This window comes from Canis lupus, chromosome 29, assembly GCF_048164855.1.
Source record: "Canis lupus baileyi chromosome 29, mCanLup2.hap1, whole genome shotgun sequence".
Taxonomy (NCBI): Eukaryota; Metazoa; Chordata; class Mammalia; order Carnivora; family Canidae; genus Canis; species Canis lupus.
The window spans coordinates 40,191,918-40,313,813 of NC_132866.1; the positions used below are offsets into that span (position 1 = coordinate 40,191,918).

The following is a 121,896-nucleotide window of genomic DNA, read 5'->3' on the forward strand; positions in this document are numbered from 1 at the left end:
TGAACCAGGAAGCAGGCCTTCATCAGACATCCAACCTGCTGGTCTGACCATGGATTTCCCCACCGAAACTCTGGGAGTAAATGTTTGCTGTTTATAAGCCACCCAGTCTGAACAGAACAGGTCTGGAACACAGAGCCCAATGAGGAAAGCCCTTCAGATAAGGGGCTTCTCACATAAACGTTTTGCCACCAAGCAATGATCATCCCTTCAGGGATGGTCTTTGCAACATGCCCACATCCATGATTACCTGTTAACTCTCAGAAGCATCCAAGAGGCTCAGGGAAACATAGAAACCCATGTATACTCTGTAGCTCCCAAGCGTTGGTGTGAGGGCTGACTCCATATCCTGAGACTGAGACCGACTGAGACCGAGAGGCTCCTCCCACTGCACACAATAGTCTCCCTTTGTGGGACTTGCCCACACGCTGGTGATGGAGGGCTAGCCATCTTTCTTCTCATCATCGTGGCCTGAGGAACTGTGCTACCTACCAAAGTACTCCCTCAGAGCTAGGACGGACAACTGTGGGTCCTTTGTCCCTTCCCTGAGATGCTGGCAGAGACTCTTGTGTAGGACCATCTGTGTGGGGATCGCAGAGCTTTAGAAGAAGATAATCCTGGCCAGCTAGGACCTTGCAGTCTGGTTAGAGAAACAAGAATTCAATGTTTTAGAAATTGAATTTATAGGATTGTAAAATGCTATGGCTGCAAAGAATCATAAGGTCTTCTGGTTGCTCAAGACAACAGCTGCAATGACCAGGTCCTACTTAGTTACTGGATGTATCGTCCTGACCATGTGTGGCTAGGAATCTGTGCTCAGCTTAATGGTGAGTGTTCTTGACATCTCAGCAGCAGGAGAAACCATTGCTGAGAAGCTTCTGAGAAAAATAAGGCTGAGGTCTGCGGTCATAAATGAATCCATGAAGCACCGTACATACCTTTTTTTTTAAACCTTCAATACAATAAAACAAAGGCAGCATACTAAATAAAGAAAAAAACCTTGGCTTCTTCTACATCATAAATTTGTAATAGCAGGAAGTTTATAATTAATTTCCATTTACCATCCCTTTCTCTCTAGAAACTTTTGGTATCTCTTCCTCACTATTTCAGCAAGATGCTTATAAATTCACTTGGCTTGCATTCAGAGAACATGTTTAAAGGGGACAATATTTTTGAAGTATTTTCATACTCAGTAACTCTTCATGCCCTGGGCTCCCCACCTGTGTTGGACAGAGTTCTTACCAGCAGACAACAAAAGCCACACTAGTTAGTTTAATCAGAAAGGGGATTTTAAAATCATATTACTTTGCCTAGGGGATCTCCCGGGAAACCAGGGAATGAACTTGGTTGCCACACAGCCAGGGAAATTGCCCAATAATACACAGGACTGGGGCACCTGTGTGGCTCAGTGGTTGAGCATCTGTCTTCGGCTCAGGTTGTGATCCTGAGGTCTTGGGATCGAGTCCCACATCAGGCTCTCGCAAGGAGCCTGCTTCTCCCTCTGCCTGTATCTCTGCCTCTCTCTCTGTGTCTCTCATGAATAAATAAATAAAATCTTAAAAAAAAAACACAGGACTGTTTCAGGAAAATACCATTGTTAACACCATCCACTGCTTGACACCTACAACACCAGGCATTGATAATCCTTCAGTTGCTGAGAAGAACCAGTTGCTTCCACAATCAAATTTTCTGGAAGATACTATGTCTTATTCTGTGTCTAGAGCCTCTTGTTGCTCACTTCATTTTCCAAATCTTGAGTAGCATGTCAGCTTGGAAGATGCTGGGTCATGTATGGAACTCTATCTGGAAATGTAGTGTCTAGCTCATGGACTTTACAGAACAGGAATTCTCTGAGAAGGGAGTTGGCTGGGTTGCTCCATTGGAGCAATAAGTTTCAATGCTTTCCACAGGAGGCAGATATCAGGCAAAATACCATTAGTCAGTACTCAGCTATGGCTTTTCAGATTAAATGCTTTTCTTAAAGTCTCTAATAGAACAGTAGTCTTAAAAATCCAGGATTTGTATAGAAAGAAAGCAAGCTTCTCACAAATCCTCGAAGCTACCATTGACATGTTAGCATCCAGGCTGGATCAACACGAAAACAGAGGTAACAAAAACACATGAGGTATGGAAACCCATAAAATAACATAACCACAGGCTCTGCTACATAGTCAAAGGAAGGAAAAACTCACCCCTTCCACTCCAGTGGGCTGAAGAAGGAAAAGAGGGGAAGAGGTAGGGTAGAGACCCAATCAGCCAGGTTGCAACAGGAGTCGATGAGGACTCAGCCTGGGCCCAAGGTCCTCTCTGCCCTGCTTCGATGAAGCCACATGAGCCCACCACATGGACAGATTCCATCTTAGTATGAGGGGATGGTGTGCTCTTTGTCACTCCGCCCCCCCCAACCCTCTAAGATTGGGGAAAAGAAGGATAGCTGAGAGAAAGCGTGAAGCTTTTCCATGTAAGTGATGGGCAGTGTGTCCTCTGTTGGGCATTGTTCTTGCTTCTCTGGCTAGTGTTGAATCACTGTTGATGCATCCATGTCTACATGCTTCTGTGTGTGAATTTTTTGGGGGTCTTTCTCTGCAGAGCCTTTCCTGAGATAGGAACCCCAAGTCTGGGATAGCCTCCTTCATCCTTCTCTTTCAGCCTCTGCAACTATGGTTTCCTCCATGGCCCCCAGTTGCCTCTTGCTGTGGGCAGCCAACCTCATGGTGGCCAAGTTCTTGGGTGGTGCATCCATCAAGACTGCTTAAGCCTTGACTATCATCCTTCTCTTGTCCATTATACCTTCCTCTCATTCCATTTTCTCTGTTTTAGGGAGGTGTTAGGGTAGATGAGCAATCCCAAGTGAATGAGGAATGAGAAGTTTATCTTCCCTCTTTGTAGGCACCTAAATCCCTAGGAGATCACCTCATTCACCTGGACAATTCACTTGGCCTCTAGGAGATTCCTCTGAAGACCAGTGATTCATGTCTTCCTCCTCCCTAGTCCTTGTCTTCTACTTACGTAGACTTTTTAAAAAAATTTTTTTTTATTATTTATGATAGTCACAGAGAGAGAGAGAGAGAGAGGCAGAGACATAGGCAGAGGGAGAAGCAGGCTCCAAGCACCGGGAACCTGATGTGGGATTCGATCCTGGGTCTCCAGGATCGCGCCCTGGGCCAAAGGCAGGCGCCAAACCGCTGCACCACCCAGGGATCCCTGCTTACGTAGACTTTAATGGAGTTAAGGTAGGCTGGAATGAGGGTATATTCAATAGGATTCTCCAGAACCAATAAGATATGTGTGTGTGTATATATACATACATATATGTGTGTTTGTTTATTCTAAGAGATTGGCTTATATGATTATGGTAACTGACAAGTCCACAGTCTACAAGGGTGGGCTGGTAGGCTAGGGGTCCACGGAAGAGCTGATGCTGATGTTAAAGTTTGAAGGCTGTTAGGCTGGAGACCTAAGAAAAGCCAGTGGTGCAGTTCAATTCTGGAAGCTATCTGCTGGCAGAATTCCCTCTTGCTGAGGGGAAGCCAGTCTTTTGTTCTGTTTAGGCCTTCAACTGATTTGATGAGCCCCACCCACACTGTGTTATTCAAAGTCCACTTGTTTATTTTTTTTTATTTAAAAAATGTTTTATAAGTTGTTATTTATTTATTCACAAGGGACAGAGAGAGAGAGAGAGAGAGGCAGAGACACAGGCAGAGGGAGAAGCAGGCTCCATGCAGGGAGCCTGACGTGGGATTCGATCCTGGGTCTCCAGGATCAAGCCCTGGGCCAAAGGCGGCTCTAAACCGCTGGGCCACCTGGGCTGCCCCCAAATCCACTTGTTTAAATATCCATCTCATTCAGAAACACCCTTACAGATACATCCAGAATAATGTTTGACCAAATATGTAGGCACTGTGGCCAAGTCAGGTTGACACATAAAATTAACCAACGCAGGATAATTGGGTGTATTTCTTCCTTTTAATTACCTCTGACTGGAGCAGTCTGTTCCCAGTTGCTAACTACTCCTTTACAAGTCCTGGTGACTTTTCACGACATGGGACCCTTCACACATCTCATCTCCAGCTTTTGTCCACAGTCACAAATTTGGGGGAATGAAAGCAAGGTGGTATAAAAATGAAACAAGCCCCTTCTCTGTATAATTTCCTAGAGGGAACAATTACAGATGGTTCATAGCCTTTTATATCATTAAACGGCAGATGCTCTCTTCTCTCTCCTCTTTCCTGATCACATCTATATCTGAACTTGTCTCTGTTTATTTTGGTTTAAACAGCTTTGGATATAATTCATGTACCATATGACTCACCCATTTAAAGGGTGTAGTCACAGATGTGTGCACCCATCATGACACTCAGTTTTAGAACATTTTCATCACCTCAAAAAAACCGTCATATTCTTTAGCTATTACTCCTCTATTTCCCTTCTGCATTCTCTATCCTAAGCAACCATAAATTTCCTTTCTATCTTGCTAGAATTCTCTATTTTGGACTTTCATACAAATGGAATAATAATGTGTGCTCTTTTGTGACCAGCTCATTTCACTTAGCAAAATGTTTTCAGGGTTCTTACGCGTTGTGGCACATATCAGTACTTCATTCACTTTCAGGGCTGGGTAATATTCTATCATATGGATGTGTCAGATTTTATTTATTGATTGATCAGTTAATTGAGCATTTGGGTTGTTTCCACTTTTTAGCTGTTATGAATATGCTGCTATGAGCATTTATGTACAAATGTTTGTGTGGACATGTTTTTATTTCTCCTGGGTATACCCCTAGAGGTGGAATTGCTGAGTCATGTAGTAATTCTGTGTTTAATCATTTGAAGAACTGCCTGTCTGCTTTCCAAGGTGGCTGTACCATTTTACATTCTCATCGGCAGTGTATAAAGGTTCCAATTTCTTCACATCCTTGGCAACTGTTATTGTTTGTTGCCGTCCTATTGAGTATGAAGCAAATATCTCATTGTGGTTTTGATTTGCATTTCTGTGAAAACTAATGATGTCAAACATATTTTCATGCCTGTTGCCAATAAACTCTGGGCTGGAGTATTTGGCTGCAGCTAAATTCTGCTTCAGTTTGCTAGAAAAGTCAAGAGTAGAGGTAGTGCCTGAAATTGGAGGGTGGGCTTAGCTGAGACTTTTCCTTCCATTGCTTTTTCCATAGAGATCATTCATCTAGAACCTCAAGTCAGCTGGCTGGGTAGAGCTGGCACTCTCTGACTCTGCAGGGGCTCCTGGCCCAGCTCTTTCCTGCAGTGCCCTCCTCTATCTGCTTCAGGCTTTTTCATCTGCACCCGAGTCTAGTCTTCCCAGGCCTCCTTGGATACTTTGGAATGGCTGGAGCCCATTGGCTGATGTCAGAAGATCCAATTCCATTGTGCTGGGCCATAAAGGTTATTCTAGTGAGGGCTTAGTGTGCCTATAAACAGATTATATGTAATAATGTATGTCGCAGCAAACTGAAGTGCTCTTTTCTTATATATATCCCCTTGGTGCCTCCTAAGAAGCATGGATGTGCTAGCTCGAAGCTTTTTTGTTTGCTGAGTGCAAACAGTTATCGTGCTCTGTATAATGGCTTCCATAGGCTTGAGTACAGTATTGATTTGGGTATGTTAAGTTTCGAGGCAAAAACCAGAGAATAGTAAATGGCTCTCCTTACTAAGGAAGGAGTGACAAATTGAGCAGTCCTAAGGAAAATCTAGGAATTGTAGGTAGTGATAAAAGAGATTTAGAGCAGAGGTTGGCACACTTTTTCTTAAGTAAGTATTTTAGGCTTTGTGGCCAGTGTGTCCCAGCTACTCAACTTTGCTACTGTAGGTCAACAGCAGTCCTAGATGAGGAGGCAAATGGGTGGGCTTGGCTCTTTCAATAGAGCAGGTCGCTGTAGTTTGCTGGGCCTTGGGAGTGTTGAAAGGATAGGATGGGGGGCAGAGAAAGTGAGAGAGAGAGCACATGTGCACAAACTGACTAACGATTGAAATGTCACTCTGAAGAGAAGAGGCATGACTAAGAGAAAGTCTTCAACTGTGGCTCCCTGCACCTTACAAAAAGCTTCTGGTGTGGAAAGAGTCCTTATAAGGAAAGCCAGAAATTGCTGAATATTGCTTCAGAGTTGGTTAAGGATGAACCCAGAAGCTGTACCTAGGGCAGCCAACATAAGTGCTGCTAGCAGAAAGTGGGGCCTACTTAAGGTCCCTGTGCTCAGGAGACTTTCAGGGTAATGTTCAGCTGACCCTGAGCCAACCAACCCTGATCCAAATAGTGGACGTCTGCCTCAGTCTCTGGAAGGCCCTGTTGTTGCCGGAGAAGTTGTTTAAGTCACAAAGTTTCCTCTGCATACTCATCACAGGAGCCCACCAGAGACACCCTTTCAGAGGAAAGCTCTGCTCTCCCCATTGGCACTGACCGTTATACATTAGGACATGATAGCCTAGCACGTATTGGAGAGATGAGACATGGGGAAGAAAAGTGAACCAATGTCCCTGGAGTGGGAGGCCTGGGTGCCAGGGAAGGGAGGGGCACCCCCTGGATGGTGGTACGGTCTAACCATACATCACTTACTTGAACAACATGGACAGATATTTTTAAAAGATTTATTTATTTATTTGAGAGGGGGAGGGGCAGAGAGAGAGGAAGAGAGAGTTTTAAGCAGGCTCCCAGCTCAGTGAGGAGTCAGATGTGGGGCTCTATCTCACAACTCTGAGATCATGACCTGAGCTGAAACCAAGAGTCAGATGCTTTAACCAACTGGGTCCCCCAGGTGCTTCAAGATGGATAGATTATTGGACAGTGTGGGTGTCAGACCCTGGTGCCCTTTCCTGTCATAGGATCAGGTTGATTTATGTAGAAATCCACCCCTAGAGAAATAGATCTTCTTTTTTCCTGTGGAAATAGAAGTTGTGTCACTTTTTTTTTTTTTGATGGGTTACACTTATCTGGCTACCATTATGTCCTACTTTTATTAGTCATAAGACTGTTAATTTGATTGTTAAGAAAACAGGACAAACATTACATCAGCTATTTTTAAAATTGGTTATTTTGGTCATGAAGACATAGCTGGGAACTTTGGTCTGTTTTGTAGTCTTTGGAGAATTATTTCAGGAGACAGTCTTTCATAATATTTTATGTTCTGGATAAATATAACAATCTTGTTTTCTAAACAGTTGGCTGCCTTGCCAGGATGTGAAGCTCTTCTTACAGAGAATGTGGTAGGTGGGATGCATCATGGCTGTCTAATGTCTAAGACATTATCCTCCCATTTAAAGTGAGTTTTCAGGAAAAACATGACATGAAAGGTAATATCTTTATTACTCAAAGAGCTCATGCAGAGTTTGAAGAACATTAAGGCCCCAACAGAGGCATGGAGACAGAACAGCTCACAAAAGAGGAAATAGGAAGATGCAAGTAACACAAGCCTAGCACTAGTTAAAAAATTAATGTCAATTCCCAATGTTTAGTCTCATATAGTGTAAATTGGTACTACTTTTTGGAAAGCAATCTGGCAAAATGCTTCCAGATTTGTAAACATAATCATGTCTAAGATCCAGAAATTCCATTTCTGGAAATCTCTCCTAAGAAAAGATCCCATGTGTGGAAAAGCCTCACTTATTTGAGTCTACCATATAAGCAAGCTGCAAGTTCAGCAACAGGGAATGATTGAAAAAATTATCTGGCTGGTAAACATGCAGCCACTGAAGAGTCAATTGGGAATAACATGGTAATGTGAAAAACAAAATGGGCAGGATTTGTTTTGTTTTGTTTTGATTACCTTTTTTAATTTAAATTCAAATTGCCAACATACAGTATAACACCCGGTGCTCATTCCACCAAGTGCCCTCCTCAGTGCCTGTCACCCAGTTACCCCATTCCCCACTACCTCCCCTTCCATAACCCTTTGTTTCCCAGAGTTAGGAGTCTCTCATGGTTTGTCTCCCTCTCTAATTTTCCCCACTCAGTTCCCCTCCTTTCCCTTATAATCCTTTTCATTATTTCTTATATTCCACATATGAGTGAAACCAAATGATGATTGTCCTCTGATTGACTTATTTCACTCAGCTTAATACTCTCTAGTTCATCCACATTGAAGCAAATGGTGGATATTCATCTTTTTTGATGGCTGAATAGTATTCCATTATATATTTATTCCTAGGTATCTTATGCTTTTGGGTGCATTTGTAAATGGGATTGACTTCTTAATTTCTATTTCTTCAATTTCATTGTTAATGTATGGAAATGCATTTCTGGGCATTGATTTTGTATCTTGCCACATTGCTGAACTACTGTATGAGTTCTAGCAATCTTGGGGTGGAGTCTTTTGGATTTTCTATGTACAGTATCATATCATCTGCAAAGAGGTAGAGTTTGACTTCTTCTTGGCCAGTTTGAATGCCTTTTATTTCTTTTTGTTGTCTGCTGAGGCTAGGACTTCCAGCACTATGTTGAGTAACTGGTAAGAGTGGACATGCCTGTAGGGGAAAGGCTCTCAGTTTTTCCCCATTGAGAAAATGGGCAGTGTTTGAATCATTTGTATGATAAAATATATGCACCACTAGATGGGAATACTAAAAAATAGTATTCCTTTCCAGTATATGGAATTATGCACAATGGAATTAAGAATGACTTAAAAAACATTTATATCATGAAAAATTTCAAACACATATGGAGGCATAGAAGGTAATAAGCTCTCATAAACCCACTGATTTCACAGTTACTAACATTTTGTAATATTTGCTTCATATACATTTAAAAATTTCTAATAGACAATTTTTTTAAAAAAAGCATAACAAAAACACCATTGTCACAACCACCAAAGTAAATTATTTCTTTTGTGTGTATGTGTTTTTAAAATTTTAGTGTTAGACTTCTAGAAAAGTTGGAAGAATAGTTCAAAGAATTTCTGTAGACCCTTATTCCAACGTCTCCAAATGTCAACGTTACACTTCATTTGTTCTTATTATCCTTCCCCTTCATACATACACACACACACACACACACACACACACACACACACACACACTTTTCCCCCTAATTCATTGACCTAAGTCTATTCAATCTGCTATGACAAAAATTCCATAGACTGGTGACTTATTTTTTTTTAATTTTTATTTATTTATGATAGTCACAGAGAGAGAGAGAGAGGCAGAGACATAGGCAGAGGGAGAAGCAGGCTCCATGCACCGGGAGCCCGATGTGGGATTCGATCCCGGGTCTCCAGGATCGCGCCCTGGGCCAAAGGCAGGCGCCAAACCGCTGCGCCACCCAGGGATCCCTAGACTGGTGACTTAAACAACAATTATTTAGCACAGTTCTGGATGTTGGGAGGTCCAAGATCAAGATGCTGGCAGATTCAGTGTCTGGTGAGGATCCATTTTCTGGTTCATAGACAATTCTGTTCTTGCTATCTCCTTACATGGTGGAAGGAATAAGGGAGCAATGTTGGGTCTTTTTCATAAAGGCACTCATCCCATTTACCACACTACACTCATGAGCTGCTCACCAAAAGCCCCACCTCCTCATACCATCACTTTGGGGATGAAGCTTCAACATATGAATTTGGGGGACACATTCAGTCTATGGCACCATTTGAGAATTAATTGCAGACATGATTCTCCTTTATCCCTAACTACTACAGACTATACTTGTTAAAAACAAAGACATTGTCTTGCATAACTGGAGTCCACAGATTACAACCAGGGAATTTAAGCACAATCATGAAAAAAAAAATAAACACAATCATGGGTATGTGATCTGTGCAATGAATGCCCAGTGGTAACTTGTCTAAATTTTTCTTCTCCATTTATTAGTTGGCTTTTTGCTGTAAGGAAGATCGTTTTCTTTCTATTTATTGACATCAGCATAAAATTGTAGATTCTTACTTTATTCAGTGGGTTATTATCCATTATATTATTATTTTGATTTTTTTGAGGGGGGAAGAATTGAGGAACAGGAAGAGAGAGAATCTTAAGCAGGCTTGGCACCCAGCATGGAGTCAAATGTAGTGCTCTATCTCATGACCTGAGATCATGACCTGAGCTGAAATCAAGGGTCAGGTGCACTTAACCAACTGAGCCTCTCCAGTGTCCCTTATTTTGATGTTCTGATTGTTCCATATTTAGCCACTCATGCTAAATTCTGTGTCCTTTTGACATATCCACAGTATTTTGAGCATTTTCTAACATAAGAGTTTATTCCAGTTTGATCTTTTGCTTTTCATAATCCAGCCCTGGAATCAACTACTTTACCAAGGAGAGGTGGCTCCTTTTATTAGAGATGGTATTTAGAAACTAGGATCTGGGCGCTAGGTGTGCTCATTGTTTTTAGGGTGTCATCCTTCCAGGCTCTCAGTGGCCCAGCTAGGAAATATATGTATGTACACACACCTACATCCACACATACACCCACCATACATGCATGTCTATATATCTACATAGCTATCACACACACACACATACACTCACGCACCTGTATAGAAGATTCCACTGACACCTCTAATTTCAGTCCAACACTATAGATTTCATTTATCTCTCTCACTTTCCATATTTTAACTCTTGTCTCTGACCATAATAATCTACTTAGCTCTCATTGCCTACAATATATTTGCTTGTTGATCAATCCAGTAATTCAAAGTTTCTGTCTTTTAATTACATGGACAGTATGGGTTTTGTGTAGTTTTATTTTTCCCTCCTCTTTCTCTTCCTTCCTCTCTTCTTTCCTTCCTTTTGCAGGTTATGTTGGAAGACTTGGATTTAGTCATCACCATCATCTTGGCTACCAGTGACAATTTATTAACATTCTCTAATACACTGTTTGTGTTCAATTTCCCCCAATTTTTTGTAAAGTGTCTTTTACAGTTGACTTGTTCTGATCGGGATCTAGAAAAATTTCACACTTTTTGTTTGGTGATAAGTCTCTTAAAGCTATTTAAATAATCCTTAATAGTATCTCCCTTTCATGTCCTTTATTTGTGGGAGAACTGATCATCCATCCTGTGAATCTTCCACATTGTGGATTTGGCTGATTTTATTCTAAAGATGTCATTTAACATGTTTGTCTAGCCTCCAAATTTCCTTTAATCAGCAATTACACCTAGACACTCGCTCATGTCCAGGTTGGGTTTTTTTGGTTTCAAAAGGAACCCTTGCTAGATGATGTTGTGTTCTCCCTATTGCAACATATATCACTTAGGGAGCATTGTATCTGAAATCACTGGGTGTTGTTGATCAGTTCCCACTGATGGGTGACGTCAGCTTCTACTATTATAAAGTTCCCTGTCCACCTAATGGACTTGCAGTCATTGATGAGTATTGCCTAGGTTCCTTGTCTTGGAATGACAAAACTGTGATTTCTAAATCTATGTGAATGACACTTTATCTCCTCCCACACTTGATGTAATGTAATACTTGTAATTAAAAATAAATACATAAGAACAAAAGTTGATACCAACATCAGCAGTAAGCTGAGGCCAAATGGCATCCATGTGAAAGATTTTTAATCTAGTTTCCCAGAGAGCCTCTTTACTCTTCCTCTTGAGAGCACGCTAAAGTTTCCAAAGGCTGATGAGTTTATTTTGGGAATGTATGTGGCCAGTTAAATCCCTTCATAGAAAAGAAGGGAATTGAAATGCACATCCTCTATCACTCGATAATTCCACTTTGGTGTGAGCCTCAGTGAAATAATAGTCTTTCTTGGGGAAATGGTTGTAATAGCCTTGAAGACAAGAAATTTGGTGTGTCAGTTTAAAGGTGGAATCCAGGAGAGTTTCACAAGGGTATCCATTGCACCAATGTCTACAGTAATAACAAACCACAACAACTTAAGTGTAGTGTGAGTGGGGGAAAGGGCGAATTAAATGTAACCTGTCAAATGTGAGAACATGGCACAGCACACAAAGTCATGGATTTCAGCTACCTGAATTAATGCAACAAATCTTAAAGACCTAATGTTGATTTTTTAAAAATCAAGTACAGAAAAATCCATCTTCATGTCAGTTACCAAATAGAAACATGCCAAACAAAATTATCTTTATGGATGTATATATCTATAAAAGATTATATATATATATATATATATATATATATATATAACCTATCTATATAAAACTGTAAAAACGAGCTGAAAGCAACATGAACTTCTACACAGAGGTGACCCGTGGGTTGGGGTATGGGTAAAGGGTCTTCATGTTAACATTGGTTAAAAAAAAAAAAAGGACTAATATAGTACTTGTGCAATTTTTTTTAGGACTTGCCCAATTTTTTAAACAATATTTCAATATAGAAAAAGATGGACAGGAAATATACCAAAGTAATCATTTAAACAATAATTTTAAGGGTCTGAGATATCATATGTCATTGTTCTTTTCTTTGTATTTTTCTGTATATACATTTATTTTTTTATTCCCAAAATTAAACAGAAGGGCAAGACCTTGCTCAGTAGCAGCAAAAACTTGTCTCAAGAGACATCTGCAGTAGTCTCTTGAGAAATGTGGATTCACTGCATCATGAAGGCTGTGTCCTAACTGGCAGCTCTTACCAGAGTGGGCGCCAGCCCTGGGAAGGGGGCGTCTCCTGGGGGCCTAATGGGTTCCTGCAGTCTGAGACTATCTTGAGCCCCTCTCCTGATACAACCTGTTTGCCTTTTTGTCGGTGGCAAAGCCTTAGATCCTCCCGATTCCTTTTACTTCTACCCCCTTCCCCAGAGGCAGACATGCCTGTGTGCTGTGATGTCATCTCTCCTCATGGTTGGCCCCCACCCCTACTCTGGCTCTCCCTCTAATCCATGGTGTATAGGATTCCAGATGGCCTTCCTAAATGCTACTGCATATCTGTCATCCCTAGGTATAAAAATCCCCTGTGGTGACTTACTGAGGGTGGGACAAAATCAAAATAGCTTAGCCAAATATTTGCCATTCTTTCTGGAAACTGAGCCCAATTCTCTTGCCTTTGCCCCCTCCCTATCCCTTCCTTCCTTGTCTTGCTCCCCATTCATCTCCCAACAAGAAATTTTGCTGGGGCCAAATAGTCTACACAGTGTTTCTCAAAGCTACTTCCCCTCTTTGAGTCTTTGTTGGGGGCGACCATGGCCTGGAATGCCTTCCCCGCTCTCTGGACTCCAGTCAGCTTCTCTGTAAGCACCCCCTCATGCTTGGTAATCTGTCTCTCCTCTGAATTCCTGCATCATGTATTATCCAGGCCCCATGCATTTATTCCATATCTACTATAAAATAATAATAAAGTAGTAGCTACTGCTGATTGAGTACCTCAGTGGCAGGTGCAGAAGGAGTTATTAACCAAAGCCATTAGTTTGATGGAGGGCCAGGGAGATGAGAAGCAAGAAGAGGGTTGGCAGTTTCCCAGGCATCAAGCGATGGCTAAAGATGGGCTTCCGTGGCCCGTGGAATTCCTTTGGCCCCAAAGAGCCACACAGAAGAGAGTTGACTTGAGACCACAGGGGAAGCCAAGGGGGGAATTGAGGAAGAAGTCCCTTTCTGATGTCTGGAAGGGGGCAGTTTGGGATATGGCCAGTGGCTGTCAAATGGTTCTCTTAACATCCACGTCCACGCTGACCCACAGAGGGTCCAGGACTCCGCCAACAGGGAGAAAGGGACGGATGCCAGCATCACCCCAACTCTCTCTCCACTTTCCTCTTCACAGGGCAGGTCCTGAAAAGCAAAGCACCCTGTAACCTGGCTGCCCTCTCCTGCCCCTAGCTCAGAGTCTGTCCCTGTAGCTTCCTGTACCGCAGGGGCACTGCTTCTCAGGATACTGTTCAAAGCTCCTATAGATGAGGCTCCCACCTGTGCAGCTTGCAACATTCTCTTTCTACATCATCTACAGCCCCCCTTCTGCCTGTAGTATCACAGAGTGATCTCCAGTCCTTTCCTCAGAGTGCTAGCCATGTTTCTTGTCTCAGACTTCTGGACTCTCAACAATGAGGTAGGGCAGGGGCTGGGGACAGGTCTTATGCTCACAGTCTGAAATAGCTCTTATTTAGGGCTTTATTTGTCCACATGTCCGTGTCATTTAAGGCAGGGCTCTGAGTTCTCACCACCAAACATCCTCCCAGAAAAAAGCAACAGCATGATTTCCTACATAAAGCCAGAGGATATTTTCCCTGTGTATGTCCAGGGGGCCAAAATCAGAGACACCCAAGGAAGTGGCAGGAGCCTGTCTTGGAGGCCAGAGGCCACCTGAAGATCAGGCTCCCAGCCCCAGTGTGGCTGGGTCTCCTTCCAGTGGCCCAGCCTCCTGCCAGCAGCCAATGGCATCAGGCACTTACTGAGAAGCCTTGGAAAGCAAGTGCATTTAAGGGAGCATCAGGAACACCATCACCTTCCGGAATGGACGATGTGGAGTTTGCACATGGGTGGTTTTATTTTTACCCCACATTTCTAGAGAAAGCCTAATGGCTTCTAGTGCTCCTCTCAGATCGTGAAATTTAAAAGGGGGAAAAAGAGAGCACATAATTATGATCCCACAGCAGGGCAATTGGCTTGCCTCTGACTATTAGGTCCCATTAAAGATGTAATATCTGCGGTGTCTCAGGAGAAATTCCTACTTATTTATGCTTAGTATTAGGGCAAATATTAGTTAGCATCAAAACAGGATGCAGTTAAGTCTAATCTGATGTCACCAACAGAGCTTTGCCTTATAAACAAAATAAGTGGCAATTACTTTCAAGCTGAACTAATAATTTTTTCAAGTGATTCCATTTTGTGTTCATCAGAAATGTCCACCAAAGGAAGGTGTGTTTCAGGGAAATGTGCAGGATATGCTTTTTAATCACACTTTATTTAAATGTACAAATGAAGGCCGTGGGGCTGGCTGCTTCTCTCTCTTTGCTAGGTTTTCCTCTGGGACAGTAATTAGGAAATACGACCCAATATAGGAAATGAGCATTGCTGCTTTTATGGGGATTTTAAACCAAATGGCTTTGCTCCCATAACTGAAGGAGCTGTTCCCTTAGAAGCCCTGCGGGCCACTCCATACTACCTGGTACTTCATTCCTTTTGGAAAATGACTCCTTGGCCTCCTGGAAAGGCATTTCCTGAGAGAAAGGTGGGAAGGCCCAGCAGAGGGCCTGGGGCGGGACCTCTGGGTCAGGAGCAGGTGCCAGAGATTGGCCTGGCTGCAGATGACCAGGCTGGCCCTCCAAGGCAGCAGTCTGGGCAAATCTTCTCCCTTCCTTTCCACATTGTAGTTTTCCCTGACAGCCAGTGGCTGCACACCCTACTTCTTTACCTCAGACTTTAGCAGCTGGGTTTCTAGCACTTTCTCCCAGGGCAGAGGGTCCTTAACTGAGGCTTGTTTGCCGAAAACTTTCTCAGGTTCTTAATGCTGCCTCTACCCAGGACTTCCCCTGTGCCTTGTTGAATGTACCCTAGTAGACTGAGCACCTGCACACGGCATGCAGAGATGCCCACATGACAGGTGGGGCGGTGTGTGTGCTGCAGGACAGCTCCCAGTCCCGGGGCCAGAGCTCTAGTCACTCTTGACAGATGGGGCCGTAAGTCCCTCTATTCTGGGAGGCACGGCTGCTCAGTCTCTATGGTCCCCTCCATGGGCATTTTCTCTGGAGTGCAGAGATGGCCCAAAGCCTCTACTGGGGCCACAGGGGCCCCTTTAGAGAGCTACATGTGGACCCGAGCCATCCCCCATGGGACCCTGATTCTGCCTCCACACCTTTGCCTGGCATTGGCCCGGGTTGGCCAGGGCACTTGACAGCCTCAGATCCAATTCCCCTCCCCGGGTCCCATTCTGTCTCATGTACCCCCCATTCTGTTACACCAATACTGCGCATCTGCTGTGAGGGTCCTGCTGAAGTCCAGTGGCAGACTCAGAGAGGAAGCCCCAATTCCGCCTACAGAGACCCACAATGCTAGTTGAGAGAATTGGTAAAAGGTAATTTCCTAAGACCACCAGGCCAAATGAGGGAAGTGCCATATGGTAGGTAGAAGGGTCCTAGAGGCCTTGTATCCATTTGGGAAGCTCAGGAAGACCTTGAGGAAAGGGCAGAATTGAGACCTCACAGGCCAGATGCAGTTCCCCCATGAGGAGTTGGCTTCCCGGGGTGAGGCTCCAAGTGGCCCCAGGGAGTGGGAAGTGGGGAGCACTTGGTTGAATTAGGTAGGCTTCTTTCATTTAAACAGCAGAACCTCAATCTGGTTGTGGGAGCTAGTGGCAGATTAGCATATCAGCCATTGTGGGCAAATGGTTGGGGTCCCACAACACAGGTGTTTTGGGGGAGTGGAGGGCTAGGTCATGAGGCTGCCCTCAGGTCTGACCCTTTGGGGACCTGCTGGAAACGCCTCTGCACCGTCGGGGGAACAGTCATGACCACATTAGCATGTCAAGTCTCTCCTCCATCCAGACCCACATGGCTCTTCACTGTACACAGGAAAGGTCCAACTGCCTTTCCTTGGTGTATCCCAGAAGTCTATCCCTGACCCACGCTTTTTGCCTTCCCTTGCTATTACCCTTTAGAATTTATTTCCTTTGACTAGAGCAGACCCTTCTTGGGAGCTGAGGTAGGCATGATTGCCAAACCTACTACAACTCCTCCTTCTCTAGGAACACAGAGCTGATACCCCAGGGCAAGCTTACCTCTGTGGCCCATGAGTAGGCACCTGACCAAGTATGCCTAATCATATTTTTTTCTAGAAACTCAGAGAAGGGAGGAGGCTGGTGCTTCATCCATAGCCAGGCTCCAGAGGGAAGGTCAACGAGATTCTGTTGAGGTCATGGATACTGCTATCGCCCAGGTTCTTGCCTTCTGAGTCCAAGTTGTTCACATCTTTCTCAGATTCCTTGATTTACATACATATATATATATATTTTACCCCCTGTGTTGAAAATAAGCATTTTAATGTTGATCACGTCACCCTAAACACTCTGCAAGGTGTCTTCTAAGAATAAGAGTCTAGACAATCTCACATGATGAAAAAGGACTGAGATTGTTGTAAAGGCCTGGACTCAGGAGCTGACTCATTGCTTCCCCGGGCCAGTTGCTGAGCCTCTGCTCACTGACCTCATATGAAGTGGGCTCCATATGTCTCCCTTAACCCACAGAGTGTCATGAAACCCTACTATCCTTACCCTAACCTTACGGTATGGAGCTGCTAGCTGCCAGGTCGAAGCCCACAAACTTTCTTCTGCAGACCAGGGGTGGGAGGCAGAATGTCACCAAGAAGGTGGCATCCTACACTATCAGAGAAAGAGAGTGACCTTGTTAGGTTAAAGAATATACCCAGAAAAAAAAAATCTTGTAAGTAGTCTGCACATGGTCATGCATGCTTGGAAATATTTTGCATGCCACATTCAGTTAGTGGAAAGAGAATGTAATGAAACAGCAGAAATCCATGGGTTTCCACAAACACATCATAGTCAGCAGGAAGAACGTGTCTTGGTCAGCAAGATAGCAGGAGATTCAGTGCTGATAAAGAGGAAGGGACTCTATGGATCTGACGCCCTCCTAGCCTCGATGGAGGAGGAAGGCCTGGACGCTGAGTTGGCGAGAAGTTGGGTGGAGACAGATGGGCTCTCTCAGGTGTACGCCGCATTTGCTGCATGGAAGGGTACTGGCGTGGGAGGGTGGTATCCTCCTTTTTCCTCGTGGTGCCTTGGAGCTGCTTTCCTTACTGACTGTGGGGGTGGCCTGCTGCCTCTACTCCTCCTCGCCGATCCTTTCCCAAAAGAGCAGGACACTGAAGGAGGGCCCTGGTTATCCAATTGTGTCACTCTCTTTTCCCTTTGCCTTGACATGTTTGAAGGTCACAGCATTTACTTGAGAACTATTTTAAGAGCCATGTAGTGTTATCAGAAAGCAACAATAACATAGTGGGCTGCCTGGAATTTGTCTCCATGTCTGTCTGGGAGCCAACTTAGGAAACATTTCAATTGTAGCCAATTTGTCGTAAGGGGCAGGAAAGGGGACAAGGAAGCAGGCTACAGCTTTTAGGTTTAGTGTTCAAAGCTCTTTGACTAAAGGAATAGAAGCACTATGTTTTCAAAGTAATATTTCATTGGTCATTTAATCTTAAGACTGCAAGGCTTTCTTTTAAAAATCACCTAATTATAATGAGGATCAGAGAGGGACATTGATCTGCCTGGAGCCACTCAGCAGGCAGTGAGGATTTGGATTCCAGTCGGGCATCCTGTGACCCCAGTCCATCACCCAGCTCTTAGTTCATGGGTCTGGCGTTTGTCATGTATTTCCAGGAGAGAAGTGATAGGGCTTCAGGAGCAAACATTATATCAGAGTGGCTGGAAGGTCTGGAGGTGTGATTTGGCCACCTACTCCATTTTGCAAATGAGAAGGCACACAACATGTCAAGGAGTCAGTGCACTTGGGCAGCCTGGGTGGCTCAGTGGTTTAGCGCCGCCGTCAGCCCAGGTTGTGATCCTGGAGAACTGGATCGAGTCCCATCTCTAGCTCCCTGCATGGAGCCTGCTTCTCCTTCTGCCTGTGTCTCTGCCTCTCTCTCTCATGCTCTGGGTCTCTCATGAATAAATAAATAATTAATTTTTTTAAAAAGGAGTCCTTGCACTGATGACAAGGACACTCTTCTCATGAGAAAGGAGAAAGAACACCCTAGGTATGGGGGGCAGGCACCAGGTGGGGGAGATGATGAAGGCCTGCCCATCCACTCCAGACTGCCCTGAGTTGGCCTCTCTCATCTCCCCCACCTCTCCAGCTCTGCAGTCCCCTGGGGGCCCTGAGTGAACCCTCCTCCCTGACCTTGACCATGTTGGTCTGACCCTCAGGTTCCACCCTCACTGGCTGTCTGATGCTCACTCTCAGCCCCCTGGGCCAGGATATTATGTGAGAGCAGACAGACATTCCTGTGCTGGGGGAAGGGCATGGAGTATTGGCTCCAGAAGGGATTTTGTATCACTATGCAGGTGTCACAGAAAGAAGTCACCTGCACCAAATGACAGGAGGCCCCATGCTGGCTCCATTAGGGAGGCAGACCCAAGTCAGAATGATGACTGTCTGTCTCAGGGGAGGGCTGAGAAATGATGACCTAATGCTTCACCCAAAATAAGGTGCTTTGTGGTAGCTATGGGATGGGAAACCCTGAACCATCAAGTTCTGATCCTGGTTTTCCACTGGATCTCCCTGTAGCCACTCTGATGGGGGTGGGTGAACGGGTGGGAGCTGCAGCCCATCCTCGGGCTACCTGAACCACCCCCTCACCAACAGTGGCTGGAGTATGTCCAGTGCACCAGTACCTCTGCCCATCTTATACCCTCTCTTACACCTAGGGAACAAAGCTTGTTGTTTTTCAGGTCTCAGAGTTGTATTTATGCATGTGGGTGTGTGTGTGTGCAGGAAGGAGGCATGACTCTGAGTGAGGCATATGGCATCACATTGCCCTGGGTTCAAATCCTGGCCCAACTGTGTACCACTGTTTGACTTGGGTGATCAGCAAATCTGGAGCCTTGGCTCTCCAGTGTGCAAGTGGTATAATTAGAGTACATACTGACTGTAGCATCCTATCACGGGGACTGAGCAGGATGATGAATGTGAAGCCTATGGCACTGTCTGCCATGGAGTGCAGAGCTCAGGGACTGCAACAATCTCCATTACAGGCTTCAGACACTCATAGGCAGTCACATGGAAAGGGGCAAAGAGGCTTTAGAATCCAGAAGACCTGAGATTGTGCCCAGCTTTGCCAACACACATTAGCCATGTCCCTGGGCAAGTCATCTTCCCTCTCAGCCTCAACTTTCCAACATAAACTAGCGTTTAATAGTTGCCTAATTAGTACCTTACCTACTGCAGGCATTCTTCTACTTTGGAGAAATTTGGAGAGTTGATGATAATGATTTGAATACATAGTTTAAAACACCACCTTTATCTTAAATTTTGTGAAACTTGATGTGATGTTAATACTAGGTAAGGCTTGGTTGACTAAAATCCAAATGATAAAGTAAGCACATTTGCCTCATGCGTTTGGAGGAACTCATTCAAGCTCATCAATGATGATTTTTTTTAAATATTTTATTTATTTATTCATGAGAGACAGAGAGAGAGAGAGAGAGAAAGGCAGAAACAGGCAGAGGGAGAAGTAGGCTCCATGCAGGGAGCCCGACATGGGACTCGATCCTGGGTCTCCAGGATCATGCCCTGGGCTGAAGCTCACGCTAAACCTCTGAGCCATCTGGATTGCCCTCAATGAAGCTTTTTAAACTCAGTTCATCAAGAGTATGTTGAGATTTATTTGGTTTTGTTTTCTGATATGATAAAATAGAAATTTAAGATTTGACCACTGTAGAAAAAGAGGTATCTTGAAAGAGAGCTGGCATAGTGTTGTGATAATCATTTTGCAATATATATGTGTGTCAACTCATGCTCTGCGCTTTACATTTATGCAGTGTTATATGTCAGTTATCTCTCAATAAAGCTGGAAAAAAACCAAGTTTGAATTTTATACTAAGTGGACACCATTAAAGGATTTAATGTGGGAAACAACATGAGATGTTTTATGTTTGTGATGTGTTTATGTATCAACGTGGTTGCTGGCTGGAGAAGAGCAGGAGCCAGACGACCAATTAAAGGTATTGAAACAGTCCCGACAAGAGGTGGTGGTGACTCAGACCAGTTTGTTACAATGGAGGAGAGATGGCTCCAGGATGTGTTAGGCTGCTTGGACATAGTGTGTTAAGGAGAAGGAATCAATGTGTACACCTCCCACATGGGTGAGTGAAGGGGTAGAGAAGTCTTAGGGATGGATGAGTCTCAGAGGCAGTCTGCTGGGAAAAGTGTGCCAAGAGTTCTATTTCTACCTTGCTCAATTTCAGATACCAGCTGGAAATGCAAGTAGAGAGGTCAGGAAGGCAGTTGGATAGGGGAGTCTGCTGGTTGGGAGGGGAACTTCTTTGGAGGGTGAATATAAGAACAACTATATAAGAAAGACTAAGAAGGTCTTAGGGTGAAAATATCCATGGATTGGGTATGATGGAGAGGGAAGCCAATGAGGCTGAGAAGGAGTGCTAATGAGGAGAGCAGGAAAGCAAGGAGAGTGTGGCATACAGAGCCGAGATAGGCACATGTACCAAGGAAGAAGTGTGAGAAGTGTGGCCTGCTGTGTTGTTCAGGATCAATAAGAAGAGGGAGATGCCATCTTGGGATTTGGTCTTTGGTAACCTTGACAAGAGTAATTTCAATAAAGCAACAAATAGGGATGCACACCTGGAGTTGAAGAGTCCAGGGAAGGTGAAGAGGAGTAGAGAGCCAGTGTAGATGGTCTTTTTTTTTTTTTTTTGAGAGGTTTTGCTAATAAGGAGAGTGGAGAAATAAGACAGTAGCTGGAGAATGGGAGGAAAGTCAAGGGAATTTTTCGTTGGTTTTAAACAAAGCATTTGTATGCTGTTGGATGATCCATTGGTGAGGGAGAGACTGATGCTGTGGGTGAGAAAAGGGGTGGCCGAAGAAATAAAACTCTTCAGAAGGAGAGATGGGAGGAGAGTGAGAACATTAGGAGGGGACTGACTCTTCCCATTAGCCAGAATGCTTCTTTACTTCTCAGGGGAACTATACTCGTCATCTTTTTTTTCTGTCCCATGACTATGAGGTAAGGGTTTGCCTTGAACCCCCGTGGGGCTTGTCAGATTGACACTATACATCTTTGCTCTAGCTTGGACTCTAGGTCCAAAGGCTACCTATGAGTATAAGCTAAAAATCTTTGAAAGGAGATGATATGCAGTCTTCTGCTTCTCTAGTTCCTTCCCCAAGACTATTCAAAGACCCTCCAAACAGAGGTAAGGAAGAGTATTTCAATTTCTCAATCGGTCCTTGGTGGGACATGGGAATTAAGCAGAGACACGGACGGATTATGGTGGGTCTATACAGAGTCTGGTGGCTGAGATGAAAGAATGCACACTGAATAACGTAGCTGGGACAATCTCCACCAGCTGGAGATATGGCGACAGACCAGGAGTCTGCCATCTCCAGGGAGCTGCATGGGCATTGACTCAATGCTCATAGACCACACAAGCTGTCACTAAAGAGACCATCACTCACTGGTTATGCCACAGACCAAGTGCGAAGTGTTCTATTGAAAGCAAGAGGCCACCTCAGACCTAATAGAGATTGACACCAAGCACAGGGCACCTTCCTCCTTTCTTCTCCACTGCCCTTGTAAAACCCTAAAGTTCAGTGTCAACTCTTTTTTTTTTTTTTTTAAGATTTTATTTATTTGGGAGAGAGAGAGAGAGAGAGAGAGAGAGAGAGAAAGAGAGAACAAGTGAGGAGAGTGGCAGAGGGAGAGGTTAGAAACAGGCTCCACACTGAACAGGGAACCCAATGTGAGAATTAATCCCAGGACCCTGAGATTATGATCTGAGCCAAAAGCAGACACTTAACTGACTGAGCCACTCAGGTGCCCCCAGCATCAACATTTAAAGCAACAAGAAATCATGAGAAAAGGGGAAATCCTGAAAAGGGAAAAATGCTAATGTAATTCTATTTTAAACTTTAAGTGATAAGAGATTACGTGTGTTCTGAGTTTATAGGAAGGCAAATAGATTAAGTGTCTGTAAAAGGTAGAATTGGTATAAGGAGCCAAAAATTAAACTGAGTTGTAGAAAGTGCAAGCTTCATTTTTGCATATCTTTTTTCATCCCCATCCCCAGCTATACTGCTCACCCTTGTCCCTTGTGCTGTCTGCCCCAAGAGGCGGTCTGTAGAGACTATATGGATGGTCTCCAGTTGCATTTGGCCAGTGTGAGGCACTGCGAGATCAGAGGGAAGGGAGTGAAGCTGGATGGTTTACTGCTCCAGATCCCTCCTTGCACTTACCCTGGTTTTTGTGTCTTGACTGAGGGTCATGTCTCCTCTCTCAAAGTGATCCTCTCTACAGGACTGTCTACCTCTAGATTCTTGTAACTACTCTGTTATCTCCTCCTTTATAGCTTAAGGTTGGTAACAGCCTTGAAATACTGGTGCTACATTCTATTTTAGCCAAATGAGTAATTTTTTTAATCTTATATTCAATCTTCTCCTTCTTTTTACTGATTTTATTTTCTGCTTGTTTTGTTAGTTACTTTGGGAGATGTTTTAAGATCTCTCACTCTGATTGTGAATTTGCCTGTTTTCCACTCGAGTTCTGTCAATTCTCCTTGTGTATATTTTGAGGCTATGTGGTTAGATGTAAAATTTTTAGGATTATTATATCTTCCTGATGAAATTTTTCTTATGAAATGTTCCTCTTTATTTCTAATACTGCTTCTGCCCTTAAGATCTGATGTTAATACAACGACCTTGATGTTCTTTGATTGGTGCTTGCATGACATATCTTTCTCTATCCTTCTACTCTCAACTGCTGTGTGTCATATGAAGTGTATATTTTATAAGCACTGACACCTTCTCCAATCTGATGATATGTGTCTTTTAGTTGAAATATTGCTTATGTTTACACTTCTTGCATTTACCAATGTATTTAGGTTTACAATTATCCTTTTGCCACTGCTTTCTACTTGTTTTGTCTGTTCCATGTTCCTTTGTTCTCTCCTTTCTTGTCTTCTTTTGGATTAAGTATTTTAAAAAATATTTTACTATTATCCCTTATTAGGTGGCTTATTACATGTCGTTTTACTTATCTTGATGGTTACCCTAGAACTTGGAACATCACTGATTTATTAATGTTTTTATTAATGTCACAAATTTATTAATGTCTACTATAGAGTGATATCTTTACCACTTCTCAGATCATGGAAGGATGTTACTCTTTAATTCCATCTCCCCCTCTTGCCTTATGTGTTTGTTGTCATGCATTTCAATTCTATACCTATTCAAATCCCCCAGGGATTATTGCTTTACATAGTCAAGCGTCATTTATGTTTACTTACATTTTTCTTCTTTCTCTTGCTCATTGTTCCTTTTTACATCTCTGCTTCTATTTGGAATCACTTTCCTCTGTCAAAAGGAAACCTATCAATAATTCCTTTAGTGGTTAGTCTGCTCGTGATAAATTCCCCATTTTTGTTTGCCTAAAAATATCTTTATTTTGCTTTTATTTTATTTTTTTAAAGATTTTATTTATGTATTCATGAGAGACACACACAGAGAGAGAGAGAGAGAGGCAGAGACACAGGCAGAGGGAGAAGCAGGCTCCATGCAGGAAGCCGGATGTGGGACTCGATCCTGGGACTCTGGGATCACATCCTGAGCTGAAGGCAGATGCTCAACTGCTGAGCCACCAGGCGTCCCAATTTGCTTTTATTTTTGAGGGATATTTTTACTGGATGTAGAATTCTAGTTCTGCAGTTGTTTTTCCTTCAGAACTTTGAAGATTTTATTCCATCATCCTCTGGTTTCCATCATTTCTGTTGAGAAGTCAATACTTGGTCTTATTATTGTACCCCTGAAAGAAATATGTCTTTTTCTCTGGCTTCTTTAAAAATTTCTATTTGTCTTTGATTTACTACAGTTTTACTTTGATGTGCAAGGGTGTGGGTTTCTTGGTATTTATCCTGCTCAAATTAACCCCCTTTTGAGTCTATCCTTATTGTTCCACCTTAGAAGTTGGGAAATTGATCCAGAACAAGAGTGAAGGATAGTTGTTGGCAACACGTCTTGTGGTATTTGCCAACCCTTCACTGACAGCATCACCCCCTTCTCCACCTTGCCCTCCTCCCTCACCACCCCCACCCCATGAGCTTCAATCTTGCTCCCGGGGTTTTAGTAGAGAATGGAAACAGTTTATTAGATTGTGAATAGTTTGATCTGAGAAATAATCTTGCAGATCATCATCATGTTCAGGCCGGTATGATGATTTTGGATATGACACCTCCAGGCATTTATTGATACCCACTTTTTAGAGATAGTCTAGAATAGCAATTAAGATCCACCTTCTAGACCTGACGGCCTGACTTTACATCCCAGCTCTGCCCCTCTTCCTCACACTAGCTGTGTGACCATAGGAGAGTAACTTTTCTGTTCCTCAGTTTTTCATCTGTAAAACAGAGGGTACTAACAGTGCCAGCTCACAATGGTACTACTTCATGGCAGTTTTTTTAAATCTTCCATTGAAGAAGCAAATTAATACCAAAAACAATCAGAACAGTGTCTGGGACAAAAGCTCTCTGCAGTTGTTACCTACCGTGTTTATTACGTGTGAGAGCTGGTCCATGTCTTCCGGGCATGCACTGCTATATGAATGTAGGGGCTGTAAATACATATAATGACAGACAGCACCACCACACAGGAAGCCTACAGTGGCAAAGGTTAGAACTGGAGCATCCCTGGGGTCCCTGTGACCTGCATTTGGCAAAATAGTCTGCAGCCTCCAGGCCCCATATGGGTGTAGTATGTGTGGAAGTCCAGGCTCCTAAACTAGCTTGTCAAACATATTGATGACATGCTTCCAAGGAAATGGAGTTCTGCTTTGTCCAAATGAGATCATGGGACCAGAGGTGTGAGCTATTTACTGTCTCAGTACTAATAGAGTTTAGTATAGCCATTTGGCTTCATTTCTATATCCAGCAGACACTACAGCTCTCATTTTCCTCTCCAGCAATTAATAGAAGAAACATCTTGAGCTATTTTGGGGAATGTGAAGAGCCGCTCAAAGTGGCCAAATTGTTAGCAGCCATGCTTGGAAACACAACATAGAAATAATGCTTCATTCCAGGACACCCACCCTTCCTGAAACACCAGGAAACAGATGTTATCCTCAGGGTAACCCTTTTGCTGACTTTATTAATAATGTTTCTCCTTTGGAGAATCATGATGTGAAAAGCACTGGTTTTGGAGCCAGACATGCCTAGATTTGGATTCTGGTTCCCCTTTGGGTTAACAGTGACCAATCTCCTAGTCCTCCCACTACACCCCTGAAGTCTTCACTTTGTACCTCCCAACACTTTTGGAAAGTCTTCAATGGGGCCATGTGGGGGAAAAAAAGCTAGTTCCTCAATTCCATCTGCCAAGAAATCTTCACGTGGTTCCTGATTCTTTCTTTAAGCTCACAATGTTTCAGGAGAGAAAATGAACAGAAAGTAGGGTCAGGTCTATGCATAGTGAGGAGAGAAAGAGAGAGGGACACCTTGCAACAAGGATCCTGAAAAACAGCTAGGATGGTGAAGGGCAAACCTGAGAGCTATTTTGCGTTGGATATTTCAGATACCTCAAAGCTTCTGGGTGTGACATCTAGAGAGTGAAATTGTGGGAAACAGGCCACCAATCATAAGGAGGTCATGGGAAAGATTCGTTTAACCTCATCATCTTTCACCCATGACAGCTCATCTAGTATTCTAGACTTGACCCTAGATAATGTTAGCTCTTCCTCCAAATCAAATTCACTTCTGGAATTTACTTCCTTTGAAGGGAAGCAGGGGAAGTCACCCAGATATGGGATTGATAAGATATGGGGCCAAGAGAAGGGAGATCTGAGCCAGGCCACCTGCCAACACTCTAACATGGATGGGTCCTTTCACACATCCAGGCCTCACCTGTTCCAGGTGGGTGAACTTAGATATTCTTCAAGGTACTTCCTGCCTGATTGATCTGTGCCTCCTCATCTTGGAGGGTTTTCATGAATATTAGTTGCCTGGGAGGTTACACAGCCTATGGGCAGTGTGGTACAAAGAAGACAGTCAAGGTGTGGTGACATGGTGGAAACCAAATCCTATCAAGAAATACTTTTGAAGGTGAAGATCAGAGCACATATGAATAATCAAGAGCTTTTCCCTAACCCCACCCAGTCTTGGGACCTTGTCACCTCTAACCTAAAGTAGCGGGATCTTCATATGAGGTTTTCTTCGAGAGCCACCCTCAGATTCCTGTGTTGTTCTAACTAGCACTCACAGAAACCAGTCCACAGAAGGCTGGCTCCTAACTGCTGACTCTGACAGATGCAATTGCTTTTGATGTCACTCTTTCTGGACAGTGGCTCTTCAAAAAATCAGAGCTACAGAGATGTTAGTCCAGATAAAACAACATAGTGGATACCATGATGATTCCTTTTATGAACTGCCTTTGAAAATGCTAAATATCTTTCCAGTTGTGCTCCCCAAATAATTTGCTCCCTGGAACCCTTTGCCACACTAAAGATCATAGATTATTTGCTCTTCAGTCTAAATCCTATCATGGGCTTTTGGCTAAAAGCAATAATACCTGCCCCATGCTGCAAGGGAAATGTATAGATAATTTTTTTTTCTTTTGCATAATTCTGTATAATCGAACAAAATCATTCTAAGCAGACACTTGTATTATGTCCATTCTGGAGTGGTTACCAGTTTCCTTTTCCTAATTGGGAAAACTGATTCTCAGGAAGGGTGTGAGACTATGCCTGATACCTCCCTTGGTACAGGGACTTGAGCTCAGGGCTCTAGTTGTCTTGCTCAGACAACCTGCCTAGTCTGAGATGATTGACTTGAAGCCTACGGCTGTCCCTGCCTTTGAAATGGAAAGCAGTTTCTGCTGACCTGACTCAAAGGCCGCTGGGTAAAGTGATAGCTGAGACAACTGTGTGCTAACTAATCCCCTCCCCATTAGCAAATCAGGCTCACAGCCACTGCTTCTGTACCACACCTTCGCCTGGGAAGAAGGGCATGGCAAAGTCCATACTGAAAACTCCTAACACAAGACCTGTGCTGCAGGTGAATGGCTTCAGGCCCCAGAAGCTGCATAGGTGACCAGAGGAAGTGCTGTAGGAGTTATGTGTCCCAGTACCATCCCCTCCAGGGTACTCTGCACTGTGGAGGGCCTGGCTCTTGGGATCAGGAAGAGTAGATTAGAGACTTTTCTTCCATGAGACCTGTGTGGAGGATGATGGATGTGCCCCCAGGATACTTCCTGCCCCCAAACAGCACCAGTTGGTGGCAGTGGCCATATAATATCTTTTAGTTTATGTAGGTATTTTTACTGTCTCAATACCCCACCAGGGGGCATTTACATCAAAGCTGCCTAGGAGGAAAACCCGCCATGACAGACCAGGGGATGACATTTCCAATCCAGGACACCAGAGGATTTCCTTCCTAGGTTTTCTACAGTGAGAAGAGGAAGGAGTGCACGAGAAAATCCTGAGGCCCCATTTTGGGTGTGGTTGCAAAGCTGGGAGAGTCATTCAGCTTAGGGATGAGACTGGCCAACAGCATCCAGGCAGCATGAGAGCCACTCCCTGTCCCCAAAAAGCATCCAGATTCTCTGCATTAGTCCAAGTGGCCACTCTGGGCTGAAGGCTCTTATAGTTCCTGGATCTGACTTCATGAATGAGCTCCAAACTCCCCTTCAGCAGCACTGGGGATTTTTCTTGTGAAAAGAGCATGGGCTTGGGAGTCCAGAGGCCAAGCTCCAGTCTTGTTGACCCTGGGCAAGCTGCTCAACCCGGTGAGAGTCAGTTTCCTTATCTGGAATAGGGACAGCAGGGTTCAGGGGCTTCACTTAATATGCATTATAAGTGATGTTTCTGAGGAGAAGCAAAGACAGGGAAAATGTGGGGGCCCAAAGGAAAGTGTTCTTGTTACCCAGGCCCTGAGGGATGGGGAATCCTCCCTGTTAGTTTCTGTGAAAGCTTTGAGGCCTGAGAGACAAGTCTTTCCAGAATGCTCACTTTCACCACAGTGGTTCTTACAGGAAGGGCTATGGCTTTGTTGTGGCTCCTCTTTGAAGGCAGAATCTGTCTATGATCATGAGATTCTATGTCCCTCCCTGGCCTGAACATGTGCCAGGGGTCCCGCCGGGGGTCCTGTGCTGACATCAGGAACAGAGATGGATTTCATGCGGGCCCTGCCATCTTTTCTCCTCTGGGAGGAGAGGAAAGGCCAGAGAGGAACTCTGCTCCGGTGCCTCTGGGTGGTGGGGGTGGCCATGGAGAGCCAGCTGGAAGCCTCATATGCTGCTGTGACTACAAGCCCTGGCTGGGGGGTGAAGTGGGGGAGGATGTGCAGGGACACAGGGTGACTTTGTCACCTGCGTTTGGCTGTGTCTGGAGAAGAGGCTGAGACAGCCCTGGGGCAGGGTGCCCGTGAACCCCCTGTTTCTGGCCATTGAAGGGTAGATGTGGGGTAAAGATGAGAGCCAGGCCAGGCAGTTGCAGATGTGCCATCATGGAGCTGGAGCTGCCCAGCTTGGGAAGGTGGGAGCCCATGGGTAGGCCCAAACCAAGCACAGCTGGATTTGGGACCAGAAGGAGCCAGGAAGAGAGAGGCACAGGTGTACCCTGCTTCTGAGGCAGCTGAACTCAGTGAGGCCTGAGGTCAGGTGTTCCCACCATGTGTCAGGCACTGTACTGGCTTAGTGAGGGAGCATCAATGCGTGGCAGGTGCAATCCTAACTGCAAGTGTGTCAGCTAACTGTGACCATCATCCTGATGTTACAAATAAAGACACTGAGGCCCAGGGAGCTTATGTGACTCACCTTAGATAACACTGTGTGTAAGTGGGGATGCAGGGATTGGGCCTCAGACAGCTTGGCTCCAGGGCGGAGCTCCTAACTGTGCATGCTGCTGCCTCCCCTTCTGGGCTGGCACTGCCTCATGACAAACCTATGGGACAATTCATCCTGCTTCACCTAGACACAATTAGTAGGGAGCGAGCCAGAACTTGGAGCCAGCACTGTGTGGTTTCAAAGCCCAGGACCCCTCTTTAGGCTCCAAGAGCAGCCTGAACCCCCAGGGGCTCAGCCCCAGACACTTAGGTCATGGCTCAGCTTCCTTTCTTTTCTTTCAGAGAACCATTTCTCCAGGTCACCAGTGCTCACTTCCTCCTGCCTGTCTAGTTTTGACTGTGGGCTCTGCATTGTCCCTTAGCGTTCCCCCAACCCCCAACTTTAATTAGAGCTCACAATTGACTCACGATCTTGTTCCCCCCTTGGCTCCCTTAGTTCTGACTGCTTCTGTCTCTTGGTTCCTCACAGAGCAAACAGCCGGGGAGGGGTCCCATGGCTTAGAGCTCAGGTAATTGGTGAGACGAACCCCGCTCCTGGAACCACAGAGCTGTGCTAGAAGATGAGGTTTGACACTGGAGAAAGCTCTTTCCAACTGCTCAGAAGCAGGCGAAGCTCAGAACAGGATGTGATGAGAACACTAAATTCCAGTGGAAATGACAGAAGGATACAGATAAGTGGTAGATAATTGTCCCAATTGGGACCTAAGGCAGAAGTTTGACACAAATGGAGCCTTGGTGACTTGCATAAAATAAAATGGAATAAGATCTTGAAAGCAAGGGGAAAATACATAAAGCTTCATTCAGCTCCATGACTTAGAACTGCTGTACATTTTCAACAGGAGTGGATTTAGGTTTTTGTGAGCAGAGGGGGTCACCAGATGGGGGTGAGAGGGGCAGGGGCTGCTGAACTCAGGAGACAGTTCTCCTGTGAAATCCTCACTAAAAATTCTCCTGGGAAACTTTCCCCTCAAAAAGTCTGCTAGTCAGCTGGGCCTGCGAGTTGGCAGGCATCTGGGGACTACTGACGCGGGTAAGCCTGAGGGCTCTTTTAGAAATGGGACCACTGCTGTGGCATTAATGAAAGTTTGGAAAATACAGAAAAGTTGGGAGGAGGAGACGATGATTCTCCCATAGGCCTATAGTCCAAACACAGCTATTCCTGTCATTTTGATATGTTTTGTGACAGTCTTTTCTTCTGTGTGTTTTTGTAATCATGCTGTTTAAACAAATTTTGTATACTATTTTCTCCTCAATGGGCTTTTCCATATTATTACTTTGTAAAAATTATTGTTATTAGTTGCACTATATCCCAGCAAGCGCATATGTCCTGGTTTGGTGTGTTCCTCTTTGAGGACTTGGGTTATTGCTAATTTTTCATTGTTAGAGATATATTGGTGCATAGGGTTATTTTTCCTCCTTGAGGTTGTTTTCTTCAAAAAGAACTCCAGTAGTATAGTTTGCATGTCAAGGAGCATATCCATTTTGAAAGTTTTTGCTAAGAATTACCAACTCACCTTCTCAAGGAGGGCCCCCACTTACCCTGTTTACTATCCAAGGGCAAACGCTGAGCCTCCATCAGATCCCACTTACAGCAGAGGCTTTGGCTTCTCTTTGCTACATTCTGATCCTGTTCATTTGTTTATTCATTCATTCATTCATTCATTCATTCACTCATTGATTCAATATTTATTGAAATCCTGTTGTATTCCAGGAATTGCTGTATGTGCATCAGGGAAACAAAAAATGGATCTGACACATCCCTGCTGCTCAGAGAACTGGGGATCTAGAAGAGAAGGCAGGAGATGGACCAGCCTGGTTTACATGTTACCAGGCAACATGCTTTCCTGTTTCTGCCATGGCCTGATCTATCTCCATTCTGCAGCTCTGCTCCTACCAGGCCTAGGTTTCTATTCCCTCACTCTAGTGTCCCCTGGAGCTGCTCCCATGACTCTGCTTTCAACAGAATCCCTCTCCTCTTGCTTTCATCCCAATGCCCCTTGGACCCTCCTACTTGTACCATGGAATTCTCAGCTCCTGTGAGTCCATAACTGTGCCGTCAGCTTCCCAGCCAAACCATCCCACCTCCTTCAGACTGACTGCAGTTACATTATCTGTCCTATTTTATCTCTTGGTGCTTCTACGTTTATTTTTCTGCAGCCCAGGAACTCCCAGAGCCTCCAGGCTGTTTTCTCTATACATTTCAATCTGTCCCAAGCTTCTTAGCCCTCAGCTTTGGACAGAGGCAGCAGCAGCAGAGTGGCAGAGATATGCTGAAGCCTTTAGAACATTTGCACCATCAGTGTGCCACTTGGATGGCCTTTGGGAAAGGATGTGGGCAGCAGCCCTTCAGAGAATTCAACAAATGAGGATATTTCAGGGAACAGAAGATTGCTTCTTTGCAGCTTCATTAGGTGCAAGCTGTTGGCCTGAAGTTTTCATGTTCTTTTTCAGTTGTGTGTGTGTGTCATAACCTGTTTTGAGGCAAGAACTATTCATTCAGCTTGATTCCTTTTTTTTTTTTTTTCCAATTCTGGCACAGAGGCAAAGTTGATAAGAAGGAAGTAGTTTCTCCCTGGTCCCAGGGGACTGTAACAGTAATGCTCTAGCTTGCCTCTAATTACAGCCACCATGACAGTTCATATGTTGTAGCAATAAAAATAACCATAAACCTTACATAATCATTAAAGTTAAGCAAACAGCCCCTCACTGCATCATAATATACAGGTAGTTGCTAATAATCCAGGAACAGCATTGGGGCATTCAAGGAACATCTTTCCTATCTCCACAGTTTCTTAAACAACTTTAGAGACATATTTTTATTAAGTATATGCAAGGCAGATGATCTTAAACCTCAAGAAGAGTGTGCATAATAATTGTGTACTCTCCTAATGCTCTCCAAAGACCTATTCAGAGTCCATTCTGAAAGACAATAATATATCAAGAAGTTCTGCAAACTTCCTCCTAATGAAGACATGCCAATTTGAGACCAAGAATGTGGCCTCAAAGGACAAAATAACCACTGCTCTCAGTCTCTCAGTGTTTTGCTACTTTATTTCAGAGTGATTCAAAATCTAATTAAATTTCTAAACTCTAATGAAATTACAGAAGAAAAATCATTTAGGATTATATTATGTACAATTACTCACAGCTGAAAATTACAGTTACCTTTTTTCACCAGGACGGAGTCTCCAGGGAAAATTCTTGTTATTTATCCACCATATAAATCTGACACCTCTTCCACTATTTACAGGTTGGAAGTAAAGCTGAATTAATTAAATGTATATATCCTGAGCTGCAGTAGATAGGTGGGGAGGGAGTCAAGGGGAGAGAGAGAGAGAGAGAGAGAGAGAGAGGGAGAGAGAGAGAGAGCATGTTGGCTGATATTCCCTTATGCAAGAAAGTCTGGGATTGGATGAATGAAGACTGGCATTATTTTCCTTCTAGGAGGTGAGATGCTCAGAGTCTGGGATCTCTTGGGAGCCGAAGCATTGCACATTGAAGAGGAGGTCAAAGTCTTGGATGATGAGCTTAGGGTGTGAGATGTTCATCTCAAGTTCTGTTTGGCTTTGAGAATCTTAGCTTATTTTTTCTGTAGATAAGAGAAGACCTTTCCACCAGAAGTTTGCTTAGGAATGGTGCCCTGAATTTCTGTTTTAAAAGGATTCAATCACTTAGGCAATCAATGCTAATATAAACAATAAGATTCTTTTGAGTTTCCAGCAGCTGGTTAGCAATTTCATGAAATCCATCTGCTCAAAGTCTTTAGTTTCTGTGAGTAGAGAGCTTTGAGGGGCATGCCTCCATGCTCATAAGTTTTGTCTTGCACAGCAACAAGTTTGGCTTTGGAGGAATGAACTTCTGGGAATATAGACTTGGATCTTCCTCTCATTAAGAATGAGTGGGAAAGGTAGGCAGAATATGTATTTTTAAACATCTATTGAAATTTATCAGGGAGTTATCAAGGCTTAGGAACATAAGAAGAAAGGTAAGAACAAGATATGGAGAAGGAACTCCAAATGAACCTGGAATTTGAGAAGTTTCTCTTCCAGAGGCATCTTTCCATTCCAGAAGAGGTGTCTGAGAGGCAAGAAGTGGGAAAAGCTCTCAGTAGCTTTGAGGGAATAGAACTCAGAATCTACTGAGAAAGAGGAAACCTAGTACCCTTCTAACTTTCTCTAATTTTTCATAATATCAAGGACTCAATAAATGGGCATATGAAAAGATAATAAAACACAGTGGAAAGAAAAAAAGCAAGAGAAGCAATAGACAATAGAAACAGATCCATAGTTAATCCACCAAATTGAGCTATCAGAATATTGACTCCAAAAGAACTTTACTTACCCCATTCAAAGAAATAACAGATAAGATTGTGAATTTTGTCAGAGAACTGGAAATTATAAAAAAGAGACAAATAAGAATTTTAGAACTGAAAATTACAATAACCAAAATTAACTCATCAGATTACACATATGTGAAGAGAAAATTGATGAACCAGGTGATAGTTTAGAAGAAAACATCTATATTAAGGCATGGGAAGGTGAAAGGATGAAAAGCACAGAAAATACTGTAACAAATACAGTGGATATGGACATATTCTAAAATATTCATAATTAGAGTACCAGAAGGAGAGCACAGAGAGAAACAGGAATAATATTTGAAGAGATATTGGCTGAAGAATTTATAAAACTAATGAAAAACATCAAACCACACATTTAAGAAGTCCTAAAAACTCCAAGTAGAATAAATAAGAAAACCACACTTAGGCACGATAGAGTAAAACTGATGGAAAGAAAAAAAACAAAGGAAAAACTTCTAAGCAGCAAGAAAAAGAAGGAAAGAGCAATGAAGTAGACTGCCAGTGATGATTTCTGTGACACCAATGAAGCTGAAATTCCAGGTTCCTCACTCACATGGGGCCTTTCTGAGGCATCTGTTTACATGGTCATAGGTTTTAAAAAAACATTCTAGTAAGATATTTTAATGTTCATTGATTGCCTTTTTTTCACTCCAATTTCCTGCTATATATTAGCCACCATGATGAATGATATTAGAGTTGTTCCAGGACTTTTGGAGATCACATCAAAGGGAAGTTGAGTTAGGAATAAATCTAGTTTGGTTTAATAGAATATAATTATGTGGTCAATGGTCACTTTCACATATACTAATATATAAACAGTTTTCAATAGTTCTCTTTCCTGCTGCTGTGGCTGATTTGCCATGACACAAAGGTAAAAGATTAAAGGTTGCGTCTTAGCATAAGCATGTTTATGGTGGCCATGCTGGAAGTGTGAGGGTAGTAGAGAAAAACAAGAAAGCAAACAGATCTGCAACATACAGAAGCCAGAAGCAAGTCTATAAAAAATCCTTCCAAATCTTATAGCTCATATATGAAAGAAACTTGATGTGGATTTTCCCAATTTTGACAACATTCATAACCTTTTTGTTGCATTACTAATAAAGGATGATGCTAAAGAAACTTTTCTTAACACTCAGTAACAAAAAATAAATTTCAAGCATGCTAGAGGAAACTTTACTCTTAAAAAATAATTACCCCCCAAAATAATAAAATAATTACCATATGAAGAGACACCAAATGATTTATAGCCAAAAAAAAAAAAAAATTGGGGAGGGGGGAAGTATTACAGAATTTTGTCAGGTAGTTAAGTAATGATATGTTTGTTTCTCCAGATTTTTTACGCTTACAGTATTTTTAGATTTTATAAATTTGAATTGTTTGTTATTTCTTTTCTTGTTCTAAATAACTATTCACTTTTGAACCTTATTTTGTATTAATACTTTGCATTCTTTTTAAAATAAGAGGTCCTAAGTTTTATAAGCTCCAGATAACAGAAAACCTGGATTTTCTACTGTTGATGGCTGACTTTTAACCAAAAATAATAAAAGTCAATAAAATAGTATATTTCAAATGGTAAAAAAAGAATTATTTACCTTAAATTTCAGCAATATCTAGCAAGCAATATCTAGCAAAAGTAGCCTATAAAGATGAAAGTGACATAAAAAACTTTTCAGAAAAAATAGAGCATTTATCATTAGCAGACTCACATGTAAAAATACTCAAGGGGAGTTCTTCCAAAAGGAAAATGATCCCAGGTAGAAACTAAGAGCTGCAGTAAGGAATAAAGGGTGGTGAAAAGGATGTTTGTATAAAAAAAATCATCATCATCAACCTTTTATCACTATCACTGCCACTTGGTATCAATATCTATTAGGACAAGTTTCCCTCCACCAACAGCCCTCATCCTTGCTCTGCCCTCATACTGTCCTTTTCTGAAAACCCTCTAGCTATTCCTCATCTTGTATTTTTCCATATACGTTTTAAATTCAGTATACGAAGCTCCTAAAAATTTATCATCTTATTGAATCTATACATTAATGTGCAGGCAGTCATCATATTTATATTGTTAGCTTGTTCTACATACAACCATGCTGTTCTTTGCATTTATTTGGTCTTTTTAAATATCCTTTACCAGAGATATATATCTCCATAAATGATTTGTGTGTTCTTCATTAAGACTTCTAGATAATCTCTAATTTATGTTGCCACTGTGAATTATATCTTAATATTTAAATACATTTTTGAATTGTTTTTGCTGCTATAAAAGAAATCTATTGCTTTGTATTCAAATACCTACCTTAGATCCTTTATTAATTTCCATAATTGTACATTCCATTGAGGTTTTTGTTCAGGAAATCATTTCATTTGGAAGGAATAACAGCTCTGGTTTTTCTTTTTCAACACCACCTTCTTTTTTTAAAAAAAGATTTTTATTTATTTATTTGAGAGAGACAGAGACAGAGATAGAAAGAGAGCATGATCAAGGAGGAGAGAGAGAAGCAGGGAGCCTGACCTGGGCTCTATTCCAGGACCCTCAGATCTTGGCCTGAGCCGAAGGCAGACACTTAACCCACTGAGCCAACTAGGTGCTCAACATCACTTTCTTTTGTTGTTGTTTTTAAAAAACATAGCTAGGTGTTGGACTTAATTAAATGTATTTTCTTTATCTACTCAGATGATCGTGTAATTTTTTCACCTTTGATCAACAAATACAGAGAATTACATTGCTGGATTTTTCTGATTTCAATTATTCTTGAATTCCTTGAATAAAACCTTGTTTGGTCAGAGTTTATCAGTATTTTTTTAAAGTCAGCAGTTGAATTTTATTTGTGAATATTTTATGTAAAAATATATACTTATATATAAATGCTCTTTTTGTAGTGCCATTATCTGATTTGAGCATCCAGGTAATATGAGCTTTTAATAAAATGAATAGGATAGATGTTACTAATTTTTTTTCTGTAAAAATGTATATAAGAATTATTTATTCTTGCACAATTTGGTGGAGCTTTTACAAGGCCATGTCAATATGGGCTTTTAAAACTGAGACCCGTTCCCCTAAGATCAGGAACAGACCGGGATGCTCACTGTCACCACTGCTATTCAACATAGTACTAGGAGTCCTAGCCTCAGCAATCAGACAACAAAAAGACAATAAAGGCATTCAAATTGGCAAAGAAGAAGTCAAACTCTCCCTCTTTGCCGATGACATGATACTCTACATAGAAAACCCAAAAGCCTCCACCCCAAGATTGCTAGAACTCATACAGCAATTCGGCAGTGTGGCAGGATACAAAATCAATGCCCAGAAGTCAGTGGCATTTCTATACACTAACAATGAAACTGAAGAAAGAGAAATTAAGGAGTCAATCCCATTTACAATTGCACCCAAAAGCATAAGATACCTAGGAATAAACCTAACCAAAGAGGTAAAGGATCTATACCCTAAAAACTATAGAACACTTCTGAAAGAAATTGAGGAAGACACAAAGAGATGGAAAAATATTCCATGCTCATGGGTTGGAAGAATTAATATTGTGAAAATGTCAATGCTACCCAGGGCAACTTACACTTTCAATGCAATCCCTATCAAAATACCGTGGGCTTTCTTCAGAGAGTTGGAACAAATGATCGCAAGATTTGTGTGGAATCAGAAAAGACACCGAATAGCCAGGGGAATATTGAAAAAAAAAAAACACAAAAACCCAGAGCCAGGGGCATCACAATGCCAGATTTCAAGTTGTACTACAAAGCTGTGATCATCAAGACAGTGTGGTACTGGTACAAAAACAGATACATAGATCAGTGGAACAGAATAGAAAACCCAGAAATGCATCCTCAACTCTATGGTCAACTAATATTTGACAAAGCAGGAAAGAATATCCCCTGGAAAAAGGATAGTCTCTTCAATAAATGGTGCTGGGAAAATTGACAGCCACAGGCAGAAGAATGAAACTGGACCATTCTCTTACACCAGACACAAAGATAAACTCAAAGTGGATGAAAGATCGAAATGTGAGACAAGATTCCATCAAAATCCTAGAGGAGAACACAGGCAACACCCTTTTTTAACTCGGCCACAGTAACTTCTTGCAAGATACATCCATGAAGGCAAAAGAAACAAAAGCAAAAATGAATTATTGGGACTTCATCACAACAAAAGCTTCTGCACAGCAAAAGAAACAGTCAACGAAACTAAAAGACAACCTACAGAATGGGAGATATTTGCAAATGACGTATCAGATAAAGGGCTAGTATCCAAGATCTATAAAGAACTTCTTAAACTCAACACCAAAGAAACAAACAATCCAATCATGAAATGGGCAAAAGACATGAACAGAAATCTCACAGAGGAAGACATAGACATGGCCAACAAGCACGTGAGAAAATGCTCCACATCACTTGCATCAGGGAAATACAAATCAAAACCACAATGAGATACCACCTCACACCAGTGAGAATGGGGAAAATTAACAAGGCAGGAAACCACAAATGTGGGAGAGGATGTGGAGAAAGGGGAACCCTCTGTTGGTGGGAATGTGAACTGGTGCAGCCACTCTGGAAAACTGTGTGGAGTTTCCTCAAAGAATTAAAAATAGACCTGCCCTATGATCCAGCAATTGCACTGTTGGGGATTTACCCTAAAGATACAGATGCAATGAAACACCGGGACACCTGCACCCCAATATTTATAGCAGCAATGTCCACGTAGCCAAACTGTGGAAGGAGCCTCGGTGTCCATCAAAAGATGAAAGGATAAAGAAGATGTGGTCTATATATACAATGGAATATTACTCACCCATCAGAAACGAAGAATACCCACCATTTGCTTCGACATGGATTGAACTGAGGGTATTATGCTGAGTGAAGTAAGTCAATTGGAGAAGGACAAACATATGGTTTCCCTCATACGGGGAATATAAGAAATAGTCAAAGGGATTAAAGGGGAAAGGAGAGAAAATGAGTGGGAAAAATCAGAGAGGGTGACAAAGCATGAGAGACTCCTAACTCTGGGAAATGAACAAGGGGTAGTTGAAGGGGAGGTGGATGGGGGGATAGGGTGACGGGCACTGAGGGGGCACTTGACGGGATGAGCACTGGGTGTTATACTATATGTTGGCAAATCGAACTCCAATAAAATAAATAAATAAATAAATAAATAAATAAATAAATAAATAAATAATTTTATTTAAAATAAATAAAATAAAATGTATACCAAAGAAATATGGGCTTTTAAAAGGAAGAATATCAGGGTTCCCTGGGTGGCGCAGCGGTTTGGCGCCTGCCTTTGGCCCAGGGCGCGATCCTGGAGACCCGGGATCAAATCCCACGTCAGGCTCCCGGTGCATGGAGCCTACTTCTCCCTCTGCCTGTGCCTCTGCCTCTCTCTCTCTCTATGTCTATCATGAATAAAAAAATAAGATCTTTTGAAAAAAAAAAGGAAGAAAACCTTTGATTTCCTTTTCAATATTTTGATAGCTGTTCGTATCTTTAATTTATGCCTTTCTTCTTATGTTAATTTTGGCGTTTTTAATTTTTGCTAATTTTGTCCATTTTTTGAGGTTTTAAATTTTGCTCGTATAGGTCTTTATAAAATTCTTTTTAAAAACTATCGTAGTGTGGTAGTATTTTATTTATTTTTATGCTGTTTCTCTTTTCCCTTTTGATAAATCCTCCTTGACGTCTATTGTATTAGTATTTGTAAAGAGCTAGTTTTGTTAATCATTTGTAGTTTATGGCTTTTTTTTTCCTTAGTAATAAATCCCTCAATTTTATGAAGGGCCCATGCATGAAAGACTATATTTCGCAGCCTCTTTACTGTTAGTTCTGGTCATTTAATTAAGATCTTGCCAATAAGATGTGAGCAGAAATGAAGTGTCACAAAATTTATATTGGTTCTTTGTAGAATACAAATGTATTAGTATGAGCTTGTTTGTAATGTTACTCAAATTGTTTACTTCTTGCCTATTTTTGTCTACTTGATCTCTTAGTTTCCAAAATAGACATGTGACATTCTCCAACTATAACTGTTTATTTCTCCCTGTAATTCTTTCAGTTGTTCTGTATACTTTGAGATTATATTTTTAGGTGCCTACATGTGCATCATCATTATATTTTCTTACTTTATTTTTTTAACCACGATATGTGATATCCACCTTTCCTCCTCACGTTATTTGGCACCTTAAATTCTGTTTTATTCAATTCAGCTTTTAGTATTTGTGTGGTATTTTTTGTTTCTTATTTTCAACTTTTATGAATTTCTTTCTAAAACATGTCTTTGTTTAACATGTGGACAACACATGCAGAATTTAAAAAAAAAACAATGTCAGTGTATCTATCTTATAATTAGTTATTCATATTTATGTATTTACATTTTTAAATTTAAATTTACTTCAAATTTTTACCGAAGTTCAATAGACATACAGAAAATGTATATATCAAAATGTGGAGCTCAAAGAATTTCACAAAAACAATGGCATCTATGTAAAAAGTCCCCAGCTCATTATCAGCACCCAGAAATTCTCCTGTGCTCCCTCTCAGTCATTATCCCCTGAGGAAAGCATTCTCCTAACCTGTGAAAGCAGAGATTCATTTAACATGTTTTTGTACTTCATTCAAATGTAACTGTCTTTTGCTTATATTATGTTTGAGAGATCAATCTACATAGTATAAATATTTTGATTGTTCATATTAATCACTGTATAGGTTTTAATTGTGTAAATATGCAGTGTATTAATCTATTAGTTGTTGGCCATTTGGATGATTTCCTGATTTTTGCTATTATTATTTGGGCTGCTGTGAATATTCTAGTGCATGTCGTCTGGTGCACACATTAAACACGTATTTATATTCCTCTTGGGTATATACCTAGAAACAGAATTTTTGGGTCATAGGGTTTGTATATGTTTAACCTTAGTAGATACCACTAAGAATTTTTTATTTATACAAATTTGCACTCCTATCAGCAATATATGAGGGATCTGGTGGCTCTACATTTTCATCTACTCTAGGCATTTTCTGCTTTTATCATTTTACCTGAGTGGAATATAGTGGAATTATACTGACATTTTACTTGGCACTTCTCTGCTAATAAATTTAATTGAGCAGCTCTTCATATAATTCTTGGCCATTAGTATTTTTTTTCATGAAGTGCATTCTCAAGTCTTTTGTACATTTTTCTACTGTTTGTCTAGTTTTATTGGTTTATAAAAAATATTAAGGCCTATAAATGAGGCCTGGGTGAAATATATGCATTACCAATATCTTTTCCCTTTCTATAAGTTTCATTTGCACTCTGTTAAATGATGTCTTTTGGTGCATGGAAGTTCTTAATTTTAATAAATTATAATATATCATTTTCCCTACTATGTTTTGTGTCTCATTCAAGAAATCTTTGTTGGGGCATCTAGGTGACTCAGTTGGTTAAGCATCTGCCTTTGGCTCAAATCATCATCTTGGGGTCCTGGGGTTCAGCCCCCTGCTCAGCAGGGAATCTGCTTCTCCCTTTCCCTCTACTCCTCCCCCTTGCTATGCTCTCTCTCTCTCTCTCTCTCTAAAATAAATAAAATCTTTTTGAAAAAAGATTCTTTTAAAAATAGAAACTTTAAATTCCAAGTCATGATGTTATTTTTGCACATACATTTATTTTACTTATTTTGTAATTATTTTAAGTTACAATTTATTTCTGTCATGTTTTTTTTTACCATTTTCCTTCACTTTACTTTTTGTTTTTATTTGTTCTCTTTCTCCTCTCTCATGTTCCATTGGAATAATTTTTCTGTTCATTTAAAATTTAGTCTCTTTTTTATTATTCTGATGTTTATCCCTAACCTCTCATGATTATTCCTGTGATTTTCTCCCCATCGATGCCTTGAGCTTGCCAATACTTATGACTTCCTTGGAATAAGTAATTACTTTGGTATATGCTTACTTCCATCTGACATCCTTCCAGTCTTTATCTTTGCTCCCCCACTCCCACCCCATGAGTATCATCAGAGATTTTAATTAGGAAAACAATATGTATTTGTCTCTGTGCATATGTGTGTGTGTATCCTGAATTAGTTTAAAAATAAAAAGAGGTGGAAAATGAAGAATGAAGAAAAGACAGATTTAAATATATAGATATATATTTCTCTACATTCTTTTGATAATTCCACATTTGGATAATAGACTTTTAAAGTTTTTTAACCCTAACTTCCAATATCTTTTATTGGCTTTGTAACTATTTCTTTTTGCTGGAGTATTTCTTGTGTTTTGAGAGAGATTGTGAAGTTTTTACATTACTGAGAATATCATTATTTTATCTTCACATTTAAATGAGAGTTTAGCTGGATATAAAATTCTTGATTTGACATCCTCTTCTTTGAGTACCCCATTTTATGGTTGCATCCACTGTTTCTGTTGAGATATTGGATATAACCTGATCTGTTTTCCTTTGTCAGTGATGTACATTTTTTTCTCTTGAAGCTCTTAGAATTTTTTCTTTTTCTGTGATGTTACTTAATTTCAATAAAACATACCTAGGTCGTTTTTTTCTCCCTTAAGACATCTTTCTTAACATTCCTTGAGCCACTTCAGTCTGAAATCTTTAATCTCTATATCTGAGAAATTTGATATATCATTTCTCCAAATATCTGCACTCAGTTCTTTCTCTTCTTTTGGTACTCCAATTATGTCAGCATTGACACTCTCACTTCTGTCCTTCAGGCTTCTTAACATTCACCTTATTCTTTTTCCTCTTTCTGATGTTTTCAGAGACAGATCCTGAACCTGATCTTTCAAAGCTCACTGATTAATTTTCCCGCTGCATTTTCCTTGTGCTTATCTCCTCTCTAGTGCTTATCTCCTTAATTACATACTTTCATACCCAGGGATTCCATTTTTCTTCTTTTTCATAACTGCTTACTTCTGCTTACTGTTTCTAATATCCTCTCTGATCTCTTTGGGTATGTTTTTTTAATGCTTATGTTAAGTGATTGTGTTTTTTCCTGTTCCATTAATACTAATTCTTATGTCATCATATGTTTAGCCTTTCTGCTTCTCAGAGTTAGTGCTTATGCTCTTCAGATATCTCACTATTTTTCTCTGTAAACTCATGACCTTGGGATAATCGGCTGCCCCTGGCTGGTGATGTGAGCCAGAGTTTTAGCAGGATCCCGGCTCCATATGAGCCTCACTCAGAGAATCAGGGTGTGTTGAGTGGAGGCTACTTGACTTTATGGCATGGTTTACATGCCTTCCACTACTCTACAGACATTAGGTTTAGCAGCCCTTATTGGACCACTCAGTAATTTGGACTTTCTCTCAGTTCTAATAATCAAGTGGCCTCCATGGTGAAGGCCTTCATGCATTGAGGGTGAATAAGGGGTGGAAGTAGTGTTAGAATGTGTTCAGGGCAGGCCAGTCAGCATCCACTGCTGTCACTGGTATCCTTCCCTTCAATGCTGCTCTGATGACAACTCATTACTCCAGCTAGCCCCACTGTTCTTTTGTTTCATGTGGGCAATTCAGGTGAAGGCAGATCAAATAGAAAGCCCCCACCAGCCTGAACCTGGTCCAGGGTGCCCAGGCCTTTTAGCTCCAGACTGCCATTTCCGACATGCAAACATGAGACCTTCTAAGATCTCCATGAGTTTTTCCTGCAATTTTCACTTTAGACTCTAGGGATTCCCCAGTCTTCTCACTTTTCTGGAAGAAGCCCTTTGCTTGTCTGTAAGGGACCCTTTGTTAGTCTATGTGGGAATGTGATAAGTCTCCATTTTTTTAAAGTCACCCATTGTACAGCTTTGTAATATTTATTTTATAGGTCATTCGTGATTGGGTTTACTTTTGTAAATCAATGTTACAAAAGATGACAATAACATCAACCAATTACATTTATATGTACAATGTGACGATCATTTTTTCAGGAAGCTCACATGTAATAATATACTTACTCCTTATAATAACCCTCACTCCCATAATAACCCTTGTAACATTTTTATTTCTCTTCTACAAATGAAGAGATCAAGATGCAGAGAAGTTAATTTAGGGTCAAAGCCATCTGGCCCTGAGTCTCTGCTCTTAATCACTACATTAAATTTCTTTTTATTTTTTAAAAATTTTAAAAAGATTCATTTATTTTTTTTTTAGAGAGAGAAGAGAGTGAGAGTGAGAGAGAGCATGTGAGTGGGGTGGGGAGGGGTAGAGGGTGAGGGAGAGGGAGAGAATCTCAAACAAATTCCCTGATGAGCACAAAGCCTGACCTGGGGCTTGATCTCATGACCCTGAGATCATGACCTGAGCCAAAAATCAAAAGTCTAACATTTAACTAAGTCACTTAGAAATTCCTCTAAAATTCTTTTTTTAAAAAGCCTGACTCGATCCCAGCACTGTTTTTCCAAAATTTTTGTCTTCTTATCCATCCCAAGTCTTAACGCTTTAATTAGTAATATCCTGGTGGGAACATTTCCCAAGTAGTTAGATCTTTGGGTTGTTTTGGTAAGAAGAGATTTTTTGTGTAGGTCCCATTTTGGGGATCTTTATTTATATGACATTTGTTGATACAAAGAAAATTGTGTTTATGCTAAGCCCTTGTGATTCTAGGGCAGAATCCCATTTGCAAATTGAGACTTTGTGGATGACTCACATCTCATTTCTCAGGCAGAAAAGCCAGGAAAATGTTTTATTTTTTCTCAAAAAATGAGGCAGAGCTTGCTAGTGTTCCCCACGAAGTTTCCTGCATCATCACCTGAGATGTCTAGATAGTAAACAATCCTTTATTAAAGGTTGAAGTCAAGAAGAAGGGCATCTGGATAGTTTGCATTTTTACTGATTTTCAACTTGATAAATGCTAACTTTTGCAATTTTGTAAGAGATATGGGCTGGGAAAAAAGTTCATCTTTTCAAGAGTGTGGGATATATTGCATATGCCATAGTGTCCTAATTGTCCCACAGTCAGTACATGGCTGAGTGTGGATGAGGTTGGATGTCCAGCTGGAGAAAGATGATGTTCTGTCCCCTGAGCTCCCTTTCAGCAGGGCTCCTAGCAAGCCATTCCTAGATTTCTTGGGCCACAAGACCTTGAGCTAAAGGGGCTTTGTGCTGTTGAACTCACCTTTATTCCCCAAAGTCACTTTGGTTAATGTGCAGCAACTTGGCTCCCATGGGGCACTAGAGAAAAATTTAAAGTGAAAGTTGCTTTTAGTTTCTGTAGTTTCATAATTTCAAGATAGATTACTTTAATAATGAAATTTGCATTAGTATCTTAATGGACTTAATACATTTTATCATGACCTGGCCGTATTTGAGAAAATTTAGAATCACAGTATTATTCTTTGGTCAACAGCAGAGCTATGTATAACTATGCAAAAATAGGGGAAAAAATGAAGTCATATGTATGTAAAGGCATAAATATAATTTTTATAATCAGGAAATAATACAAAAAGGACAACACATATGTATGTATTTATGATAAGATGAGATCACATTTATGTATATGATTCCTTGTAGCCAACCTCCAAATGGACATATATCTTACTTTACCTTATTATTTCTCTAGCCATAGTCAAAGGTCATGCTGTTCTTTATTTGCAAAAGGTTTTGGACAAGTGGGCTGCACTACTGACCATGTTTGCCTACATTCTTTACCTTTCTTCTTTCCCTGAAAATGGATATATACAACTAGCTTATTGAAACTTAAGTTAGTTGATGAAGGTGAAAGCATACATTTAATGATATATGCTACCCTGTTAGCTATTTCATTACATACATAGGCCAATTTAAGTTGGTTCCTGTCATTTGATTTTTAATTTTTAAAAATTGTATGGTGACATCCTTATTCATACATCCTTCTACATTTGCTCAATTAACTCCTTAAATATGTTTTTTAAAGTGGAATTAGTGTTTCAAAGCTTGTGTAAATTTTTAAAGTTATTGAACTTATGACCAGAATGATTCAAATAATTTGAATTTCTATCAAAAACAATTCTGCTAGAATTATATTTGCTTTAATTACATTTAAATTATGGATTCTTTAATAAGGAGTTATGAATAAAAAGACTATATAATTTATGATCCAAACTTTTTGGCCTCTGTCAAAACTTTGGGAATGAAAGAGGATACTATTATAACTCCACCAAGATAATGCACATAAACTAGGACTTATCTGGGAAAAACTCAGCATGTAATCTTCCTACTAATGAATCATCATAACACAAATACCAATGCACTCATTCACAATTAAAGAACTAGAATATGACATCTATGTCTACTGTGTGTTCTTTCCTTATCCCCCCTCCTGAATTATGTTTATCATTCTAATGATTTAAAAAATATTATTTAATGAAAAATATATGTATTCTATAGACTCTTTATATTTAGTTTTACTTGTGAAAATTGTATCATTCTGTCATCTTTTGCAATTTGATTTTTTTTTAATATTTTATTTATTATTTATTTATTTAAGTCACAGACAGAGAGAGAGAGAGGCAGAGACACAGGCAGAGAGAGAAGCAGGCTCCATGCACCGGGAGCCCGATGTGGGATTCGATCCCGGGTCTCCAGGATCGCGCCCTGGGCCAAAGGCAGGCGCCAAACCGCTGCGCCACCCAGGGATCCCGTAATTTGATTTTTCACACAGTATTTTGTTTCTAAGATTTATCCAAGTTGTCTGTGTTGCTGTAGTATAACCATTTTTATGACTATATAATAGTATACATTTGTTCATTCTTCTGTTGATGTGTTTCATGGTTCTTTCAAGGTCTTTTTTGCTATTACAAACCATGCTCTATGAGTGTTTTGTTCTGTATCTCTGAATGTACAGGTCTAAGAGTGTTCCTGGTTATATCTCCAGGAGTAGAATTATTAAACCCTATGATAAACAAACCTTCAACTTTCCCAGAGAATAGAAAATCGTTTACAAAAATGTTATACTCTATTTCCCCCCCTATAATCTCAATTGAACTTTAGCATTACCCAAGATTGTTTACTCCATCTTTACTGAGGTATAATTGACAAATTAAAATTGTATACATTTTATGCATAAAACTCCTTGTTTTGATATATGTGAAATCATTGCCACAATCTAGCTAATCAACACTCCTATCATCTCACATGGTTAACCACTTTCTTTTTTACTTTTCTTGTGATGAGAACACTTAAGATTTACCCTCTTAGCATATTTTAAACATATAACACAGTATTGTTAACTACATTCACATTGTTAGTCTTCAGAATTTATTCATCATGCATAACTGAAATTTTGTACCCCTTGACCATCATCTCTCCATCAGCCTTTTTCACCAGCCCCAGGGAAACAATTTACTACTCTCTGCTACTCTCTGGTTCTATGAGTTTGGCTACATATAAGTTAGATCATGCAGTATTTATCATTTTATATCTGGCTTATTTCACTTACCATAATATCTTCCAGGTTCCAAAGGTTGTTCCAAAGGTATTACTCAAGATTTTTATTATCAACCTTAAAAATGTAAAATGGTATCACATTGTGGCCCTGATTTTCATTTTTCTGATTATTAATCAGCTTGTAAGACTTCACTGATACTACAGACTGGTTTGAGAAGAACTGAAATCTTTAAGATTTTTGAGTTTTCCTGTACATGATGGCACACTTTTGCTTTTTTAGGTCTTCTTTAATCCAATGAACTACAGTTTTCTCCATGTAAATCTTGAGTAACTTTCCTTAGATTTATAATATATATGTGACATATTTATTTTATATAAAATATATTTATATCATATAAAATATAAATATTTCTGTAATTATATTATACATATATAAATATATCAATAAATATATAAATTTATATATTTATTAATTTAATGTATGATTTATTATTTTCCATATATATTTGTACATATACATACATACTATTGGTGGTGGTGTAATTTTTATTTTTTAAAATTTGTTTTCTGTTCATTACTGGTGTATAGCAATCTAGCTGATTTTAAAAATATTGGCCTTGGGGTACCTGGGTGGCTCAGTCAGTTAAGTGTCCAAATCTTGATCTTAGCTCAAGTCTTTATCTCAGGGTCAGGAGTCCAAGTCCTATGTTGGTCTCCAAGCCAAGTGTGGAGCCTAACTTAAAAAAAAATGACCTTATATTCAGCCATATTATTATTTTTGACAAATAATCTGACTCTGAGAGGCTTTCTATGTAGAAAAACATATCATCGGAGAATATAGTTTTTTCTTCCCTCTCAATGCTTATTCTTGAGAGTCCTCTTTAAAGAAAAAATCTGCACTAACCAGACCTCCAGACAATAATGAAAAGAAGTGGAGATATAGGGCATCCCTCCTTTGCCCTAATTTTAAAGGGATTGCATCTCTGTAGCTCACCAGAATAATGTTTGTTGTTTGTCTGTGTGTGTGTGTGGTAGATACGTTTCATCAGGTAAAGAACATTTCTGTTCATTTCTAGTTGATTCATTTTTTTTTATCATGAGTGAGCGGTGAATTTTATTAAATACTTTTCTACATCAATTGAGATAATTGTATGTTTTTTCTATTTTAACTCAATATGGTACTTACCACCCCTTTTTATTCTTATTATTTGTATCTTCTCTCTTTTCTTCTTTTCTCTTCTGTGAGAAGTTGGGTCATATTAGCTTTTTTTTTTATTGATTTTTTAAATTTTTTCATACTATTAGCTTTTTATTTTATTTTATTTTTTTACTTACAAATTTACTTTTTTATTGGTGTACAATTTGCCAACATATAGAATAACACCCAGTGCTCATCCCGTCAAGTGCCCACCTCAGTGCCCATCACCCAGTCACCCCCACCCCCCGCCCACCTCCTCTTCTACCACCCCTAGTTTGTTTCCCAGAGTTAGGAGTCTTTCATGTTCTGTCTCCCTTTCTGATATTTCCCACTCATTTTTCTCCTTTCCCCTTTATTCCCTTTCACTATTTTTTACATTCCCCAAATGAATGAGACCATATAATGTTTGTCCTTCTCCGATTGACTTCTTTCACTCAGCATAATACCCTCCAGTTCCACCCACGTCGAAGCAGATGGTGGGTATTTGTCATTTCTAATGGCTGAGTAATATTCCATTGTATACATAAACCACATCTTCTTTATCCATTCATCTTTCGATGGACACCGAGGCTCCTTCCACAGTTTGGCTATTGTGGACATTGCTGCTAGAAACATCGGGGTGCAGGTGTCTCGGCCTTTCACTGCATCTGTATCTTTGGGGTAAATCCCCAGCAGTGCAATTGCTGGGTCATAGGGCAGATCTATTTTTAACTCTTTGAGGAACCTCCACACAGTTTTCCAGAGTGGCTGCACCAGTTCACATTCCCACCAAGAGTGTAAGAGGGTTCCCCTTTCTCCACATCCTCTCCCACATTTGTGGTTTCCTGCCTTGTTAATTTTCCCCATTCTCACTGGTGTGAGGTGGTATCTCATTGTGGTTTTGATTTGTATTTCCCTGATGGCAAGTGATGCGGAGCATTTTCTCATGTGCGTGTTGGCCATGTCTATGTCTTCCTCTGTGAGATTTCTCTTCATGTCTTTGCCCATTTCATGATTGGATTGTTTCTTTGGTGTTGAGTTTAATAAGTTCTTTATAGATCTTGGATACTAGCCCTTTATCTGATATGTCATTTGCAAATATCTTCTCCCATTAGGTAGGTTGTCTTTCAGGTTTGTTGACGGTATCTTTTGCTTTGCAAAAGCTTCTTATCTTGATGAAATCCCAATAGTTCATTTTTAAAGACAAACTTTAGGACTTGTCCACCCTCCCTATTGAATCTTTGCTTTCCGTTTTTTTCATTTCTGCTTTCGTATTTACTGTTGTCTTTCTTCTGCCTTTTCTTAGGTTTATTCGTTCCAAGCCTCTCCAATCAGTTGCTTAGCTCATTCCTTTCTCAGCCCTTCTATTCTAAGTATTTATATCTTTTCCTTCCAATTATTCCTTTATTTGCAATGCACATAATCAGATATGAAACATTTTCATTATCATTAGGTTCTGGCTATTTTTAATTTTTACTGTCATTTTTTATTTGACTTGTAAGTTATCTAGAAATGTGTTTTAACTCTTCCAAACATATGGAAACTGAATGTATTTTTTTTGATATCATCACCTGATTTGACTGCGTTGTGGTAAAAATTGTAGTCTGTATGTCAGCCATTCTTTGAAATTTTTGAGTTACTTAATTGGCCCAGATGTGGTAATTTTTTTTTGTAAATATTGCATGCATGCTCAAGAAGAATGGTTATTTTCTAACTGTTGGGTGCATAATTCTTTTTAAGTCCAATAGATCGATGTGTGTCTCAAATCTCCCCTATCTTTAATTTTTCAGAAACCTGCCATAACGATGGTGGATCTGACAGTTCTCCCTGACTTGCTGCGCTACAGGCACATGGGGCATGAATCTGTGAGCTCTGTGGCTGGTGAGGAGGAGGAGTATAGGAGCTCCTGAGGCCTCATGGTGACCTTGCCAGAGGAGGGGCACCATCCTGGTGGATATCAGAGCTGTGGGCTCATTCTCATCAGATTGGCAGAGCAGGTTACCTCCGGGTCACAGGCCAAGTCCACAGCCTTCCTCACAGGCTGGAGGCTGGGGTGCTCAGCCTGGGTGTGAGCTAAGCGAGTGAACGGATTCCTTTATGTGGCAGCCATCACTGAGACTTTGTACTGTGTCAAGTACTGGACCAGGTGCTCTTTTTTTTTTTAATAATAAATTTATTTTTTATTGGTTCAATTTGCTAATTTGCAGAATAACACCCAGTGCTAGGACCAGGTGCTCTTGCCCCTGCCTTCACAGGCTCCCAGTCTAGGGGGAGTCATCCCAACCCCTGTGACAGGAGCAGACTCAGGTTAAGAACCTGGCATCTATTATATGGTCTCATTCATTTGGGGAATGTAAAAAATAGTGAAAGGGAATAAAGGGGAAAGGAGAAAAATGAGTGGGAAATATCAGAAAGGGAGACAGAACATGAAAGACTCCTAACTCTGGGAAACGAACTAGGGGTGGTGGAAGGGGAGGAGGGTGGGGGGTGGGGGTGACTCGGTGACGGGCACTGAGGTGGGCACTTGACGGGATGAGCACTGGGTGTTATTCTATATGTTGGCAAATTGAACACCAATAAAAAATAAATTTATAAAAAAAAAGAACCTGGCATCTATTATAGGTGCAAGGGGTGGGGCACCAACTCTGGCAGGGAGGAGGGGCACATCACACCACTCTGAGGCCACTCCTCAGGCCCAGGTGCACAGCCCAGGTGTCAGGTCATCTTTTCAGATTCTAGCTTATGGCACAATTTTGAACGTCTATATTTCCCTTTTCTTCATTCAAGTAGGTGGCAGATGCTGCCTTTTCTGGTCTTGGAGGTTGTGGCAGGGTGAAAAGCAGAAGTTGCTGTAGGAACTTCCATTCCTGTATTTATATATGAAAGATTGAGCCTTAGAAGAGAACTCCAGAGATATTTTAGAGCAGAAGTTACATACCGATGCCCAGTTTGATCTGCCCTATGTAAGATCATTTTAAAATTCATTGCCAACACTTAAAAATGTGATTCCATAAAACATGGGACCTCTTTGTGCACCTGGCAGTGCTGGGCCTGCTTGCAGCAAAACTGATGCACTTCCCACAATCCCCAGCCACTGCCTGCGACTTATGCCTGCTCTGGCATTTTCTTACAGTTTGCTCAGGAAGTGAAATATTTATTCTGCAAACATCTCCATTAAGTGGGGCAAAAGTTTTGAAAGTTCACACGTTTCAGGAGAAGCAAAAGGGAGTATTTCCTGTTGTAGGTGAAGACTGAAAGTGTTTTGTACAAAATAAAGAGCGTCTCTGGATAGAGGGATGAAATCCCAGGCACCAAATGAAGCAAATGGCTTTTCTCACGAACTGGCTGCTCTGTTCATGTCCATCATTTGCATGAGACTCAGAGGAACAAACATGATCAGTGAGGTAGCTGGATTTGGCTGAGGAAGCTCAAGAATGAAAAGAGGCTAACTGCTCTCGGCTCATTTGGAAGGGGCCCAACACTTGTCATTAAGTGGCTGTACATTTTTAAAAGTGAGATTTTGTGCACATTTGAGTTGGTGGCTTGACAGTCAAGCAGGTGTCAAGGAGAAGTATGGGAACATATGGCCTCAAATCTGTTGGTTTGAGCCTGTTGAGAACCAAGGGTCTTCTGGCACTGGGTGCTTAATTTCAGGTCTGTGAACATGGATGGGAAAAAAGCCACATCTCTGTTCTCTAACCTCAAATGAAAACTTAACACATCTTTCCAATGTGAAGGTAGCCAATAAGCCACTGTGATATTACCACAAGGGGGACTTTATTGCTGGTAGCAATTGCAGGTTTTTTCACCCACATTCCAGCTGCTACAGATGTCTCTAAATATCCTTTATGTTTGTCACCATGTCAAGATTGTGGACTTACTGCACCTGTGCTAGATCTTGCTGTCCACTTTATAGAGCAAGAGGCATATATATTTCTATGTCATTTTCTAAATATTAATTTAATATTAATAATTAATCAATTATTAATTAAAATAATACTAAGTCTATTTTCTAAATATTTGGATAACTGTATTTCAATATAACTGGTTTCTTTTATGATCCTAGTTACTTTATTTTGGACATTAAAAAACTGTTATTCTGAGAATAATGGTATTCTGAGTCAGCCTCCCCAGACTGAGAGGCATAGATGGCACAAAAACAGTGACTCGGTACACTGTGAGCTGGTGAGGGGACTTCCTGTCCCTGACCCAGGTCCATGGGGGTTGCTGCAGGACTTGGACATCCATGCTGACTAGCTTTGCCCACATCCCTCTCTGAGACTATCAGCCTGGGTCTTTGGGCAAGAATCTGCACCCAGGGGCACTGGTGTTCTCATGCAGTATGTGTGTGGCGGTGGGGAAGGGGACAGGTTACAGGAGATAGGTTGGGTGATAACTAATACCCCAGAAAGCCTCGGTGAGCCCTCATCATGGGCTAGCTCTCTTCCACCGATGGCAGAGCCAGGACATGTTGTTTCCTTTACTGCTGCCCTTTGACAGAGCCGAGAGGAACTGAGCAGTCCCCTGGCCGTGGAGGCAGCTTCCTCCTTGTCTGTCACGTGGAACTTGGCTCCTGTCCCTCACAGCCTTGGGTCACACAGCTACGTCGCCTGATCGGAGACAAGCCAGGAACAGCATGGGCTCGGGGGCCAGCATGCTGAGAGCCTTCCTCCTTCTCCTGGGTAAGTGAGGAATGCAGAAATGGGGTGGACGTGATTCTTCTGTGGCAGGGGTGCCTCAGTGAGTGGGAAACCAGGGGAGCATTAGCCCACTGGGGCTCAGTCCCTAAAGCACAGATGTGTCCCTTCGGATAGATGGCTTTTCTCATTTTGAGACTGAGACCCTGAGCAATGATTTTGTCTGTTTCATTCCATCTGCAACTTACAAATGCTTCTGGACAAGAGGAGAACTGGAAAGGGTCAGGTGGTAGAAAGAGCTTTGGGTTTAGGACCTAGACAAATCTGCTTTATTTATTTATTTATTTATTTTTTCAAATCTGGCTTTAAATTGTGGTTCTGTTGCTGACAAACTGCAGCAAGCTTCTTAGACTTTTTCTGTTTCTGAATCAATCAAGTGGGGGAGTGTAATAATGCATATCTTCTAGGATTGTATGAAAATGAAGTTCAATTTAATTAAGTCAAACTGAAATAATTAGATAAAATGAGAAAATGTGGGTACGTAGATGCTTCTCCGTAGTTAGTGGTGAATCAATCCTATTATGGAGTAGAGGAGGCTCTCAGGTTACCCAAAGGTATTCCGGCTTTTTGAAGTCATCTTTATTTCTGTGCATCAAAAGAAGGGAGAAAGGAGAAAGACAGAGACTAATAGAAAACTAAGGCCAGAAATAGAGGGAGAAATATTAAGACCAGAAAAACAGACAGAGAGGAAAAATCGAAAGAGATAAAGATCAAGGCACAGAATGATGGTTAGAATGATATGTCTAAGGCGGAGACTGACGAGATAAAGGGCCATGCGACTTTGCAAAATCTGCTTTGCAGAAAATAACTGTTATTTCTTAGAAAGGCAACAAATGGCCCTTGTTTACACAGATGCTGTTTCTTAGAAGTTGCCCTGGGCCAAGATGCAAAAGCAAGCAGTCTATCTCCAGATCTAATCTTCCTTCAGGGGAAGCAAAAGCCTGTATCCTGGACATGGGCAGTGTTATTTCCGTGGCCAGGACTCTGTCAGAAGCCTGCATCCAGCCCAGGAGTGAACAAAGACCTTGGCTTTCAGGGAGTTAGCATGTCGGCAGGGAGCCTCGGTATCTACCAGTCTAGGCATGGAAATGGACGTGTGTAGTGAGTGGCGTGGCAGTGAGGGGTGGTTAGAACCAGCGCGCACTAAGTGTGCGCAGGCCAGAAAATGCAAAGTGTGCTCAGCAATGTGGCAGAAGCTGGCAGATGTCCTAATCTGTTTCTGCTTTTGACCTATCTAGATATACAGACCAGTCTATCCTGGGGTTGGGTGGGGGGTGGGGGAGGAAGTTAAATTTAAGAAATCCAATGGAAAAATGTGCATATGATACAAAGAGGCAGCTTGCTGAAGACTTACAAACAGAAAAATAAGCCTTGAAAATGCTCAAGATCCCAAATAAGAGGAATAGTAATATGTGACATTTCTGAGTGCATTCGATGTGTTTCATTCCCTCTTAAACAATTTACGTGGGCAGCCCGGGCGTCTCAGCGGTTTAGTGCCACCTTCAGCCCAGGGCCTGATCTTGGAGACCCGGGATCGAGTCCCACTTCGGGCTCCTTGCATGGAGCCTGCTTCTCCCTCTGCCTGTCTCTGCCTCTGTGTGTGTGTGTGTGTGTGTGTGTGTGTGTGTCATGAATAAATAAATAAAATCTTAAAAAAAAAAAACACTTTACGTTAGCTCATTCTTTCCCCCAACAACATCATGAAATAGGTCCCACCATTGTCTGCATTTGAAGGATGAGGTTTTAATTAGTCGCCCAAGGTATCACAGCCAGTTAGTGTTTTCAGATACTTTAGTAGAGGCAGTAGTGTTGAGGAGTGTGTGCTTTACTCTAAACAACCTGATCCTCTGATCCTCTTCTGCAATTTACCAGCCGGGAGTTTGGGCAGATTGTCCACCCTCTCTGTGCTCAGTTTTTTCATCTGTAACTTGGGGATAGTGATTGTACCAGCCTCATAGAGCTGTTGAGAGAGATCAGTCTGTGACTGTATTTAAAGCATGTAGCTAGTATCTGACATGAAGTGAGCACTCACTATTGGAAGGAAATACAGCTAATCATTAACAGTTTCTTTTTTACTTTTTCTAGGAAATAGGATTATGAGACATATTTTAGTTTCTTTGTATTGGCATTTTTCATATTGATCTTCTATATTCTTAATACCAAATAAATACATTTCTGTGCATCAAAAAATAACACTATAGCCCATTGGAAATTGTAAGAAATAATTGAGCTTTTCCTTTATGAACTGGTGAAAGGGACCTGGGGATTATCTAGTGATACCATAGAGGGCAGGTGACCAGGCCAGTCACCCCAGGGCATATGTAAGAGCTATGCATGAGGGCTTTTGGGGACATGGAAGGAAGAGGGACATTTCTGCCTAACTATTCCAGTGCTTGAGCCACTATTTCCCACACAGAGTAGTTGGAGAGTTAGGGGGAAAGCCAGTTTTCCAATATGCTAAAACTATTTTTAAGACTGAGTTCAATGCAACAAATATTCATGGACACCTTGAATGAACACATTTTAACTTAGCTTTTTGTTTTTATTTTTTAGATACATGTATTTGAATGTAGATAGGTAAGTCAACATACCTATAAAAGATAGAATGTCAGAAGTGGAGTTAATGCTCTTTGGGCCCCCCTCTGTCTTCTTTTCCTCTCTCCTCTGGAGGAAACAGCACCACCCCTGCTTTGACTGTGCTGTGTTACTTTCTAGGTGCCAGCATGTGACATAAATGTCACCACAGCATACTCAACATGTTACAGTATCGCCCATTCTCATCCTATAGATCAATGTATGTGTTGCAACTACCTTTTCAATTCTGTTGAAACACTCAGTCATAATTTAGGTATACCTTCTGGTACTGACTGAATTTAGATTCTTACTTTCTGCATAGTTACTGATGCTGTAATGAGCCTTCTTAGTCCCACCTCCTAGAACCCTCATGCAGCTGTTTTCTGGGAGAGAGTCTGGAAGAGGTGTTACTGTCATGAGTATGTGCAATCCTTCCTTCATTGGATATTGCCAAATTGCTCTCCATTTGCAAGGTCTGGGCATATCTGTCTCCCTACAGGTTTAGTAATACTAAATAGTAACAGACTTCTTGCTTTTTTGCCAGAGATGTAAAATATTATCTCCAAGTTTTTAGGTTGTGTGTTCCTGATTACTAGTGAGAATAACCATTTTCCTTCTATTTATCAACCAGCCAGATTTCTTTTTCTATGAATTTCCTGGAGTTTTCTTTGGTTGTTGGTCATTTATGTATTTTTTATGGATATTAATTATTTGGTTCTGTCATGTGTTGCAAACATACTGTCTCAGTATGTTGCTTATATTTTATCTTTGTGGCATCCGTTGCTCTGCAGAAGTCTTAAATGGGATACAATTAAAGTTATCATTCTTTGACTTTTGTTATGTCTTAATTTTCCATCTTGTCTAAGAAACATTTTTTAAAGTAATTTTTTTTAATTTTTAAAACTATTTAATTTTAATTTATTTGGAATTTATTTTTGCATGGCCTAAACAAAGAATCTAATTATAGTTTTTTCTTTTTTTTTTTTTGAATTTTTTTTATTAGAGTTCTATTTGCCAACATATGGTATGGCAGTGCTCATCCCGTCAAGTGACCCCTCAGTGTCCATCACCCAGTCACCCCATCCCCTGTCCGCCTCCCCTTCCACTACCCCCCGTTCATTTCCCAGAGTTAGGAGTCTCTCATGCTTTGTCACCTTCTCTGATTTTTCCCACTCATTTTCTCTCCTTTCCCCTTTAATCCCTTTGACTATTTCTTATATTCCCCGTATGAGTGAAACCATATAATGTTTGTCCTTCTCCGATTGACTTACTTCACTCAGCATAATACCCTCTGTTCAATTCATGTCGAAGCAGATGGTGGGTATTTGTCATTTCCGATGGCTGAGGAATATTCCATTGTATACATAACCCACATCTTCTTTATCCATTCATCTTTCGATGGACACCGAGGCTCTTTCCACAGTTTGGCTGTTGTGGACATTGCTGCTAGAAACATCAGGGTGCAGGTGCCCTGCCATTTCACCGTATCTGTACCTTTGGGGTAAATCCCAGGTAGTGCAGTTACTGGGTCATAGGGCAGCTCTATTTTTAACTCTTTGAGGAACCTCCACACAGTTTTCCAGAGTGGCTGCACCAGGTCACATTCCCACCAACAGTGCAGGAGGGTTCCCCTTTCTCCACATCCTCTCCAACATTTGTGGTTTCCTCCCTTGTTAATGTTCCCCATTCTCACTGGTGTGAGGTGGTATCTCATTGTGGTTTTGATGTGTATTTTCCTGATGGCAAGTGATGCAGAGCATTTTCTCATGTGCGTGTTGGCCATGTCTATGTCTTCCTCTGTGAGATTTCTGTTCATGTCTTTTGCCCATTTCATGATTGGATTGTTTGTTTCTTTGCTGTTGAGTTTCATAAGTTCTTTATAGATCTTGGAAACTAGCCTTTTATCTGATACATCATTTGCAAATATCTTCTCCCATTAGGTAGGTTGTCTTTCAGGTTTGTTGACTGTTTCTTTTGCTGTGCAGAAGCTTTTTATCTTGATGAAGTCCCAATAATTCATTTTTGCTTTTGTTTCCTTTGCCTTCATGGATGTATCTTGCAAGAAGTTGCTGTGGCCAAGTCCAAAAAGGGTGTTGCCTGTGTTCTCCTCTAGGATTTTGATGGAATCTTGTCTCACATTTCGATCTTTCATCCACTTTGAGTTTATCTTTGTGTCTGGTGTAAGAGAATGGTCCAGTTTCATTCTTCTGCCTGTGGCTGTCCAATTTTCCCAGCACCATTTTTTGAAGAGACTATCCTTTTTCCAGGGGATATTCTTTCCTGCTTTGTCGAATATTAGTTGACCATAGCCTTGAGGGAACATTTCTGGGTTCTCTATTCTGTTCCATTGATCTATGTATCTGTTTTTGTGCCAGTACCACACTGTCTTGATGACCACAGCTTTGTAGTACAACCTTAAATCTGGCATTGTGATGCCCCTGGCTCTGCTTTTCTTTTTCAATATTCCCCTGGATATTCGGGGTCTTTTCTGATTCCACACAAATCTTGAGATTATTTGTTCTAACTCTCTGAAGAAAGTCCATGGTGTTTTGATAGGGATTGCATTGAAAGTGTAAATTGCCCTGGGTAGCACTGACATTTTCACAATATTTATTCTTCCAATCCATGAGCATGGAATATTTTTCCATCTCTTTGTGTCTTCCTCAATTTCTTTCAAGTGTTCTGAAGTTTTTAGGGTAGATCCTTTAACTCTTTGGTTAGGTTTATTCCTAGCTATCTTATGCTTTTGGGTGCAATTGTAAATGGGATTGACTCCTTAATTTCTCTTTCTTCAGTTTCATTGTTAGTGTATAGAAATGCCCCTGATTTCCAGGCATTGATTTAGTATCCTGCCACATTGCTAAATTGCTGTATGAGTTCTAGCAATCTTGGGGTGGAGTCTTTTGGGTTTTCTTTGTACAGTATCATGTCATCTGTGAAGAGGGAGAGTTTGACTTCTTTGCTGCTTTGAATGCCTTTTATTTCTTTTTGTTGTCTGATTGCTGAGGCTAGGACTTCTACTACCATGTTGAATAGCAGTGGTGAGAGTGGACATCCTTGTCATGTTCCTGATCTTAGGGGAAAGGCTCCCAGTGTCTCCCCATTAAGAATGATATTTGCTGTGGGCTTTTCGTAGATGACTTTTAAGATGCTGAGGAATGTTCCCTCTATCCCTACTCTGAAGAGTTTTGATCAGGAATGGATGCTGTATTTTGTCAAATGCTTTCTCTGCATCTGTTGAGAGGATCATATGGCTCTTGCTTTTTCTCTTGTGGATATGATCTATCACATTGATTGCTTTATGAGTATTGAACCAACCTTGCATCCTGGGGATAAATCCCACTTGACCATGGTGAATAATCTTCTTAATGTTCTGTTGGATCCTATTGACCAGTATCTTGTTGAGGATATTTGCATCCATGTTCATCAGGGATATTGGTCTATAATTCTCCTCTTTGGTGGGGTCTTTGTCTGGTTTTGGAATTAAGGTGATGCTGGCCTCATAGAACGAGTTTGGAAGTATTCCATCCCTTTTTATGTTTTGGAACAGCTTTAATAGAATAGGTGTGGTTTCTTCTTTAAACATTTGATAGAATTCCCCTGGGGAGTCATCTGGCCCTGGACATCAGTGTCTTGGGAGGTCTTTGTTGACTGCTTCAATTTCCTCCTTGGTTATTGGCCTGTTCAGCTTTTCTAATTCTTCCTGTTCCAGATTTGGTGTTTTGTGGTTTTCCAGAAATGTGCCCAATTCTTCTAGATTGCCTAATTTATTGGCGTTATGGCTGCTCATAAATATGTTTTTAAAATCGATTGTATTTCCTTGGTATGAGTTGTGATCTCTCTTTTTCATTCATGATTTTATTAATTTGAGTCTTTTTTTCCTTTTCTTTTTAATAAGGCTAGCTAATGGTTTATCTATCTTATGAATTCTTTCAAAGAACCAACTCCTGGTTTTGTTGATCTGTTCTACAGTTCTTCTGGTCTCTATTTCATTGAGTTCTGCTCAAATCTTTATTAACTCTCTTCTGCTTGGTGTAGGTTTTATTTGCTGTTCTTTTTCCAGTTCCTTTAGGTGCAAGGTTAGCTTGCATATTTGAGTTTTTCCCATTTTTTTGAGGGATGCTTTTATTGTGATGTATTTCCCTCTCAGGACTACTTTTGCTGTATCCCAAAGATTTTGAACGGTTGTATCTTCATTCTCATTAGTTTCCATGAATCTTTTAAATTCTTCTCGAATTTCCTGGTTGACCCTTTCATCTTTTAGCAGGATGGTCTTTAACCTCCAAGTGTTTGAATTTCTTCCAAGTTTCTTCTTGTGATTGAGTTCAAGTTTCAAAGCATTATGGTCTGAAAATATGCAGGGGACAATCCCAATCTTTTAGTATCGGTTAAGACCTGATTTGTGACACAGTATATGGTCTATTCTGGAGAAAGTTCCATGTGCACTTGAGAAGAATGTGTATTCAATTGCATTTGGATGTAAAGTTCTGTAATATCTGTGAAATCCATCTGGTCCAGTGTATCATTTAAAGCTCTTGTTTCTTTTTTTTTAATAATAAATTTATTTTTTATTGGTGTTCAATTTGCCTACATACAGAATAACACCCAGTGCTCATCCCGTCAAGTGCCCCCCTCAGTGCCAGTCACCCATTCACCCCCCACCCCGGCCCTCCTCCCCTTACACCACCTCTAGTTCGTTTCCCAGAGTTAGGAGTCTTTATATTATGTCTCCCTTTCTGATATTTCCTACCCATTTCTTCTCCCTTCCCTTCTATTCCCTTTCACTATTATTTATATTCCCCAAATGAATGAGACCATATAATGTTTGTCCTTCTCCGATTGACTTATTTCACTCAGCATAATACCCTCCAGTTCCATCCACATTGAAGCAAATGGTGGGTATTTAAAGCTATTGTTTCTTTGGAGATGTTGTGCTTAGAAGATATGTCATTTGCAGAAAGTGCCGTGTTGAAGTCTCCCAGTGTTAGTGTATTTTTATCTAAGTATGTCTTTTCTTTGGTTATTGATTGATATACTTGGCAGCTCCCACATTAGGGGCATAAATATTCATGATTGCCAGGTCCTCTTGTTGGATAGATCCTTTAAGTATGATATAGTGTCCCTCTTCATCTCTTACTACAGTCTTTGGGATAAACTTTAATTTATCTGATATGATTGCTTTCCCTGCTTTCTTTTCAGGAGGATTTGAATGATAAATGGTTCTCCAACCTTTCATTTTCAGGCTGTAAGTGTCCTTAGGTCTCAAATGAGTCTCTTATAGCTAGCGAATAGATGGGTCTTCCTTTTTTATCCAGTCTAAAACCCTGCGTGTTTTGATGGGATCATTTAGCCCATTCACATTCGGAGTTACTATTGAAAGACATGAATTGAGTGTCATTGAATAGGACCTATTCAGTCCCTGTTTTTGTGGATTATTTCTTTGGGTTTCCTCTTTCTTTTACAGAGTCCCCCTTAATATTTCTTGCAGAGCTGGTTTGGTGGTCACATATTCTTTCAGTTTCTGCCTATCTTGGAAGCTCTTTATCTCTCCTTCTATTCTGATTGAGAGCCTTGCTGGGTAAAGTATTCTTGGCTGCATTTAGGACCCTGAATATATCTTGCTGGCCCTTTCTCACCTGCCAGGTCTCTGTGAAGAGGTCTGCTGTTAATCTAATCTAATCTGCTGTTAGGGATCTCTTGTCTCTTGCTGCTTTAAGGATTTTCTCTTTATCTTTGGAATTTGCAAGTTTCACTATTAATGTTGAGGTGTTGACTGGTTTTTATTGATTTTTGGGGGGAGATCTTTCTATCTCCTGGATCTGAATGTCTATTTCCCTCCCCAAATTAGGGACATTTCCAGCTATGATTTCTTCCAATATGCTTTCTGGCCCTCTGTCCCTCTCAGCGTTTTCTGGAACCCCAATTATATGTAGATTCTTCCTTCTGAAGCTGTCATTTATTCCCTTAACCTTTCCTCATGGTCTTTACTTGTTTTTCTCTTTTTTTTCCTCAGCTTCCTTCCTTGCCATCAACTTGTCTTCTATGTCACTCACTCTTTCTTCTACCTCATTAACACTCGTTGTTAGGACCTCCAGTTTGGATTGCATCTCATTTAATTGATTTTTAATTTCAGCCTGATTAGATCTAAATTCTGCAGTCATGAAGTCTCCTGAATCCCTTTGGTTCTTTCCAGAGCCACCGGTAGTTTTATAATTGTGCTTCTGAATTGGCTTTCTGACATCGAATAGTAATCCAAATTCTGTAATTCTGTGGAGAGTGTACTGTTTCTGATTCTTTCTTTTGTGGTGAGTTCTTCTTTCTAGTCTTTTTGCTCTGTGTAGAACAGCTGTATGAGTGGACTGAGTCAAGAATATCAACCACGACCTAAGTAAATTTCACCCTAGATGATTCTTGTTATAAGTGAACACCCTTCTCTGTGTAGCTTTCCAGCTGTTCTCTCTTTAAATCTCAGGTCAAATTTGTAGGTGTTCAGGATCGTTGAAAGTTACCTAGATAAGTTGGTGGGGCCAGGTGAGTTGAGGACCCCTACTCCTCTGCCATCTTGCCCTGCCCCCAGTGTTTTTCTATGTGAAACATGAATTGTCTTATTATCATTTATTGAACCATCTTTCCTGTCTCCTCTGCTTTACAGTGCCTCTTCTAGTTTATATATGCATTTAATGTATGTTTGAACTGTTAATGGGATTCTTATTCTGTGCCACTTTTTCTGTCTGTGTTGAGTCCTGCCACACTCTTGTATTCACTGCAGCTTATGAATTTGATAACTTATAGGTAAAATCCCTTCCCCTCCTCTGCCTTCTTCTTCGTCACTTCCCCCTCCTCCTCCTCCTCCTCCTCTTTCTTCTCCTTCTTCTCTCTTCCTCTTTGACATTAAACTCATCTTGGCTCTTACTATACCTTGTCTCTTATGTGTAGATTGCTTTCCTTGAATGCATCATAAAAGCCCACTTCCTGAGAACTGATTCTGAGCATGGTGCCTCACCCAGCACTCTAGGTAGATCTCATTTGTTTCTCACAAATAGCCCACAAAGCAGATACTCTTATCATCATGCTCATTTCACAGATGAGGAAATTGAGGCACAGAGTGATAAAGTAGCCTACCAGAGGTGGGAGGCAGTTTGGTATTAGAGCTAAAAATACAACTTTACAGCATCAAACTATAGCAGGTGAGTGAGAATGCTGGGATTCAAATGCAAATAGTTTGATGCTGTAAAGCTGTATTTTTAGCTCTAATACCAAACTGCCTCCCAGCTAAGAATAGAAAGTAGCTTCATCATGGAAAACTGACATGACTTTTTAAACTGCTCTCTCAATCTTTTATTTCAGGATAGTTTCAAACTTGAAAAAAAGTTGCAAGAATAATAATATAAGTGTCTTTTAACACCTGTATGATTTGCTGATTTCTTAATCAAGAAATCTACCATATCTTATGTCTCTAGAGAGATATAAAACAAATGAGGCTATATATACTTCTATAAATAGAAAGAGATATCTTTTTTTCAGAGCCATTTGAAATTATGTTGTATATGTCATGTTTTTTTAAACCCCTAAATACATTAATGTGTATTTCTTAAAAACAGAGACAATGTCTTGCATAACCACAGCACAGTTAGCAACTGCAGGAAAGTTAACATTGACGAAACACTTTCACATAATCGATCACAGTCTAATATTTTCAGTGGACTTACCAATTCCCTTTATAGCCTTCACTGTGCTCAGCAAAGGAGCCAGTAGAGGGGCAAGTGCTGCACTTGGTGACTTTGTTTCTTTAGCCTTCTTTACTCCCTAGCCATTGTCTTTTATGCCAATGATATTTTAGAAGCTTCCATCTCCTTTTCTTTCATAGAAAATTCCTCATTTTGAAGTTTGCCTGGTATTCTAATGATTTCAGTTATCCATTCTGCAGTAGATAATGCATAACTGCTCTTGGGTCCTTCTCAGGGCTTCACATTTGGAAGAAGAAGATATCTATCTGAGAAAGACTCATGTTCCTTTGACATGATGATAAAAAGACTTAAAGATAGATTTTGGATTATGGTTGTCACAATTTTAAATAAATTATTTTCCACTTAACTACCAACCAATCAATATTGTTAAATTTTGGTAATATATTGCTATAAGAATAGCTGCTGAAAATATGTGGTGAAATTTCTAGGCATGTTCTTAGAGGTGTGCACCTTCCTTTTTAAAAGACTGCCAGATAAAATATTCCTATGGACTCTTAATTCCAACCAAAATGTCAGCCATCTGTCTCCATTTTAATTCTGTTGGAAACCACGCGCTGAAATCTATGTATTATTATAATCATGATAGTAAAAGAAGTACAGTATCACTGTAATTATGTTCCAGTGCCTAAAACATTCTTCATTGAAAGAGCCAGAGTTATTGAAGAGAATGGAGGCTTCCCCCCATCCCTTAATTTATAATGAAAAGATGGCAGAGGCCAGGGTAAAGAGAATTAAATTCGTTTTTATCTTACAAGTCAAAGTCATCACTTTATTCTTTGGCTCTTAGTCCCTGAGATCTTTGTAAAAATATTTCCTGACAGCTTTTCCCCTGTTTCAGATTCCTGCCAAGACAACAGTTCAGAATAATGCAGTGAGCAGATTCCAGGAAGAAAGAATTCTTGACATGTTAGTTTTTTCTTTTGCTGTGCAACAATTTATCACAAGTGTAACAAAAGAAAATAAACAGTAGGGTCACTCAGAAAGTCAGCAGAAGGTAAAGGAAGAGGGAGAACCCCAGGAAGGGGAAGAGAAATGTCCTCTTCAAGCCAGAATTCTCTCCGTGACTTTTACCCTTTTCCTTTGTGTGTGTGTGTGTGTATGTGTGTGTGTGTATTTTTTTTTTTATTGGAGGAGTTCTATTTGCCAGCATATAGTATAACACCCAGTGCTCATCCCGTCACCGCCCCCCCCCTCAGTGCCTGTCACCCAGTCACCTCATCCCCCCGCCCTCCTCCCCTTCCACTACCCCTTGTTCGTTTCCCAGAGTTAGGAGTCTCTCATGTTCTGTCATCCTCACTGATATTTCCCACTCATTTTCTCTCCTTTCCCCTTTATTACCTTTCACTATTTTCTATATTCCCCAAATGAATGAGACCTTATAATGTTTGTCCTTCTCTGATTGACTTACTTCACTCAGCATAATACCCTCCAGTTCCATCCACGTCGAAGCAAATGGTGGGTATTTGTCACTTCTAATGGCTGAGGAATATTCCATTGTATACATAGACCACATCTTCTTTATCCATTCATCTTTCGATGGACACCAAGGCTCCTTCCACAGTTTGGCTATTTGTGGACATTGCTGCTAGAAACATCGGGGTGCAGGTGTCCCGGCATTTCATTGCATCTGAATCTTTGGGGTAAATCCCAGCAGTGCAATTGCTGGGTCTAATTGGTTTGCTTGGATTTTCCTTTACTATTGAAATTTTAAGAGTTCTTAATATATTCTGGCTATGAGTCCTTTGTCAAATATGTGATCTGAAAATATTTTTTCCCAGTCTCTAGTTGGTGTTTTCATCCTCCTTTTGTTTTTCACAAAACAAAAGTACTTAATTTTTATTAAGTCTAATTTACTGATTTTTTTCCCTCTTACAGATCACACTTTTGATAGCACATCTGAGAAGTTTTCACCACACACTTGTAAAGTCTCCAAGATTTTACCTTCTGTTTTCTCCTAAAAGTTGTCAACTTAAAAAAAAAAAAAAAAAAAAAGCTGAGCCAAAATGAAAATAAAAGCATTGATTGGGGACCTTCTAATTATAATTCTAAAGCACAGAAGATTTGGGCAGCAATACAAATAGTGTGGCTGCCTCCCCCACCCCCTGCCCGCCAGGGGACAGAAGTCAAGGGTTCCTAAAGACAAACATCAGGATTGCCTGTATGTTGTTTACAAAGAATTTTTATTGGTGTTGGCAGCAGAAAAGTAATATTGACTGAGTATAATTGGTTGCTAAGGTTATCACTAAGCCTTCTCTTAGTAAGTTGTAGGTGTTGGGGCTGAATCCTTGCAATATTTACAGGTTGGCCCAATTAAAAAGTTCATGGGTCTACCCAGTAAGGACATGCATAAGGTCCATCTCCTTTAATGGCTTCCTGGTTCCCTTGACATAAACCACTCCATTTATATTTCACCTTTTACAGAGTTGTATACTTTTATATTTAACATTTAAATCTATGATCCACTTGGAGTTCGTTTGTGAATTTAGCTCAGCATACTTTATTGTTGTTGTTGCTGCCTATAGACATCCAATTGCTCCAGCACCATTGGTGGAAAAAAGCTATTCTTCCTCTATTTAATTAATTTTACTCTCTTGTCCAGTCATACTTGTATGGACTATTTCTGGGTCATCTTTTCTTTTCCACTGATGTATGTATCTGCCCCTCTGCCCATACCACACAGTCTTGATTTCTGTAGGTGTGTAAGTTTCAAGGTGGAGAGTGATCCCACCTACTTTATTCTTCATTTTCTTTTTTTTTAATTTTTTTTTATTTATTTATGATAGTCACACACAGAGAGAGAGACAGAGACACAGGCAGAGGGAGAAGCAGGCCCCATGCACCGGGAGCCCGACGTGGGATTTGATCCCGGGTCTCCAGGATCGCGCCCTGGGCCAAAGGCAGGCGCCAAACTGCTGCGCCACCCAGGGATCCCTTATTCTTCATTTTCAAAAAAAGGTTTATAGCAATTCTATTTCCTTTACCTTTCCATGTAAATTTTAGAATAATCTTATCTACAGCCACAAAAAAAATCCTGCCAGGATTTTGATAGGAATTACATTAAATTTATAGATCAATTTGGGGAGATTTGACAGCTTTTCTATTTATTAAGATTCTTTTTTTGTTTCTCTCATCACCATTGTGGAATTTTTAATATGTGAGACCTGTACCTGTATTAGATCTATACCTAAGTATTTTTTGAGAAGTGATAGTAAATTGTATTTAAATTTTCTCTATGTGTCATTGTTGGTATATAGAATTATAATAGATTTGTGTATGTCAATCTTCTATTTTGCCACCTTAGTGAACTAGCTTACTAATTCTAAAAGTTTTTTTTTTTTTTAAGATCCTTTAGGATTTACTGCATGGACCATGATCTACAAATGGTTGTATTTTTCCCTTTTTGAATGGTATGTGCTTTTTATTTCCTTTTCTTGCCTTATTGGACTGGCAGGAACTTCCAGTACCATGTTGAACAGGTAGAGTGACAACTTTAACTTGTCCTTGATTGTAGTGGGAAATCATCTTATTTCTTACAATTAAGTATGATGTTAGGTATAGGATATTTTGTAGATTCTTTATCAAGTTGAAGGTGTTTCCCTCTTTTCCAGTTTTCTGAGAATTTTTGTCATAAGTGGATATAGAATCTTGTCAAATGCTTTTCCTGCATCACTCAGTATGATCATGTGATTTTATTTTTCTGTCGTTTGTTAATGTGGTGGACTGCATTGATGGATTTTTGAATATCACTCCAGCCTTGCATCCTTGAACGGACTCCATTTAGTCATGATTTATAATTTTTTTTTTATTTTGCTGAGTTCTACTTGATAACATTTTGGTAAGGGTTTTTGAGTCTTTATTCGTAAGGGACACTGGTCTGTAGTTTTTTGCACCTTTTTTCTCTGGTTCTAATGTCATGGTAATGTCGACTTCATAAAATAAATTAGGAAGTGTTTCCTCCTCTTCTATTTTCTGGATGAGGTTGTGTATAATTCTTGTTAATTTTTCTTTAAACATTTGCTAGAATTCTTCCCTGAAACTATCTGGGTCTGTGAATTTCTTTTTCGTGGTTTGTAGATTATGAATTCAATTTCCTTAATAGTTATAGAGCTATTCAAAGTATCTATTTCATATTGGATGAGTTGTTACAGTTTCTATTATTTGAGGAATTGGCCCATTGTATCTAAATTACCAGTTTTTTTAAAGACTTTATTTATGAGAGAGAGACAGAGCACACTGCGTGCATGAGCAAGTGCATATACATGAGGGGAGGGGCAAATGGGGAAAGAGAGAATCTCAAGCAGGTTCCCCACTGAGCATGGAGCCCTTCATAGGGCTTGGTCTCACTACCCTTAGATCATGACCTGGCTGACACCAAGAATCAGTTGCTTAACTGATTACATCACCCAGGTGCCCCTAAGTCACCGGGTTTTTATGTGTAGAGTTGTTCATAGTATTCCCTTATGACCCTTCTGATGTCTATAGGATCTGTAGTGATATCTCTGTTTCACTTCTGATATTGGTGTCATCTCTCTTTTTTCCCTTGTCAGTCTTATTAGAGGTTTGTCAGATTGATCAATCTTTTCAAAGAGTTGGATTTTTTTGTTTCACTCATTTTTTCTATTATTTTTCTGTTTTTAACCTCATTGACTTCTGCTCTTGTCTTTATTATTTACTTTCTTCTGTGTGTTCTGGCTTTATTTTGATGTCCTCTTGGTTTCTTCAAGTGAGATATTAGATTACTGTTCAAAGACTTTACCTCTTTCCTTTTTTTTTTTTTTTTTGTATATTTATTCCTCTTTCCTAACATAAGCATTTAGTACTACAAATTGCCCTCTCAGCACTGCTTTAGCTATGTCCCCAAAGTTCTGATATGTATGTTTTCATTTTCACTTAATTAATAAATATTTTTATTTCTCTTGGGACTTCCTCTTTGATCCATGAGTTATGTAGAAGTATCGTTAGTTTCCAAGTGTTTGGGAAATTTCTTGTTATCTTTCTATTGTTGATTCATTGTGATCACACTTTATATGATTGAAGTTATTCTAATTTTGTTGATATTTGATGCAGAATATAGACATCTTGATATATCTTACATAAGTGCTTGAAGAGTTGTATATTCTGCTGGTGTTGAATCCTGTTGCTTGATAGTATGGTTGAATTTTTAAAATTTCCTTACTGATTTTCTGTCTAGTTGTCCTATCAATTGTTGAGAGAGGGCTATTGAAGCTTTAACTACCATGCATCTGTCTATTTTTCCTTTCAGTATTATCAGTTTTTGCTTTATATATTTTACAACTCTATTTTTTGATTATAGGAATTTAGGATTACTGTGTCAATTTGGTGGATTGACTCTTATCATTATGTAATGTAATATAATACCACATAATATCTCTGGGTCTATGATTTTCTTTGTTCTGAAATGTATCTGATTTAAATATAATCACTCTTCTTTCTTTTTGTTAATGTCTGCATGGATTTTTTTTTCATTCTTTTACTTTCTAGCTATCTATATCATATTCAGAGTGAATTTCTTGTAGACAGTTTATGGTTTAATCATTTTCTTAATAGACTTTGCAAACATGTTTTTTAATTGGTTCATATAAGCAGTTCATGTTTAATGTAGTTCTTGATATGTTAGAGCTTTCAGTCTGCCACTTTATATTTTGATTTCTCCTTTTTCTCTGTTTTTCATTTCTCTTTTTCCTACCTTCCTGTGTATTACTGGAACATTTTTTAGAATTCCATTTGATTTGCCTATAGTGGAATTGGATGTACTTTCAACTGTTGCTGTAGGTGTTACATTATATATACATAACACATCACCATCTATTGTTGTCAACATTTTAACACTTTGAGCGAAAAGCAGAAATTGTGTCTCTATGCTCCTTTCCTCTCTTTAATATTTTCTCTACATATATTGAGAACAACTTTAGACATGCTATTTTTTAGCCCCAAACTGTCAAACATGATTTAGAAATCTTAGAGAAGAATAAAAGTCTTTTTTATTGACTCATATTTTTATGAGCTGTGTCAACCATGCTTCGACCTCAGGCTACATGCTGCATCCAGTGGAGGGGGGGGGGTCCCAAGGTCCTCAGGTAGTATGCCTTCATCTCTCCATCTTTCAGGATCTTCTTATGTTTGTTTGTTTTTGTACAATATCTAGGTTTTAAGCTATATTTAGTGAGAAGAAATGGAAGTCTGAAATGAGTTTTTAAGAACCTGGTAGATGGGTGATTTGGAGGAAGCTCTTTGAGGAGAGGGGTATGGGTTACTTAACATCTCTCAGACACACAGCACTGATCCTGGGAGATCCCTGGGGACGAAGATGCCCTGTGGTAAAGGCAGGAGAGGTGACCTCAGCAAAGTGCCTGCTGGGAAATCCCCATGGTCCTTGAACCCTGGGTGGGAGCTGACCTGGCTGTCACACAGATTAGCAGACTTTTTCACTCATTTCCAAATTAAACCACTTGTGTTTCCTCTTTAAAGTCACTGTAAGCATCTCTGTCACATCCAGACCCTCATTTATCCTCCAGAATTGCCTGAATTGCTCCTTTTATTAAATTTGATTCCATTAAATAACGGGCTAATGGTTCTCAGTAAGATGAACTGGCTTGCTCTCTCCTGCTTGTCTGAACAAAACAGATGAGCAGCTGGGGAATTTCTGCCTGGAACCTGGCTGTACCCCCTCAGAAACCCATGCAAACCTTTGGGCCATGCTGTCAAGGGCTTGCTGTCCAGGGGAAGAGGTAAAGGGCCTGGAGCTAGGCTCTTGGGCCGTCCTACGATACTGGGACACATGGACATTGAGGCTTTCTCTTTTGTTAAGCAAATATTGATTTTTATCAGGCTCTGCTATGACACAAAGTCAAGGCCATATCTGAAGGAATTGACATTCTACAGGAAGGACAGTTGCAATGTGGTGTGTTAAGTGCTGAGATGAAGGAAACCTGGAGCGAAATAGAGAAGCGCCTAACCCAAACTAGGGTGTCCAGGAGGGCTTCCTGGAGGAGGAGTTCTACTGAATGAGAGTTGATTACTCCCTGCCTGGCTAAAATCCTTTAACAGCTTCCCACTGTTGCCAGGAGAGACCAAAATGTTTACTGTGTCCACAGGTACCTCTCTTCCAGCCCCATCACATGTCCCATCTTGTGCTTTGGCTTTCCAGCCAAGTGGGATAGGTGTCAAGTTTCCGTCTAGCTTTGAAGCCTTCTTTTCATGTATCATCTGCTCCTTGTGGGATTTGTGCTCAACCTCCCTAGGGCCCTGGGAGATACTCTCTCAGAGAGGTCCTCACAATCCTACTAGCATATCTGTCTTTACGTCTGCCTGTCTGGGAGAGAAGACAGGCGGGATTTATCCAAAGCCACGCTTGCAGGGTCTGCTGGCCTGCAGGCCTCATTGCACACCTTATCCCCACTTCCCCATTGGAGGCAGCATGTGGCCCGAGGTCAGAGGCTGTGGTTGAGGTGTTGGTGTCTGTCATAGCTTGTAGTCGGTCCATGCTTGGCCCCACAGAAAACAAAACAACGTTGAATGGGGATGAGCCAGGGAAGGCTCTGGAGACACTCAGAGAGGGTTCCCGGGCTGACCTTGGAACGCTAAGAACAGAGATCCTCTCACGGTGCAGATGAGCCTAGTCATTGAGCCACACATGGAACATTAAGAAACTACGGTTGACTCAAAGCCACTGTCCCACCTGTGTGCCAGTGTGAGACCCTTTCCTGGAGGCAGGCTGACCCAGGTTCAAACCCCAGGACTCTCCTATTCAGACATGTGACCCTGAGTTGGCCTCTCACCTGCTGGGGCTTCCTGGGAAAAGGAGGCTGAAAGACCCCTGTCCCTACTCTGGCCTTAAAGGATCCCCACGTCATTCATACCTTTATCCAAATGCAAAGAGAATTTTCTTTTCAATCTTGTCATAAAGTGTTTCCAAAGTTCAGGAACAGGGGCAGCACACACTCATAAGGAAGGGGGACTTGTCTGTGCTGGGAGTGAGAGTGGTATGTGCAGGGAGGAAACCCAGCTTTGTGGGGGCCTGGGAACGAGACAGCAAGAGAGGGACTGCTCTTGTTTGAGTGACCAACAGGCATTCCTTGGCAGATAACCAGAAAAATCTCACTTCCTTCCTCCCCTTGGTGAGCTCATCTGGGAGGCATGCCTCAGCATTGGCCAGAAGTACAGCCAGGAAAGTGAGGTGTCGAGCAGAAGGCCAGGTCCTGAAGCCTGCCGCATCCTGGCATTTGGGAGGCCAGGCCAGGCCCTGCCTCCTCCTGCTCCACCCAGAAGATCAGCCAGGCCTTGGGCCCTTGGGAGGGTGAGCTTCCCCCTTGGAAAGATGACCCGTGGGGAATGGACTGCAGGGCTCTGGGGAACAAACAGGGCTGGGCCCTGTGTGGGCGGGTCTCTAACTTTTACATATTTAGACAGTGGCATGATCTCAGCTCTGCAAATGTTACAGCTGCCTTAAAAGAAATGCCTGACACGGACCCTGACACACAGTAGGGCTCAGAGAGACCCTCAGTCCTGGTGGATGGAGGCAGACGGTGTGGCATTGCCAAGGCCCTGGTGCTCTCTCGGGCCTTCCCCGAGGGCCAGGCCAGCTGTCATCCCACAGCCCCCTCCCCCCCCCCCCCCACATGCTTCCCTCAGCTGGTCTCCAAGGACTGCAGAGGAGTAGAGCTTCTCAGAGGCTGAGGAGCACAGTATGAATATTGCATGAATAATAATAACCCCACCACTTAATGGTTATGCAGCGCTTTCCCCTTCCACAATACTTTACCATCATTAATTAGTTATTCTACATTGCTTCCAGCCTCCCCTGCTCTCTGCAAAGGCAGTCTTGCACAGGGGCCTTCCCTGGTCTGAAGCCCCAAGGCTGAGTGTGTGGGCTGCCCCCCACCTGGACTCACACAGCTTTCTGGAGGCCTCCGCTCGGCTCCGTGACTTCTGGTAATGTTGATGGGGAGGACAATCTCCCTTCTGACCTGAGTTCCTGCCCAGAGCTGCTTCCTAGCATGCTCTGCTCCTCACATACCCCGCGGCCTCTGGGACAGCTGAGGACACCCTCTCCAGCGGCTGAGGGCCCCTGGAGGAGAGTCCCCTCCTGCACTTCGGGCTGTGCCCACACACCTTCAGGGCATTCTCGAAGCCCTCTGAGTGTGATTCGGCAGGCTTCCTGTGGCCAGTCCCGGGGCAGAGTGGCCACTGAGCTGGGCGTCATGTCGTGTCTGGTCTTGAGCCACTGGCTAAGCAATGACGGATGGAGACTCACATGTTCTGGTCTAAGGGTCATTCCTCTCCACTCACCATGGAGTCAGGCGTATTAGGCTCCGCGCTCCCGCGGAGACATTCGAAGATGAGCCACCCCCTCAACCAGTGCGTGTAGCGTTAGCTGGGTGTTCCTTCCCGTCCTGCCCTCCCTGGACACCACCACGTACCCCACCAGAGCGGCCTCGGGCTCCCCCTGCTTCCAGAACCTCTGGCTCCCAAACAATTCCAGCAGCAACCCTGCTAGGTGTGACAGCGTGTGATGTCACCACCTGCTGGCCAGCGGGTCTGGGATGCCCGGGGGCGTGGGGGCCGATCCTGCCCCTTTCAGGACCACTCCCCATTCCTGGAGTGCCTTTGGTTCTACCTCGGGCCAAAGCCGGCTCCCTGCCTCCAGCCCCTCCATTAGCCTGGAAAGGTATTGATCAGTTTGGCTTCTGTAGCTGAGTGTTTTAATCCCATTGTGAGAATCTTTAAGAATTAATTAGCAAAGACTGCTTGGGAAAAACAAAGTGGGCACAAGTTTTGGTACTGTCTGGTCAGCCACCAGGATTATTTTCCTCTTAATTATGGTGCTATTTCTGGAAGCTGAAGGCATGTTCCCTTGCCTTTCATAGCCTCGGGTCAACCTCTCTTTCTTTCTGGTGGCCTCTGGATTCTAGTTCCTGCTCAGGGCAGCTGTGTCGCAGCTAGCTGTCCTACCTTCATCCTCTGAAGAACCCTGAGAAGCCTCAGTTTGCCACCCCCCACCCCCTGCTGCTCTCTGAGCTGCCACCTTCTTTCCCAGGCCCGGACTCCTGCTCTGGCTGCATGGCCTTTGCTGGTGCCTTTTCGTCTGCCTGGACACCTTCCCTGCCTGGGCCCATTACATGGCCCCTCTCTTCACTTCTCCTTTTGTTTTTAGTTTAAATACTGCTTACTCCCAGGGTCCCTCTCTGACTCCCCCAGTCTAGGGTGGGCACCCCTTGGTCCTCCTGGCTGGCTGATGGCTGCAGACCTCCATGTATGACAGAGACCCTGGGTGAGGAATTCCCTGCTCAGTGGGCATGTTGGGGCACCAGGGCATATGGCTGGCGGAGCCAGGGGTGCTGAGCTGGATTTAGGGAGCTGATGGTCTGACTCGGTGTGCTCTCTGGCTGTGGACGGAGGCCCCCACCTCACCCCTGAGACATCTTTGCTCTGCTAGCCTTGCCCCTCGGTTTTCCTTTTACTTTGTCTCTCTGGAAGCTGCACGACTCCTGCAGGTGCAGGGTCCCCCTGGGTCTAGGGCCTTCCCGGGGAGGCAGGGGATACCACGGTCCTGTGAGAGGAGCTGGGCCTGGCACTCGGAGGTGACCGCTGCAGTCTGCCCAACAAGATGGGAAGGTGGGATGGAGCCTGAGCAGTGTCAGGAGGTTCCCAGGCTGGTGGACAGGGAGTCAGAGGTTTCTGCACCTCACAACCATGCCAGGGGGAAGGCTTGAGACCCTAACACACAGCCAGCAGCCACAGGGAGAGCTGGTCACCCAGGCTGGCCCAGGGCTCCACTCAGGAGAGGACTGAAGCCTCAACTTGCATTCAGACCTCATGTTGTTTAATTTGCAGCATCAAGCCGCCTCTGGGGGATGAGAGGGACCCCGGCCACTGGCCTGGTCTCTCTGAGAGGTGCACCCGTCCATGAGCCCAGTGGAGGGGAAGGGAGAACGAATGGCGACAGCGCCCAGGCAGCTCGATCACAGGAGCACGCCTGTGTTCCGCCGGACCATGAGGTCCGCTTACATTTCAGGGTGGGGGTGGGCTGGGGACAAATGAGCAGAAGAGGCTGTCTCAGCGAGTCCTTTCTACATGTTAGGGTCTTAAGTCCCCATTTTCAGATAAGAGGAGTGGGGCCCAGGATCAACCCAGGGGTGAAAAACAATCGGACTGCTCCCTTTCCTTCTGCACTTCCAGCCCCTGACGCGATCCTTTCCCCAGTGGGATGCTCGCTGTGCTCTACTTGATCTGGGACCTCGGGCAGCGAAGACAGAAGCGCCCACAGCAGTGGCAGTCATGTGTGTGCCACGTGTGTTCTGTGCGCACCCCATGAGTGTTTCCCGCCTCAGAGTTACAGGAGCAATGGTCACTCATTTCTCCGTGGCCAAACTTGACCTCCTTCTTGAGCCCTCAATATCATTCGGTCCTGGATACTCAGTCTTATCACCCGAAACCACTTCTGGTTTTATGCTCAGGAGATTTGGGGTCACTTCCCAGTTAGTTCAAGGTTCTATCCTCCCAGCTTCTCTCTGCATCTTGCAGGAAAAGAAACTAGTTCCAAGGAACCTCACATATCATCCAGGTCCTAGAGAGAAACTGCTTATCCTGAAGTATATATTCTTTGTGCCACAGCATAAATCTTTGTACCTGCCAGACAGCATAAGGGGAGCGGGAGCAGAGGTGCAACAATGTGACAGGGGTGATCCCAAACACTGAGGAAGGGGACTTCCAGAAGAGGTGGATTTGTACTAAGTCTTACAGGATAAGTAAGAACTTTCCACAGGAACAAGAAAGGCGTTGCATCAGACAGCTCGTGCCAAGGCAGAGGTGCAATGATTGCTTCGCTTGCGGACCCCAGTTGGATTTATCAGAGGTTGTGTTGTAAGCAACTTGTTCACAGCTGGCATTCTCTGCTCCCCTCTCTGCCTTGCCAACCTGATTGCTGGTAATGCTTTATGAAAGACCTGCCACTAAGTCATCAGCGCTCTTCTGATTGTGGATGACCATTCCTTAGCTTGGATAAGATTAAGATAAAGAGAGTGTTTCCTTACTAAGGTGACTGGTAAGTCAAGAAGAGGTGTTGCAGGCACAGCTGGATTCAGGCACTCAAAACCTTTTTGGAAGACTTGGTCTCAGCTTGACCCTCGTCTGTGGGGGCTTCAGTCCCAGCAGGGTCTCTCCTTCCAGTAGGCCACTCTCAGCCCCACAATTACCAAATTCTGGAAGATACTCCTGTTTCCCCATATTTTCCTTGAAGTCCCAGAGTTGTTACTGGCCTGAAATGGATCTCCCGCCCCACCCCTCAAACCAGTCACTGCTGACAGGAAGATGGAATATGCTAATTTACCAGTTAGGGTAAGTCCATGTATTCATCTGGGAGCCTGCCCTCGGGGGAATCACATGGAGATGGTGACCCAAAGGAAAGCCAAGGTACTTCTAGCAGCCAAGGGTCAGGGGAGGTGTGCAGGCCACACAGCAAGTATCCATTCTACATGCTTCCATTCAGACTTCCTCTATCTAGTGGAGACTGAGGTTTCCAGGAAGGTGCTGGCTGTCATCCATGACACTCTGATTTTTCCTTCTGTCTCCCTTGTCACTCCATGAGCTCCTTTATGGGGGACAGGGGTCTTGGGTTGCTCTTGGATGCCCCATCCAGAGCATACTGCAAGCACTTCCTGATAGTGTTAGATGATGGATGCCTGTCTAGGCTCTTGAAGCCCCTTCCTCTGGCTAGGAACGTTAGAATCCTTGAGATCTAAAGTTAGGAGCCTTTCTGCAATATTTAAGTTCTCAGAAGAAAATGACCCGGCATCAATTGACAAATACTTAGGGCAGCTTCTCCTTATTTTTAGTTCAGATACTTATAGAAAGACATCTGAGTGCCCGCACGCCCACCATCCTACAACTGGAACCACATAGCCCGATTCTGCCCAAATAAGGGTGGTGAAGCATTCCAGCTCCTGTTGAGGGCAGGCCCAACAGGTGTCCTGGACAGTACAGGAAGTCTGGACGTCAGGGATGGACTCTCAGTGAGTCAGATTCCAACTGAGATGGGGCAAGGCCATGCTGCACCCGCAGCTCTCTTGTAGGGAGCAACCCTGTTGCTGCCTTTCCCTGAGGGCTGCCCTCTCATGTCCCAGGGGAGGGGACCCTGGAAGCCTCAAGGTCTTAGGACCATTTACTCTTATAGGAGGCTTCTATCCTGTTTGGAAATCACTTGCGGAAGCAGGCTGTGCTCTACATGACTGGGGAGGAGGGGCTGCAGAGAGGAGGGCTGGAGACAGGCTCTTTTTTTTTTTTTTAATTGTAATTTTAAGAACCATTATTTTTTAAATAAATTTATTTTTTATTGGTGTTCAATTTGTCAACATACAGAATAACACCCAGTGCTCATCCTGTCAAGTGCCCCCCTCAGTGCCCCTCACCCAGTCACCCCCACCCCCCGCCCTCCTCCCCTTCCACCACCCCTAGTTCGTTTCCCAGAGTTAGGAGTCTTTATGTTCTGTCTCCCTTTCTGATATTTCCCACTTATTTTTTCTCCTTTCCCCTTTATTCCCATTCACTATTTTTTATATTCCCCCAATGAAGGAGACCATATAATGTTTGTCCTTCTCCGATTGACTTACTCCACTCAGCATAATACCCTCCAGTTCCATCCATGTTGAAGCAAATGGTGGGTATTTGTCGTTTCTAATGGAGACAGGCTCTTTCGGGAGGGATAGAATAGCACCCTTGGGCAGCAGCATGTTCAAAGGGGGCATGCAGAGGACACAGGTACTCTAGCCTCAGATCCTGTACTTACAGGTGCCTTTGTGCACCTGAAGAAAAGGCACCATCCCCAGACAGGTGTAGCCTAGGTGTCTCTCTGGGCACACAGGGAGACTATGAGGGTGGAGACCCAAGTAGAGGCAGCCCTCTGCTCTCTGCGCTGCAGCAGCCAGGGCTGGGCTCTGGGACCTCTGCTCCTGTCCCTGTCCCCAGTGCCTGGTTCAGTATGGGCACTTTTTTTTTTTTAAAGATTTTATTTATTCATAGAGACAGAGAGAGAGAGAGAGAGAGAGAGAGAGAGAGAGGGGCAGAGACACAGGCAGAGGGAGAAGCAGGCTCCATACAGGAAGCCTGATGCGGGACTCCATCCTGGGTCCCCAGGATCACACCCCAGGCTGTAGGCTGTGCTAAACCACTGCGCCACCAGGGCTGCCCCAGTATGGGCACTTTGAGGAGTGCTGACAGTCAAGTTAGGTTTGGTCAGCACGGTGCCCACTCTCCCCTGAGCTGGAGAGTCTGTCCTCTGGTTGCTAAGCTTCTGCCTTCTGTTTGCAAGAGAACTCAGAGAATCCCAGCAGGGAACATGCCCTGTGACTTCCTCCTGGGGCTCTTACAGACCTGAATGCAGGAGTACACTGGAGCCCTCCCCCCCCCGCCCCCCGCTGTGCTGCTAGGGCCATCCATCCTCCAGCTACTTTGCAGAACCAGGGGAAATTAGCACTGGGGCTTCGCAGAGGGTCTATGGGCCAGGAGGGACTCCTCCAGCTCAAGACCCTGGTATGGGGGGGAAGGGGTCGGCTGAGCTCACATGCTTGTGACTGATCCTCACCCAGGGGCTTATTAGAGCACAGGGCAGAGAAGGAGTGCAGGGGGAAGGCTGCAAGGAGGGAGTTCCCTCCCCAAGGAGGGGAAAGGCTGCCGCCGAGTGGCCATCTGGCCGGCTAGCAGGAATTACTGGGAAGGATGTGTCCACCGCCCAATTTTGTCTGCCTGCAGTTGGAAAGGTGATCCCACGGAGGGCACTCACTCAGTCCCTGGCCTAGGACATGGTGGGAGACCCTGAAGCCCAGAGCGCCTGTCCGGGGCCAGGGACCAGGAGCAGCCTCGGGGCTTGGAGCCAACACAGAATGAAACGTTATGATGATTCCTTTCCCACTGAACACATGCAGAACAAGATGTCCTCTGTAGAGTGTCAACCAACATGTCACCCAGGCAGCATTGTCTGTAGTCAGCAGATGTGGTTTTGGGCTGTCATTCAGTCCCCAATAGGTGGGGAATTGGGAGGTCAACTTGTGTCAGAGCTAAGCTGGGGAAGATCTGGCCCCTCCCAGTGAAGTCACCCACTCCCTTTAAGAAGCAGGGGTAGTGGCACTTCCTGCTTCTGCCTTTGCCTGGAAGCTTGTACCTAGAACCAGGCTTGAGTCTCATCATCCACCCACTCCAGCCCAAGCCCCTCCACCCCTTGACCTCGCGGCTTGTGGCATCCTTTTGTTAGCTTCCTTGGACTCGAGTTTGCAGGGCATCACAGGTTCTCAGTGCAAATGGCATGGCTCAGACCCTGGCCCTGCCATGTTCCACTTCCCTTGGCTTTTGGGCACATTATCCAGTCTTCAGTGCCTCTGGTTCCTCATTCATCACACGGAGATGATAATAGCACCCATCTCTCACAGCTGTTACTGCGAGTGGGAAGTGCATTCATGCAAGTGCCGCACCCAGTATCGCCTCGAAGTAAGTGCCCAGTTATTGGGCGCCTTTGCCTGCAAGGCCTACAGCTCTGCCCTAGTTCTTCAACAGCCAGTCTGCAGGGACTGTGGTCCCAGCCTGAGCCCCATTTCCTGATAGAAGCTTTCGAGCCCTGGCCAGAAGAGTGAGACACCCCTGCAGCATGCTCCATTACCACCATTTGTTTGGCAAATGTCCATTAACACCTCCTTCGTGCCAGATGCCGTGTCAAATGCTGGGCGTGGAGCACTCCACGTGTTAACAATGTCACAGAGCACTGCTGTAACAGAGCACAGGGCAGAGAACCTAAGAGCTTCTCAGCTCTTCATCCATCAGCTGCATCTTCTGTGCTGTGCATGCCCCGTGGAGTGCTGAGACCCCGTGAAAGAGCTGGCTAGACTGAACTTGATGGAACCCTGCTCTCAGTGTGGGTGTGGAGGAGGTCCCGCTGAGGCCCCAGAACACTCTGCCTCTCGTTCCTGAGGCTGGAGGCCAGGTGGGAGAGGTGCCTGTGCCAGGCCTTTCAAGACTTGTGGGAGATAGTGGTTGGAGAGGGGGCTTTGGCCCTTGACCCCTAGTCCCATCACAGCCACCAATTTTGTTCCAACCAGACTCTGGGTTTTCTTCCTTTGCAGATATTGGAGGAGCTCAAGTATTAGCAACGGGCAAGTCTGCTGGGGCAGAAATTGGTAGGTGGCTGCCCAGCTTCCTGTGAGCTGGACTCAGGGAACAGGAGGGGGCACTCCAGGAGGCAGGGGCAGGTGGGGGTGTGCTGGGAGTGGGGCTGGCTTCCTGCCAGTCATCACAGAGCAGGGGCTGCACTCACTTCGAGACCTGCCAGGGAGCTAACACAGCTTGACCCCAAGGGTGTGGACCTGCTTGAGAGCCTCTCTTCAAAGGCCACATGAGTCATCAGGACCACCTTTGTCTGCTCTCTGTAAGAGTGGCTCCGGTGCCCACAGCACCCTGCACTCTGCGGTGCCTCCAGGCCCTCCTTCCACCTGCACCCTCAGCTTCTCTCCACCTCAGGGGCTCACCCCAGCAGGCATGATGCAGGCTGCAGACGGGTCTAGACATCTCCATCCCTTCTCCTCTGGGAAGGCTCCGGGCTCCCATGGCAGCCCAGCCTGCACCGTTGTTACCTATGGTATTAGGGTGAGCTCCTGGGCACCAGCTCACTGTAGGGCCCTCAGGATGGAGTCAGATCTTTCCCTTTCCCTTCTGTGCTCACCACAGAGCAGGTGGGCAATTAGCACATACACGATCAATGAACTAATGTGAAGGTCAGTGAGGTAGGGCTATGAGAGGCGGAGAAGTGAGCCACCAGCTGCCAGGAAATGATCCCCACAACCCAAGAAGCAGGATCTTGTTCCAAGAGGAGGGATGGGGTGGGGGCGCGGGCAGGGCGCCAGTGTGCCCCTGGGCTTCAGCGGATTGCAGCGCAGAATTTTAGAGTGACTTTGAACGTCACCCCGGATGTGAAGGGAGCTGTAGAAGACCTCGGCAGGGTTTGACGGACGCGGGCGCCCATTGTGCAATTTCTCCCCGCCCCACAGACATCAAGTACGCCGTCATCGGGGCGGCTCTAGGTGGAGCCATAGCGGCCGTCTTCCTGGCCCTGAAGGTCTGCATGATCAAGAAGCATTTGTTTGACATCGACTCCTCCAACTTGAGAAGCACAACCCCGGGCTTCAGGGGTAAGGGGGCAGTGACCCGCAGCCTGGCTGCAGCCTGCCCAGACCAGGAGATTCCCCTCAGGCCCTCTGAAACTTAGCTGGAGAAAGACGGACCGGCAGGATCGAAGAGAAACACAGAGACCTCTCTATGTCTCTGTCCCTCCCTCACCCTCCCTTCTTCTCTCTCTCTCTCTTTCTCTGTACTTTTCCATTCCTAAGAATCAGATTTCTTGGAGAAAGGTGGGGAAGGAAGGTGAGTTGGCTTCAGCCAGAAAGATCTATTCCCGTATCCAAAAATGTGACCAGATCAAATTGATCCCAAGAGGTGACGAGGCTGAGTGCATGGCGGAGGTGCTGTAAACTCCGGTTATATGGGCTGAATTGCTTTTTTGTCATAAACCGGGCAGGTTCTACTCGGAGCGGTGCCATGTCCTCTTGGTCCAAGCAGAGCTTACATGAACCCTGGCTTGGCTCTGGGTATCCTGTGGCAACTGTAGGGAAATACAACCCACAGTCAGTTTGTGAGTTTTGATAGCAAAATACGACATTGATTTGCATCCCCTTTCTCTCAAGATGGGATGGGACTTGGCAAAACTCATTCCCAGTCCTGGAAGCCTGCTTAATGGGATAATGATGGAGCTTTCCATGAAATTTTCCTGAGGATGAGGAGGAAGGAGCCTCTCTGTGTCTTTGGAAAATGTGGTTGTTATCTGCAAAGATATGCAGAAGGATAGTCTGGGGTGGGGAGAGGAGGCGTAGCCCTCAGAGCTTCCCGAGATGCCAGCATGTCCAATTATGCAAAGGGTTTAATTGGTCATGGGAGTTTGCTTACCATTATTTTCCCTACGAATAGGAGGGGAGAAGAAACAGCCTCTTCATCACACAGTGGGAGACATGCTGGATCCCTTTAGACCAAGAGGGCCCAGGAGCAGCAAGGGAAGGGGATGAGGAGGAGTGATGGGGATAAGAGGGCTCCAGGGAAGACTCAGTTCCACTTATGTGCCCAGCTAAGCGGGCTCAGTGAGGGGACCTAGATGGAGAAGCGCCAACAGAGCCAAAGGAGAAGGATGAAGAACAGCCACTCAAGACCACCACCCCAGTGGTCCCGACCCAGGGAGGCTCTCAGAGTTAATTGAGTCAGGTTGGGTCTGACTCGCACCTTAGCGGGCACTGAGCGGGTCACATGATCACAGTGTCTCCTTTCTAATGCCCTGCTTTCTCTGTGTAGACACTGTCACCCTGAAGAAGAGAGTCCCAAGGTAAGGTCACTACCGTGGTAAGTGAGGGGTATTATTTTTCCTGCTGTTTTATTCATCGTGCTTCCTTGCCTGCCATCTGAGCTCTTCTCTCCACTCCAAAATGCTTCCTAGAAGACTAGAACACACTCTTCTCTTCTTCGGTTCAGTAGGCAGGAGTCATGAGTGGGGGGCCACAAGGCACATTAGCCAAAGGGGGCTTGAACCTGTTTCTGCATACCCTCAGTTACATTCTGCCCCACCTCCCACACAGAACCCCTAAGTACATTCCCCCCAGCACTCAGAATGAGGTCCTTAGCCCCTGCCATGACCCACTTGAGAAGCCCATATGGTCTGCTCTGGGCTACCTGACTTCCCTGCTGGCAATGAGCCATGCTGGTCTTCTGCACAAAGACTATGTCCTCTGAGGACAGTCCTGCCTCAGGACCTCTGCACTTGCTGTTTTCTGTCATAGGGAATGCTCTTCTCCCAGATAGCTGCAAGCTCTGCCCTTCATTTTCTTCATATCTCTTCTTCAAGGCCACCATTTCATTGTACATGGCCTGTTTAAAATAGAAACCCTTCCCCTGATCATTATCTTCCCCTTACCTAGTTTTATTTTTCTTTATATTACTTTCCATCACTGACATTATGTGATATATTTATCTATTTCTTTTTATGGTTTTCCCCCCAAAGTGTAAGGTCCTTGAGGGTGGGATCTTTCTTTTCATCTTTGTAGCCCTGGCATTTAGCACTGTACCCAGAACAGAGTGGGTGCTTTTGAATGAATGAATGAATGAATGAATGGGTGATATGGCATGGAGCAGGTGCTGAGGATTAAAGGAAGACAGGCTCCCTTTCAGTCTGCAAGGGAGACAGACACATCCTGGGTGCTCATTGCACAGGATTGGGGTCAGGGGAGTGCTATGACACAGCTAAGCCCGTGTTGCCTTGTGCCTGGGCGATGCAGAGGGGTGCATGTTCCAGCTGGGAAGCGGGTTGTCTGGAGGTGCAAGCAGCACTGCGATTGCATGTGGACGGATGGGAAGAAGTTCTCTGCGGGAAGAAAGAGAAGTGTACACAAGCAGAAGGCCCCCTGATGGGTGCCCCTGTGCACATCCAGGGACCAAGCATTCCATGTAACGGAGCAGAGGCTTCACATGAAGGTCTGCAGAGGAGGCTGGGGAGGTGGGTAGTTTTAGTCAGGGTCTTGTATGCTAAGTGAAGGAATCTGAACCCTATCCTGAAACTTCTGGTCAGTCACCGATGGATTCTAGGCAGCAGAGGGATGGAATATCTTTTATGCTGTAGTAGCATGAAGGGGGGACCCCACTGGAGACAGGCAGGCCTGCCGGGGAGATCTTAGAGGGATTCAGACCTGCTGCAAGGCCCTGCTGGAGGCGGTGGGCTCAGGACCTGGCAGCTGAGTGAAGGTGCAACCAGCAGGAGGGAGGAATCCAGAAGAGTGTATCGACTGTGGGAGTGGGGAGGCCCCAGCAGGGGAAGTAGGTGGTGGGACAGGTTTGGGCAATGGGCAATGGGCTGTGGGACTGAGATGGGAACTCCTTTTTTAAACACAGTGCATCTGAGGCTTCTGCAGACTTCCAAGTAGAGGGGGTGCTCAGTAAGGGTTGGCATGCAGACAGAGGTCTGGGCTGAGTGGGGTGGTGGGTTTTAGAAGGGACCTGGAGCATGGACTCGCCTCCATTTCCTCCCTGGGACTCACTAAATGCTGTGGCCTGTGCATGGAAGAAGTGGTGGATTTGTGAGTGAACAGAGAGATGAGACAGATGCACGGCATGCTGTCATCAGGGTGATGCCCTGGGGCTGAGCTGGAAACGGATTTTCTCCAGAAGTTCACTTCCTTGAGGATCTCCCCTCCTTCAGATGTCCTGGCTTCCAGGCCCTAGAGGGTGTTTCATCAACTCGGCCTCCAACCATTGCCCCTCTTCTTCTCTGACTCTTACTGTCTCTCTCTCTCTCTCTGTCCCATCCTCTCCCCCCACGCCCCCAACCGGAGCTGTTTGGCCGCCCCACAGGGGCCTGGGCTGGGGGTGAGGAGTGTGATTATGGAGGCCAGGGATGTCGCCCTCCTACCACGTTAGAGGAGCCCTTCTTGGCACGGATCACACCAGCTCCTCCACAAACGGATTGCTAAGAAGGGAGGCACAGTTCAAGTTTCCAAAGCTAACACTAGATGGAGTCAGGCTGAGTCAGGAAGAAGTTAGACCGAAAAGAAAAAATCTAAGAATTGGCAAGCTGTTCTCCTAGAGCGAAACTTCTCATGTGCTTTTTGTCACAGGGAATGATTTAATGAACATCCGATTCTTCTGTTTTGCAGGTCAAAGCTCCATTTCTCCGAGAGGTGAGCTGTAAGAGCAATCACTCCTTCTGAGAGGGAGAGAGTCAGTGGCTCCCCCGAGGTGGCCCCCACACAGGATGGGAGGGGATTGCTAGCCACCAGCCAGGACTCCTCAAGCCTCAGCTGGGACACCAGGAATCCACATCTTCTTTTTGTTTTTTTCCCTTCCAGAAAGTCTTAATTTAGTAGCACTTCAGGGAGATTTAAAATGGAGCTGTGGGAGCTTCTTTGCCTGATTAGAGCTGAGAAGATGGGATTTTAGAAGCAGGATAGTTCACTTTCTTTTACTTGCCAAATTTTTCCCTTGAAAGGTCATTCAAACTGTGAACTCGCCAACTTAATCCACATGACGAAAAAAAAATTCCAAGACTTTTGTGTCATCAAGCTATCAATTTGGCTGAAGTGTCTGTTTCCCTTGTTGCTTTTGGGTCTTACAGTGAGGCCTGCGTATACAGGATTGGTCACGGTTCACATTCCCTTGACCACTGGTCTCCACCTCATGCATCACCCAAGTGCTCTCACCTTCCTTCTTTTTGAAAACTCTTCAAATCCACGGAAGAATTGAAAGAATAGTGCAAACAAAAAAAATAATAATACATCCTTCACCTAGATACACCAAGTTAATATTTCCCCCCATTTGCTTTATTCTGTATACATACATTTTTTTCTGATCCACTTAAAAATTACTAGCAATATCACCCCTAAGTTAGTAGAGATATTTCACCCCTAAATATATAACCAGATGTCTCCAGCATAATCATAATGTGGTGACTACATCTAAGAAAATGACCAGTAATTCAGTAATATCATTTATTACACAGCCCATATTCAAATCTGATTGTTTTAAACATATCTTTATAGCTCCAGTCTTCCAAACCCAGATCCATGAGGTTTGTCTCTGTTCTGTCTCTTTTTGTGTTGGACAACTTCTCTGTCTTCTTTCCCCGTGGCATTGTCAATTTCAAAGTCCATTTGTATGACTTCATCTTCTGGACTGGTCTGATTGTTTCTTCCTGAGTAGATGCAGGTTAGGACTTTTTTCAAGAACACCATGGGAGTGACATTGTGTGTACAATAGAAATATTGTACTGCATCAGGACGCACAGGACACCAGGATCTCTCACTGTGGGTAATTCTACCCTGATTAAGGAAGTGACCACTAGATCTCTGCTTTGGGGAGACAAGTTTTCCTCTTCCTAATTAGTTGATAATCTGAAGGGTGATACTTTGAGACCACGTGAACATCCTGACCTCCAGTGATTCTTCACCCATTGATTTTACATCTGTTCGCAATCCATGTTTGAATCAGTTATTGCATTGGGGCTTACAAATACTGAGTTTCATTTCTTTTTCTTTTTTTTTTTTTAATTTTTATTTATTTATGATAGTCACCAAGAGAGAGGGAGAGAGGCAGAGACACAGGCAGAGGGAGAAGTAGGCTCCATGCACCGGGAGCCCGACGTGGGATTCGATCCCGGGTCTCCAGTATCGCGCCCTGGGCCAAAGGCAGGCGCCAAACCGCTGCGCCACCCAGGGATCCCTGAGTTTCATTTCTAATGCTAGCATCCCTTCTGCATTTAATAGCTGGCATTCTTCTGGAAAAAAAGACTTTTTCCTTCCCCCTTTTCTCTTTCTCTCACTTGTTGAAATAAACAACATATTACAATTCATCACCATCATGGATCTTTGTGATACTCAAATTGTCCCCGGTTCGTCCAGAACCAGTCACTTCTTGGTGGCTTTTGAGCATTTCCTAGATTTCTTTTTTCCCCAATTCTTAAGACTTTTGACACAACACGGTATCCAGGCTCATCTTTTACTGTCCCTGCTCAGACTTGGAATCACCCATGTACCCCTTAGATCCTTGTTTTTTCTTTTTTAAAAATGTGTTTTCTTCTTTCTTTCTTTCTTTCTTTCTTTCTTTCTTTCTTTCTTTCTTTCTTCTTTCTTTTCTTTTTAAATATTTTATTTATTCATGAGACACACACACACACACACAGACACATACACACACACACAGATTGAGAGAGAGAGAGAAGCAGAGACACAGGCAGAGGGAGTAGCAGGCTCCACCCCGGGAAGCCCAATGTGGGACTCAATCCCAGGACCCTGGGATCACTCCCTGAGCCAAAGACAGATGCTCAAACACTGAGCCACCCAGGTACTCCCTTTTTTCTTTCTTGATGTGGAATAGTTTTTAGAAGACAAGATCTGGACACGTGTGCTCATGGCTCCTGAGACATCACTGCTTCTAGGGCCTGAGAGGCTAGGACTGAATCAGTAAATGTATATTTAAACCACAAATTTAATACCATAAGGCTCTTCTTAAGCTTTCTTCACTCCATATTTTTTTGCCTCCTCCAAAGTCAAAACCCTGTTCTATATAAATATTTTTACCCTTTTGCTCTATTCTCTAATATTACACAAAATACTTCCATAATCACAACACTCTGCAACTACAAACTTGCTTAGTAGCTTGAAATTTTCTTTTTTTTCTGAGAATTTAGCTTTTGTGTGTACCAAGTATTATATTCAAATTGAATTAGTTATTTTCTCTGTGTGATTATGCTCTCAATTTGATATAGAATTGGTATCCATGTGTATGCTATTTTAATGCTCCCTTTCAGGCAGCCCAGGTGGCTCAGCGGTTAGCACCGCCTTCGGCCCAGGGTGTGATCCTGGAGACCCGGGCCCACGTCAGGCTCCTTGCATGGAGCCTGCTTCTCCCTCTGCCTGTGTCTCTGCCTCCCTCTCTCTCTGTGTGTCTTTCATCAATAAATAAATAAAATCTTTTTTAAAAAAATTAATGCTCCCTTTCTTAATTCTTTTAGTTTAATTCTATTTTTTTTTGAGTTGTGAAACATGTAGATTAAAATGTAAACAGGTAAACTCAGAGAAGTCTCATTCCCATACCTGCCCACTCTATTCTGTCCCCACCCACTGTGCGGAGATGACTATTTTCAAGAGTCTTTGCTTTATCTTCCTGTGTTCCTTTTACACAAATGTATCTAATTAAAATTATATATATACAATTTCCATAAAATTAAAAATGTTTACATACAGACATGTGTATATATATATATATATATATATATATATATATTCCAGTTCTTGCAAAGTTTTATTGTTTGGATCTCTGATCCATTTAACATTTATTGTGGTGTGTAGTATGACATATGGATCCAATTTAATCTTTATCCCAAATGGCAATCTATTTCAGTATCAGAATTGAAAATATTATTTTCCCCAGTTTTATTTTCTTTTTTTTTTTTTTTTCCAGTTTTATTTTCAATCTTTGTTGTATTCTAAATTCCCATGTGTACTTGGGCTATTTCTGGACTTTATATTATTTTCCATCATATTTGTGAGTATTCTTGTGCTAGTACCACACTCTTACTTGTGCAGACTTCATGGTTCACTCCACCATCCGGCACACTCCCATTGTGCTTCCTATTCAAGAGCACATTCTTGCTATTCTCTTCTAGCTATCTTGCATATTTGTTTTTCCGTATGAGCTTCAGAACCAACTCCAGAATCTATTCATGGAGCAAACACCTTTGTATTTTTGTTGAGGTTGCATTACATTTATGTGTTAGACTGAGGATGACTGACTTCATTATGATGTTAAGCAGTCCTTCGTGGAAAGGTGAATGTTTTTGCAAGGCTGTGTTTATGTGTCTTAAGGAGTTTTTGGCTTGACCTTATGGGTTTTTCACATTTCTTTTTAAGCTTATTCCTAAGTATTTCTCTGTTCTTGTTGCTTTTAAGAATGGAGTTTCCCATTATGTCTCTTATTTGGTCATTGACTGCTTATGGATTATTTTTGTATGTTAATGGTATAGTGATGGCCTTACTGAATGCTTTTATTGTGTGTGTTTTCTGCTTGATTTCCTTGGGTTTTCATAATATTATGTCATCTGCCAAATTGTAGATTGCTTTTCCTAGTTCTTATGACTCTAATTGTTTTCTCCTCTCTGATTGCATTGGCTAAAACCACTAATATTAAATAGTAGTGGAAACAGTGCAGATACAATCTTCAAAAGTCTTTTTCTCTTTCTCTTGACACCCAGGCCAGGTCTGCAACCTGATTCACCTGCTAGTCCAGCTGGCAGCTACTGTCCCAGCCTCTATCTAGCTTATCTTTTCTTGCATGTTGTGCCTGTCTCTCTAGGGACTGGTGGCACATCTGTATGCAGGGGAGTGACTGCTCTGTAAAAGAATGACTTCTTCCAGGGAGTAAGTCATAGGTGCCACTTCTCCACCTTAGGGCCATCAGGAATAGGAGGAGGCTGCCTTTCTGGTTTTTCCATCTTCTGCAAACATCAGTATTTCAAGAGCAAATGCTGCATAGGTCCAGCCACTTTGGATCCTGTTCTTAATAACCCCTGAAAGGGTCCTTTGAATTCAGGACTTATTAAAGATAATATAAGATATGAACTTTTTTTTTTTGAGCCCCTGCTCCTCTAGACCATCCAACTTAAACTCTGATTTTTGGACCCACCATGTTTTAAAGGAGAAGCACAAAAATCTGACAGCCTTTAGACTCTCTTGCAATCCCTTCAGACTCCTGTCACTATCCTTGCTTTTTTCCAACTTGCTTATCTTCCATGCTGGCTCTGCTGCCATCAAGCTCTGTAACTCCAACCTCAATGTGCGTCCTTGGTCCTCCATACATCGGGTAGGTAGGTGCTATCTCTTTTACGGCATTTGGCTTGGCTTATCCCCCTGATGCTTCACTCTACCCCATCTTTATGCTGTTGCTGTCCCTTCTCCCATGTTAGATATCCAGACACTGAGATCAGGCATGCACAATTGGATGGCATAAACAAATATGCAACATTCAGTGTAAACATAGATATGCAATTCTGTTAAAATTATAACTCTTATGAGAAACTATAGTGAGATGTTGGTGTGAATTCAGTCTCTGTGCATGGGTGGGTTGGTGAGGCCTTTAGTTGAAAGTGTCCACAGCAGGCGCTGTTCCCTACTTTATTGAGCTCTACTATATTGGGGTCTGGTTTGGTGACCTCATCTTTTCTTCTGTGCTACTAATTTTAGGTAGATACAGAGATAGAGCTAGATATGCCATGTATGGACAAGTCTCTTCTTGTGGAATAGCACAAGTTTAGACTTGAATGTACCTAGTTTCTAGTTACCTTTGCAAAGGTCCATCTACCTTGTTACCTGTAGCATCTTCTTAGATGGGTGCAATCTCTTCAAGTACATAAAGTGGCATTTTCCTGCTGGTGTGCCTTTTAACCTTGAGGTTAAACTCCCCTTTTGGCCACGGGGGTGGGTGAAGTTTTGTGGCTTGAGATTGGCAAGCAGAAAAGAACCTCTCAGTTGGGCTCTATCTGAAAAACTCTCCCTTTAACCTAGAAGCCACTGGCCTTCACACACTTTCTATACTGCATGGGGAAATGTCTCACCTTGCTGAAATAAGCTAATGAATTCTTTCATACCTACTAAATAGTGTGTGCTGCTCACTATTAAGCCTATAAGGATATGCCATGATTAGTTAGAGCATAATCACTCTGTCTTTAGGTCTTCCTGATGGTTCTCTTCCTTTCCAGAGATGCAGAAGTGATTGAGCTCTAAATAAGTGACCTCTTCAGGAGAGGTTGGGCAGTCTGGGACAATTTCCCACAGTTTCAGCCTCAGGGATGTCATGAATTTGAACTTCCAAAGATGGACCTTCATGTGGAGCTCAATGCTCAGAGCAAGTAATATATGGAATGAAGTCTACAGTGTTTCTGTCCTAAAGGAAAATATCAATTCTCTTCCACAAGAAGCTGACTACATAGATGGAGGCACAAGCACTTTATCCTGCAGTAAGAAAGGATGGAAGCCAATAAATCCACAGTCTATCCTGGTCCTCTAGAGTGGAGCTGTTTATGATTCTATGGTAGCATTGTATCCATATCAATGGAACCCATAGCAAATGGCTCATGGAATGGAGATGAAAGTCAAGACACAACCTCCTTAACACTATTGTCTATCAACAGGTAAGCATCATTTTCTAGAACTGATGGCCTCACCTTCTCTGTTGCCATAAGAATTCCCCTGCGAATATTCAGGATTCTTGAGACATGAAGACTATGGGATAGTTTCCAGGCTTATGAATGAAAGACTAACTTCCCACAGGAAGAAATGGAGGGCTGGGCGGGAGAGGAAGGGTCTCAGTGGCCACAGAATGGCTTGCAGCTCTGCAAATGATGGAACCAATGAAGGATTAATTGAAAAAGCCAATGATGTGCCAAAGGTAGGGATCTACACAAATGTAAAGGATTACTGTTATATTTTTACCATAGTATTATGGTTATTGGTACAAATGTGAATGGCTTTCGTGTGGAGGACATGACTGGCAGAGGCTTAGGAAACCCCCATCTTTTTTATTATTGTCATCAACTTAAGGCTGTGTGGCACAGACCCTGTTAAGATTTCTCTCCCCTATACTATTAACCCTGTATTTCTGGGGCTGCATTATGGAATACTCTTTGCCTTTCCAATTAAACAGAAATTCAGGTGATTGTGTGGGCTGGTTCTTTTTGGATTGGGTTATTCTCCTTGTGTGTGATGAAAGATGAGCAATATTTCAAAACAAAGTGCTGTGTTATAATAATTTGCCTGGATTCCCAGGGTGTCTTTTATCTGACTTGATAACAACGTAGTTCATTAGAAGCCTTTGTTAGCTGATAACCTAAAGCGGTAACATGATACTCATAAGCAATTTTCTGTGTGTAAGATAGAATAAACCATCTTGTAAGGTATCTGTTAATTGATTTGCTTCTTTTAGCAGCATTTTAATTAAGACTTCTGGTTTCTGAATGGCAAAGGCACATACAAACTGAAGGTGAATGCCTCAGGATTCTCAGTAATCATTTTCTATAGATACAACAAAACCATGGAGTCCTCTCCTCCATCCCACATCACAATACATTTTCCTAGCACTGTTCCTGGGTTCTGTTTTAGGTTTTGTTTTAGCCTCACACAGAGTTTCCTGGGTGAAGAACAAAGAAATATGCTGAAGCCAATGTTCTCTCCTTGGGTTATAAAGTCTGACATGCCCTGGGAGATGGCATATAATGGGTCCCTTTGACTTCCACCCCAGATTCAAGCTCAGTGGCTTCCTTCTGTGGAAGTCCAACTGGAAGCTCTCTGATGCCCCTCTACAGATATTCTCCCTGGTAGCAGTTCTTGGGGGTGGAAGTTGCAATAGGCAAGAGCACTTGGAAGTGTTTGGAGACAGCCACAAGAGGTCACTGTATGTGTAAATGCAGTGTCATGAGTGAGGGCCATTCTGACTGCCTCGCCCAGTGGTTTGGGAGTATAGTAGCAGAGGCCGAGGGTTAGAGAAGCTCCTGTCTTCCCAGCCTAGTAGGCCCTGGGGCCCCTGGAACACATGCAGGTCCTGAACAGCCCAACTTGGCAGGCCAAACACCCAGCCCGGTGGGGCAGCAGAGGGACCAATGATCCTCAAACACTTGAAGGAAGAGCCATCCCTACATGGATGGGGCAGGCAGCAGCCAGTGGCAGCCAGCCAGGGTCCATGGGCATATCTGTGGTTTCTACCTCCAGGACTTGGTACCCACAGGGGGAGAAGGTCAGATGGGAGAGGTATATCTGGCAAGATCAACAAATAAAAAATGAGCATCAATTTCTATGTCTATAAAAGTAAAATATATTTACATTGAACCTATAAATTAAAATCAATACATAAAAAGCAAATGCATATATGTCTATATATTCTTTTATGTGTGTTTTAAGGTATACATATCATAGAATTTTAAGAAATAAGTGGGGATTTGAATAAGTTGATAAATGATATGCCTTTTCATCATCCAAGTGTGGAAATAGCTGAGAATAGACAGCAGATGGAGATTAAAATATGAGAGTTATTGTGATTTCAAATAAGTCATGTCAATATCACTCTGGGGTCCCAAGAGCGCTGCTTGGTATCCTCGCCCCAGTCCAAGTAAGAGGTAAGTGTGGCTTGGGCTAGGGTGCTGGCAGCAAGGATGCAGAGGGTGGATGTGTTGGGTTGGGGATTGGAGGCGAAGATGTCAAGAATTACTGGTGGGTAGATTTGATCAAGAAGGAGAATGTGACTCAGCATCGCTCCTAAAGTTTGGTGCCTTTGAGTAGAATGTGGAGGACCCGGAGAGTGCTAGCCTCGGGAAGGCTCTGCAGCTGGTCTTTGGTCTCCTGTGTCAAGCATTAGGGCACCAAAGGGTGGGATACATTTAGGGAGAGTGAACCCCACATGCTTGCAAGTGTTTATGCTTGGGTACTGGGATTAAAAACACATGTGTTGGAGATTGCTCCAGAATATGCTCTGGGATCCTGGGGGGAAAGTAGGGGAGGGTAAGCCTGGAGGAGTCCTAGGCTTCTTTCTGTGAGATAGAGTGTGCATGGGGTTGCTCAGTCAAAGGGGGTTGAGAGGAGCAGAGCCTGAAGATAAAGCAAAGGGGGTGGTGCCTGTGACATGACGTCTAAAAGGGGCCAGGTCTGGGCTGTGCTCAGGGCCCATTCTGTTGACTGGTTCTTTTCCCTCTGAGTCATTTGTCATCATCTCAGACTTGTCAGATAAATTAATCATCCATCAAAGGATAGGATTTTTCACATGTACGTTATCACTGGATGACAAGTGAGTGGTACATCTCTACACAGAGAGTGGGGCAGTTGCTCAGGCCTCCTACATTCCAGCCTCACTTATCAGCATCTCTTGCATCTTAGTGTTCATGGTACTGGAGTTTCCACTGACTTACGATTTTCTCATCATTTGTGATCCTCTCTCTGTGCAGTTTAGGTACATGATAGAGTTTGTAGGCTCTGTAGCCAAATGTTGCTTTGTGAATTGGACAAACTGTTTAACTTTGCTATGCCTCGGTTTCCCCATCTGTAAAAATGGGCTAATAGTTGTACTTACCTAATAGGCTCTTTGTCATCACTAAATGAAGTAACATATGTAAAGCTCTTAGAACACTGACATGTAGTCTGCACTCAGCAAACACATTTGGTCACATTTTACTCATTATAAAATTCAGAGAAGGTGAGATTAGGGAAGTTTTCATTTTTAGACGTTCATTTCTTTATGTATATATTTGAATCAAGTTTTATTTTAGAACAGTTTTAGATTGTCCTTAAAGTTGTGAGGGGATTTCAGAGAGTTCACCTATGCCCCACACCCAGCTTCCTTAGATATTAATAAATATCTTACATTAGTATGGTTTATTTGTCACAATTAATGAGCCAATTCGATTACACCACTACCTAAAGTCCTTTATTTGTATTTTCTTAGTTTTTTTTTTCTTAGTTTTTACCTAATATCCCTTTTCTGTACTAGGACCCCATCCAGGATGCCACATGACATTTAGTTATTGTGCTCCCTTAGGCTTATCTTGGTCGTGATGACCTCTCAGATTTTCCTTGACAGTTTTTGTTTTTTTTTTTTTTAATTTATTCATGATAGTCACACAGAGAGAGAGAGAGGCAGAGACATAGGCAGAGGGAGAAGCAGGCTCCATGCACCGGGAGCCCGACATGGGACTCGATCCTGGGTCTCCAGGATCAGGCCCTGGGCCGAAGGCAGGCGCTAAACCGCTGAGCCACTGGGGCTGCCCCGGCTCAGCGGTTTAGTGCCACCTTCGGCCCAGGGCTGATCCTGGGGACCCCGAGATCAAGTCCCATGTCAGGCTCCTTTCGTGGAGCCTGCTTTTCCCTCTGCCTGCGTCTCTGCCTTTCTGTTTCTCATGAATAAATAAATAAAATCTTTTTAAAAAATCTCACTTAACCTTAAACTGGTAGGTTCAGTAAAAAGGAAAACTTTTCTTTTTAAAATAAAACAAAGCTGGTGTTTCTGGTTAGTATGGGGCTGCTCAGTTTAGCATCTCATAACCATTCTGCATGTTAGACCAGCAGTAGAGACCATGAGAATACTTGGGCTCCTGTTTGGGGCAAGTGTAGATCTGACTCCACTGTCCTCCCATACCCAAGAAAGGATGAGCCCACCTTTGCTCGTTCTGTGGACAAGCAGGAACCCTTAGTATTGTGGCCTGAGCTCTCCAGAAATGCTGTTCAGAGCTGCCCATTATTTTTCCTATCAAAAACAAAGACCCATAAAGAAGCCATACATTGTGGTTTGAATTTTTTTGTCCATTCCTGAGTTTATTTTATTTTATTTAAAGATTTTATTTATTTATTCATGAGAGACAGAGAAAAAGATAGAGAGGCAGAGACACAGGCACAGGGAGAAGCAGGCTCCATGCAGGAAGCCTGACATGGGACTTGATCCTAGGTCTCTGGGATCCTGCCCTGGGCTGAAGGCAACACTAAACTGCTGAGCCACTGGGGCTGTCCCCATTCCTGAGTTTAAATCAGAAGGTGGTTCTTACGCACTGGCAGCAAATTGTGAGTCAAGCACAACTGCTGACCAAAAAGGAATTAAAAGGATGTCTAAGGATTACCCCTAACATGTTCAGATGGGGCATTTATGGCAGGCAGCAAGGGCTCTGCTCTCTGTCACCAGTAGACTCACTCCAAGGGGAGATATTGTGTGGCCTCAACCACATCATCCAGAAGGTACTACCTGCTGCTACTGTAGCTGACCCACCTCTCCTTCCATCAGCCTTCTGGAGGGAGTTGGGTTGGGTTAATGACTCTTAACACCTCTGGCAGAAAAAAAAAAAAAAAAAAAAAAAAAAAAAAAAACACCTCTGGCAGAACTTGGTCTAAGTTCAAATCACCAAGGATTGAAATTATGCATTTTACATTTAATGACCCCAGTGACATATTTTCAAAAATTTTATTTTATTTTTTTAATTTTTATTTATTTATGATAGTCACAGAGATTGAGAGAGAGAGAGAGAGGCAGAGACACAGGCAGAGGGAGAAGCAGGCTCCATGCACCGGGAGCCCGATGTGGGACTCGATCCCGGGTCTCCAGGATCGCGCCCTAGGCCAAAGGCAGGCGCCAAACCGCTGCGCCACCTAGGGATCCCAAATTTTAAATGCTAGTACAAAAATATTTCTAAGCTTGGAAATCTTAAAATACTTTGAAAAACAACTCTTAAGGGATTCTGAAGCTGGGTATGATAGAGTAGTGTATCATTCTAACTCTCCTACCAATAGCAATGATAAATTTAGTACAAAATACAGTAAGACAACTATTTGAGGTACTGATGAGCCACTCAAGGCAGGCATAAGCTAGAGAGCAATTGACTCTTGAAAGAAGAGAAGTGGGTGAGTTCACATTTATTTGGCTCTACCCTTGAAGACACATCCAGTTTACATTGTACACAGAGTGTTTAAGTAGAGAGTGGCTATCTCATTAGGCCTGGAAGACAGAGGGTTGGGGTCATAGAAATCATAGTGGCTAGAAGTTTTGGGAAACAACTCTAGAAAGAAAGCATTCTTAGAGGGGGATACCCAAAATCTGCTTTAGAATTCCCCTTAAATTCTTGACTAGCTTCTGAACTGGGCACGCACACAGTGAAATTCAAAGGGGCTCGATGGGTAACAACAGTGGGAAGTTTCAAAGGAACTAAGAAGAGATTTCAGCAGTTGCCCTGCAGTTGAGAGGCAGTTTGAAGTTCAAATCCTGCCAAATCAGATGGGTGTGGTATGATGGCTCATTTGATGTGTTCACTTGGCCGGGCCACAGTGTCTGGGTGTATGGACAAACGTTATTCTGGATGTTTCAGTGAGGGTGTTTTTGGGTTTTTTTTGTTTTGTTATTTATTTATTTATTTATTTATTTATTTATTTATTTATTTATTTATTTATGATAGACATAGAGAGAGAGGGAGGCAGAGACACAGGAGGAGGGAGAAGCAGGCTCCATGCTGGGAGCCCGACGTGGGACTCAATCCCAGGACTCCAGGATTGCGCCCTGGGCCAAAGGCAGGCGCCAAACCGCTGAGCCACCCAGGGATCCCCAGTGAGGGTGTTTTTGGATGAGATTAACATTTAAATGGATGGACTTTGAAAAAAGCAGATTACTCTCCATGATGTGGGTGGGCCTCATCTAATCAGTTGGAAGCCTAAATGGAGCAAAAGATTATTTTCTGAGCAAGAGGGCACTTTGCCAGCAGACAGCCTTTAGTTCTGAACTGCAACATTGGCTGCCAGCCCACCCTGAAGATTAGGACTCACCGACCTCCATAATTGTATGAGTCGATTACAAAAAAATAAAACTCTTTATATACATGTATACATACACACACACACACACACACACACACACACACACAAAACCTTGGTATAGTTCTCTGGAGGACTCTACCTTATACACTTGGTAAACATATCTAGCTTTCCATGGAAACCAGGACTAGAGGCAGAACCAAAATGGGCCCACTCAACAAACCCCAGAACCCAAATTCCACAGAATCATGGTAATTTGCAGTAATTTAATTTGGCAGACTAACCATTTGTTCCCAGGTCTTAATTTATAAAGGTAAGTGGCAACACAAAGAGTTCAGTGCCATTGAAGATGAAATTTATTGTTTACTCTTCCGAAGAAAAGGAGGAATGTAAATCCCATGCCATGTGGGGCCACAGCAGGGAACACCAATTTGGTCTGAAGGTAGAAGGGAGGTGAAAACATGGCCCAGAGCCTTTATAATGTTTTCCACAGGAGAAGCAAGACAGGGAAAACAGCTCAGGATTGGCTAGTTTGAATGATGTTGATGGGCTCTGGGCTATAGGTGTGGTCTCTGGCCCTGGATTGATTTAGGGCAGGAGAAATATTAGCTTGGTGTGTAAGAGTTAGCTAAAGAAGAAAATGAACTCCAGGTTAGCTGGAATGTTTATAATATGATGTTCTTTTCTCACAGAAGCTGGATTTCAGGGGAGGAATATGCAATTGTGGCTGTTAGTTTGGCTCTGTAATTAGTGGATGCTAAATAGAAAAACAGAATCTAAAAAAAGGCACAATTAGAATGACTAAAAACCAACACTTTTCAGAGGAAGATAACAGAACCCAGAATCTCCCCCATGTCCATTATTCCATAGAACAATACCAAATTTTCAAAGAAGCAGGAGCTCCTGACTTTTAGTTAAGACAAGAAGACAGTAGATGTGGATCTGTGATACAAAATAAATGAGCAGATGCGAGAGAGAGAGAGAGAGAGAGAGAGAGAAACCAAGAAACAGATCGTTAACTCTAGAGAATAAACTGATAGTTACCCAAAGGGAGACAGGTGAAGGGAATGGGTAAAATAGATGATGGGGATTAAGGAGTGCACTTGTCCTGATGAGCACTGGTGTTGAATCACTCTATTGTACACCTGAAACTAATATTACTCTATGTTAATTATACTAGAATTAAAACTTTTAAAAAGGTGGAAAAAAAAGAAATGGATTTGTGATAATACTGAGGTTGAAATGTGCAGTCAAGGATATCTAAAAAAAAATTTTTTTTGAAAAAATGAATAGATAGGTGAACAGAGAGGAATCCTTAGTTATTAAATGGTAGCACTGAAACAGAGTCACGTGGAATTTCAAGAATTAAAAAATGCCCTATCTAGCCTCCTTGTACTTGCCATTTCTACTGCCTGAAAGATACTCAAATGGTTCTCTCTCTTCAGAGCTCTGCCTACACATTTCCTAGAGAGCACTTCTATAGCTGTCTCTCCAGGTACCATGCTTTATTTTTCATCACAGCATTTGCCACCTTGTTTACATTATATTATACTCTTATCTTTGTGTCCACGGGTTTTGTCTGTCTTCTTCACTGCTTCATTCCCAGAATTTAGAACAATGCTGGGCAGAGAATAGGTGCTTAAGATATTTATTGTTATTGACCTACAGACATTGATAATAATAAAAGACTACAACAAAGAATACTTTTATAGAATAAGTGTATTAAATTTGAACATCTAGATAATATGGACAGTTTTCCCACACAATTTAAATGACTATACTTGGCTCGAAAAGAAGTTGGAAAACTGAATAGGTTAGTTACCATGGGGGGGATTGAAAGTAAAAATTGTTTTACTCCCACTGACAGTATACAAGCACTATCCTTTCCCCACAGGTTCACCAATGCTTTTTGCCTTTTAAGTATTTTGCTATTTTTTTATTGATTAAATTTATTTCCAGTGTTCTACTCTGTTTTCTAATGTATGCAATTTCTAAGTTTTTATTCCTATAAATCACACATAATGAATTTTTTTTTTGTATATATTCTTCTGGCACAGAGTTTTTCTAGGGCAGATAGAAATTTTACTCCTAAAATCATAGTGTGTCTATGGGATGACCAGCATGAAAATGGCCAGAGTAATAGTTTTACATATAATAGTGTTATCTCTGGGTGATTGACCCTGATGTTGGAATGGAAGCACCTTCTTCTCTCATCATTTTGTCCAAGTTTTGCCTCCAATGCCAGGCTGCCATTGTAGAGAGTGAGAGAGATATAAAGTGCTTTTGCCAACTTGAGGTGGTGTCCTCAGGTGATCCTGGCCAAGAGAGTCCCTAGGCCCAGAAGGAGACAGAATGAGCTATGAGATGGCTGTAACAGGAAGGACAATGATATGATAGAAACAAGATCAGGACAGGCCCGGGCCTGGGTGAGGTAGAAGGTGGGGATGCTGTGAAGGCAGCTGCAGACATGGGCATGAGTCAGGCTCAGAGGGACCTGTGGGTATCAGGAGAGGCAGAACAAGTAGGAAGTCAAGGTGATACTTACTCATCCTCTTCTCTGGCTTAGGAGTAGCTAGCTGAGAGATGCCTGTTACTCCCAGTAGTTGGAGGAACTGATACGGGATGGGTCTTAAATCAGTATGGGAAACTCTAGGAGTGATGGCAGACACTCTCAGTTCTTCCCATGGATCTGGCCTACTCCTGAAAGAATGAGCAAAGTCACTGAGGGCCACACGGAGGGTTTTGTGCACCTGAATTGTGGGAGAGCCTCCCCTTGCAACAAGTCCAGGCTGAGGGAGCAGACTCCACTTCCCCAGAGAGGGGGTGGGGGGAAGAGCAGGACAGCAAGAAGGGGATCTGCTCCAGAATAGAGAGATTTTCCACGAATGAAACTTTTTAGAGAGGAAACAATGTCTAAAAACAAAATTTCAGAAGTTTTGCCATGAAAAGCCTCAGCCTCTGCTGTCCCTATAAGGAATGATGATGGGGTGATGCTGATAAAGGGAATTAAGAACACTCTAATCTTGATGAGCACGGAGGAATGTATAGAGGTGTCAACTCGTTATATTGTACCCTGGAAACTAATGTAACACTATATATTAATTATACTTGAATTTAAAAAGGAAGGAAAAAAAAGGAAGATGGATGCTAGCCAGGATGGGCACAAGGTGCCTTCAGGTGGGCTAAGATCACCCCCTTTCAGTGGCTTCCTACATGGGAATGGTAATGACTCACCTGGATGAGGGAAGGGATGATGAGGGAGGAGAGGAGGGACAGACACGATTCCAGGGCTATGCCAGAGGTGGCTCACACCTGGAACCCGCGGGGTTGCTGGTCCCGCTCTCAGACCCCATCTGGGGCTTGAAGGTGACCCCTCCTTCTGCCTCACTGATTCTGAGTGGGGAGCCTGGGTCTATGCTTTTAAAACAATGAGGGCAAATTACCAAAGGTCGTATTTTAGGCTGAGGCCAAGGCCAAGAGAGAAAACTTCATTGTATTGTAACTTCTAAGCCTCAGCTGTTGTTCATGAGATCTGTAAGGCTCTTTTGTCTCCCAATGGGAAATGTCTCTTTAAATTAATGATGATTTATAATATGTGCTTAGCGTTTGCCTGTCACAATTTTAAATAAGCATTGCAAAATTGCCTTAACCCTTATGGGGTAGAAATAATGCCAAGCCCAAGGCTCACACCAGCTTTGTGAGGGGCTTATGTGTTCAGAGGAGTGGTGGATGGCAGTAAGGGGAAGAACTGTGGGCTGTGGCCGGTGTCCAGAGGGGCAGGGAGGGACCTGGGGAGGGCCCTGGGAGGACTCTGTAGGGGGGCACTGATGACAGCCCGGCTTGCCATGATGGGGAAAGCCTGTGCTCTGCAGATGGATGTGGGCCTAGTTCAGATGTCTGCTCAGCTGCTTAGCAGCTATTTGACCTTGGGCAAGTTAGACGTGGAAAATGAAAGCAGGGTGGGGGCTGGGTGGTGGTGGTGGTGTCTCCTCCAGGACCACCATAAAGATTAAATGACAAAATGAAACTCCCTGCTCTGTGCCTGGCACACAGTTGGCAATAGATGCTGACTCTTTTCTGTTCTATGACCTTGAGACCTGAGAAGACAAAGATCTGGGTGGACAGTCTCCTCTGGACAACTAGAAGGGCTAATTGAGGTCTCAAAGCGCCTGAAGCCCAGCGCCTGAAGCCCATCACACCCAACGTGGCCTGGCTGAGTTTGTGTTCCAGGCCCTACTCCCTTGGGCATCCGCCATAGCAAGAGGCGCCCCCTCCCTGCCCCCAGACTGGCCCAGGGAGCCTCCCACCCTGCAGGCGCTCTTCCTTCTAGCAGCCGAGCCGGCTGGCCCAGCTGGCTTTGATCAGGCTCTCACTGAGCCGAATTTCTGTCTTCATTTGTCCCCTGTTTATGTTTCCTTACAAACAAATGTCATGTCTTTCCCACGGGGCTGCTCTCTGGCCAGTTTATTTTAACCCTGTGCAGACAGGGGCAGGGTTTTGCTCTTCATCCCAGCCCTGTTTGCTGCATTTTAGCCAAATGCTGCCTCTGACCCGGGGAGCTGGTACTGTCCCCAAGCCCTGGGTTGGACCCACTGGCCCTGGTGTGGAGTATCCTAGGGATGGATGGTAGGAGGCATGGGGCTTGCAAAATCTTGCTTGTGAGCCTGTATTTTATTTTTATTTCATTAGTATTCAAATCAACCTAGAAGTAATTGATTGCTTGTTTTCTTATGTGTTTATGGCACAGAAATTAGAAAATAAGAGGATAGGGGAACCTCCTTTTCAAAGATAAATGCTGCTCACATTTTGGCATGTGTCATTCCAGACTTTACATGTGTGTGACATGTAGATATACATAGACTGTGTTTTACATAACTAGTATTATATGGCATATGTTTTCACTTTATTGTGAACATATTATTCTGCTTCCTTCATAAATGGCATTGTATTTCTTCGTTTAGTTGTCCCATAGTTTATTTAACCCAGGGGGTCCTCTGAATTTATTAGGCACCCAAATCAATCACAGGGGGGACTTATTTACACACAGATTGCCAGCCCACAGTTGATTGGAGCCCGAGAATTTGTATTTCTAACATATTCCCAGGTGAGGCTGATGTAAACCAATCAGTTGAGCCCAAAAATCTTGATTGAGACATGGGTCCCTTTGGGGTTTATGAGTATAAATGACCTGCACTAAAAGCCAGCTAGCAACATTTGGGCACACCCCTCCATAAGGATAAATATCTAAAAGTGGGGGTTTCCAAGACAGATGGTATCACAAGCTTCGAGTTGTTGCTATGTATTGCCAGAAAATTTGTTTCATTTTTCCACCAGTCTACCTTGTATGTATGTATTTATTTTTCCTCCTCCTCCTCTTCCTCCTTTTATTGTTTTTTAAAATATTTTATTTATTGATTCATGAGAGATACAGAGAGAGAGAGCAGAGGGAGAAGCAGGCTCCATGCAGGGAGCCTGATGTGGGACTCGATCCCAGGTCTCCAGGATCAGGCCCTGGACTGAGGGCGGCGCTAAACCGCTTAGCCACCCGGCTACCCTCCTCCTCCTTTTCTAAATAAAATGTTCTCACCTAGGTAATCTAGTGGAGAAAGCTCGGTTCATATTCCACAGGTTGTGTAAACCCAGAAAACTCCCCCTTACTCCTCTGAGGCTTGGGTTCCTCATCTATTAGAGGGGAACGAATACTCTTTTCCCCATTCCTGGGTTGCTGTGAGAATCATAAAATGATGAATGGGAATGTCCTTTCTAAATTGTGATCCATGTGCAGGTGGGAGGGTCCTGAGCACTCTCCTGAGGGATTAAGATACAACCTAAATATATATGAGTCTATTTCTGGTTTTAATTAGTTTGTTTTTAGATTATACATAAAATGAAATAATAGTATTTATCTTTCTCTGTCTGACTTTATTTCAGCTAGCATAATACCTTCTAGGTCTATCCATGTTGTCCATCTTAAACAGCAAGATCTCTTTTTTATGGCTGGGTAGTATTCCACTGCATATATATACCACATCTTCTTTACCCATCAATGGATGCTTAGGTTCCTTTCACATCGACACTATTGTAAACGATATTGCATTAAACCAGAGAACAAACTGGAGGTTTCCAGAGAGGAGGGAGTCGGGATGGCAAAAATAGGTCAAAGGGATTAAGAAGTACACTTCTAGTTATAAAATAAATAAGTTACATGGATGAAAAAATACAGCATAGGGAATATAGTCAGTAAATTGTAATATTTGTATGGTGGCAGACAGTAACTACATCTCTTATGGTGAGCATTGTATAATGTATATAACTATTCAATCGATATGTTGTACACCTGAAACTAATATATTTTATGTCAACTATATTTCAATAAATAATTACTTAATTAGTTAATTAAAGATATAGCCTGTACTGTGGAAACTTCTGGAAAGTTAGAGTGACTGGGGGGAAAGTTGCTTAGTGGGTTTGTCTTCACAGCCAGAACTATGGGTTCCACCAGTTGTCTGCAGAGGCTCCCAGTGGTATGATCAACAAGGGGTGGGGTAGGAGAGGCCTTGATTTTACCCTATGCTAATTACCACTGTGTCAATACTTCCTCCAAGCCCTTTTGCAAGCTGCAAATGTGGCATAAAATTTAGTAAAATAATTAGGAATTGATGAGTTTTAAGTATTTATTACTTTTGTGTTTAATATAATTTATTTAGATATAAGTTTATACGAGTTTAATTTCGATAAGAAGTGTGTTTAACAACTCGCTTGCAAAAAGTTCTTGAAAGATTTAGCCATTAGCTATCAGTAGCCATAACTAGGTGGCCTTGGCCCACCATTGGTTGCCCATCTGGTCTGTGAACTTGTTGAAAATGCAAGTCACTTTTCCAACTTTATGCAGGAGTAATGCATGGTTATGCCGACTTCATCTTTTACATTTGACTGATGGCTACATATTGGCAATATAAATTATTTTGGTTTTGGCATTTCTATATGAAAATTGTCCAGTATTAGTTAGGTTTTGCAAGGACTAAAATTGGGATCCTGCGAAGACATTATCTGGCTCTCACGCAGTGAAGCCAAGCTCCTTCTGCATGTGTCTTGTGCAGAAAGAAAGCTGGCAATTTGGGGGAAGCATGCTTTGTTTCCAGAACCTCATCAGTGAGGTCTTGAGAGATCAATTTTCAATTGCTGCTATTCTTGCCTTTTAATTATCTTAGTTGGGCTTTATCGTGATCAATTTAATTTGTTGTGAGCTGGGTGTTGAGTACTACAGTGCGCCTGCTCCTTATCACATTACTAATGTTTGTGACCTGGAATTTTCTAATAAGCCAATTTGCATTTGTGTATAACTTTATGGTTCAGATATGAGCCTTCATACCTCTTTTACTAAGGCAGGTAAACAATAAAAAAAAAAAATTTGGCCTATACAGTGATATCTCAGCATCTATGATGTACCACTGCCTATGAATCCGTGCTATGCAAATAGCCTATTAGGTGTTGTGTCCAGTGAAATGATAATACACTTGCTGGGTTATCTCCAAGTTTTGGGGAATTGTTTTAAAACTATAAAGCAAAACTTAAATGCAGATGCTTATAGTCTTCTCCTCTAAATATAATTCATATAGCCTCCTCTTCGATCTTTATCAGAGTTGTTGAATTTCTGAAAGCCAGGGGGGACTTGAGATGGCTTCTGAGGAGAGTTATCTTTCCCTCGTGAAGTGAACCAAGTGAAGCTGACCTCCTGACCCTGGCAGGGCTTCTCTCTCCTCCCCAGGAGTGGATGCTCACAGTGCCCCTGGTGCTGGCTCATTCAGGTGATGGGGGTCAGACGCAAGGTGCACGGTTCCAGCCACCCTCTGTTCATTCCTCAAGCACTGCAGGTGTGCTGGAGCCCAGTTCTGCCCCCCTGACCATGTGTGCTCCTCCCATTTCATCAACCTGAGCATGATGATCATATGGAGCAAGTGGGGGCCGTTAGAACTGGACCTCCCTATGTGAGCAAAGCTAGATGGGATCCTGGGGATGCAAAATGTGGTTCAATATTTTGAAAGTCAAGAATTTTGATACACCACATTAATAGAATGGAGGGAAAACACCCCACATAATCACGTCAATTGATGCAGAAAAAGCATTAGTCAAAAGTCAACATCCTTTCATAATAAAAGCACTCAAGAAACTAGAATTCAAAGGGAACTTTTCCAACATGAGAAAGGCCATTTATAAAAGCCCACAGCTAGCAACATTCTCCATGGTGAAAGGCTGACAGCTTTCCCTGAAGATAAGGAACAAGACAAGGATGCTGGCTTTCAGCACTTTGATTCAGTATAGACGAAACTTCTTGCCAGGGTGATCTGGAAATAGAAAGAAATAAAAGGTATCCAGATTGAAAGGGAAGAAGTCAGACTGTACTTGCAGATCATGATCTTATGTATAGAAAATCCTGAAGAGTTCACAAAAAACCTTTAGTATGAATAAAAATCAGCAAAGTTGAATTCAAACTGTTGTTATGGAGGCCGAGAAAATTAAGGCCATTCCACTTTAAGTTCAGTGTTAGCACAAGTACGGCCATCCCAGGCCCCTGGGAATAAGAGCTGAAGTTTACTGTTACTCCAGTTACAGGGGAAAAAAACAGCTTACAGCTTAACGTCCTAGAAAGCCCCATATTAGAATAAAAACAGAGCCCAAGCCAAGGGCAGGAAGCCCCTATTAGAATAAGAACAGAGCTCAATGCCCTTGAAAGCCCCATATCAGAACGTAAACAGAACTTGAGAAATTCCTCCAGCCCTTCTGGAGGTCCCAGAAACCAGCCCTTAAAACTAATAAGCTGGAACCCACCTCGGGGTCCAAGTCCCTGCTCCGCTGTGTCGGGTGCACTTGGACCCAAGCTTGAGTTTGTAAATCAACCCTCGTGTGTTTGCATCGGTGTCGGCTCCTTGGTGGTTTCTCGGATTCGCAATCTTGGGCACAACATTGTACTTCTGTACAAGAATAAGGAACAGGGCAGCCCAGGTGGCTCAGCAGTTTAGCGCCACCTTCAGCCCAGGGCGTGATCCTGGAGTCCTGGGATCGAGTCCCGCGTCGGGCTCCGTGCATGGAGCCTGCTTCTCCCTCTGCCTCTCTTTCTCTCTCTCTGTCTCTATGAATAAATAAATAAAATCTTAAAAAAAAAAAAAAACAACAAAAACCTAAGGTTTACTGTGAAAAAGATATTAAGAAAACAGTTACATTTACTGTTGTACCCAAGATTGCGAATCCGAGAAACCACCGAGAAGGCGACACCGATGCAAACACACGAGGGCTGATTTACAAACTCGAGCTTGGGTCCAAGTGCACCCGACACAGCGGAGCAGGGACTTGGACCCCGAGGAGGGTTCCAGCTTATTAGTTTTAAGGGCTGGTCTCGGGGACCTCCAGAAGGGCTGGAGGAATTTCTCAAGTTCTGTTTACGTTCTGATATGGGGCTTTCAAGGGCATTGAGCTCTGTTCTCCTTCTAATATGGGGTTTTCTAGGAGGTTAAGCTGTAAGCTGTTTTCTTCCTGTAACTGAAGTAATGTAAACGTCAGCTCTTCTTCACAGGGGCCTGGGATGGCTGTACTTGTGCTAATGCTGAACTTAAAGTGGAATGGCCTTAATTTTCTCGGCCTCCACATTTACATAGCATCAAAAATAATAAAATATTTAGAAATAAATCTAATCAAGGAAGGACAAGAAGAGGGAAAATACAAGCACCCCACCCTAAGGTGGAGAGAGGCTGGAGCCAGTCTCACTGCCCTGATGGAGTACAGCTGGCAGTGGACCCGTGTGGCCTCATATTCAGGCCCCTAAATCTTATACTCAGGTTCCTTTCTGGGGAAATTGCTTGCAGCCTCACTTGGCCTGGCCAGAAATCATTCCTGGAGGGCCTAGGATCAGCTATAGGGCTTTGGGTGGTGTGTTGTGGAAGGAACAGTGACTGGCCTCTCCCAGGACACCTTCACCATCTTTAAGCAACTGTATCGTCTCACAGAAGAGACACTTTTCTCTGGAGGACTGTGTTGTGCCCAAGATTGCGAATCTGAGAAGCCACCGAGGAGCCGACACCGATGCAAACACGCGAGGGTTTATTTACAAGCTCGAGCTTGGGTCCAAGTGCACCCAACACAGCGGAGCAGGGACTTGGACCCCGAGGTGGGTTTCAGCTTAGTTTTTATAGGCTGGTCTAGGGGACCTCCAGAAGGGCTGGAGGAATTTCTCAAGTTCTGTTTACATTTTGATATGGGGCTTTCAAGGGCATTGAGCTCTGTTCTTATTCTAATAGGGGCTTCCAGCCCTTGGCTTGGGCTCTGTTCTCATTCTAATAGGGGCTTTCTAGGACGTTAAGCTGTAAGCTGTTTTCTTCCTGTAACTGAAGTAAGGTAAAGTTCAGCTCTTATTCACAGGGGCCTGGGATGGCTGTACTTGTGCTAACGCTGAACTTAAAGTGGAATGGCCTTAATTTTCTCGGCCTCCACAGACTGGATGGGAAGAAGCCAGTCTTAAGAGGAGAGTCTGCAATAAATCTTCTAATTGTGGGGGTGGAAATAAAGCATCCCAGTTATCTGTGAGCATATGCATTGCAAATGCCTTGGAGGTGAGCCGAAGGCTGAATGGGAGTAAGCCCAGCACACTTAGAAAGCACGGAAACTTTCTGTTGGCCTTTGGGGTCCTGGGATCTCACCTTCCAAGTGGAGCCATGCTTCCAGAATGTTCATTCAGTAGGAGTTAGCAGCTGGTGGCCTGAGACCTGTGTCCAGGGTGACCTTTGGCCAGCATATTTTGGACAAAGAGAGAAGGAAGACCCAGTCCTTTCCCCAGAGCTCCCAGCGTGGCTGTCTAAGAACATGCACAGGGAGTGGCCAGCTGCCAGGATCTTGGAGCTCCTGGGTCACCATGTACATGGCCTCCAGCTGGGCTGTCCTTCCTACTAGCTGAAATCACCCTTCCAAGGAAGCATATGTTGGAAGAAGACACTTGCATCCAGAAATCTCATTGAACATTCAAGATCCCATGGAACCAGAGCTAGGAAGAAAGGAGGCAGGGCTCTGGGGCCTGGAGCACAGCCATGGACATGCCCGGGGGCCCAGTCTGAAGGGTATCCCCCTCCTTGCTCCCTGATGACAGAGAAGGCCTTGACTATTTGTGTGGGTGCCCTGAGGTTAAGGTCAAAACCCTGAGACAGCTCCAAACAAACCCCGGAGAAGCAGCAGCCTGTCATTAAGGCCGAAGGAGGGAAAATAAGCAAAACTCCCTTCCTCACTTGCTTGGGAGCCTGAGGAAGAGTTCTTTATATTACATTTCTCTGTGGCTCTGTGGCTGAGTTTTTCCTTATGTGGTCCACTGACTCACTTTTTTTTTTTTTTTTTTTTAGTAGTTACAAGAAGCAACAGAAAATGAACTCAAAAGAGAGTACTTCTTTACTCCTCAAATGGTCAGACATCTTCTGGCACTTTCTCTGCAGCGTTGGCACAAGGCTGAAGTCATCAATGATTCCTGGAATAGATCTTCACCAGGAGAGACTCCTCACTGTGGAGCCCACCCTGTGCCTGGTCAACAGCATCTAGGGCAGCTCTCTGCTTTGCTCCCTTCCTTTGGGTGTTAAGTCTGATCGTAGGAGTTCTTTGTGGGGCAGCAGCAAAGTGGCTGGTACTGCTTCAAGGGGCCCTATTTTCTAGCGTGAAGAGAACACCGCCTGCTTAAAACATTTCCTATAGCAGCTGGGCCACAGAAATGTCATGACTGATGTACCACCCCGGCAACGTCAGGCTCGTTGGCCAAGTGGACAGGCAGTTTCTGGATACTCATGGGCTCTGGGGTGAATAACCCGACTCCCCCCATCATGGAGATTGTGGCACAAGCCAGCTTCTGGACTTATAAGTGAAGAGAAAGGAGAAGTGGCATCCCTGCTTCCTGCCGTGCCTGTGGCTCCTTTACTTCCTGTCAGCCTCTTCCTGGCTGAGAAAACCGAGGCTGGGAAGAGGACATTTTAGAATAAAAGTTAACACTCCAGGCCTTCTTGATGAGGTTTAGGGCTTACATGCAATGTGTGAAATGAGTTGGCTAAGACTCAGAGCTCCAAGAAAATGCTGTGTTGGTCCTTTTGGGGTTTTGCACACCATCCCTGCTGGCTCAGGCAGTGGAGCACAGAAGTTCTTGGCAAGGCTGGAGAACCAGCTGGAAAACTTCAGGGCCTGGGACACAGTGGGCTGGGCAGGCCTGGGTCTTAACCATTTTTCCCTTCTTTCCCCTGAGGGAGGGCAAGAACCCTGTATGGGTGGCCTTACTTAGCTAAGTATCTGCCTGGAGCAAGGAGAGGGCCTGGGAAAGAGGGCCTTCCTGTGGACAGAAGCAACCCAGAGACCACGTGGGGGTGAAGGCTATTGGCACACCTTTGGGGGGCTTTGCTCTAAGCCACCTGCTAGGAAGTGGCCCCTCAGGAAATAGCCTTAAGGCAGTATGGCAGGTGCACCTGGATGGCTCAGTCGGTGAAGCGTCTTGCCTTCGGCTCAGGTCATGATTCCAGATCCTGGGATAGAAGAACCCCATGTCAGGCTCCCTGCTCAGCGGGGAGCCTGCTTCGCCTTCTCCCTCTGCCTGCCTCTCTTCCTGCTTGTGCTCTCTCTCTCTCTCTCTCTGCCAAATAAATAAATAAAATCTTAAAAAGAAAACCAAACAACAAGCAGCAGCATTTATTTAAAAAATGCAGGGGGACAGCATGGCAAAGCAGCCCCACCTCCCTGCCTGAGATGTAAGCACTCCAGCTCATCCCTCCTGCCTGAGCCTTACCTAATCTCTCTGAGCTTCAACCTCACTCAGTAAAGTATTGTTAATAATGCCCTATCTGGCAGGATTGTTGAGGAAATTCAAAAGAACATATGTAGATTCTGGAGAATAAAGGAGGTGAGTCATGTGACTCTGGAAGATAGTGTTTTGAGTAGAAAAAGCAAGGCTAAAGACAAAAGCAAGTGCATATAAACACTAATGTAGGTAGTAAAGCAGTTTCCCAGAGGGATACAGGTTAACAACCTTGAAACTGCTGTACGTGAATACTGGAAGCAAACAAACACCTGAATGGATGATGGGTAGTAGGCATCAGCTCCCCAGTTGTCCCTAGGGAAACATGGTGCTCCACCAGGACACTGCACTATGGTAGTGAGGCATTGGAACTAGAACATATTTAAACATTACAGATAAAATCAAAATCAGTTGAATTATGATGGCCCTGTAACAAGTTGCCCCCAAACCTAGTAAAAGATTAATCTTTTACTCTGCCCATGGCTTCTGAGGGTCAGGAATTCAGGCAGGGTAGATGGCTGGACTTGGAGGGGATGGCTAGTCTCTGCTCTGAGATGTTTGGGGACCCAGCTGGAATATCCTAAAGGCTAGACAGCAGAATCATCTGAAGGCTCATTCACTGGCATATCTGCTGGTTGGCTGGGACCCTGCCAGACCTGTTGGTTGGAACACCTCCTTGTGGCCTGGGCTTCCTTGCAACATGGTGGCTGAGTCCTAAAGAAAGCAGAAAGAAAGAAACAGAGAAACAGAGAGAGAGAGAAAAAGAGAGAGAGACAGAAGGAAGGGGGGGGGGAGGGGGAGGAGGAGGAGGAAGTCCTAGGATCTTTTATGACCCAGCCTTGAAAGTCTGGAAGTATTACTCTCCTGCCTTCAATTGATGGAGGTGCCTACAAAGTCCACCCTGCTTTCAGAAGAGGGATCCCATCTTTCCATGGAGTGTCAACTCGTAAGAAGAACATGTGGCGTGGGAGATACACTAGTGTGGCCACCTCTGGCATATATAATCTCCTATAGCCCCATCTAATGTCTCTCCCTCTTCCCAAGGTCACCACCATTCCCAGGGGGGATGTGATTATCTTCAGATGCCCCCCTATGTTTTGCATGCATAGACAACAAAGATTTGGTTTGGGGCTTTTGCGGGAGAGGGTAGTATGTTTAATTTTCACTAAAGCGGAATTCCCTTGCATTTTGCTTTGTTTGCACTTCACTTGAATTCATTTATTAGTATGCATAGATTTCTTTTTTTAATGTAGTGTAGTATTCCATAGTTTGATTATGCTGTACTTTAGGTAACTTTTTTCTTTTGATGGATCTTTGAAATGTTTCCCTTTTTTCCTATTATAAATAATACTGCAACAAATATTTCTCTATGTATTATTTCATGCGCATAGCACGAAGTATGAACATTTCCCAGGAAAGAGATGGAAGAGTAAAAGGCTGAGTGAAGGAACACATCCACTTTTAATTGCAGTGCATGCTATCCAGTTTCCTCGGAGAAAGGCAGGCTCTCTGTTACAGTAGAATATAAAAAGTCTTCACTTCCTTATGCCCTCACTTGCCCAGAGAATGGTCCATCTTTTCCAATCCTGTCTGTCTTCCGGGCAAATGCAATACACTGCACATCATGTGTTTTTAATTTGTAGTTTCCTCATTATAGTTAGGTTGAGTGGGGCTGAACATCTCCTCTGTTTCTCAGCCATCTGCATTCCTTCTCCTGGGAATTGCTTGTTCATTTCCTTCACTGAGCTGCTCATTGCAGTTTCACTAAAAAGCAGAGAGAAGTGAAAATTGAAACAGTGAAGGTTTTTTAAACCAATGAAGTTAAAAAAAGATGATAAGGACCCCTGATGCTTGTGATGATTGAGATCATTTCGGTCCAGAAAAATGGTCCTATAATTAGGATGTTAACTTATATTTTCTTTCTACACACTTTTAATTAAAACACAGCCCTAGTACCATGTGAAAATATTCCTAATTGTTTTATATGAGGTGAAACCCATGGTGGTTTAAAAAGAATAGCGAATAAAAATTTTCAGCATCACTTATTGACTCCCAGACTTTTGTTATTTGCTTTATCTCTTAAAAGTTCAAATATATGTAAGTGCCTAGTGGCTCAGTCTGTTAAGTGTCCAACTCCTAATTTCATCTCAGGTCGTGATCTCAGGGGGAGTCTGAGATCACCTGACTCAGGAGCTCAAGTCTGAGTCAGGCTTCAAGCTCAGCGAGTATTCTGCTGGAGATTTTTTTCTCTCCTCCCTCTGCCCCTCCCTTTGTTCATTCTCTCTCTCTCTCTCTCTCTTTAATAAATAAAATCTTTTAAAGATTCAGATATATAATATGATCCTTTTCTGGACTACTTTTATTTTGCATTAATCTGCTAATTTTTTTGTGCTGGCACTGCCTTGTTTTTATAAGGCAAACCTCCGGATTTATCTGGTAAGAGAACACAATTACAGTATTTCCGCTTTCAACTAGGGAGCATTGTCTCTTTGTAGGTACAAGTGTGACTTCTCATCACTCCATCAGAGTACATTTTCCTAGGTGCTGTGTATGAGTGGCATTGGGGTTACTTTTGGAATACAGGGATTATTTCCAATCCATTAGCTTTTTGAGCTGTCTAGATTTGGGGAAGCAGAGGAATAGAGTTGGTGACACTGGGCAGAGGTGGGAGGGAAATGGAGAGAAGTATTTTGAAGGAAGTGTGTTCCAACACTAGGACCTCCAGGAGCAGAGAGAGGTGGCAGGCGGGAAGGTGTGCCAGAGTGACCATGGCTGAGGTTTGTGCAAGTGGAGCATGGGAGGGGACTCATAGTCATGGAGTGGGAACCATTCTTCCTTGGGGTAGCAGAGAACTGAGATGCGGAGAGAGGGCCACTCTGGCTTTTTAAATTGGCTTTATTGAGCTATTAATTTAAATACAGAAATATCATAAGTTTTAAGTGTACAATTTTAAAAAAGATTTTTTTAAAAAGATTTTATTAATTTATTTGAGACACAGAGAGAGCACAAGCAGGGAGAGTAGTGGAGGGAGAGGGAAAAGCAGGCTCCCCACTGAGCAGGGATACTGATATGGGGCTGGATCCCAGGGCCCTGGGATCATGATCTGGTCTACAGGAAGACATTAACTGAGTCACCCAGGCGCCTCTTTAAGCATACAATTTGAAGAATTTTGATAAGTGTACATTTGTGTAACCACCACAATCATGATACAGAATATTTCCATCATCACCAAAGGTTCCTTGTGACCCTTTACAGTCAGTTCCCTGGCCACCCCAGCTCCTGGGAACCTGTGATCTCTTCTCTCTCCCTCTAGCTTTACCTTTTCTAGAACATCATCTAGGTGGAATCCTATACTATATGGCCTCTTTACCCAGGGTGCTTTCACTTAACAGAATGCATTAGGGATTCATCCACATTCCTTCTCACCAGTGAATAGGCTTGCAGGGTATGGATGAATCATAATCTGTCTACTCCCCAGTTGATGGTCTTTGGGGGCTTAGTCGAGTTTTTGGTGATTACATTCATGCATTATATGATCCCTATCAGTACCCCATAAGGTAAGCATTGTCACCTCCATTTTATGAGGAAACAGATACAGGAGGGAACAGTCCCTGCTCAGGGGCCCTGAAGCCTACACCGGTTCAGGGTCCTGAAGGTGGGTTGTGGTACTGACCCCTGCAGGGACACTGACGAAAAAGTCCTTCTACCTCTCAGGGGCTGTAAAGAAAGAGGAGACCTCTCTGTGGCCAGGACCGGCCATTCTCCATGAGGAGGACATCTACTTGGCCAGCAGGGCTCAGGTGATGCTGAGCTGGAGCAGCTCTCCATCCTCCCAGTCCTCCTCTGAGTACCAGTCCTACTCCCAGTACCAGTCCTGCTACTCCTGCACATACGAGGATGAGGACACGGCCCAGCAGAGCATGTGTGCCTTCTACACCCACGTGCAGACGGTGCAGGGAGTGGCCGTGGCCTGGGAGACTGAGACAGGCTTTGAGCCCATCAGCAGGAAGCCCCGCATTCGTGAAGCCGAGTTCATCAAGAGGCAGAGGAGGAAAGGCTCCTCATTTGAGATGGCTTCCAACACTGGCCTGCACTGGGAACCAGAAGCCAGCAAGAACAACTGCTGCCCAGAGCAGGATGACACGGAGCTGCTGGGCCCCCTGGAGTGCTGCCTGCAGAAGCTGCGGGACACTCCGGACTGGCTAGTCACTACAAACTATGGGCTGCGCTGTGTGGCCTGCTGTCGGGTCTTCCCCACATTGGAGGCTCTGCTCAAGCACGCCCATTATGGCATCCAAGAGGGCTTTAGCTGCCAGATCTTTTTTGAGGAGATGCTGGAGAGAAGGCAGGCCCGGGGCCAAGTGCAGGAGCTGGACAAGGAGGAACAGAGCCCTGCAAGAAGGCAGTGAATGCTCAAGGTCCCACGCTGGGGTGCTTCCCTAGCAGTGGCAGAAGCAGTGAGCTGGAGGTGATGTGCCTAGCCCTGCCCTCACCTCCAGCACCTCGTTTGCTCCTTCCCCAGCCAGCAGGACCAGAACTCTAGGGACAGGGCCAGAGAAGGAGGGACAGGGGAAGGAAGGGAGCAGGAGCTAGAGCTGGGAGGGCCGTGACAAGGGAAGGGGGGGAAGATCCCTTCCAAAGGGCACAGCATTTCAACCAGAATCCATTTCTAACCTGAATCCAAAGAGGAGGGCTTCAAATGTTTCTTATGATGGGCACAAGATCTGAGGCTTGCAAGCATGTGGCCACAGGGATTTCTATTTTTGTTGGTGGATCAAGCAGGTCCTGACTCACAGAAAAGCCAACTGCAAATGAAATGTCAGCCCTATATTTTTCATTGTTAAGAACCCGCCAAATGCCCTTGTTCTATGTCTTATTATAGTGGGATTAAACTTGAGTAACTGAAAAAAATAAATAAATAAACTTGAGTAACTGAAAATGTAAGGCAACGTTTAAAGGAGTGAACTATGCTATTAGGTCAGAGCCATAGGAAATTGCCATTTCTGTAGGGTACACACCAGCACAGATACCTGAAAACAGGCAGGTTTCCAGAGAGATGGGATATGGGTAAGTCCTGCTACCTATAAGTTCATATGTCAACTACAGGTTTTAAAATGTTGTTACAGGGATCCTTGGGTGGCGCAGCGGTTTGGCGCCTGCCTTTGGCCCAGGGCGCGATCCTGTCCCATGTCGGGCTCCCTGCATGGAGCCTGCTTCTCCCTCTGCCTGTGTCTCTGCCCGTCTCTCTCTCTCTCTCTGTGACTATCATAAATAAATAAAAATTTAAAAAAAAAGATTTAAAATGTTGTTACAGAATTCATTTGCATACTCCTGTCTGTCCCCAGCTCAGGGAGTGGCATTCATTCGAGAAAATACATGGATGTCTCACTGTGTGTTAGGCTGATGAAACATGTAGATAGAATAGGCAGCTGCAAAACAAGGGGGTGAATCACATAAAGGAGGTTTGGGGAGCTCAGCCGAGGGCCCCCCAAACTCACACTGGTTGACAAGGAAAACTTTCCAAAAAGAGGCAATGTTCACAAAGGTTTGCTTCCAAACCTTTGGAGGTAGAACAGGTAGAATTAGTAAGAGCGGGCTTCTCACTCTTGATGTTGACATTTTAGGTTGAGTAATTGTCTTCATGTCAGGGAGAGCTGTCCTCTCTCCACTGTAAGATATTCAGGAGCAGCCTTGGCCTCTACCCACCAGATGCCAGTAGCATCCCCTTCCCTACAATTGTGACAGTCAAAAATGTCCTGGATATTAACAAACATTCCCTGGAAGCAAAATTGCTTGTTGGTTGATAATCACTGAGCTAGACAAGAATGAGGATCTTAGAAGAGGGAATGGCACAAGACGTTTGGGCAATTGCCAGCCACTTGGCCTGGTTGGAACTCTGGAGACATTTCTCCCCTCATACACTCTATAAAGATTTAGCACCTGCTATGTGCCAGACACTGTACTGTGCATGTGAAGCAGACAGTGAACAGGCATGGATGGTTCCCTGTGGAGCTTACAGCTGGTGGGCAAAAATAGACTCCATATATGCAGATTTAGAAATAATTATGGAAGTACCTGTTTTATGGCCTCCAAAGCCCAGGCTTTGATACCTTCTCCATCACCATTTCACAGCATTCATTGATTCACTCACCGTGTTCCAGCCCCATTAGCTTTCTTTATGTGCTTCAAGCTTTCATACCTCAGGGCCTTTGCACTTACTCTCTCCTCTAAGTGGAGGGCAAACCCTTCTCTGTCACTCTTCTGGCCAACTCTTTACTTATCCTTGAGGTTTCAGCTTTGTCACTTTTTCAAAGGGGCCTTCTCCAATCATGCTATCTTAGTGTATGCCTGATTCTGTTTGCAGGTGGTTTTAAAAAGAGAAGTAGCATGTAGCATGATCAGATTCATGTTCCAAACTCATCCTGGTTGTATGTGAAATATGGATTGGTACAGTAGCAAAAGAAGAAAGGAATAAGTAGGGAGATCACTTAAGAGGCTATTGCAGAAGTCCAGACAAGGGACGATGTGGCTTGGATAAAGCTTGTCAGATGCCAAGAGGGAGTGAATGGATGTATTCAAGACATATTTGGGGGAAATCTTAGAACAGTGAAGCAGGTGAGAGAGGGCTGCATCCTGAACAGACATGGAGAAATGGGCCTTTGACAAGAACATCTTTGTGTTCTTTGTTGCATCAGATGGGCAGTTAGGTCAAGTAGGGCTTAGGAGACAAAATTATAAAACTTGAATTCCCACCCCTCACTCCCCACTGAAAACTGCAAGAGCTCTTGAGGAATTGTAAGCAAGTCAAGTTTGCATTTGCAGAAAATTAGGAATTGTAAGCAAGTCAAGTTTGCATTTGCAGGGCTAAGAGTGGATGAGAGAAAGCACTGTTGGCAACAAGGTGTACGGTTAACATGCAGAATGAGCTTAAGAGATTTGAGAGATGGAAGTGAGAGATTTTGGCAAGCATTTGAGGAGGGTGGTAAGAGAACTGTGTCCTGAATGACTTCCAGGTTTTTCAAATAGGTGGCCAGTAAATATTGGTGCCATTTCCAGATGATGGAAAACGAAAGTAGAAGATTTACTGGGATACCAATGAGTCCACTTTTGAAAAAGCTCAATTTGTTATAGAAATATCAAGAAGGGAGTTAGAAAGATCTGGAGCTTGGAAGAGTATTACATGAGATGAAGATAGATTTGTTGTCATCAATGTGTATGTGGTTAACTAAGGCCATGGTCCTTTAGGTGGACTTCATGTGGGATGCATTTTCTCTGCTAGCCTCAGTGCAACAGGAAGTCATGAGATCATCTTAGAATGGACATCAGCCATGGGGATGACATCTTATCACAATTTTCAAGATGTAGCAGAATCACAGACTTTCTAAATTCATTGTGAAAGGGGGGAGGATCTTAGAAAGAAAAAAGAAAAAGAAATGAGGCAATAGCCCTACTTGTTAAACTCTTCTTAGAAAAGCTATTTGGTGTTTGAGGAAAGCTCAGTAAGTAGGTAGAATCCAGGCACAATCTAAGGGGAGGGGAGGCAGCTGAGCCAGAAATAGTAGAGCACTAGTGAGAACGTTTCTATTTAGAAATCAGTGTGCAAAGGAAATAAAATGAGTCATGGCTCTGGAATTTCAGCCTTTAAGATGAATGTTGCCTTGATATTCTAAGCACCAAGCATTGCTCTAGATATCCTGTGAACACTGTGCTCTCCACAATCTAATGAGGTGGGTCCTATGATTAGTTTGATAGGTAAGTAGGCTGAGACCTTGCCAAGACTATACAGCTGGTGTACAGCAGAGTCAGGCTTTATACCAGTCAGTGTAGTTTCAAAGCCTATGCTGTAACCATCACACCGAGAAGAAAATTTTAGTGTAAAGACAGATGCAAGGTATTTAGAAAAGCAAACATGTCAACTCCACAGGTTGTATTTTCTTTAGATTAAGTAGCAGCAGCTGGAGATCAGGAAAAAATGATGGGCATTCAGAATAAATGAAAGATGACAGGAACCTTGGGTAAGCAAACTCTTAATGTAGAGGATAACTTATGCTGACATGGATGGCGGGAGGAATGGATAAAATCACTCTTAAATAGTGACTTGTTCTTAAAATATAACTTAACAGTATTCACTTGTGGTTTAAACTCATCACTTTGCAGAAACCTGGGACTGCCACCAAATAAGAGAAGTATCAGGGTGAGTAAGCAGAACCACTCTGGAGGCTCAAGGGACCTAAACATTTTAGATATTGAACCACTTTAGACCTTTTGTTTTCCAAACCATAGAAAAAGATGCAAATCATTTTATGACACTATGGAAACCTGATAACAATGCCTTTCAAAGACAGCACTAAAAAAGTGAATATATCAATATCACTTATAAACAGAAAATAATAACTAATTGAAATTTTTCAATTAGGGCACCAAGATAATTCAATAGGGGAAAGAACAATCTTTTATATAGTGCTGGGACAACTGGATAGATCTATATGCAAAAGAGTGAAGTTAGATCCCTACCTCACACCATATGTGAAAACTAAAATGAAAAAGACTTAAATGTAGTAGTTAAAACTATAAAACTCTTATAGGAAGACAAAGGTGTAAATATCCATGATGTTGGATCAGGCAATGGTCTCTTAGATATGACACCAAAAGCACAAGCAAACAGAGAAATACAAGTTGAACTTCATCAAAATTAAAAATTTTTGTGTTCAAAGGACATTATCAAGAAAGTGAAAAACAATCCATAGAATGGAAGAGAATACTTGCACAACACATATCTGAAAGGGTTAGTACCCAAAACATATAAAGAACTCTTATAAGTCAACAATAAAATACAAATATTCCAATTTAAAAATAAGCAAAATATTTAAAAGATATTTCTTTAGAAAAATATATAAATGAGCAATAAGCACATGAAAAGATACTTAACATCATTAGTCTGTAGGGAGGTGAAATGGTGCAGCCACTTTAGAAAGCATTCTAGCAGTTCTTCGAAAAGCAAAAAATAGTTACTGTATGGCCTAGCAATTCTGATACTTGAAAATGTAGGTCCACACAAGAGTTTGTATATGAATATTCATAGCAACATTATTCCTAATAAAAAATAGTAAAAACAACCTACATGACCATCAAATGATGAATTGAGAAAATGCGGTATATCCGTATGATGGCATATTTTGCAGCCATATAAAGGAACACAGTACCGATCCATGCTACAGTGTGAGATGATCTTTGAAAACTATGCTAAGAAAAAGGAGTCAGACACAAAAGGTATACTACATAATGAGGTACACTATACATTATATAATGCACGATTCTATTTATATGAAATGTGCAAATAGACAAATTATTGTAGAGACAGAAAACAGATTAGTGGCTGCCAGGGATTTGGGGGAAGGAGAAGACTGGGAAGTGCTTGCTCATGGGTATGGAGCTTCCTCTTCAGGTGAGGGAAACATTCTAGAATCAGAGAGCAGTGATGGTCACACAACTTTTGAGAATCACTATAAATTAATACATCCATCTAAAAAGAAATGTAATACAACAACTATATATTATTATTTAAATTTTAGAGGGGGAGGCGCAGAAGGGGAGATCATCTTAAGCAGGCTCCATGCCATGGAGCCTGACCTGGGGCTCCATCTCACAACCCTGAGATCATGAAATGAACTGAAATCAAGAGTTGGATGCTTAACCGACTAAGCCACCCAGGTGCCCCTCCAATGTTATTTTTTAAAACTGAGAAAAGAAATTTTCTTCATATGATATAAAGTATCTTAAACTAGGTAGCAAAATAATCTGCACGTGTTTCCATTGAAATCAGATAAAATATGTCATCTATTACAGTTTTTATTTAAAGTTCTGGAAGTTACAACAAATTCAATGAAAATATGAAACAGAAAGGTTATAAATAAGTGACAGAAAAATCTCTCCATTTTTGGAAAAAGACAATATTACTTACCTTGAAAGCTCAAATAACTTAATTCAAAATCACTTATAAAAAAGAGGTAAACAAAGGGCTGATAGATGGATACTCCATTCACTAGATAAACAAAATATTCTTAGAAATATTGTTAAATGCAGTGAATTGTCAAAGTGATTACCTCCAGTTTATAATTGTTGACAATTTTGCATTCTATACAATGCATATTTTTAAAGTTTTCTAGATGAGTAAGTATGGCTTTTACTATAAAAAGACAAACATTTAATCACATCTTACCTTAGGTTAGAAGTGACACTGGGGGCTGCCTTTGTCCACATTTGCTGTCTATATGCATGAAGAACCCCAGCTTCTAACCTTGGACTCCTTGGTCCTTGCAAAATGAAATTAGCTTTGATTTTAAGAGTACTTTGTAATGGATGAGGACCTAGCCAACTCAAGAGAGTTGTCACAAAGCTCTTTTTGTGCTGTGCCTTCCTTTCTTATGAAGGTTGACAAAAGCTGTGAGTGAGAAGGAGATCTTGAGAGAGAACCAAGGTGGGAGCTCAGCTGAAGAGTAATGACAGTGAAGCTGGGAAAGAAAACAAAGGCCCTGAAGGGAGACCAGAAGGTTGTGTGGGAGGATGAAGAAAAAAGGAAGTTGGGGGAAGGAAGACAGAAGGGTTGAGAGAGAGGAATGCCAGGTATTAAGGAATAAATTGACTGGGGAATGTGACATCACAAAGGGGGTCCAGGTAGGAGGCTGGTGGGGAAAGATGAATGTTCCATCAAAGACGGTGGAACCCATTAGGGTGGGAGTCAGCAGGGTCTGAAGTGCTTGGTGATGGATGCTATTACGGTCTGAATTGTGTACCTCTCAAATTCACATGTTGAAGTCCTAACCCCTAGTACCTCAGGATGTGATCTTATTTGGAGATAAAGTCTTTAAAGAGGTAATTAAGGTAAAATGAAGTCACAAGGTTAGATTTTAATCCAATATGACTATAGTCTTATAAAAAGAGGGGATTAAAACACAGATGGAAGACCATGTGAAGAAGACACAGGGAGAAGACGGTCATTTACAAGCTAAGCAGAGAGCCCCAGAAAAACCGGTCCTACGGGCACTTTGATCTCAGACTTCTGGCCTCCAGAACCGTGAGAAAATCTGCAGTATCTTGCAGCCCTAGGAAATAAAGCCCTAGGCAGATGCTGAAGAGGAGGAGACAGAGGTAGGAAGGCAGCAGCCAGCAAGGTCCAAGTTTCCAGTAGGGAGCCTCCTGGTCCCAGGTTCTTAGGAGAGCAAGCACACAGTAAGTGCTCAATCAATGTTTGTTGACTTAAATACTCGGAGTGTCATAAACAAATTTGAGGACAAAACCTACTGACTTGTGACAAACACTGAGTGGCCTACTGGCCCCGAGGACTCAGTGTGCTTTGGGCCTCTGTCAGAGGGTTTTGCAGAAGGAATCTGGTGTATGCTTGCACATTGGTGTGAGGATTAGTGAAGACAGCACAGTGTGTTTTGTCTGATTTTCTGCTATGCTTCTGATGGGTCCCAGTGAGACCCAAGCTAAGGCCCCACCAGCAGATGATCTGAGCATAGGGAAAATGGGGACCTGGATGTGCTGAGCTGTAGGGAAGATGGAATAAGCAGTTCATGAAAATGCTACATCGAGAGCTCAAAGCCTGGCACCAGAAGCCAGACCCTGTGTGTACATGCATCCATTCATGTGGGTATGAGTTTTTTAGTGTGTATGCGCATGTGCATGGTACATATTGCTCTGCCCTGGGCCATGCTAAACCTGGGTTGGAGCAGAGCACAAGGACCTGAAGAGAAGGTCCAGGGGTGAGGCTCAAAGCCTAGTTGGGGCCCTGCTTCCAGCCTTCCTGCAGCCACTCCCAGCGCTCACCCAGGAAAAGGGAGTGAGTGAGAATACCCCATAACTGTGTTTCTCAAACTTGAGTACCATCCTTACAAAGCACAGAACATTCTTCAACATGCTCATGTTGACTTCAATTATTGCTGCTGAAATTGCTTTACTTCCATGTAAACATTCAAATTGATAGTTGTTTACAAGTATAAAATAAACACAAATTTATAAATACAAACACAATTACAACAGCCATAAAACTCAAATTAACAGCATTAATTTTATGTGACCATTGAGCTTAGTATTAGTAAAACCCGCTTGCCTCCAGAGTGAATATGGGACTCAAGGGGAGGCCAATTCCTCTGTGGGAGATGGGTCCTCACTGCCACAGGCTGGACACTATGGATGCATAAAGTCATCCACTTGAGGTCACCTTGATTGCCAGCCTAAATGCAAACAAGGGCATAGGACTCAGGTGCCACCGGGGTTGATAAGGTATCCAGATTATCCATGGGCTTTAAAATTTTTTTCTAGATCTTCCTGAAATTTCAAGAACTCTATTAGGAAGAGTGAAAGCCCTGGGGTTGCTCATGTTTTTCCCAGGAGAAAAACAGCCTGAACGCACTTACATAGAACATCCTTCATTCCACAGACGTTCACCCATTACTTCCCCCATGCACAAGGCCTGGGCTCAAGGAAGAGGGACACGGATGAGTGAGAGCCAGCATCTGGCCTTGGGGATTGGACAGGGTCATTTACTTAAGTATCAGTGATGCTGCATATAGAGGTTTGTATATGAAACCATATAAAAGAGAAGACCTACTAGACTCTGGGGGCTTGGAAAACTTCCTGGAAAAGGTGATGGATGACCAGCAAATGAGCTGAGCACAGAAACACTGAGGACCTGGATGTGCTGAGAATCTTGAAAGATTAGAAGTTTACCTGTGCCCTCGAGGGGCAATTATTCCAGACATCCCACGCTGCGCTAGGACTGGGTCTCTGCATTTCTAGAACAAAAGCTACCCTCATGAACAGGAGAAAGAGGGTTTTCTTCCCTCCAGAGACCTCACCCCTTCTCCCCACAATCTCTTCTGAGGGGCTGGTGGTGAA

At 42.8% G+C, this 121,896-nt stretch overlaps 2 protein-coding genes and 1 long non-coding RNA gene across 6 annotated transcripts; 2 read left to right on the forward strand and 1 right to left on the reverse strand.

The window, feature by feature from the left end:
• The first annotated feature begins 52,571 nt into the window (after positions 1–52,571).
• Positions 52,572–111,286, forward strand: TMEM273 (transmembrane protein 273). Of its 4 annotated transcripts, XR_012020963.1 has the most exons (7): positions 52,600–52,948; positions 79,413–79,466; positions 80,334–80,474; positions 81,682–81,712; positions 84,030–84,053; positions 89,624–90,055; positions 107,576–111,286. XR_012020963.1 is itself a non-coding variant. In XM_072806339.1 (6 exons), exons 1-6 carry the CDS (start codon positions 52,903–52,905, stop codon positions 85,605–85,607), a joined length of 465 nt encoding a protein of 154 aa, XP_072662440.1. In that variant the 5' UTR covers positions 52,572–52,902; the 3' UTR covers positions 85,608–85,720. The 4 variants fall into 4 exon arrangements, 3 of the variants coding, with proteins under 3 accessions (XP_072662440.1, XP_072662442.1, XP_072662441.1); XM_072806339.1 differs by lacking the exons at positions 89,624–90,055; positions 107,576–111,286 and adding an exon at positions 85,439–85,720 and having other exon boundaries at positions 52,572–52,948; XM_072806340.1 differs by lacking the exon at positions 107,576–111,286 and having other exon boundaries at positions 89,624–90,820.
• LOC140621232 (uncharacterized) lies at positions 110,439–120,441 on the reverse strand. Its single transcript, XR_012020964.1, has 2 exons — positions 119,216–120,441; positions 110,439–110,760 (listed from the first exon to the last, which is right to left on the reverse strand). It is a non-coding gene; the product is annotated as an uncharacterized lncRNA (long non-coding RNA).
• FAM170B (family with sequence similarity 170 member B) lies at positions 111,765–113,439 on the forward strand. Its single transcript, XM_072804701.1, is given in 4 exon segments — positions 111,765–111,783; positions 112,475–112,553; positions 112,652–113,393; positions 113,395–113,439. Coding segments are annotated over 4 exon segments (885 nt in total).
• Positions 120,442–121,896: the final 1,455 nt, after the last annotated feature.

What these genes read in the sequence shown, in the direction of transcription:
- TMEM273 (XM_072806339.1), top strand. Translation starts at nt 52,903, where the DNA reads ATGGGCTCGGGGGCCAGCATGCTGAGAGCCTTCCTCCTTCTCCTGG. An exon ending in GTCTGCTGGGGCAGAAATTG is followed by an intron (nt 79,467 to 80,333) that starts GTAGGTGGCTGC and finishes CCCGCCCCACAG; the next exon opens with ACATCAAGTACGCCGTCATC. An exon ending in CACAACCCCGGGCTTCAGGG is followed by an intron (nt 80,475 to 81,681) that starts GTAAGGGGGCAG and finishes TTCTCTGTGTAG; the next exon opens with ACACTGTCACCCTGAAGAAG.